Genomic DNA, 121,896 nt, shown 5'->3' with positions numbered 1-121,896 from the left:
AAATTATTCTTTGAACACATTTTTCTCTAACAGTATAAAAAAACTCTCACATTAAGATTAAAGACACTAGTCTAGATATTATAATTATGGAAGATGCTAATTACTTTGAGTATGACTTTTTGATCCATTTAAGCACTGGCAACCCTAGAACTGGTAGTAGCAATTTGTTTGGTGAGTACCACATGCATGGATGAGTTCAGAACCAAAATTGGGAAAATACAGCTAGACTCAGGCAAATAAACTAAAAATGAGAGCCAATTATCAAAAAGCATATTTTAGTACTTTTAAGGTCAAAGAAGAAAAATAATCAAGTCTATAATACATATTTGAAATCTGTTTTTTTTTAAAGGTAGAAAAATTAGAGATTGGCATGTTAAGAAAAAGAGAAATATTTTGAGGGACATTTGTTTAAAAAGCTATATCATAAGTGATGAAAAGATAGTTCCATTTCAAGTGAGAATTTACAAAGTCAACTACAATGAAACAGCCACTGAGAAGTTGGGTGGAAACCATAGGGCTACTCTCTGAGGCTTCTCTTGGGTCTACAAGCTCCTTCTATCAAATATGCAAGATCAAAAGCAGAGGTTTATACTTTTCTCAGTCAAAAGGCTTGGGAGACCAGTTACTTAGGAGTCTGGAGTATAGAAAATGATGACTAATAACCTAAGATTAATAATATTGGGGAAAATTTAAGCTAGAAGAATCCTAGAAACATCCTGTAATCAAATGGCCAAATACAAACTTAGGCAATACAAAGCAGTCTCAGCTTACTATTATCTTTTTCCTTCAAGAGCATCCTCCCTTTGATACCCTAACTTTCCCCCAATTTTTACTATTTTCTTCAATTTTTCCACTCCCAAATTTGTTAGTTTTTCTTCTCCTCTCAGTTGCCCTTAAGTGTGACTTATTTTCCTAATTTCATCATTTTCTAACCTATTATCATGTTTCAATCTCTATTTCAGTCCTAAGATTATCTAACTTTACAATTCTTCCACTTTGTACATTTGTTTACTTTAAAAAAAAATCAGTCTTAGATTTAACATCAATTCCTAATCTTCCATTCTTGGTTTTACTTTTAATCTCCTCCCTGTAACTAAAAAGAAAAACAGTTCTCATTTCCACTTTGCTGTTATTCTTCTAGAATTACTGCATGTACAACTCCAAAGTGAGGCAGACAGGAACCACCTGTGTGGGTTTCTTTGAAGCTCAAATCTCATTCTTTATCTCGACAAAAATACAAGCAAAAGAACATTCAAAAATTTAAAGAATGTTGACTCTCCAAATATGTTCAAATAATTCTCATGATGTTTTATGTGAAGTTTCTCTTTTGGATTATCATGGTTGATCATGCAAAAAACAAGCATTTAAACGGCATAACGATAATTTGTTTATATGCCTTCAAAATATAAACAAATATTCAATATCACAAAAATCTATTGCTATTTCTATATACTTTTCTTAATGATAAGTAGTCATTCGAAGTTGTGTTAATAAGTTAATGTCTTAAGAAGAAACACAAGAGAGAGCTGAATAGTAACAGCTCTGGTCTGCAGCTCCCAGTGAGACCAACAGAGAAGGCGGGTGATTTCTGCATTTCCAACTGAGGCACCTGGCTCATCTCATTGGGACTAGTTAGACAGTGGGTGCAGCCTATGGAGGGTGAGCAGAAGCAGGGTGGGGTGTTGCCTCACCCAGGAAGCACAGGGATCGGGGAAGTCCCTCCCCTAGCCAGGGGGAGCCATGAGGGACTGTGCCATGAAGAACAGTGCTATCAGGCCCAGATACTATGCTTTTCCCATGGTATTCACAACCCACAGACCAGGAGATTCCCTCAGGTGCCTACACCACCAGGACCCTGGGTTTCGAGTGCAAAACTGGGCAGCCATTTGGGCAGACACCAAGGTAGCTGCAGAAGTCTTTGGGTTTTGTTTTATTTTGTTTTGTTTTGTTTTTATACCCCAGTGGCACCTGGAATGCCAGCAAGACAGAACCATTCACTCCCTTGGAAATGGGGCTGAAGCCAGAGAGCCAATTGGTCTCATCAGTGGGTCCCAACCCCATGGAGCCCAGCAAGCTAAGATCCACTGGCTTGAAATTCAACCTGCCAGCACAGCAGTCTGAAGTTGACCTGGGATGCTTGAGCTTCACTGAGGGGGAAAAGGGTGTCTGCCATTACTGAGGCTTGAGTAGGCAGTTTTCCCCTCACAATGTAAACAAAGCCACCAGGAATTTGGAACTGGGTGAAGCCCATCACAGCTCCACAAAGCCAGAATGTAAATGACTAAATGGAGCTGAAAAATACAGCACGAGAACCTCGTGAAGCATACGGAAGTATCAATAGCCAAATCTATCAAGTGGAAAAAAAGGATATCAGAGATTGAAGATCAACTTAATAAAATAAAGTGTGAACACAAGATTAGAGAAAAAAGAATGCAAAGGAATAAAAAAAGCCTCCAAGAAATATGGGATTATGTGAAAAGACCAAACCTATGTTTGATTGGTATACCTGAAAGTGATGGGGAGAATGGAACTAAGTTGGAAAACTACTTCAGGATATTATCCAGGAGAACTTCCCCAACCTAACAAGGCAGGCCAACATTCAAATTCAGGAAATACAGAGAACACCACAAAGATACTCTGCAAGAAGAGCAACCCCAAGAGAGATATTTGTCAGATTCATAAAGGTTGAAATGAAAGAAAAAATGTTAAGAGCAGTCAGAGAGAAAGGTCAGGTTACCAACAAAGGGAAGCCCATCAGAATAACAGCAGATCTCTCTGCAGAAACCTACAAAGCAGAAGAGAGTGAGGGCCAATATTCAACATTTCTAAAGAAAAGAATTTTCAACGTGGAATATCATATCCAGCCAAACTAAGTTTCACAAGCAAAGGAGAAATAAAATCTTTCCACACTTGCAAATGATAAAGGATTTTGTCACTACCAGTCCTGTCTTACGAGAGCTACTAAGAAAGCACTGAATATGGAAAGGAAAAGCCGGTATCAGCCCCTGCAAAAACATACCAAAATGTAAAGACCATCAACACTATGAAGAAACTGCATCAAATAACGTGCAAAATAACCAACTAGCGTCATAATGACAGGATCAAATTTACACATGACAATGTTAACTTTAAATGTAAATGGGCTGAATGTCCCAATTAAAAGACACAGACTGGCAAATTGGATGAAAAGTCAAGACCTATTGGTGTGCTGTATTCAGGAGACCCATCTCACGTGCAAAGACAAACATAGGTTCAAAATAAAGGGATGGAAGAATATTTACCAAGCAAATGGAAAGCAAAAAAAAAAAAAGCAGGGGTTGCAATCCTAGTGTCTGATAAAACAGACTTTAAACCAACAAAGATTTATAGGACAAAAAAGGGCATTACATAATGGTAAAGGGATCAATGCAACAAGAAGAGCTAACTATCCTAAATATATATGCACCCAATACAGGAGCACCCAGATTCATAAAGCAAGTTGTTAGAGACCTACAGAGAGATTTAGACTCCCATACAATAATACTGAGAGACTTTAACACCCCACTGTCAATATTAGTCAGATCAATGAGACAGAAAATTAACAAGGATATACAGGACTTGAACTCAGCTCTGGACCAAGCAGACCTAATAGACGTCTACAGAACTCTCCACCTCAAATCAATAGAATATACATTCTTCTCAGCACCACATCACACTTATTCTAAAATTGACCACATAATTGGAAGTAAAACACTCCTCAGCAAATGCAAAAGGATGGAAATCATAACAAACAGTCTCTCAGACCACAGTGCAATCAAATTAGAACTCAGGATTAAGAAACTCACTCAAAACCACATAATTACATGGAAACTGAACAACCTGCTCCTGAATGACTACTGGATAAACAACAAAATGAAGGCAGAAATACAGAAGTTCTTTGAAACCAATGACAACAAAAACACAATGTACCAGAATCTCTGGGACACATTTAAAGCAGTGTGTAGAGGGAAATTTATAGCCCTAAATGCCCACAAGAGAAAGCAGGATAGGTCTAAAATTGACACCTTAACATCACAATTAAAAGAATTAGAGAAGCAAGAGCAAACAAATTCAAAAGGTAGCAGAAGACAAAAAATAACTAAGATCAGAGCAGAACTGAAGGAGACAGAGACACGAAAAACCCTTCAAAAAAATAATTGAATCCAGGAGCTGGCTTTTTGAAAAGATCAACAAAATAGACTGCTAGCCAGACTAATAAAGAAGAAAAGAGAGGAATCAAATAGACACAATAAAAATTGGTAAAGGGGATATCACCACTGATCCCACAGAAATACAAACTACTATTAGAGAATACTATAAACACCTCTACACGAATAAACTAGAAAATCTATAAGAAATGGATAGACTCCTGGACACATACACATTCCCAAGTCTAAACTAGGAAGAAGTCAAATTCCTGAATAGACCAATAACAAGTTCTGAAAGTGAGGCAGTAATTAATAGTCTACCAACCAAAAAAAGTCCACAACCAGACGGATTCACAGCCGAATTCTACCAAAGGTACAAGGAGGAGCTACTACCATTCCTTCTGAAACTATTCCAAACAATAGAAAAAGAGGGAATCCTCCCTAACTCATTTTACGAGGCTAGCATCATTCTGATGCCAAAACCTGGCAGAAACACAACAAGAAAAGAAAATTTCAGGCCAATATCCCTGATGAACATCGATGTGAAAATCCTCAGTAAAATACTGGCAAACCAAATCCAGCAGCACATCAAAAAGCTTATCCACACAATCAAGTTGGCTTCATCCCTAGGATGCAAGGCTGGTTCAACATATGCAAATCAATAAACGTAATCCATCACATAAACAGAACCAAAGACAAAAACCAGATGATTATCTCAATATATGCAGAAAAGGCTTTCAACAAAATTCAACACAACTTCATTCTAAAAACTCTCAATAAACGAGGCATTGATGGAATGTATCTCAAAATAATAAGAGCTATTTATGAAAAACCCACAGCCAATGTCATACTGAATGGGCAAAAGCTGGAAGCATTCCCTATGAAAACCGGCACAACACAAGGATGCCCTCTCTCACCACTCCTATTTAACACAGTATTAGAAGTTCTAGCCAGGGTAATCAGGCAAGAGAAAGAAATAAAAGGTATTCAGATAGGAAAAGGGAAGTCAAATTGTCTCTGTTTGCAGATGACATGACTGTACATTTAGAAAACGCCACCATTACAGCCCAAAATCTCCTTAAGCTGATAAGCAACTTCAACAGAGTCTCAGGATACAAAATCAATGTGCAAAAATCACAAGCATTCCTATACACCAATAACACAAACAGAGAGCCAAATCATGAATGAACTCCCATTCACAATTGCTACAAAGAGGATAAAATACCTAGGAATACAACTTACAAGGGATGTGAAGGACCTCTTCAAGGAGAACTATAAACCACTGCTCAAGAAAATAAGAGAGGACACAAACAAATGTGAAAACATTCCAAGCTCATGGATAGGAGGAATCAATATTGTGAAAATGGTCATATTGCCCAAGGTAATTTATAGATTCAGTGCTATCCCCATCAAGCTACCATTGACTGTCTTCACAGAATTGGGAAAAAACTACTTTAAATTTCATATGGAACAAAAAACAAGCCCACATAGCCAAGACAATCCTAAGCAAAAAGAACAAAGCTGGAGGCATCACGCTGCCTGATTTCAAACTATACTACAAGACTACAGTAACCGAAACAGCATGATACTGGTACCAAAATAGATATATAGACCAATGGAACAGAACAGAGGCCTCAGAAATAACATCACATATCTACAACCATCTGATCTTTGATGAACCAGACAAAAACAAGAAATGGGGAAGGGATTCCTTATTTAATAAATGGTGTTGGGAAACTGGCTAGCCATACGCGGAAAACTGAAACTGCACCCCTTCCTTACATCTTATACAAAAATTAACTCTGGATGGATTAAAGACTTAAATGTAAGACCTAAAACCATAAAAACCCTGAGGAAAACCTAGGCAATACCATTCAGGACATAGGCATGGGCAAGGACTTCATGACTAAAACACCAAAAGCAATGGCAACAAAAGACAAAATTGACAAATGGGATCTCATTAAGCTAAAGAGCTTCTGCACAGCAAAAGAAACCACCATCAGAGTGAACAGGCAACCTACAGAATGGGAGAAAATTTTTGCAATCTATCCATCTGACAAAGGACTAATATCCAGAATCTACAAAGAACTTAAACAAACTTACAAGAAAAAAACAAACAACCCCATCAATAAGTGGGCAAAGGATATGAACAGACACTTCTCAAAAGGAGACATTTATGCAGCCAACAAACATATGACAAAAAGCTCATCATCACTGGTCATCAGAGAAATGCAAATCAAAACCACAGTGAGATACCATCTCACACCAATTAGAATGGCAATTATTAAAAAGTCAGGAAACAACAGGTGCTGGAGAGGATATGGAGAAATAGGAACACTTTTACACTGTTGGTGGGAGAGTAAACTAATACAAACATTGTAGAAGACAGTGTGGCAATTCCTCAAGGATCCAGAACTAGAAATACCATTTGACCCAGCCATCCCATTACTGGGTATATACGCAAAGCATTATAAATCATGCTACTATAAAGACACATGCACACGTATGTTTATTGTGGCACTATTCACAATAGCAAAGACTTGGAACCAACCCAAATGTCCATCAATGATAGACTGGATTAAGAAAATGTGGCACATATACACCATGGAATACTATGCAGCCATAAAAAAGGATGAGTTCATGTCCTTTGCATGGACATGGATGCAGCTGGAAACCATCCTTCTGAGCAAACTATCCCAAGGACAGAAAACCAAACACCATATGTTCTCACTCATAGGTGGGAATTGAATAATGAGAACACTTGGACACAGGGCAGGGAACATCACACCCCGGGGCCTGTCATGGGGTGGGGGGCAGGGGGAGGGATAGCATTAGAAGAAATACCTAATGTAACTGACAAGTTAATGGGTGCAGCAAACCAACATGGCACATATATACCTATGTAACAAACCTGCACATTGGGCACATGTACCCTAGAACGTAAAGTATAATAAAAAAAAAAAAAAGAAATTCTTGTGATTTTTGCACATTGATTTTGGATCCTGAGACTGTGCTGAAGTTGCTTATCAGTTTAAGAAGCTTTTGGGGTGAGACGATAGGGTTTTCTGAATATGGGATCATGCCATCTGCAAACAAAGACAAAGACAATTTAACTTCCTCTCTTCCTATTTGAATACTCTTTATTTTATCTTGCCTGATTGTCCTGGCCAGAACTTTCAATATTATGTTGAATAGGAGTGGTGAGAAAGGGTATCCTTGTCTTGTGCCAGTTTTCAAGGGGAAGGCTTCCAGCTTTTGCTCATTCAGTAGGATATTGTCTGTGGGTTTGTCATAAATAGCTCTTATAATTTTGAGGTATGTTCCTTCAATACCTAGTTTACTGAGAGTTTTTAACATGAAGGAATGTTGAATTTTATAGAAGGCCTTTTCTGCATATGTCAAGATAATCATGTGTTTTTTGTCTTTAGATCTGTTTACGTGATGAATTGTGTGTGTTGATTTCTGTATGTTGAACCAGCCTTGCATCCTGGGAATGAAGCCAATTTGATCGTGGTGGATAAACTTTTTGATGTGCTGCTGGATTCGGTTTGCCAGTATTTTATTGAGAAATTTTGCATCACTGTTCATCAGGGATATTGGCCTGAAATTTTCTTTTCTTGTTGTGTTTCTGCCAGGTTTTGGCATCAGGATGATGCTAGCCTCATAGAATAACTAATAGAATTAGTTAGGTAGGAGTCCCTCCTTTTCAATTGGAATAGTTTCAGAAGAAATGGTACCAACTCCTCATTATGCCTCTGGTAGAATTCAGCTGTAAATCCATCTGGTCCTGGGCTTTTTTTGGTTTGTAGGCTATTTATTACTGCTCAATTTCAGGGTTTGTTATTGGTCTATTCAGGGATTCGACTTCTTCCTGGTTCAGTCTTGGGAGGGTGTATGTATCCAAAAAGTTCGAAGAACTTTTTGATTTCTGCCTTAATGTCATTATTTACCCAAGAGTCATTCAGGAGCAGGTTGTTCAATTTCCATGTAGTTGTGTGGTTTTGAGTGAGTTTCTTAATCTTTAGTTCTAATTTGATTGTGCTGTGGTCTGAGAGACTGTTACTATTTCAGTTCTTTTGCATTTGCTGAGGGGTGATTTACTTCCAATTATGTGATCAATTTTACAGTAAGTGCCATGTGGCGCTGAGAAGAATGTATATTCTGTTGTTTTGGGATGGAGAGTTCTGTAGACATCTATCAGGTCCACCTGATCCAGAGCTGAGTTCAAATCCTGAATATCTTTGTTAAATTTCTGCCTTGTTGTTCTGTCTAATATTGACAGTGGAGGGTTAAAGTCTCCCACTACTATTGTGTGGGAGTCTAAGTCTCTTTGTATGTATCTAAGAACTTGTTTTATTAATCTGGATGCTCTGTATTGGGTGCATATATGTTTAGGATAGTTAACTCTTCTTGTTGAATTGACCCCTTTACTATTATGTAATGCCCTTCTTTGTCTCTTTTGACTTTTGTTGGTTTAAAGTCTGTTTTGTCAGAAACTAAGATTAGAATCCCTGCTTTTTTCTGTTTCCCATTTGCTTGGTAAATTTTTCTCCATCCTTTTATTTTGAGTCTATGTGTGTCTTTGCATATTAGATGGGTCTGTTGAATACAGCACGCCAATGGATCTTCACTCTTTATCTAGCTTGCCATTCTGTGTCTTTTAATTGGGTCATTTGGCCCATTTACATTTAAAGTTAATATTGTTATGTGTGAATTTCATCCTGTCATCATGATGTTAGCTGGTTATTTTGCAGACTTGTTTATGTAGTTGCTTCATAGGGTCATTGGTCTGTGTACTTCAATGTGTTTTTGTAGTGGCTGGTAATGCTTTTTCCTTTCCACGTTTAGTGCTTCCTTCAGGATCTCTCACAAGGCAGGCCTGGTGGTGATGAATTTCCTCAGCATTTGCTTGTCTGAAAAGGATTTTATTTCTCCTTCGTTTATGAAGCTTGGTTTTGCTGAATATGAAATTCTCAGTTGGAAATTCTTTTCTTTAATAATGTTGAATATTGGCCCCCAATCTCTCCTGGCTTCTAGGATTTCTATTGAGAGGTCTGCTGTTAGTCTGATGGGCTTCCCTTTATAGGTGACTTGGCCTTTCTCTCTGGCTACCCTTAACATATTTTCCTTCATTTCTACCTTGGAGAATCTGATGATTATGGGTCTTTGGGTTGATCTTCTTGTGGAGTATCTTACTGGGTTCCTCTGTATTTCCTGAATTTGCATGTTGGCCTGTCTTGTTAGGTAAGGGAAGTTCTCCTGGATGATATCCTGAAGTGTGTTTTCCAACTTTATTTCATTCTCCCTGTGTCTTTCGGGTATCCCTATCAGTCGTAGGTTCAGTCTTTTAACATAATCCCATAGTTGTCGGAGGTTTTGTTTGTTTCTTTTCATCCTTTTTTCTCTAATCTTGTCTACCTGCCTTATTTCCACAGAATTGTCTTCAAGTTCTGATATCCTTTCATCCACTTGGTCTATACAGCTATTGATACTTGTGTTTGCATTGTGAAGTTCTCATGTTGTGTTTTCCAGCTCCATTGAGTCATTTGTATTCCTCTCTAAACTGGTTATTTTGGTTAACAGCTCCTGTAATGTTTTATCATTATTAGCTTCTTTGCAATGAATTAGAACATACTCCTTTAGCTCAGTCAAGTTCATTATTACCCATCTTCTGAAGCCCGTTTCTGTCAATTCATTCATCTCAGCCTCAGCTCAGTTCTGAGCCCTTGCTGGAGACATGTTGCGATCATTTAGACACTCTGGTTTTTTGAGTTTTTAGCACTTTTGCATTGATTCTTTCTCATTTTCATAGGTATATCTACCTTTGATCTTTGAGGCTGCTGATCTTTGGATGAGGGTTTTGTGGGGTCTTTTTTGTTAATGTTGTTGTTGTTGCTTTCTGTTTGTTTTTCTTTTAGCAGTCATGCCCCTCTTTCCCACGGCTGCTATGATTTCCTGGGGGTCCACTCCAGACCCTATCCACCTGGTTCCCTCCCACCCCTGGAGATGTCACCAGTAGAGGCTGCAGAACAGCAAAGATAGCAGTCTGCTCCTTCCTCTGGGAGCTTTGTCCCAGAGGAACACTGACCCCATGCCAGCCAGAATGCTCCTGTAGGAGGTGTCTGGAGACTCCTGTTGGGACATTTCACCTAGTCAGGAGGAGCAGGATCAGGGACCCACTTAAATAAGCAGTCTGGCTGCCTCTTGGTGGAGCGTGTGTGCTAAACTGGGAGGAATCCTCCTCGTCCAGACTGTCCTGATTTCTCCAGAGCCAGCAGGCAGAAAAGACTAAGACTGTTGATCCATGATACCACAACCGCCCCTCCTCCTAGGAGTTCCTCTCAGGGATATCAGTGTTCTGTCCATAAACCCCTGGCTGGGGATGCTGAAATTCCCACAAGGAGGCCCCGCCTGGTGAGTTGGACTGGATTGATGTCCCGCTTAACGAAGCAGTCTGGCCACGAACTGTCCTAGTCACTGTGCTGCGCTGTAGGGAATTGCTCCCTGTCCAAACCGCCCAGTCTCGCTGGGAGGGGTGGCAGAGGAAAATGGCCAACTGGAGCCGCAGTGATGGCAGCTGCCCCTCCTCCTGCAGAACTCCGTCTTCTTAGGCAGTCTCCAGCCTGCTGCACTGGCCGGGAGGGATTCCAAGCCAGTGGGTTTTAGCTTGTGACTTCCGTGGTTTCCATGAGAATAGGGCCTGCTGAGCGAGGCTGCTTGGCTCCCTGGCTTTAGCCCTTTCCCATGGGAGTAGACAGATCTCTTGCCTCACTGGAATTCCCAGAACTGGAGTATGCAAAAACTCCTGTGTCTCAGTGCCTGCTCCAGCAGCCACCCATCTGAGCAGCCACCGTGAGTCTGCACAGCTCTGTGTTTGCGACCCAAGGCCCTGGTGGCATGGGCTCACAAGGGGACCTCCTGACCAGCTAGTTGCAAGGATCCCTGGGAAAAGTGTGGTTTTCAGGGAGGGGTAGCACAATCCCTCACCTCCTCCCTTGGCTGGAGGAAGGAGCTCCCTTTGCCCCGTGCAGCTGCCGGATGGGCCCTCACTCCACCCTGCTTTTCCTCGCTCTCCATGGATCGCACCAACTTCCTAGTCAGTCCCAGTGAGAGAACCTTGGTACAGCAATTGAAGATGTAGAATTCATTCGCGATTTTCGTCCTTCTTGGTGGAAGCCGCAGAGTTTCAATTCTGCCATTTTGGCTGCTCCCCTCTTGATGGAGTCTTTAGAATTTTCTAAGTATAAGATCACATTGTCAGCAAAGAACTGACGTGAGGTATTTGGTTTTCTGTTCCTGAATTAATCACTAGGATAATGGCCTCCACCTGCATCTTCTGTTGCTGCGATGGCCATGACTTAATTCTCTCTTTTTTATTGTAATTTGTTCTTTTTTTTTCTGTTTTCGACTTTTATTTTAGGTTCCAAGGTACACGTGCAGGTTTGTTACATAAGTGAATTGGGTATTGCTTAGGTTTTTTTGTACGAATGATCTCGTTACCCCAGTAGCGAGCATAGTACCCAATAGGTATGTTTTCAACCCCTGCTGCCCTCCCAATCTCCCCCCTCTAGTAGTCTTCAGTGTCTCTTGTTCTCATCTTTATATCAGTGTGTACTGTGCTTCACTCCTACTTATAAGTAAAAACCTGCAGAATTTAGTGTTTTGTTCCTGTGTTAATTCACTTAGGATAATAGCCTCCAGCTGCATCCATGTTGCTGAAAAGGACACGATTTCATTTTTCTGGCCATGTAGTACCCCATGGTGTATACGTACCACATTTTTAAAAATCCAGTCCACGGATGATGGGCATCTAGGTTGATTCCATGTTTCTGCTATTGCGAATAGTGCTGCAATGAACATACAAGTGCATGTGACTTTATGATAGAACGATTTATTTTCTCTTGGGTATATAACTCAGTAATGGGGTTACTGAGTTAAATCATAGTTTTAAGTTCTTTGAGAAATCTACAAACTGCTTTCTACAGAGGCTGAACTAATTTACATTTTCACCAGTAGAATGTTTCCTTTTCTCCACAGCCTCGTCAACATCAGTTATTTTTTGTCTTTTTAGTAACAGCTGTTCTGATTGGCGTGAGATGGTATCTCACTGTGGTTTTGATTTGCATTTCTCTAATGATTAGTGATGATGGGCATTTTTTCTTGTATTTTTTGACCACATGCATATCTTCTTTTGAGAAGTGTCTGTTCATGTTCTTTGCCCATTTTTGTGGGATTGTTTTTTGCTTGTTGAATTGTTTTTTGCTTGTTGAATTAAGTTCCTTATAGATTATGCATATTAGACCTTTGTAAGATGCATAGTTGGCAAATGTTTTCTCCCATTCTGTAGGCTGTCTGCTTAGTCTGTTCTTTGGGGTTAGTTACTACAGAATTATTGTGTTTCTTTGGTGGTATCATGTTTTCTTGCTTTTTCATGTATCTTGTGTCCCTGCTTTGACATCTGCATGTCTGGTGGATCATTCACCCCCTCTGAATATTACAGGGTGGCTTTAATAGGAAAGGCATTCACCTGCAGATGGGTCTTAGTGTACCCATTGGGAAGGATATGGTGGCTCTACTTCCCAATAGATGCAGTGGCATAGCCTCTGTGCAGCTTCTTCGGCTGCAGTCAACATCAGTGATGACTATGCATGTCTCAGCCAAAATATCAATTCCCCAAGAGGCAATATATTGCTTCAGTACTGGCCCAGGGGTCATGGCTGCTCTGGGTGACCAAGGCATTAATTCCCTAGGAGGCAGAATGCCATTTCAGAGTAGGCTCAGGAGCATGATTCCTCTGGGCAGCCAAGATACCACTTCCCCAGGAGACAGGCTGCCATTTCAGCTCAGGCACAGAGGGTTGCAAGTGCTTTGGGCGGCCAACACACTATCTCCCTGGGAGGCAGTGTGCTGCTTCAGCTCAAGCCCCTAGGAGCAGGGCACAGCAGCAACTGGGAGGTAAATAATGCCACTCTGCCACAGGTTAGTCCCACAGGGTAGGGTGTAGCAGCAGCTCAGCTCAGGGATGGTATTCCACCAAGCAGGGGTGGTTCAGTGGCAATGAAGTCTCAGAGACAGAAGTGTGCCATAGCCTCTCACATGTAGAGCAGGACACACTCCAGCAGTGGTTCCAGGTCCAAGATGCTGCAGTACAGCAGCCCCATCAGCCATGATGAATGGGGCACAGTGTCAACTCCTCTGGAAGGAGCACAGTCATGTGAACTCCAAGAAGCTCCCTCAGGTGGGCTTTGCACCTGTGACAACTGCAGGAGTTTCCAGTGGTGAGGACTACAGATGTCCAATGTGGCAATAGAGGCTGCTGAGGGCCTCTTGCTTATCTTTTTTCTGCAGTGAGAAATCCTTCCTGGTTCTGACCTGATCCCATCTGGTGGCAGAGGCAAGGTGTTTCCTTCCATTCTCTATGAGACCATCCTGGGTTTCTATGCTCTACAGGGTTTCTGCTTCTCCTTTGCTGTACTCTGGTGCCCTCTTTTAGCTGTTCTCATCAAGATGTAGTTTTTCAGTCATGCTTTTGTCCTTGTGTGGGGATGAGCACTAAAGGCTTCTAGCGTAGGTTAGCTTGCTAATATTACTCCATTTAAGTATTTCAACACATAAACATGGGATATCTTTTCATTGCTTTGCATCTTAAATTTCCTTCATCAATGTTTTATAGTTTTCAGTGTACTGATTTTTCACCCCTTTGGTTAAATTTATTCCTAAGTAGTTTATTCTTTTTGACAGTTTTGGAAATTTTTAAAATAATAACTATTTAAAATAATTATGTAATAAAGTTATTTCTTAATAATTAAAAATAGTTAACTACTTTAAGTGATTATTTAGTAATAATTTTTAAAATAAACTCCCAGGTATATGGTCAACTAATATTTGACAAGGGTGCCAAGATGAAAACAAGATAAGAAAGGACAGTTTCCTCAGTAAATGGTGTTGGAAAAACTGGATCTCCACATTCAAAAGAATGAAATTGAAACCTTATCTTCCACCACTCATGAAAATTAATTTAAAATGTATCAAAGACTTAAATGTAAGGCCTAAAACCATAAAATTCATAGAAAGAAAAACAGGAAAAAAGCCACTTGCCATTTGTCTGGGGAATGATTTTTTTAATAGATATAAGAAGAAAAGCTCCTGTGAACATGGCACTGAGAGTGGCGTGGAGCTTGCAGGCAGTGGTCTGTAGTCTGCATGCACCCTCAGCACCTGCTGGGCCCTGCCTGCAGAGGCTCTGGTGGCTGAGGGTGGGTGCCTTCCAGACACGTTCTGCTTTCACTGCATAAATTCACAGAGAAACATGAACACATAATAACAGAAAATGGTATTGGAACAGTGGGAATCAGCAATTTGCACAGGAGTCTTTGGGAGCTGTTGTTCACTGTAGTTGGCCTGAAGTTGGGACAAAATTGGGACAAACAAGATGAGTTTGGTGCTTTGGAAAGTATGAAAGCTACTAATGAACTGTTTTCTCCTTTATCAGAAGTAACTGAAATTAATGAATCCCTTGAAGAAAATCCAGAGTTGTCAACAAATCTATCGGGGAACCAGCTCCCAGTATTTCAACGTAGGTTCTTTTCTATTTTCCCTAAGTGTTGGCCAGTCTGAGAAATAAAGAGAAAGAGTACAAAGAGAGAAATTTTACAGCTGGCCTCTGGGTGTAACATCACATATTGGTAGGACCATGATGACCCCGAGCCGCAAAACCAGCAAGTTTTTATTAGGGATTTTAAAAGGGGAGGGGGTGTACATACAGGGAGTAGGTCACAGAGATCACATGCTTCAAAGGGCAATAAAGATCGCAAGGCAAGGGCAAAATTAGAATTACTGATGAGGGTCTATGCCCCGCTGTGCTGATGAGGGTCTATGTCCCACTGTGCACGTATTGTCTTGATAAACATCTTAACAGGAAACAGGGTTCGAGAGCAGAGAACCAGTCTGACTAGAATTTACCAGGCTGGAATTTCCCATCCTAGTCAGCCTGAGGGTACTTCAGGAGACCAGGGTATATTTCAGTCCTTATCTCAACCACGTAAGACACTCCCAGAGAGGCTGTTTATAGACCTCCCCCCAGGAATGCATTCCTTCCCCAGGGTATTAATTATTAATATTCCTTGCTGGGAAAAGAATTCAGCAATATCTCTCCTACTCACACGTCTGTTTATAGGCTCCCTGCAAGAAGAAAAATATGGCTCTATTCTGCCAGACCCCGCAGGGAGTCAGACCTTATGGTTATCTTCCCTTGTTCCCTGAAAATTGCTGTTGTTCTGTTCTTTTTCAAGGTGCACTGATTTCATATTGTTCAAACACACACGTTTTACAATCAATTTGTACAATAGTGGTCCTGAGGTGACGTACATTCTCAGCTTACGAAGATAACATGATTAAGAGGTTAAAGTAAAGACAGACATAAGAAATTATAAAAGTATTAATTTTGGGAACTGATAAATGTCCATGAAATCTTCACAATCTATGTTCAGAGATTGCAGTAAAGGCAGGCATAAGAAATTATAAAAGTATTAATTTGGGGAACTGATAAATGTCCATGAAATCTTCGCAATTTATGTTCTGCCTTGGCTCCAGCCAGTCCCTCCGTTTGGGGTCCCTAACTTCCTGCAACACAAATCTTGTTATGAAGACGATTGACTGATCACGATGACACTCAGTAACCCTTCAGAACTAGATGAACTACAACTCACATCTGTAATCCCAGCACTTTGGGAGGCCAAGGCGGGCAGATCACCTGAGGGCAGGAGTTTGAGACCAGCCTGGCCAACATGCTGAAACCCTATCTCTACTGAAAATACAAAAATTAGCCGGGTATGGTGGCACATGCCTGTAATCCCAGCTACTCAGGAGTCTGAGGCAGGAGAATCACTTGAACCCGGGAGGCAGAGGTTGCAGCGAGCTGAGATCGTGCCACTGCACTCCAGCCTGGGCGACAGAGCAAGACTCTGTCTCAAAAAACAAACAAAAAAATTTTCTAATGATTGCAGATAAATACAGTATGCTTCTTTTTCACAATACCCTATGATTTTTAGACTAGGCTCTAATATTCAGAATTCATGAAATTATCTATGGTAAACCTAGTTATTAATATTATGTAATTCAAGGATAACATTGTTGTCTTAAACCTAATATAATATTGTAACTTGCTTACATCAATATCTGGATTTGGGTCAAAATACTTAATCATCTTTCCATTGGAAGTAATTGGGAGTAGAGAACTTTTTGTTGGTGGATGTACATACAGTGTCAGATGAAGAACAACACTATCTTAATTTCCCAAGATAGTACATTTGCTGGTGCTATTTTTATACAGTGAAGCAACAGCTTTGAAGCAAAATAAGAAATAAAATATTCAACTTCATTTTAAAAAAGAAAACTGGGAAAGAAAAGCAGAAATAGACAAATAGGATTGCATCAAAATAAAAAGCTTCTGCACGGCAGTGGAAACAATCAAAAAATGAAAGAGTAGCCTACAGAATGGAAGAAAATATTTGCAAACTATATATCTGACAAGGGGTTAATATCCAAAATATGTAAGACAGGGGTGTCCAATCCTTTAGCTTCTCTGGGCCACATTGGAAGAATTGTCTTGGGCCACACATAAAGTACACTAACATTAACAACAGCTAATGAGCTAAAAAATCTCTTAACAGTTTAAGGAAGTTTACAAATTTGTGTTGGGCTGCATTCAAAGCCATCCTGGGCCACATGTGGCCTGCAGGCTACAGGTTGGACAAGCTTGATGTAAGAAATTTGTACAACTCAACAGCAACAAAAAAAACAAATAATTCAATTTACAAATGGGCAAAGAAACTGAATAGACATTTTTCCAAAGAAAACATACAAATGGCCAACAGGTACATGAAAATATGTTCAACATGACTAATCATTAGGGAAATTCAAATCAAAACTGCAATGAGATACCACCCACACAGCTGTTAGAAGAGCTATTATTAAAAAGACAAAAACTAACAAGTATTGGTAAGGATATAGATAAAAGGGAACCTTTGTGCTCTGTTGGTGGGGATATAAATTAGTACAGCTATTATGGAAAACAGTATGGAAGTTCCTCAAAAGACTAAAAATAAAACTATCTGGCGGGGCGTGGTGGCTCACGCCTGTAATCCCAGCACTTTGGGAGACAGAGGCAGGTGGATCATGAGGTCAAGAGATCGAGACCATCCTGGCCAACATGCTGAAAACCCATCTCTACTAAAAATACAAAACTTGGCTGGGCATGGTGGCGTGCACCTGTATCCCAGCTACTTGAGAGGCTGAGGCAGGAGAATCACTTGAACCCAGGAGGCAGAGGTTGCAGTGAGCCAAGATCATGCCATTGCACTCCAGCCTGCTGACAGAATGAGACTCCATCTCTAAATAAATAAATAAATAAATATAAATAAAACTATCATATGATCCAGCAATCCTACTTCTGGGTATATACCAAAAGAAAATGAAATCACTATCTAGAACAGATATCTGCACTTCCATGCTTATTGGACCATTATTCACAATAGTGAAGACACGGAAACAACTTAAGTATTGGCCAATGGATGAAAGGATAAAGAAAATGTACTATGTATATAAAATGGAGTAGTATTCAGCCATAAAAAAAGGAAATCCTGTCATTTGCACAACATGGATGAATCTGGAGGGCATTATACTAAGTGAAATATAATAAGTCATACAGAGAATGACAAATACTGTACAATTCTACTTATATGTAGAATCTTAAAAAGTCAATCCATAGAAACAGAGGGTAAAATGATGGTTGTGAGGGAATGGAGGGCAGTGGAGAAAATCAGGCAATGTTGGTCAAAGGGTACAAATTTTCAGTTCTAAGATGACGAAGTTCTAGAGATCTAATGTGCTGTATGGTGACTATAGTTAATAATGATGCATTGCACACTTGAAATTTTTTGGGGAGTAGATCTTGCTTTGTGTTTGTTGATACCAATGGACAGAATGGAGTAGATCTTAAACGTTCTCACTACACACAAGATTGTTAACTATGTAAGATAATGGGTGTGGGTTAAGTAACTTGATTACGGTAATCATTTTACAATATATATGTATGTCAAATCACCACAGTGTAAACCTTAAATATATACAATTTTATTTGTCAGTGTATATATATATATTATAATATATATATAAAATATAATATATATATATGTCAGTATATATATACAATTATATATCAGTACAGTAGGGATGAAGAGAAAACCAGACAGGAGGAGACACCACATCATATAATTTTATTGGTAAATAATTCTTTAGCAACCAGACAAAAATTAAGAGAGACTCATGTTCTCTCCATGTGTGCACAATGGGGGTCTCCAGTACAGGCTCTGGCACATGAAAAAATGCTCAATAAATGCTCACTTTATGAAAAAGTGAATCAGTCAATGTACAGACCAATTCTCTCATAAGTAGAATAGTTGACAGACCACCTAAATTCTATGGACCTCCCTTACACATAAATAAGAAGAGCTTATTATCTATCCCTACAATGACAGATACCAATCCCACCACCTGTTCATGGAGAATGTTCAGTTCATAAGTGGATCTTCATCATCTCACAAACTGACCTTTGAGGACCAAGACAATTAACATCATTCCAGCCCCATCTTTTGGGTGATTTACGAAAATTTAGCACAACGCAGCGCTCATTGGGATCACTGGGCTCACGTGGATGCCAGAATCTGAAAGCGACAAAAAGGATGAGGGCATTTCTTCAAACAGAGCTTTGAAAAGGGTTAGAGATGGGGGTGAGGAGCGAGGGATGAATTTCATGGAACATAGGGTCAGATATGCCCAAATCCACCTTTCTGCTACTCATCATGCAGCCTCTCCTCCATCTGCATTTCCGGCATTTCCTTTGAAAACTGTGCCTATGTCACTCAATGTTCTCTACCTTACTGCTTTGAATATCCTCACCATAGATTTTCTAGAGGTTCTCTTCTATTTGTCCATCCTTATGTCCTGTTCCTATGGGTCCATCAACCTATAGGGTGTCCTTGTATGATGAAAAGGTTTTACCCTGGTCCCACTTATCAACAGAGTTTTTTCCTTTTTTTAATGCACTGTTTTTAAAGTCTAGAGAACTAGTAAAATCTTTTGAATCTTCTACTTATCCTTGTTATTGGACAAGTAATTTAACTTCCCTGATTCTCAGTTTTTCTATCTAAAAAATAAGGACTAGAGTAATATCACTATTTATTTCATACAGTGGATATGAAGATCGAAGGTGGTAATCCAGTAAAGTATGTATTTTATGTAATTTATGTAATATATGTAAAGTATGTAATTTATGCAATTAAAGAATTACATAAATATGAGATATAAGATTATCAGAATTTAGCATTTTTGCTTCATAAGAAGCATCTTCAGCCTGACTGGGTGTGGTGGCACACACTTGTCATCCTAGCAACTCAGAAGACTTGGGTGGGAGGATCAGTTGAGCCCAGGAATTCAAGGCTGCAGTGAGCCATGATTGCACCACTGCACTCCAGCCTGGTTGACAGAGTAAGACCCTGTCTCAAAAAAGAAAAAAAAGAATTATTAAATCTTAATAATTGGTTATGATCTTAATCAACATGGATTATCACTATGTAGAGACAGGTAAATATACGGGTTAAAAGCACAGTAAGATCCACCTGATTTGAGAACAATTGTTGACACCACTGGGTGACCTTAGCTGAATTATCTACACTCTCCAAGCTCAATTTCCTCATATCTACAGTGGGAAAAATAACAATGTGTGCCTCATAGAGTTCTTGCGCAGATAAATGAGATAATGAAATTATTTAACCTAGTACCCAAGAGCTAAAAGAAGAGTGAGCTATTTTACTTTTATAGCTGATAGCTAGAATACCCTAAGCTCTCTGCATGATCCAGGACCCAAGATTCTTTTATCTCATTCTATACTCACGTGGAACTTTCATTGTATGGTGTCTGATCAACCCATTGCCAATGTCGCTGACCTTCTGGATCCGAGAGCCCCACAAAATAAGCAGATTCTTCTTGCAGATTCTGGAAGATGAAATCCTGAGGGGGGAAAAGAAGGAGTCACAGCCTTTACAGTATTCAGCTTAAACTGAATTCTTAATACCTTAGAGAAACAAGAAGAAAAGGAGAGGATCCAGCAACAGCTGCATTAGAGCTCTACGTAGGAATGGGGATCTCTGGCTGAGCAGGGCAGAATCAAAGACATCGCTTGTAAGCATGATGTTCAGTACATACGGAAGGAATTTTTTTTTTTTTTTTTTTTTTTTGAGATGGAGTCTCACTTTCTGTCCCAGGCTGGAGTGCAGTGGTGCAATCTTGGCTCACTGCACCTCTGCCTCCCAGGCTTAAGCGATTCTCATGCCTCAGCCTCCCCAGTAGCTGGGACTACAGGTGTGTGCCACCATGCCTGGCTAATTTTTGTATTTTTAGTAGAGGCTGGGTTTCACCATTTTGGCCAAGCTGGTCTTGAACTCCCGGCCTCAAGTGATCCGCCCGCCTTAGCCTCCCAAAGTGCTGGGATTACAGGCATGAGCTAGCATGCCCAGCCAGTATGGAAGCAACTTCTATGATCAGAATGAATTCTCATCTCAGGTTTACTTCCCCTCTTTTCTTCACTAAGGGATTACATTCTTCAAAGTTGTACATGAGAAAATTTTGGCAGATTCAGTCATTTTCCTTTCATAACTTCAGGGATTCTTTATTTTCATTCCTGAGTGTTGATTGTGATTCATCATGAGTTAACTTTATTTCTTTTCTCTATTCAACTTAATACCTCTTCTTTGTTAAGTAGTTAATCATGTATAAAACATTTACATATTGAAATAACAAATTGATATTTCAGACTGAAACATTTTCATCCTTCCATTCAACCCTCATATATTTTTAATGTCACAATTTCTTCCGGGGAGGTTAGTTTTACTGAAGCAGGAAGGAGGTATGGAATATAAAGGCTTAGGAGCCCTTTCTACCTATTTTATTGAAAGTCTTCTGCCACAGCGCAAATATCCCAAAGTAACAAAAACCTCCTTCTTAGCCAAGAGAGATATACAAAGATTAGGCAGGGCTCACAGCCCCATTATCTATTAGAAAGTACCTGCTCTTCTTGAGTGTTTATCACCAGCAGGTGAGCCTCCATTCTAGCACAGTCCTTCTCACTGTCTTGCCAAGATGCTGATTCAGTAGAAATAAAGTAGCAGTTGGAACTAAATGACTTCCAATTCTTTGGGCAACAGCTCCAGGCTGTCTCTGTATTGGGAAGAGGGGCACATACGTGCAATATAAATAATCACTCTTAAAAGTGTGTGTATTATTAAAATTAAGAGCCAAGGGAGAGCACATGGAAGCTGGAACTCCCCTCCACACTCAGATGCAACCGGGAGCCCCTGCCCCTCAGGTGGCAAGGAAGCCAAGTCTACCTCAATCAGGCAGTAATGAGGCAGGGCCCCTTTTCTCCTGCTGAAGTGCTATCTGAAAAGCCCAGCTATTACGAAAACATGTTTAAATAAGATCCAGACTCTGAGAATATAATGCAAAAATATCCAGAGTTCAATAGAAAATAAGTCATTATGCTAAGAACCAGTAAGTTTTCAAATTTAATAAAATATAATAATCAATAGATGCCTACAATCAAGACAACAAAAATGGGGCCGGGCACGGTGGCTCACATCTGTAATCCCAGCACTTTGGGAGGCTGAGGCAGAAGAATCGCTTGATCCCAGAAGTTCAAGACCAGCCTGGGCAACACAGCGAGAACCTGTCTCAAAAAAAAAAAAAAAAAAGATAATAAAATTGTTAGAATTATCTGACAAAGATTCAAAGATTTAAAAGCAGCCATGATAAAAAATAAAAATAACAAAAAAAAAACGCTTCAACAAGAAGATACAGACATGCTTGAAACAAATGAAAAACTAGAAAGTTTCAGCAAAGAACTAGAAGATATAAAGAAAAACCAAGATTTCACCATGCCCCCGGCTTGGGGCGCCTTCCTTCCCCATGGCGGGACACCTGGCTTCGGATTTCGCCTTCTCACCCCCTCCAGGCGGTGGAGGTGATGGGCCAGGGGGGCCGGAGCCGGGCTGGGTTGATCCTCGGACCTGGCTAAGCTTCCAAGGCCCTCCTGGAGGGCCAGGAATCGGGCCGGGGTTTGGGCCAGGCTCTGAGGAGTGGGGGATTCCCCCATGTCCCCCGCCGTATGAGTTCTGCGGGGGGATGGCGTACTGTGGGCCTCAGACTGGAGTGGGGCTAGTGCCCCAAGGCGGCTTGGAGACCTCTCAGCCTGAGGGCGAAGCAGGAGTCGGGGTGGAGAGCAACTCCGATGGGGCCTCCCCGGAGCCCTGCACCGTCTCCCCTGGTGCCGTGAAGCTGGAGAAGAAGCTGGAGCAAAACCCGGAGGAGTCCCAGGACATCAAAGCTCTGCAGAAAGAACTCGAGCAATTTGCCAAGCTCCTGAAGCAGAAGGGGATCACCCTGGGATATACACAGGCCGATGTGGCTCACCCTGGGGGTTCTATTTGGGAAGGTGTTCAGCCAAACGACCATCTGCCGCTTTGAGGCTCTGCAGGTTAGCTTCAAGAACATGCGTGAGCTGCGGCCCTTGCTGCAGAAGTGGGTGGAGGAAGCTGACAACAATGAAAATCATCAGGAGATATGCAAAGCAGAAACCCTCGTGCAGGCCCGAAAGAGAAAGCGAACCAGTATCGAGAACCGAGTGAGAGGCAACCTGGAGAATTTGTTCCAGCGGTGCCCAAAACCCACACTGCAGCAGATCAGCCACATCGCCCAGCAGCTTGGGCTGGAGAAGGATGTGGTCCGAGTGTGGTTCTGTAACCGGCGCCAGAAGGGCAAGCGATCAAGCAGTGGCTATGCACAACGAGAGCATTTTGAGGCTGTTGGGTCTCCTTTCTCAGGGGGACCAGTGTCCTTTCCTCTGGCCCCAGGGCCCCATTTTGGTACCCCAGGCTATGGGAGCCCTCACTTCACTGCACTGTACTCCTCGGTCCCTTTCCCTGAGGGGGAAGCCTTTCCCCCTGTCTCCATCACCACTCTGGGCTCTCCCATGCATTTAAACTGAGGTGCCTGCCCTTCTAGGAATGGGGGACAGGGGGAGGGGAGGAGCTAGGGAAAGAGAACCTGGAGTTTGTGCCAGGGCTTTTGGGATTAAGTTCTTCATTCACTAAGGAAGGAATTGGGAACACAAAGGGTGGGGGCAGGGGAGTTTGGGGCAACTGGTTGGAGGGAAGGTGAAGTTCAATGATGTTCTTGATTTTAATCCCACATCATGTATCACTTTTTTCTTAAATAAAGAAGCCTCAACACAGTAGATAGACAAAAAAAAAAAAAAATGGAAATTTTATAATTGAATAATATAATAACCAAAATAAAAAGCTCAGTGGATGGACTCAGCAGAATGAAGGGGATAGAGAGATTAGTGAATTGGAAGACAAAACAACAGAAAATGTCAACTGAACAACAGAAACAAACTAGACAGAAAAGGCTGGGCACAGTGGCTCACGCCTGTAAACCCAGCACTTCAGGAGGCTGAGGCGGGCGGATCACCTGTGGTCGGGAGTTCTAGACCAGCCTGGCCAACATGGCGAAACCCTGTCTCTACTAAAAATACCAAAAAAAGGCTGGGCGTGGTGGCTCACACCTGTAATCCCTGCACTTTGGGAGGCCGAGGTGGATGGATCACCTGAGATGAGAAGTTTGAGACCAGCCTGACCAACATGGTGAAACCCCATATCTACTAAAAATACAAAAATTAGCAGGGCATGGTGGCGCACACCTGTAATCCCAGCTACTCAGGAGGCTGAGGCAAGAGAATCGCTTGAACCCAGGAGGCAGAGGTTGCAGTGAGCTGAGATCGCACCACTGCACTCCAGCCTGGGCAACAGAGCGAGACTTCGTCTGAAAAACAAAAACAAAAACAAACAAACAAACAAAAAACCCACAAAGAAACAAAAAAACTAGACAGAAAAAAAAATAAACAGAGCCTTGTAAAGTGACCCCAAATGTGTATACACCAAACAAAGCTGCAAAATGTATAAAGCAAAACTGATACAATTGAAAGAGGAATTGACAAATATACAATTATAGGTGGATACATCAACACCTCTCTCTCAACCATTGCAGAACTACACAGAAAATCAGCAAGAGCATAGAACTTATAAACATCATCAACTACAAGGATCTAATCCACATTTATAGAACGCTCCACCCAACAACAGAATACCCATTCTTTTCCAGTGCCCCTGGAACATATGCTGAAACAAACCATATCTCGGGACATTAAATAACATCGACTAATTTAAAATTGCTGAAATCATATCGTTTTCTCCAACCACAGTGAAAAGAAACCAGAAATTAATAAAAGAAATAACACAGGAAAATCTCCATACGCTTGAAACTAAACAACACACTTCTAAATAATCCACGAGTCAAAGGAGATGTCTAAAGGGAAATTTTTAAAAATACATTGAACTGAATGAAAATGACAATACAAATTATCAAATTTCACAGGACACTATTCTTCAATCAAAGGAACTAGGGCTCCTCAAAGAAATATCTGATTCCAGGATAGGGACATGAAATGTACAATGTGAGTCTCAAGCATTTTGCAGTCCCAGAAAGTGAGGAAGTGCTAAACCAAAACAAAAGAAAAAACACATTGTGGTGATATGTTAAAGGGTCACAGGAGTCAAATGAAAAAGTTCCCAATGTCCAAAGCTGGAACTACAAAATAGAGCAGTATTGGATTATAAACCAAAATTTAAAATAAATATCCATGAGTTGGACACACAGTGGGGAACAACACACACTGGGGCCTGTGGTGGAGGGAGCAAGCCGGGGAGGGAGAGCATCAGGAAGAACAGCTAATGGATGCTGGGCTTAATACCTGGGTGATGGGTTGGTCTATGTAGCAAACCACCATAGCACACGTTTACCCATGAAACAAACCTGCACATCCTGCACATGTACCCCAGAACTTAAAAGTTGAAGATATATAGATATATATATATATGTATCTCCATGAGTACATGCAGATATAACTAAATGATTATATAAATAAATAAATGGAATAAAAGAGACAAGTATCACCTGGACAAAATTTCAAATAAATTATATAGATACTTGTGATGGTTAATTTTATGTGTCAACTTATCTAGGCCACAGTGCCCAGATATTTGGCCAAACATTCTGGATGTTTCTGTGAAAATGCTTTTGGATGAGATTTACATTTAAATTGCTGGACTTTGAGTAAAGCAGATTGCCCTCAATAATGTAAGTAGATTTCATCTAATCAATTGAAGATCTGAATGGAACAAAAAGAGGACCTCCCCTGAGCAAGAGGAAACTCAGTGCACTGCCTTTGCACTTCATCTGCAGCACTGGCTCTTCAAGGTTCTGCAGCAGATGGTCTTTGGACTCAAACTGCAACTCTCACTCCTGAGTCTCCAGCCTGCTGACCATGACTGATACCATAATCCACCCTCATGAATGGAGAGCATAACTCCCCAGTCCTTAAATGTGGACTGAACCTTCCAAAGAGTGTAGTATGGAAAGGGGTGGGGAGGGAAAGAGTAACTTCACAGTGGAGAAACTTGACAAACACTACCTTAACCAAGTGATCAAGGTCAACATCAATAGTCAAGAATCATTTTGATAATATATGCCCTTGATATGATGTAATGAAAATAGCATTTTACATCTGTGATCTTCCTCCCAAAAACCAATAATCCCAGTATAATTATTAGAAAAACATCAGACAAATTCTGATAGATGGACATTCTATAATATACCTGACCAGTATTGCTCAAAACTGTCAGGGTCATCAAATATGAGGAAAATCTGAGAAACTACCACAGCCAAGACGTGCCTAAAGAGACATGAGAACTCAATGTAACGTGGTGTTCTGGATGGGGATCCTATTACAGAAAAGAAAATGAGGTGAACACTAAGGAAACCTGAAAATTGTGAATTTTAATTAATAATAATATACCAATATTAGTTGATTAGTTGTAAGAAGTATACTATATTCATGTAAGATGTTAACAATAGGGGACAGCATGTGTGCAGAGCAGGGGTAAAATGAGATCTCTTTGCATTATCTGTTCAATTTTTCTGTAAATATAAAACTGTTCTTAAAAATAACCTATTGGTCGGGCATGGTAGCTCACTCCTGTAATCCCAGCACGGGGAGGCTGAGGTGGGAGGATTGCTTGAAGCCAGGAATTCAAGACCAGCCTGGCAACATGGCAAGACCCTCTCTCTACAAAAATTCAAAAAATAAAAATAAAATTGGCCAAGTGTGGTAGTGGGCACCTTTGATCCCAGCTACTGGGAGGCTGAGGTGGAGGATTACTTGGAACCCAGGAGATCAAGGCTACTGTGAGCTGTGGTCACACTACTGCATTCCAGCCTGGAAAACAGAGTGAGATCCTATCTCAAAAATAATCATAATCATAATCATAATCTATTAATTTAAAGAATTTAAATAATTCACATCCATAAAAAAATCATCATCACATTTTCATCACATGGTTTTAACTGATATGTGAAAAAAAGAGCAAATGTGTATAGAAAGTTCAGAAAGAAGCAAAGGTCGAAGAAGTCTAAAAGCTATGTAACCTTTTTCACAATTAAGCTTCTATTTTTTTCCATAGACAAAGTAAAGATATATGAGTAATATACGAATTTTAGGACCAGGCACCGTGGCTCACGCCTATAATCCCAGCCCTTCAAGAAGCTGAGACAGCCACATCACTTAAGCTTAGGAGTTCAAGATCAGCCTGGGCAATATGGTGAAACTCCATCTCTACAAAAAATACAAAAATTAGCTGAGTGTAGTGGCGTGTGCTTGTAGTCTCAGCTACTCAGGAGGCAGAAATGGGAGGATCACTTGAGCCCGGGAGGTCGAGGCTGTAGTGAGCCGTGTTCGCACTACTGCACTCTAGCCTGGGCAACAAAGTGAGACCCTGTCTCAAAAAAACAACAACAAAAGAATTTTATGTCCTATATATTTGGTTTTTGTCTTTTGGGTTTTTTTGAAGCGGAATCTTGCTCCATCGCCAGGTGGAGTGCAGTGGCACAACCTCGGCTCACTGCAACCTCTGCCTCCCGGGTTCAAGCGACTCTCCTGCCTCAGCCTCCCGAGTAGCTGGGATTACAGGTGTGTACCACCATGCCTAGCTAATTTTTGTGCTTTTAGTGGAGATGGGGTTTCACCATTTTGGCTAGGATGGTCTCGATCTGTTGACCTCGTGATCCACAAGCCTTGGCCTCCCAAAGTGCTGGGATTACAGGCGTTAGCCACCATGCCCAGCATGTCCTAGATATTTGTACATTTGTAGCTTAAATTATTGTGAGACTCAACTTTTCAGTATGATCTACCTGGGAATCTTACTGGAAATACTGATTTGGGATCCTTACATAGTACATTCAGCAACTGAATTCTAGGCACATTAATTTTTACCTTCCACGGGCATATTTTTTTTCACACACTCCAATGTTGTATGAACCAGCTCTTTTGTAGTCTTTTTTTCAAGAAGCTGAGAATATTTTTGAAAGAAAACTGGAAAAGAGAATAAAGACCATTTATTTTCCTGGTAGCATTATGACTTTGCTCTTTATCGTTACTTTCTTGCATTCTTTATTGAAATAAAACTTACAAATGCCCTATTACTTGAGTAGAGGGAAAAGATTTCCCATACTGAAACTATGGATATCTCTAGGAACAGCTGAAAGATCAGTAGTTGGAAGAGGACACAACAGTTCCATCATAATGGATCTAAAGGGACTCCACATTCTCCTTCAATACTTAATATAAGATGCATGCAAAGGCTAACTCTTGGGGGTGCGGGGATGCAGGGCAATAAACACTTGTATTTAAGGATGTGCGCACCCTGGGACTTTGGAGCAGATGGGAGAGGGGCAAATTAATTCTGAGGAGTTCTGGGTTACCTTGAAGAATGGAGAATTTTAAAAAGAACCCCACATGGAGCAAGAGGGCATTATTTTCTTCCTCTTCTCTCCATTACTCTCTCCATCCCAACTGGCTCTTACTCCTCAGCACACCAACGCTCTCATGTTTCTCCCAGTTTAAAACTAACCCACCTCTCCCTCTAGAAACTGAACTTTTGGCCGGGCACAGTGGCTCACGCCTGTAATCCCAGCACTTTGGGAGGTCGAGGCAGGTCAGGAGTTCGAGACTAGCCTGGCCAAGATGGTGAAACCTCGTCTCTACTCAAAATACAAAAATCAGCTGGGCGCAGCGGCAGGTGCCTGTAATCCCAGCTACTCGGGAGGCTGAGGAAGGAGAATTGCTTGAACCTGGGAGGCGGAGGTTGCGGTGAGCTGAGATTGCGCCACTGCACTCCAGCCTGGGTGACAGAGCAAGACTCCATCTCAAAAAAAAAAAAAAAAAAATTGAACTTTTTGTCTTTCCTCCCTATCTTTCATTTGTTCCTTGACCCATCATATTCTGGATTTTACTTCCACTATTTCACTAAAACCATCCCTAAAATGGATCCTCAGTAATATCCTAGGGTTACTTAGTCCTCTTCCTATTTGACTTCCTTAAAGGCTTGACCCCAATTGCCTTTCCCCTTAGCTCTTGGGACACTACTCTTTGTTGTTTTTGTCTTACCTTTCTTGCTGCTGCTTCTTACACTCTTTTATGAGCTCCGTTTCCTCCATCCACCTCTTTTAAAATGTAACATTTCCCAGAGTTCCATCCTTATCCGTCTTTCTCATACTAAGTTATCTCCGTGAGTGATATCATATATTCCCATGGCATCACCTGCTACCTCTATGTGAAGGACTTCCAAAGCTCAGACCTCTCTCCCTAAATCCAGACAAATGTGTCTCCCAGTAGACACATCCATTTGAGGTTCTCACAGTCATATAAAACTCAACATGCCCAAAACTTAAATCACCATCTTCCAACCCAAACCTGCTACTGATCCTATATTGTCCACCTCTTTGAAAAACTTAATGATTTCTGAGTTTACAAAGTCAGAATATTGGAGCCATACTTTACTTCTCTGGGTCCCTTATTTCCCAGAACTGAATATTCATCAAGCCTCTACCTCCTTTATCATTCAAAACTACTTCATCTTCTCTTTTTTCGCTAACACTAGCCATAGATCAGTCTGACAATATTTCTCAATTGAATTAATGAATTATCCTTCTAACCTCTCTTTCCCTCCAAATTTGTCCTCATTTATCCATTTCCCACACCTCTGTAAAAATCATGTTTCTATAAGTCCAATCCAATTATATCAATTCCCTGCTTAAAATTCTTCAATTTTCTCTATGACTGTGACATTGCAAAAATGGCCACAACTTTCAACATACCCTGTATCTACACTGCTTTGCAATGTGATTTTGCAGCTTCTTCAATCAAGAAATGTGGTCTATTTCTCCACCGCCTGGATCTGGGCTGCCTGTAAGACTTCTTCTGGCCAATAGAATGTGCAAGAGCAACTCTGCGCTAGTTCCAAGGTGAGATTTCAAAAGGCCTTGCTTACTTCCGCTCTCAGTCTTAAGAGCCTGCCAGTTGCCATGTGAACAAACCCAGGCTACCCTGATGAATGATAAGAGAAATGTGGCCAAATCTCTCCTGCCATTCCATCTAACATCCTTTTCCTCAGAAGCTAAGTTGCCTGTGGCCAGTACCCAACCACATATACATGAGTGAGTTCAGCCAGGACTGGGAAAATCTCCCAACTGACACCAGTCTCAATTGCCAAGCCACAGATTTATGAGCTAAATAAATAGTTGCTGTTTTAATCCACTAAGTTTTAGATTGGTTTATTAACCAGCAAAAGATAATTGATAAAATAACCTTTAGGAGGGAAAAAATCCAAACTCTTTATCATGATATACAGCAGTCTTCATGATCTGAGTCCTGTTTCTTTCTGCCACCTACAACTTCATTTCTTAGTTCTTTACTTAGCACCATATGTTCCAGTCATGCATACTTACGTTTCCCCAAATTCCATGCTCTCTCATATCTCTAGGTCATTCTTGGTACACACAGCTCTAGATGTCACCTCCTCCAGAAAGCCTACCTCAGCCTCTTGCACTTATTATACTTCTTAACTATACAACACTTACCATACAATGTTATAACCACTGGTTCATTTTATCATTCTCTAAATTTCTTGAGACCAGGGGCTGTGGCTCTGTCTTGACTCTCTGTCTGGCACAGTGCCTGACATACAGTAGATGGACAATACTTATGAAATGACCAAAGAAATTAATAAAGAATCTACCTAAATGTATACTGCTTTTTATGCCTTTTAAAAATTTTGAGCCAGGCGTAGTGACTCATGCCTGTAATCCCAGCATGTTAGGAGGCTGAGGTAGGCAGACTGCTTGAGCCCAGGAGTTCAGGACAAGGCCAGGAAACATGAGAAAACCGTGTCTCTACTAAAAATACAAAAAAAAAAAAAAAAAAAAAAATTAGCTGAGCATAGTGATGCACACCTGTAATCCCAGCTACTTGGGAGGCTGGGGTGGGAGAATCGCTTGAACCTGGGAGGTGGAGGTTGCAGTGAGCCAAGATTGCACCAATGCACACCAGCCTGGGTGACAGAGCCGGGGGGAATAAAACTCAACAAATGCTGAAAGCCAAAGATACGCAGCAATCCACCTAATTTGCTAAATTGACTTTTAGATCCCACACAGTCTTGAGCAGGGCAGGAATAATCAGAGTAAAAGCCAGTGGAGAACTCTTCCTGAAATATTTCTTCCCATCTCCTTGTTGTCTACCTGCTCATCCCAAAACATAAATGTCTGTGCATTCAAATCAGACTGGCCTGATAAATGCTACCAAGGAAATATAGATTTGTCCTCACTTACATAGTGTCTAGTATAGAGATGATGCCCCATAGATTTCACTCTACAACACAAATACATACACCCACATTTATGCTTCAGTTTCTCTAAATGAGAAGGGATTCCATTATTTTTACAGGACAGTAACTAAATCCAAATAAAGAGCAAAATTCACAGTGGATTCCCATGAATTATGTCTCCCCAGAGAAAATTTCATTTCAGATTTCTGGATAAGCTCATTTTCAAAAGTCAGTTTTTAAAGGATACCCTCTGTTCATGGACAGCAGATATTGCTTATTGGTTCAGTTGGCATACTTACTGACAAAAGCAATAAAGAATGAGATTGCCAATAGCAGGAAAAATATCAACAGTGAGGCACAAGGCAGCTTGGGGAACCCGGCATTACTTTTGTGAGGGGCAGTCCTCTCCTTGGAAGCTGAAGAAGAAGCCAAATTAGTTTTATCAGTAATAAGTTTGGTCTTTACTTCCTCTTCTTCCTCCTCCTCTTTCTCTCCCTTTTCTTGGATGACACTCAGTTACTAACGGTATGACATTTGAAATCACATGAGAATAGGAATAGAAAGGATATAATAACATTCACTGTAGAAACTTTAGAAAATACATAAAAGTACAAATTCCTACAATTGAGGATAACTGTTATGCCATATAACTTATAATATACCATAATATTTTGGCATATATCTTTCTAGCAATTTTTTGAATGTATATATACACATATGCAAATTTTCCCACGATTGACATACCATGAATACTGATTTCTGACCTATTATTTTCCTTTACACTGTATCATGAACATTTTTCATACCATTATATTTTCTTCTTTAACACTCCTTATTATGGTTGCATAGTATTTCATCATATATTTAAATAATGGTTTCCAACTTTAAATAATGCTATAGCAAATAAATCTTTATAATCATTCCTCATCACATGTTTAGAATAAAGTCAGTCTTTTTAGTTACCATCTCATGGTTAGGAATCACTTTCTTCGAAATGATGGGGGAAAAAAATTCAGTATTATATAATATGATTACATATTTAGTAAAATACATATGCACATTATATGTATTTGTATGTGGAAGGATATTCACTAAATTGCAAATTATGATTTTCTCTAGATGATAAGAGTAATTATAATTCAAATATCTGTGTACCTCTGGTTAATTTTTTCTACAATGAACATTAATACTTGTGTAATAAAGAAATTATATAAAGTTTTTAAAGAGAAAAAATTTCCCTAAGTGCTCTCCACACCTTCACAGAGGTATTTTAGAAAGCGTAACTATAATCCTGACCTCTTCCCCCATAGTTTCTTGTACTCTATATACATTCTTTTCTCTCTTTTGCTCTATACTTGAGATATCACACATGACACCCAAATCACCTTGCATCTACTCCCAAACGTAACAGAGTCTGTCTCAGAGATGCAACACGCAATAGGTTCTCTGATTTCAGAAAAAGTTTCCTGGAGATTTAAGAGACTTTCTTTGTAGACTTTCTAGTCTTTCATTTGCAAAGGCCTTTTGTTACATTTCCATCCATTACCAACAAATATACCCTCACCACTGTCCACCCAAACTCTTTCCCTCTAACTGATCAAAAAACAAATCTCACAAATTCATCAGGACCCCCTGCATCTGGATTGATGGTTTCAGAAGCTGTACTCAATCTCTTAACCCCAGCCCCACTCAGCCTCAGAAAACACAGGGGCATCAGAGCACTCGCCTTAGCTCAGAACTGGAGTGGATTTCTCTCACCTCTGTTTCAGTAAGCAGAGTGGAGGCTGAAGAGAGGGGCACAAAATCTTTTCTTCTCCACAATACAAATGTACACCCCGTAATGCGTATCTGCAGGCCACTCAATCTTCTGGGACTCTTGTGTTTCCCAGACACACTCAATCAGACAACCAGCAACTGACAACACCTATGCCTTATTCATAAACCCTCTCCTCATCCTTCACCTCGTCATTCACTCTGACCCCTAGAAAATGATCTTTACCTGCAGAAGAGGCTGTGTTGATGCCTGAGGACTTGAATTCATTTTTGAACCTCACTTCAGCATAAGTGATTTCCGAAGTCATAATGGGAAGAGACCTTCTGCTTTCTTCAGAAAATCTGTTTCAAATCTTTCTTAAAACATCTTATAAACAGGAACCAAACATGGTGGTAAATTACCTCCTTCCTTTCACTCAACTAGTGGAGAGCAGAGGCACCAGATAGGCACATATCCTCAAGAGGGGTCTCATGAGAACTAAGAACCACAATAAAAACTAAAAACCGCAGTTCACAGAAGCCCTTTCTTCAGGACCAGTATAGTGAGAATCACAGCCTTGAAACAAATGCAAGCAAATGCAATAAAAGTGGGAACTCAAAGGGTTGTGGAAAGAGGAAGAAAAATAAAAGAAGAACCAAGCAATTAGAGTCTTTCTGGAGAACTGCGTTTTTCACCAGTAAAAAATACAATTTCTGTGCTTCCACACACAAATGTAATTACTTTTGACCAAACAACCTGAACAAAGACTTATGTTGCATTCATCTCATCACTTTTGTCTGATCAGGCAACTTGTTAGTACCACATTCTAAGAGTATCATTGACACAAAACTCACATATCAGCTTCCCCACCTTCAAGAATCAGTTTCCTCTAGCATGGTGGGGATGGTAAAGTTTAAACCCCATGTCTTCTGAAGCTGTTCCTCCATGCTCTCTGTGTTTCCTTGTTGGTAACTAACTCTATCAAAAGTCTGCATTCATCTTGCTAGAATCTCCAGAAAGCAGCTCCCTTTACTGGATGTTGGAGGAGAGGGAAGGCCAGCCTTTATTCCACGCTTCCCTAACCTTTTAATCCCCACACCACCTCCAATATATATGACTATTTTTTAACAGTTAGGAGAATTATATAGAATCACAGTATAGAAGGGGATAAACTTAAACAAAGTACTAAATATGACTTTTTCCAAAGGCCTAGAAGAAAACACTCCAAATATTAAATCCTTCATGTGGAATCTCTCCATAGACATGCTCCCAGCTCACACCTGGATTCTCTGCCCTCAACTCTCCGCAAATGATCCTCCTTTTAATCTCCCCCAGCTGATTCCTTCTCCTGCATAACACACATGCATACATGCATGCACACACACACAAACACACACGTCTATATTTCTATATTATTTCTATATCTAAATATATTGAACACCATGAGTTCACACTAATTCCTCTAATTCCAATCTAACACCACGGGTTTCATTCTAGTTTTCTCCCTTCCCACATTCCTAACTCCTTTCTGTGACAGTAAGAAACCTGCTTTCATTGTCTTTCACTTATTCCTTATTTGATCAATCTCCTGGATGTCGTCAATCTCCCACCTGCTAAGATGTCCCTCTCTTCCTAGTTGGGCTCTGACTCCCCAGTCCAAGCCACCATCCCCTGCGCGGATGCCCTCCCTCCTCACTCTGAGAGTGCCGGCAAAGGGCCAGCCCACTCCCCACCCCCATGAACATCCCCCAACAAACATCCCCCTCACCCTGCCAAGGCTCTGACTCCCTGTGCTAGGCCATTCCTCTGCAGGAAAGCCCTCCTCACTCTGCTTGCACTCTGATTCCTGATGCTGGTCCCCTAGTCACCACTTAGACCCCCTTAGGTTCTAATGCTCCACACAAGGTCACCCTATGGGTGGAAGCCCTCCTCACCCTGGAGGGGTCTGATTTCCTCACTGGGCTATCCTACCACATGGACCACCTCCTTATCCTGCTAAGTTTCTGAAACCCACACCAAGTCCACCCTCTGCATAGAAGCTTTCTTCATCCTGCTTGGGCTCTGACACTCCATGCAGGTCCTCCATCCCCCAGCAATAATGTCCATCTTACCCTACTTAGGATCTGAGCTCCCTCACTGGGCTACCCCACCACATGGACACCCTCCTTATCATGCTTGGTCTCTGAAACCCACACCAGGTCTACCCTCTGCAAGGATGCTCTCTCTCCTCATCCTGCTTAAGTGCTGAGTCCCAACCCCAACTGGGCCAACACTAGGCATGGGTGCCCTCCTCACCTCTCCCACATGCTGACATACATACCAGGCTGGCCCTAGAGTACTCTGCTCAGCCATTTGCGACTCTGACTCCCTATAGAAGGTAACCTCATACATGGATGCCCTCCTCACCCTGCTTGCACTCCAACTCACTGCACCTGACTATCCCACCACATAGATGCCTTCTTTACCTCTCAGACTCTGACCTCTCACATCAGGCTACCCCTACTATGGACACCCTCCTCAATCTTATCCTCTGACACCCTGCACTGGGCCATGGCCAGGAGTGGACATCTCCTCGCTCTGGTTCCCCATGCCAGGACACTTTCCCACCCCTAAGGGATGTTCTTCTCACTCTGCTTGGGCTCCAGAACCACTGTCAAGCCAATACCCTGCATAGTCACCCTTCTCACCCTGCTAAAGCTCTCCCCCTGTGCCAGGCCACTGCTGCTCTCCCAGCCACCTCACCATAGACACCTATCTTGCTACTGCTTTATTTAGAATCAAATTATTTAGTAAGAAAAGGGAAAGGGGAATGACAAAGCATAAGGGAAGGATAAGGGAATTTTAAATTCTCCACAAATTAATGATTGGACCTAACCAGCACGTGCACGTAGACAGGTATACATGCACACATATTCCCTGAAATAACAATCGTTGATTCTCAGAGTCTTTACAATCTAAGCTCATAATTAGAAAGCAAACCATATTCCTAAAACTATAGCTCTCTCCCTGGAATAAGTCACATTATAACTGGATTACACTGTATCACCAACAACCCCAAAATCCAAGTGGCTTACAACAACAAACATGTATTTCTCACTCACATTACACTTGTGCTTAGGGCCACCTTGGAGTTGATTGCAACTCTGCTTGGCTCCTCTCCAAGTGTTTTCTCATTCTGGAAGCTGAGATCACAGAATAGCTCCTTGTAAGCTGAACCATGTAGTAGCATCCTTTATTCAGATAAGGTGTACGTTGTATTTGCTCTGATTCTGTTGGCCAATGCAAGTTACCTGAACAAACCTGCAAGTGAGACAGGGAAACATACTTTGTCTACAGAAAGACATGTCAAGGGTATCAAAGTTTAATCCTTTCACAAAGGAGAACACAGACATTTGGAAACAATAATAGAATCTATCCCCTTATCCCTTTAAATTATTTATCCAAGAGATCTCTTGGGCAGTGATCTCCAAAATGGGGCACAAGTACCTTAGGCAGTATAAAAGAGGATCTGCTAAGGCACAGAGAAAAAACACTAAAACATCTATTTACATTTATTTAAAGTTTTAAGGAAGATAAGCTTTACTAGTATTGATTGCATGTCATGTGTGGTATGGTACCTATTATGAGGGAAGACTGGAAGTTCCACAACTCTGAGAGGCTGACAGTGTGCCTTCACTTGTTCGTTCACTCTCTGAATATTGCATCATGTTGCAGTTAACCTGGGTAATAAAGAATTTGCCTGGATTTTGTTCCCACTTCCTGGAGGTAGCCTTTAAATCCTTGGAATTTTCCAAATAATAGGATTGTCTTTGTTATTCATGGTGGGCCCGTATATCTCATGCTAATGAGGTCTCTCATGATGGGCTCTAAGATAGTTTATGCTAAGAAGGTGATTCAGGGTGGGGTTGGCCATGCCGGAAAGACCAGTCATGTGATTGGCGCATTGAAGCCCTGAGCCATGTTATATCAGCCCAGGTGGGGAAGGGAAGCTAGAGACTGTGTTCAACTTGTGACCAATGGTTCAATCAATCATGCCTACATAATGGACCCCAGTAAAAACTCTGGGCATTGAAGCTCCCCTGGTTGGCAATACTCTGTGTATTATCACACATTAAAGTTCTAAGAAAGTGATATATCAATGGGGTCAATGAAAATTTCCATTTAGGACCCTCTCAGGCCTTACCCCACGCATCTCTCCCTCTGGCTGGTTCTGATTTGTATCCTTTTGCTATACTAAAACTGCAATCATAAGCATGGCACTATCCTGAGTTCAGTGAGTCATTCTAATAAATCATAAAACCTGAAGGGATCATGGGAACCCCCAAATTTATAGTCAGTTGATCAGGAGTGAGGACACCCCTGGGAACCCCTGAACTTGTGGCTGATATCTGAAGTAATGGCAGTCTTATGAAGGGCGTGCCCTCAACCTGTGAAATTTGGCCTAAGTCCAGGTAGTTGATATCAGAAGTCAATTTAATAGCTCAGTATTGTTAATTTCATGAAAACAAGATATTCGTTAGACTATTTATATTGATATGATGGCAAGTGACCATTCTGTTCACTGTGAAATTAATCTCAGTATTTAGAAGTAAGGATGGAGTAAATAGGGCACTTTTATTTTTAAAGTTTTTTTACTGTTTGATATTTTATAAGCATGTATTTCTTTCATAATAAAAAGACACAGGCTAGGCATGGTAGCTCATGCCTGTAATCCCAGCACTTTGGGAGGCCAAGGCGGGTGGATCACCTAAGGTCAGGGGATCGAGACCAGCCTGACCAACACGGTGAAACCCCATCACTACTAAAAATACAAAATTAGCCAGGCGTGGTGTGCATGCCTATAAGCCCAGACACTAGGGAGGCTGAGGCAGGAGAACCACTTGAACCTGGGAGGCAGAAGTTGCAGTGAAGTGAGATCGCACCATTGCACTCCAGCCTGGGCAACAGTAGCGAAGCTCTGTCTCAGAAAACAAAAGCAAACAAATAAAAAATCTATCTTATTTTCACCAAAGATGAGACTAAGACCATTTTTGCAGCAAGGCTAGCTAATTCAGCTGGTATTAGCTTAGTGTTTTTGAGGTTCATCCATGTTATAGCTCATATCAGTTTCTCAGTCCATTAGTGTTGTTAACAACAAAATACCTGAGACTGGGTAATTTATAAAGAAGAGAAATTTATTTTCTCAGTTCTGAAGGTTGGGAAGCCCAAGATCAAGGCACCAGCATATTCAGTTATCTGGTGATGATTGTATCTTCTAAGGGGAGGAACTCCATGTCTTCACATGGCAGAAGGCAGATGGGCAAGAGATAGACCAGCAATGCATGATGCCTTTTTTATAGGAGCCTTAATTCCATCCACAAAGCCCTCATGGCCTAACCACCTCTAAAAGGGCCCACCTCTTAATATCATCACACTGGCAATACCTGAGTTTTGGATGATGATGTGGTTTGGATCTGTGTCCCCACCAAATCTCACATCAAATTATAATCCTCAGTGTTGGAGGTGGGCCTGGTAGGAGGTGACTGGATCATGGGGGTAGATTTCCCCCTTGGTAGTGTCCTCGCCATAGTGAGTTCTCGTGAGATCTGGTTGCTTAAAAGTGTGTGGCACCTCACCCCTCTCTCTCTTCCTCCTGCTCTGGTCGTGTGAAGTGCCTTGCTCCCACTTTGCCTTCCACCATGATTGGAAGCTTCCTGAAGCGTCCTCAAAAAGCAGAAGCTGCTATGCTTCCTGTATAGCCTGCAGAACTGTAAGCCAATTAAAGCTCTTTTTCTTTATGAATTACCTAGTCTCAGGTTTCTTTTTTTTTATAGCAGTGCAAGAATAGACTAATACAGAGAGGGACACATCTAAACCACAGCAATCAGTAATTCATTCTTTTTTATGGACAAATAATATTCCATTGTATGTTGAATCTCAACCTGACAATGTAAATTATTAGCTTATCTTCACAGGTAGAAGACAAGAACAAGACCAGAAATCATCCCTCTGTCTACTCCCAGATGAATGCATAAATGACTTTTCTTTTACCCCCACTTTTCACATGTAAAATGTAGATTCATTGAGTGCTAATCAGAGCCTCACAAGAAAGTAACCACTTGCCTCCTTGTCTACTCTCCCTTGCCTTTTTTTTCCCCCTTTCCTTCTTCCCCTCCTGCTTGCTCTTTTCCCTTAAAATACTGAGGTCCTCAAAACCCTCTTTGGAAAAAGCACCAATCACAGATGCTCCTGTGATTTGTGTTTTGTTCCTGGGCATGCCCTCAACCTTGGCAAAATAAACCTGTAAATCAGTTGAGACCTGCCTCAGTCACTTTTTGGTTTACGCAAGTAATGGTTGTCATTCTTTTTGGCATCTAATTCTCCTTATGTTTGAAGAATATTCCCACTTTATGAAACAGAGCTCTTCATATTCTACAACAGCTGCAAATCCAGGCATTTGCTTTCAGAAATTGTACCATAAATACTTGAAAGCTATAGAAGTGAAATAGAGGAAATTTGAGATTTATTATCCAATCTGGTTGAAGCTGAAAAAAGAGAAAGCACGACTAGTATTAACAGATGGGACTTGGTAGTCCTTGCCATGCAATGACAAAATAGGCAAATTGAAACACATTGTCACCTAAAAAAAAGTTCCCATTGGAGACAAGCCTTTAAGAGCCCAAGCAGGCTGGGTGCGATGGCTCACACCTGTAATCCCAGCACCTTGGGAGGCCAAGGCAGGTGGATCACCTGAGGTCAGGAATTTGAGACCAGCATGGCTAACTGGTGAAATCCCATCTCTACTAAAAATACAAAAATTAGCCAGATGTGGTGATGAGCACCTGTAATCCCAGTTACTCAAGAGGCTGAAGCAGGAGAATCACTTGAACCCAGGAGGCAGAGGTTGCAGTGAGCCGAGATCGTGCCACTGCACTCCAGCCTGCGCAACAGAGAGATTCCACTTCAAAAAAAAAAAACAAAAACAAAAAAAAAGAAGAGCCCAAGCAACCCCAAGGGAAAGAATTTAAGAAGTGTGGAGTAGAATAGTTGCTTCTTATGGCACTGGATAACCCAAAGGAAGAGAGTAACAAACTCAATATATCCTAAATTCTTGACCCAAGGAAAAAACTGAAGACTAGAATTTCTATAACTATATTAAAAGAATTCTTTATTGCTTGTAGCTGCAGGCTGAAGAGACCAAAAGCCAAAGTTTTAGTTGGACTCGATGGTTAAAAATTGCAAATCCAGTTGAATTCAAGCTTTGCTATGTCTCCTAAGTGAAAACGAGAGGCTTGATTGTGATAAAATGTGATCTCAAGAACTGATAAAGAAATATATTGAGGATACCCATATATTGCCCAAAGCATCACAAACACTCCAAGTCCAAGAAGTTTCCTATCCCCACAAAAGCAGCAGGTATAGTGAGAGCCTGAAGTCACCCTCCGGTTATTTCCCAAATTCCTGTTGTCCAGAGTCCCCACACTGTCTCCCTGACCTGTGAAGTAAGGTCCATTATGATGGAAAACCAAATTGAAGCTCCTGAACTTCCCCTTCCTAGTAAAATAAAATCAAAAGCAGTAAAGCATCTATAATGAAATCACAAAGATTAGTACCACTAGCAAAGGATTCAAAACTGAAGCATAAGCAATTCCTATTATATTCTTGATTTAAATCACTCATCTTGCCAATACAGATGGGTCATAAACAATGGGAGTAGTTGATCATACATTTAATCAGGAGGTGACTCCAATTTTAGCTGCTTTCCAAATGCGAGGTCTAGAGCAAGTCAATACAGTAGTCGGCCCTTAATGTATACCTATTAATGGCCAGGTACGATGACTCACGCCTGAAATCCTCACACTTTGGGAAGCCAAGCAGAAGGATCGCTTGAGTCCAGATCTTTGAGACCAGCCTGGGCAACATAGTGAAACCCCACTTCTACAAAAATAAAAAATAAAAATTAGACCGGGTGCGGTGGCTCACACCTGTAATCCTAGCACTCTGGGAGGCCGAGACAGGTGGGTCTTTGAGGTCAGGAGTTCAAGACCAGCCTGGCCAACATGGTGAAATCCTGTCTCTACTAAAAATACAAAAATTAGCCAGGCAGTAGTGGTGCACACCTGTAATCCCAGCTACTTGGGAGGCTGAGGCAGAAGAATCGCTTGAGCCTGGGAGGCAGAGGTTGTGGTGAGCCGAGATCACACCTGCACTCCAGTCTGGGTGACAGAGTGAGACCCTGTCTCAAAAAATATATATATAGATTAAAAATTAGCCAGGCATGGTAGCACACACCTATAGTCCCAGCTTCTTAGGAGGCTGAGGTGGGAGGATCACTTGAGCCCAGGAGGTTGAGGCTGCAGTGAGTTGTGATCGTGTCACTGCACTCCAGCCTGGACAACAGGGCAAGACTCTGTCTAGAAAAAATTAAATATATATATATGACATATATGTATATTATCTGGTGGATATTATTTCTTCCAGTTAATAAATAAGCAAAAAAATCATCATCAAATTGCTTTTCTCCTGGCAGAAACAATATACCTTCATCATCTTCAGACCTATATAACTCTTCAGATCTATATAACTCTTTCAATCTGGCCTACCATTTATCCTGCAGAAAACTTAAACATCTCACTGTTTTACAGGATATCCTGCTGGTTCACTCCATTGATGATATCCTACAGATGCTACAAGGAAAGCAGGACAATACAGTACCCTAGATGCCTTGGTAAGCCTCATGCCATTGAAGTCCTGGTCTATCAGGCAGTGGTTCTCAGTGTGGTCCTAAACCAACAGCATCACCTGGGAACTTGTTAGAAATGCATATTCTTAGGCTCCACCTTAGATGTACTGAATCCATCATTTTGAGAATCGGGCCCAAAAATTGGTGTTTTAACCAGCCCTTCAGTTGATTCTGATTGATGTCTGGGGCACTTAAATATCCCCTCCAAAATATCAAATAATGTGCCATTTTAAAAGGCAGGATTCATAGGCCTCTTTGGATTTTTAAGGCAATATATTTCACATTTGGGTGTTCAAACATATTTGCCAGAAAATTGAAAAGCTTCCAGGATTTGGTGACATACTGAAAAGGCTGTTCAGGTGGTCCAGGCCACAGGTAGACAGTCTGCACTTAGCCCTAATAAACTAGCGGTGCTTGAACCCTCTTTGGCAAATCCATGCAGATTGGAGCCTAAAGCAAACCAACCCGGAGATTGGTAGGAGAATTCAAAGGAGGCCAGTAGGATAGTTCAGAGGAAATCATTCCCTCTCAGCGAGTAATTGGTCTATTCTTGAGAAATGCTATTGGGTCCTCAGTGAATCAGAATATGGCAACATGGGACAACAGGTAAAGATGCAACTTGAGGTAACCTTCATGAGCTGAGAGTCATCTAACTGGAGTAGAAAATCATTAGATGCAGTAATGGCTAAGGGTTTGGATTTAAATACACACAAAAATGAGGAAACAAAGCCTTGGACAAGCACTAAGCAGGGAGCTGGAATTGAGACTTCCATATAATTCATAATTTTTGCAAAACTGTAAATTAAGCGAAAAGTAAACTAGAAAGAGTTCAGCAGTAATACCTCTCCCTGGGCTTTGGGTGAAAAAAGAAAAATTCGTAGGAAAGTACAAGGTGAGTCTACAATATTTTGTTCCATCAGAAATAAAGGAATTGGCCGGGCGCGGTGGCTCACGCCTGTAATCCCAGCACTTTGGGAGGCTGAGGCGGGTGGATCACGAGGTCAGGAGATTGAGACCATCCTGGCTAACACGGTGAAACCCCGTCTCTACTAAAACTACAAAAAATTAGCCGGGCGTGGTGGCGGGCGCCTGTGGTCCCAGCTACTTGGGAGGCTGAGGCAGGAGAATGGCGTGAACCCGGGAGGCAGCGCTTGCAGTGAGCCGAGATCACGCCACTGCACTCCAGCCTGGGCGACAGAGCAAGACTCCATCTCAGAAAAAAAAAAGGAATAAAGGAATTGCTCAAACATTAATGCAAGTACGTCAAAAAGCAACAAATTAGCTTGAAGGCTACTAGCCAATTTTAGGGCAATTTGAGAACCGTATGGACTCCTCTTTTGTAGGTATCATATCTTCACCTTTTACTTCAGCTCTTGCTACAGAAACCAGCCTCGGGCAAGTGCAACCTGATAACACCTTGCCTCAGCCAACCATGAATCTCTTGCTTTCCGTCCCAGGGCTCCTCTGACATTACAAGTACGGATGCCCCCTGTACAGAACAAACCTGAAACTGTGCAGGTGCCAACACACCATGAGGAAACCCTGATCCAATGATGGAAGGAAGCTAGTGGATAAATTGTCCCCTCTTTTATCACTTGGGGACACAATTTTAAGGTGCATTCTACATAGCTCCTCAGAGCTCCAGAAGAATGGAGTCTCAGTTGCCCAAAGCAGTAACCAACTTAGTAATGCACCTTTGTATTAGCTTTCCCTCTTCCCCATTTAACTCTTCTAGTCTCTCATTCCTGTTAGGCGATAAGAACCTGGGTAGGGGGTGAGACGACAATAAGATCCAAGAAGAGAGAAATCTGAAAGGTGAGCAGATTGCTACAACTGCTTTATTCTGAGGTTTGCTAATTCTGAGCATGGGCAGGAGGCTGAGAATCTGGTCTTTGTACCCGCAGATGGCTGCTGCTAGGGGACAAAAAAGCCATTGAAGCTTTTGGTAGAGCTTTAAGGAGACTTCAAGTACATTGCTAATTTCTCCCTAGAACGTTTTCTGAATTTAAAGACTGTACAACTCAACACTAAAACAAAAACAAATCACCTAAGCAGAAAGCCAAATTTGTCAAAATGTCAACAATTGTTAAATATGGACAATGGACCAACAACGATAGACTGGATTAAGAAAATGTGGCACATATACACCATGGAATACTATGCAGCCATAAAAAATGATGAGTTCGTGTTCTTTGTAGGGACATGGATGAAACTGGTAACCATCATTCTCAGCAAACTATCGCAAGGACAAAAAACCAAACACCACATGTTCTCACTCACAGGTGGGAACTGAACAATGATTACACATGGACACAGAAAGGGGAACATCACACTCTGGGGACTGTTGTGGGGTGGGGGGAGGGGGGAGGGATAGCATTAGGAGATATACCTAATGTAAATGACGAGTTAATGGGTGCAGCACACCAACATGGCACATGTATACATATGTAACAAACCTGCACGTTGTGCACATGTACCCTAAAACTTAAAGTATAATAATAATAAAATAAAATAAAATATGGACAATGGATATATGGGTATTAACTGTATCATTCATTCAACTTCTTTTGAAAATATTCATGATAAAAAGTGGAAGGGAAAATCCCAGTTCTCTGTGTATGTAAGTTTGGAGTACGAACTTATATTATCTATGATATATGTAATTCTGGAGTACAAACTTATATGACTTAGGATATAAAGGAAACTCTGAGCCAGGAATTTAACTTAAAATTAGGTCTCAATCTGATAATAACCCTGAGGACTTAGAAAAGGCAAATGCAAAACCATTCTAAAGAAATACTCCCACAACTGAGGTAGAACAGGATTGCCCATAAGGAAAACACACTAAAGACAAACTCACAACTAAAACTTAAACACATGACAACACATGAAAAAAAAAGATAGTAAATAAATATATGAAAAGAGCACAATCTCACTGTAGTAAGAGAAATGAATATATTTTTCACCCAATATATTAACTAAATATTTTAAAAATAAACTGTTGACAAAATAGAGAAACAAACAGCCTCAGAATTTATATTAAGTATATGAATTAGGCAGAAGATAATATAGAAATAAATCTATCAAAATTTTAAATGTTGGGGGAGGGAGGAAGGGAGACAAGGGTTGAAACATTACTGGATACTATGCTCACTACCTGAGTGATGGGATCAGTCATATCCGAAACTTCAGCATCACGCAATATACCCACGTAGGCCAGGTGCGGTAGCTCATGCCTGTAATCCCAGCACTTTGGGAGGCCAAGCTGGGCGGATCACCTGAGGTCAAGAGTTTGAGACCAGCCTGACCAACATGGAGAAACCCCATCGCTACTAAAAATACAAAATTAGCCGGGCATGGTGGTGCATGCCTGTAATCCCAGCTACTCAGGAGGCTGAGGCAGGAGAATTGCTTGAACCCAGGAGGCGGAGACTGAGGTGAGCAGAGATTGCACCATTGCACTCCAGCCTGGGCAACAAGAGCAAAGCTCTGTCTAAAAAAAATAAATAAATAAAAATATACACACACACACACACACACACACATATACACTCACATAACAAACCTGCACATGTACCCCCTGAGTCTAAAAAAAAAAGTTGAAGTTTTTTTTATTTTAATTAATCGCATTTCACCCACCAAGTCCATTTCTGGGGAATCTATCCTTTAAATTTTTCATTTAAGTATATATTATATGTAAAAGATGTTCAGTGTAAAATTTAGTGTCAAAAATGTCGGAAATGTTACTATCAACAAGGACAGTGGTTAAATATATTACGGTACATCCATACATTAGAGAACCTGAATAGCTCTAAACATAAACTAAACATAAGCAAATACAAATGCATGGGCAAAGAAAGAACTTCAGAACATTATTAATTTTTTAAAAAATAATATAAACAATTTACATGTAATTTTTATTTTATTAAAGGATCTTTGCATAGGCAGATACACACAGAGAGAGAATGCTTTAAAAAATGTCTAGAAGGCCAGGTGCAGTGGCTCACACCTGTAATCCCAGCACTTTGGGAGGCTGAGGCAGGTGGACCATCTGAGGTCAGGAGTTCAAGGCCAGCCTGGCCAACATGGTGAAACCCTGTGTCCACTAAAAATACAAAAATTAGCCGGAGGTGGTGGTGCACGCCTGTAATCCCAGCTATTTGGCAGGCTGAGGCAGGAGAATTGCTTGAACCTGGGAGGCAGAGGTTGCAGTGAGCTGAGATCAGCCACTGCACTCCAGTGTGGGCAACACAGCCAGAGCCTGTCTCAAAAAAAAAAAAAAAAAAAAGATGTTGGGCCAGGCGCGGTGGCTCACACCCGTAATCCCAGCCCTTTGGGAGGCTGAGGCAGTGGATCACAAGGTCAGGAGATAGAGACCATCCTGGCTAACACAGTGAAACCCCATCTATACTAAAAATACAAAAAATTAGCCAGGCATGGTCGTGGGCACCTGTCGTCCCAGCTACTCGGGAGGCTGAGGCAGGAGAATGGTGTGAACCTGGGAGACGGAGCTTGTAGTGAGCGGAGATCACACCACTGCACTCCAGCCTGGACGACAGAGCGAGACTCCGTCTCAAAAAAAAAAAGTGTCTAGAAAGACGCACACAAAATTATTGACAATGGTTTACTTTGCAGAAGGGACTGAGGAGAGAAAAGGGCAAGCAAGGGGGGCACTCACACTGTTCCATATACTTTATCATGTCTTTATCATGTGACAAACACTGTATTAGGAGTTAGGGGATGGGGGAAGGAAGGGACATGATTCCTAATTTAAAAACCTGATGTCTAATAGAGAAGCATGTAAATAAATAATTTCAATACAATGGGAGAAGCACAAGACCCCGTTATACACTGTGCAGTGGTGGCACAAAAGAGAAAGAAGAGATGGTTTCTGCTTGAGCTTATGAGGGAAGGTTCTGTAGTGGATGAACAGGAACTTGGGAAAAAATATTTGAGGCAGAAAGACCAAAGGACGTAAAGGCACTGTAGTATGAAATAGTGCAGCATATAATTAGATCGGTCTGGCTGGAATATTAATACAAATATGGAGGTTTCCTTTTTATAAAACGAAGGTACAGAGGTAGGCCACAATCAATTCATTAATTATTATCTTTGACACTAGCATGTTGTCACTTTAGGTACAAATTAGTAAAGTTTTTTTTAACCTCTCTATGCCTCTGTGTCCTCGCCTGTGAAATATGGATAACCATATTTCACCCCAGAGGGTAAGAATTAAGAAATCCCAGAAGTAAGAATCCCAGGGGTTTGTGTGAAGATTGAGTGAGACAATCTTTATAAAGCACTTCGCTAGTCCCTAGCAAATGATCGGTGCTCAAAAAATACAGGATAAGAAGACAGTTGGTTTGGGGTTTCTTACTTATGTGAAAAGGTATATAGTATAAAAGCTATAAAAGGGGTTGAGCAGGATTACAAAGACAGAATAAGAATTTAAATCCTTACTATGGAATCAGTCTGAAATATGTTTCAGAAGCATGACTCCCTGTCATCCCTTACTCCCCGTTTCTCCTCTATCAGATGACTCTTCCTACTTCCTGTCCCAATCTTGGGGCATCTACCTCACTTCTAAGACAATAAAAAAAGAACTCCTGTCATTTCGCCCTTACACCATCCCATTACACACCTAGAGAGCCAGAATTAGAAGCAGTACTAGTACCAGCAACAAATATTTAAATGGCGCTTACCATATTCCAGGCCCTGTTCTAGGCACTTCAATTACTTTATATATTTTTTAGAGACAGTGTCTCACTCTGTCACCCCAAGCTGGAGTACAGTGGCACCATCATAGCTCACTGTAACCTCAAAATCCTGGGCTCAAGTGATTCTCCCACCGTAGGCTCCTAAAGCACTGGGATTACAGAAGTGAGCCACCATGCCCAGCTAAGCAATTTAATTTTAAAATTTATTTTACAGTCACAATATTCCATAGGCACTATTTTAATTTCATATATGAGGAAACTGAGGCAAACAAAGTTTAACTAATTTTTCCAAGGTCAAAAAGCCAGTAAGTGGCAGAGACAAATTTTGTAGCAAAGTAGTCTGTCTTCTCCCAAATCCAAGTTCCTGACCACTACTCTTTACTGCCCATTAATCCTCTATTATGGGTGGAGCTAGGAGGAGAGGGTGTCATTAAAATTAAGTATATTCCCCATTCAAGTATTTATTAAAGTATTAAAGTATGAAGAAGGGATCATTTGGTACTTCATTTTCTGCCTGCCCAAACAGCTATTTTTCTACATTCTCAACAAACTCTGGATCAGTTACAGGCTTAGACCCCATAGACTAAATGCCCCCATCCAGTCTTCATTTCTTTCTTTTTAAATGCTTCCCCTGTTCTCGTCCTATCTTAGATTGTTGAAAAAGAAAATAAAAAATAAAAAACAAATGCTTCCCCTGCCACCAGGAGTCTGAGCAAATTCCTACAACTATTTCAGTTGCTAGGAGGAGCATGCCCTCTAGTGGTCGCATGCTAATATGCAGCCAGATGCAGCACTGACACAAAGTGCTTCGATGACTTTTTTTTCCAATAATAGGTACGTTGGCAGAATACAAATAGTAGGAACAAAGAAAATGTTGAAAAGCAAGCCAAAAAATCCATAGTGGGTCTTAATGCATTATTTTGTTTAATTGAGGGGATGATGTTATCCTTAGATTGATGGGGCAGAACATGAAGTCACAATGGACAACTATTTCACTACTGGCTCAGATGCAGGCAATTTAAGTATACCAGAGCTTTTTTGAAAATATACCACCCTGTATTGTATGTCTTTGAAAAGGAAACTGAAGATGACAGTTCTAGCAAAATTTTGAAATAAATGTCAAACCATAAAAATGCTGTGAAAACCATCTATATAAACCCAGGCTAAGGACCCACAAGTAAATAAAATTCTCCCTCTTTCCTTCCTTTGAATATGTGACTGATGGAGAATATGTGATTGATGGAGAACTCCTGAACATTAGTCCTATAGTCACATATGTATTTCCTTCATGTACAATTCAGAGGCAATTTTAAAAATGGTTTTTGAAAAGGCTACAAAAAAACTAAAACATGAGCAAAGTGCAATGCAATTTTAGCCACTTATAATTAAAATGAGACAGTAAACTACCAAATGTATCAGCAGCTCTACTATATGGTACCTGGTGTTCCATCCCCAGGCCAAAAAGTCTATGTACCAAAGTAAAATCTGTCTTCATTACTACTTACTTGGTTCTCTCATATTGACTGGCTCTGAAGCACAAAAATGAGATTTTCTTCACTCAAAACCATACAATTGCATGGAAATTAAACAACCTGCTCCTGAGTGACTTTTGGGTAAACAATAAAATTAAGGTGGAAATCAAGAAATTCCTTGAAACTAATGAGAAATATACAATATACCAGAATCTCTGGGACACAGCTAAAACAGTTGTTAAGAGGGAAATTTATAGTGCTACATGCCCACATCAAAAGGTTAGAAAGATCTCAAATTAACAACCTAACACCACTCCTAGAGGAACTAGAGAAACAAGAGCAAACCAATCCCAAAGCTAACAGAAATCAAGAAATAACCAAAACCAGAGCTGAACTGAAGAAACTGAGAAGCAAAAAGCCATACAAAAGATCAAGAAATCCCGCAGTTTGTTTTTTACAACAACAAAGAAGATTAATAGACCACTAGCTAGACTAACAAAGGAAAAAAAAAAAAAAGCAGAAGATCCATATAAATACAATCAGAATGACAAAAGGGTTATTACCATTGGCCCCACAGAAATACAAAAAACCCTCAGAGACTATTATGAACACCTCTGCACACAAACTAGAAAACCTAGAAAAACTAGAAATGGACAAATTCTTGGAAACATGCAACCTCCCAAGATTGACCCAGGAAGAAATTGAATCCCCGAACAGATCAATAACAAGTTCTGAAACTGAATCAGTAATAAAAAGCCTACCAACCAGAAAAGGCCCAGGACCAGGTGGATTCACAGCCAAATTCTACCGGATGTATAAAGAAGAGGTTCCTGCTGAACTATTCCTACTGAAACTGTTCCAAAAATTTGAGGAGGAAGGACTCATCGCTAACTCACTCTCTGAAGCCAGTATCATCCTGATTCCAAAACCTGGCAGAGACAGAATAAAAAAGGAAACCAGGTCAATATCCTTGATGAGCATAGATGCAAAAATCATCAACAAAATACAAGCAAACCAAATCCAGTAGCACATCAAAAAGTTAATCCACCATTATCAAGCAGGCTTTATCTCTGGGATGCAAGGTTGGTTCAACATACACAAATCCATGAATGTAATTCACCACATAAAGAAAACTAAAAACAAAAGCCACACAATCATCTAAATAGATGCAAAAAAGGCTTTTGATAAAATTCAACATCTCTTCATGTTAAAAACCCTCAACACACTAGGCATTGAAGGAATATACCACAAAATAATAAGAACCATCTATGACAGACCCACAGCCAACATAATACTGAATGGGCAAAAGCTGGAAGCATTCTCCTTGCGAACTGGAACAAGACACGGATACCTACTCTCACCATTCCTATGCAACATAGTACTGGAAGTTCTAGGCAGGACAATCAGGCAAGAGAAAGAAACAAAAGGTATCCAAATAGTAACAGAGGAAATCAAATCATCTGTTTGCAGATGAGATGATTCTATACCTAGAAAACCCACAGTCTCTGTCCAAAAGCTTCTAGATCTGATAAACAACTTCAGTAAAGTTTCAAGATAGAAAATCAGTGTACAAAAATCCAACGTCCAAGCTGAGAGGCAAATCAAAAATGTAATTCCATTCAAAATGCCACAAAAAAAAAAAAATAAAATAAAATACCTAGGAATACAGCTAACCAGGGAGGTAAAAGATCTCTACAGCAAGTATTACAAAACACTGCTCAAAGAAATCAGAGATGACACAAGCAAATGGAAAAATATTCCATGCTCATGGATAAGAAGAATCAATATTGTTAAAATGGCCATACTGCCCAAAGCAATTTATAGATTTGATGCTATTCCTATCAAACTACCAATGACATTCTTCACAGAATTTTTTTGAAAACTATTCTAAAATTCATATGGAACCAAAAAAGAGCTCAAATAGCCAGGGCAATCCTGAGCAAAAAGAACAAAGCTGGAGGCATTGTGTTGCCTGACTTCAAACTATACTACAAGGCTACAATAACCAAAATAGCATGGTACTGGTACAAAAACAGACACATAGACCAATGTAACAGAATAGAGAGTCCAGAAATAAAGCTGCACACCTACAACCATCTTATCTTTGACAAAGTTGACAAAAACAAGCAATGAGGAAAGGGCTCCCTATTCAATAAATGGTGCTGGGATAACTAGCTAGCGATATGCAGAAGATTGAAACTGGACCCCTTCCTTATACCGCATACAAAAATCAACTCAAGAGGGATTAAAGACTTAAATATAAAACATAAAACTATAAAAACCCTGAAAGATAACCTAGGAAATATCATTCTGGACATAGGAATGGGCAAAGATTTCATAAAGAATATGCCAAAACCAATTACAACAAAAACAAAAACTGACAAATGAAACGAAATTAAACTAAAGAGCTTCTGCACAGCAAAATAAACTATTCACAGAGTAAACAGACAACCAACGGAATGGGAGAATATATTTGTAAACTATGCATCTGACGAAGATCTGATATCCAGAATCTATAAACAGCAAATTAACAAGCAAAAAACAAACAACCCATTAAAAAGTGGGCAAAGGACAAGAACAGGCACTTTTCAAAAGAAGACACATGGCCAACAAGCGTATGAAAAATTGCTCAACATCGGCCGGGCACGGTGGCTCATGCCTGTAATCCCAGCACTTTGGGAGGCTGAGGCGGATGGATCATGAGGTCGGGAGTTTGAGACCAGCCTGGCCAAGATGGTGAAACCCCGTCTCTACTAAAAATACAAAAAACTTAGCCAGCCATGGTGGCACACACCTGTAGTCCCAGCTACTTGGGAGGCTGAGGCAGGAGAATCACTTGAACCTGGGAGGTGGAGATTGCAGTGAGCCGAGATCGTGCCATTGCACTCCAGCCTGGGTGACAAGAGCAAAACTCCATCTAAAAAAAAAAAAAAAAAAGAAAAGAAAAATTGCTCAACATCACTAATCATTAGAGAAACACAAATCAAAACGACAATAAGATACCATCTCACACCAGTCAGAATGGCTATTATGAAAAAGTCAAAATAACAGCTGTTGATGAGGCTGCGGGAAAAAGGGAACACTTATACACTGTTGGTGGGAACATAAATTAGTTCAGCCATTGTAGAAAGTAGCGTGGTGATTTCTCAAAGAACTTAGAACTACCATTCAACCCAGTAATCCCATTATTGGGTATATACCCAAAGGAATATAAATCATTCTACCATAAAGACACATGCATGCCGCATACGTATGTTCACTGAAGCACTACTCACAATAGCAAAGTCGTGGAATCAACCTAAATGCCCATCAATGGTAGACTGGATAAAGAAAATGTGGTATATATACACTATGGAATACTATGCAGCCATAAAAAAAGAAAAAGAACATGTCCTTGGCAGCAACGTAGATAGAGCTGGAGGCCACAAACCTAAGTGAACTAATGCAGGAATAGGAAACCAAATACCACATGTTCTCACTTGTGAATGAGATCTAAACATTGAGTACATATGGACACAAAGAAGGGAACAACAGACATTGGGTCCCTGAGTGGGGAGGGGGAGAAGGGAGAGGATTGAAAAACTAACTATCAAGTACTATGCTTATTACCCAGGCAACAAAATAATCTGCATATCCAACCCCCATGATATGCAATTTACCTATATAATAAACCTGCATATGTACCTCTGAATCTAAAATAGAAGTTTTTTTAAAAAAGAAAGAAAAGGTGCAGGGAAACATCAAAGATATGGTGGAGAAGGCAGGGATGGTTTGATTGTTTCTTGAAGAGAATCAACTGTCCTGTATTAGGATTCATGGAGAAGCCGTAGGCTTTGATATGCACAGCAGTACCCAATTGGCTTAATTTGTAATTATGACCACAGAAACCAATTTATTTGCAAGGCATAAAGTACTTGTTTGCCATCCTAAATACAGAGGAAAAATGGGGAAAATGCACTGGAATGAAAAAAGGAAAATGGAATTTAATTTATTCTGAGGTGGCTTACAATTCAATGTAAGACCAAGTATTTGTCACAACTGGTGTATCTCATCTAGAAAACATTTAAGGTAATGGACTGGCCTTTCTAAAATGTACTGACCTAAAAAAATAAAAAATGAGATTTTCTGCCACTATGACAAAGCATATAAGGAATACTTAAGTCATGTAGCCAGGAACAACCCAAATGAAAATGAGTAAAAGACAGAAAACACTCAACTTACCCACTTCTAGTCCCTCCTCACTGAAATCACTGTTAATTCCACAAGTACTTCATGAGCATGTACTATCTAGGAAGGTGTATGGGAAGTACTGTAAGTACATAAAAATGAAGACATGGTCTTTATATTCAAAGAGCTTAAAACAAGTGAGGAAGAGAATTTCAACAGCAACACTCCCCACCCCTTGCCCCCTCAAATAAACAGATCACCTTTCAGATTGGAAGGATAGGTAAACATTTCATGAAGTAGTATTTGGGCGAGCATTACACAATGGGAAGGACCTCAACAGGCAGGTATAAAAGGGAAAGTATTCTAGGCAGAAGAAATTTTAATTTAGCAAGCACTCAATACTTGTGGCATATGAAAAACAACTAGTGGGGCTGGGCGCAGTGGCTCACGCCTGTAATCCCAGTACTGGGGACGCCAAGGCAGAGGGATCATGAGGTCAGGAGATCGAGATCATCCTGGCTAACATGGTGAAACCCTGTCTCTACTAAAAATACAAAAAATTAGCCAGGCGTGGTGGCATGCCCCTGTAGTCCCAGCTACTCGGGAGGCTGAGGCAGAAGCCGGTGTGAAGCCGGGAGGCAGAGCTTGCAGTGAGCCGAGATCGCGCCACTGCCCTCCAGCCTGGGCGACAGAGTGAGACTCTGTCTTAAAAAAAAAAAAAAAAAAAAAACAGAAAGAAACAAAGAAAAACAACTAGCAGTTCTTACGTTTGCTAAAGCACATTGTGAGTCAATGGGAAAACTGAGTTGAAGATGAAATTATATTTTGGACTTTATAAGCAAAGAAGAATTATTAAAGGCAATTAATAGGAGAGTAAAAAACATGAGCAGAGCTTTGTTTCACAAACATTACTTTGGGGTTAACATGTAAGCTGAATTAGAACTAAAAAAGCCATTGGCAAGCAGACTGCCTAGGAGGTTATCAGAACAGAGGAAGTGAGGAGTAATACAGGCTCACATTATAACAAGACAAGTAGTATCAAATATAATTAAGGGGAGTTGAGCTAGAAAATTGATTGTCCACATTTTTTTTCCCAAACAAAAACTTAAGGTCTAAGATATACCTCTATCAATAGCAGTGCCTCAAAATCTCAGTAATGATAAGAAAAGACACAGTTCAGGAAGTCTTTTAAGTCCTCCTACAGGAAGGCAAAAGTGGGAGGTATATCAGAATCTCTGAAGAAAGCAGTATGTGTTACTTTTTACGTATACATATATATATCTTTTTTCCAGCTTTATTGAGGTATGGTTGACAAATAAAAATTATATATATTTAGAATATACAATATGATATTTTAATATATGTATACATTGTGAAATGATTACAATTAGGCTAATAAACGTATCCATTACCTCACATAGTTACTTGTGTGTGTGGTGAGAACACTTGAGATCTACTCTCTTAGCAAATTTCAGGTATGCATTATTATTAACTATAGTTACCATGCTGTACATCAGGTCTCGGTGCTTATTCATCTTATAGCTGAAGGTTTGTACCCTTTGACCATTATCTTCCTTCTTCCCTGACCTCCTAGCCTGGGTAACCATGATTCTACTGTGTTTCTGTGAGTTTAACTTTTTCTAGATTCCACTGGTAAGTGAGATCATGCATTATTTATCTCTCTGGCTTATTTCATTTAGTGTCTTCTGCAAACAAAGACAATTTTATTTCTTCCTTTCTGATTTGAATGCCTCATATTTCTTTTTCTTGCCTGATTGCTCTGGCTAAGTCTTCCAGCACTACGTTGAATAGAAGTAGTGAGTGGGCATCCTTGTCTTCTTCCTAAATTAGAGGAAAAGCTTTCAGTTTTTCACCACGGACAATAATGTTAGTTCTGGGCTTGTGATATATGGCCTTTATTGTGTTGAAGTAAGTTCTTTCTATATCTAAATTGTAGGGTATTTATCACAAAAGAATGTTGAATGTAGTTAAATGCTTTTTCTGCATCTATTGAGATGATATGGCCTTTGTCCTTCATTCTGTTAAGACAGTTTATCACATCTGATTTGTGTGTGTTGAACCATCCTTGCATCCAAGGGATAAGTCCCACTTGATCATGGTGTATAATCTTTTAACAGGCTCTATTAAATATACTAGCCAAATTCAGTTGGCTAGTATTTTGTTGAGGATTTTGCATCTGTGTTTATCAGGGATACTGGGATGTAATTTTCTTGTAGTGTCCTTATCTGGCTTTGGTATGAGGGTAATGCTGACCCTGTAAAATGAATTTGAAATTATTCCCTCCTCTTCAATTTTCTGGAAGAGTTTGAGAAGTATTGGTATCAGTTCTTTCTTTTTAATGTAGGAGAAAAGGCATATAAATTTCATTTATTTCTGCTCTGATCTTTGTTATTTCTTTTCTTTTTTTTTTTTTTTTTTTTTTTTTTTGAGATGGAGTCTCACCCTGTCACCCAGGCTGGAGTCCAATGGCACAGTCTCGGCTCAGTGCAACCTCCGCCTCCCGGATTCAAGCAATTCTCCCGCCTCAGCCTCCTGAGTAGCTGGGACTACAGGCGCGTGCCACCACACCCAGCTAATTTTTGTATTTTTAGGAAAGACAGGGTTTCACTATGTTGGCCAGGCTCGTCTCGAACTCCTGACCTCGTGATCCACCTGCCTCGGCTTCCCAAAGTGCTGGGATTACAGGCGTGAGCCACTGTGCCTGGCCTGTTACTTCTTTCTTTCTGCTAACTTTAGGCTTTGGCTAGTTCCTGTAGGTGTAACATTAGCTTGTTTGAGATCTTTCTTTTTTCTTAATGGAGGTATAAACTTCCCTTTTAGAACTACTTTTGCTGCATCCCATAAATTTTGATATGCTGTGTTTCCACTTTAACTTGTCTCAAGATTTTTTTTCTTTTTTGATTCTTTGACCCATCAGTTGTTCAGGAAACTTTTTAATTTCCACATGTTTGTGAATGTTCTGGTTTTCATCCTGTTATTGATTTCTAATTTCAGACTATTATAGTCAAAAGATACTCAATATGATTTCAATCTTAAATTTGTTAAGACTTGTTTTGTGACCAAACATATTTATACTGGAGAACATTCCATGTGCACTTGAGAAGCATGTGTATTCTGCTGCTGTTGAATAAATGTTGTGTATATGTCTCTTAGGCCCATATTGTCTGAAGAGCAGTTCAAGTTCAATGTTTCCTCTTTGATTTTCTGTCTGATCTATCCATTGTTGAAAGTGGGGTATTCTATTGCTGTCTATTTCCCTCTTCAAGTCTGTTAAGAGGGCTGTTCTGCCATTCTTTCGTTCCTTTACTTTCTTAATAAACTTGCTTTCACTTTTAAAAAAAATCTGTTATTTGCTTTATATATGTTGATGCTCCAATCATCTTGATGAATTTACCTCTTTGGGCCAGGCGCAATGGCTCACACCTGTAATCCCAGCACTTTGGGAGGCTGAGGTGGGTGGATCACTTGAGGTCTGTAGTTCAAGACCAGCCTGGCCAACACGGTGAAAACCCATCTCTACTAAAAATACAAAAATTAGCCGGGCGTGGTGGTACGTGCCTGTAGTCCCAGCTTCAGGAGGCTGAGGCAGGAGAATCACTTGAACCCAGGAGGCAGAGGTTGCAGTGAGCTGAGATCATACCACTGCACTCCAGCCTGGGCAAGAGGGAGATTCTGTCTCAAAGAAAAAAAAAAAAAAGAATTTACCTCTTCAACATTCATGTAATGACCGTGTCTCTTGCTCTTGTTATAGCTTTTGACTTAAAGTCTATCTTGTCTGAAATACATACAGTATTCCCCCCTTATCCTGAGGGAATACATTCCAAGATCTCCCTTGGATGCCTGAAACCACAGATGGTACTGAACCCTATATACATTATGTTTTCTCCTATATATACACCTATGATAAAGTTTAATTTATAAATTAGGCACAGCAAGATTAACAATAAGTAATAATAAAATAGAATAAATATAACAATATGCCAGAGTCACCACTCTTGTGCTTTGGGGCCACTATTAATTAAAATAAGGGTTAACTGAATTTGTACAAGCATTGCAATACCACAACAATCTGATAACCGAGAGGACTATCAAGTGTCAAATAGGTAGGTAATGTATACAGAATGGACACACTGGACAAAAGGATGATTCACATCCAGGGCAGGGCAAAGGAATGTGGTGTGAGATTTCACCACACTACTCAGAACTGTGTGCCACTATTTTTTTTTTTTTTTTTTTTTGAGATGGAGTCTCAGTCTGTCACCCAGGCTGGAGTGCAGTGGTGCGATCTCGGCTCACTGCAAGCTCCGCCTCCCAGCTTCACGCCATTCTGCCTCAGCCTTCCGAATAGCTGGGACTACAGGTGCCCGCCACCACGCCCGGCTAATTTTTTCTATTTTTTAGTAGAGACGGGTTTTCACCATGTTAGCCAGGATGGTCTCGATCTCCTGACCTCATGATCCGCCCGCCTCAGACTCCCAAAGTGCTGGGATTACAGGGGTGAGCCACCGCGCCCAGCCCCCAGTGTGCCACTTTTAAACTTATGAATAATTTTTGTAATTTTCCAGTTAGTATTTTCAAAGCACGGTTGACTGCAGGTAACTGAAAGCACAGAAAACAAAACCTCAGATAAGGAGGGACTATATAGTAATATAGCTACCCCTGCTCTCTTTTGGTTTCCATTTGCATTAAATATCTTTCTCCATGCCTAACTTTCAGTCTCTACATGTCCTTAAAGGTGAAGTGATGCTCTTGTAGGCAGAATACAGTTGAGTCTTGTTTTTTTAATTCATTTAGCCACTCTGTCTTTTGATTGGAGAATGTAATCCATTTTGCATTCAAAATAATCATTAATAGGTAAGGACTTACTGCTGCCATTTTTCAAATTGTTTTTTGATTGTTTTGTGGGCCCTTTGTTCCTTTCTTCCTCTCTTGCTCTATTCCTTTGTTATTTGATGATTTTCTATAGTCCTTTGATTGTTCTCTTTATCTTTTGTGTATCTACTATAGGTTTTTGCTTTGTGGTTACCATGAGGTTTACATAACACTTAACAGTTTATTTTAAGCTGATAATTTAAATCACATACAAAAACTCTGCACTTTAACTTTCCCTCCCATATATATTTTTTGTTTTGTTTGAGACAGGGTCTTACTATGTTGGCCAGGTTCGTCTTGAACTCCTGGTCTCAAGCAATACTCCTGCCTCAGCCTCCCAAAGTGCTAGGATTACAGGCGTGAGCCACCACACCCAGCCACATTTTGTTTTTGATACCAATTTTCATATTTTTATACTGTGTATCCACTAACAAATTACTGTAGCTATAGTTTTATGGTTTTGGGGGGGTTTTGTTTGTTTTTTTTGGAGATGGAGTCTCACTGTCACCCAGGCTGGAGTGCAGTGGTGTAATCTTAGCCCACTGCAACCTCTGCCTCCCAGGTTCAAGTGATTCTCCTGCCTCAGCCTCCAGAGTAGCTGGGATTACAGGCACCCACCATTACGCCCAGCTAATTTTTGTATTTGTAGTAGAGACAGGGTTTCACCATCTTGGCCAGGATGGTCTCGAACTCCTGACTTCTGGTGATCCACCCGCCTCAGCCTCCCAAAGTGCTAGCATTATAGGTATGAGCCACCGTGCCCAGCCTTGATTCATGTTTTTTGTTTTTTGTTTTTTCTTTTGAGAGAGTCTCATTTTATCATCCAGGCTAGAGTACCATGGTACAATCACAGCTCACTGCAGCCTCGTCCTCCCAGGCTCAAGTGACCCTCCCACCTCGGCCTCCCAAGTAGCTAGGACTACAGGCACATGCTGCCATGCCCAGCTAATTTTTAGATTTTTTGTAGAGATAAGATCTCGCTATACTGCCCAGGCTGGTCTTGAACTGGCTTCAACCAGTCTTCCCACCTTAGCCTCTCAAAGTGCTGGAATCACAGGAGTAAACCACCAACCACATCTAGCTAATTTATCTCCTGTGACAATCACTGAACAAGAACTCCCAAGATCTTTTCTGGTTTCCAAAGTCTGTGGTTCTGACCTTAGTTATTTCTCTTATACTGATCCCTTTCATTTCTGCTGATTACAGTTAAGATATAAGAGGTGGCCTAGATCATGAAGATAATTTGAAGCAAATTAAATTAACTGTACCAGAAAATAAATAATGAATATTCATTGATTACACAGAGTGCTCTGTCATTTTAGAACCATGAACACAGAGGTCTAGTCTCAACTTCTTAAAAGCCTTATTTCTTAATAAAGAGTGATATAAATATCCTTTATTACCTACTGGTCCACTTATATTTGGTCAATTAAATTTAAAAGGTAATCAAATAAGCAAATTAAAAGATAAAAGAGACACTTTTTTCATATTTTTAATTACCATTATTGCACCAATACAGCATACGCTTTATATACATATATCTTAAACATTTTCCATTTTTCAGGAATTCAAATACATAATATATTATCATCTCGAGAATACAAAGAACACAACATGGAGGAAGATTGAGAAAATAGGTTCCCAGTATTTAGTCACTAGTGATTCCACAGACTTTCCTTTTAGTGTTTTCTATTGGAATTTTAATATGTCCTGCTATGGCTCTGCAAGAATAGAGCTGCCTGGAAAAGGAGGCAATGAAAAGAAAATGGACCCAAAGTCAGAAAAAGTGAAGAAGAGAATCCAGGAAAGTAATATATTTTGAAACTAAACATAAGGACTCCCTTCGGCCAGAGTGTACATACCCAATAGGTGCAAAAAGGAAGCAATGATATCTTCCCATTTCATCCTCAAAATTGCTCGTTTAGAAACAAAATAGAAAGTACCCCATTCACCTAAGAAGCAGAACTTTTTTCACAGCATTGTAAAAGGAATGGCAGGGCAGAGGGAAAGGAAAGTAGTGGGAGAACAACTTGCTTTTAAGATACGCTGGGTGACAGGTATCAAAGCCTTGGGCAAAACCTGTCACAGTAAAGCTGTGACTCTCCAACTTCCTTCACAAATGACAATATACATAACAGCAGCTTTCTATTAAAGAACTACATGAACTGAAAAGAAATGTTTATGGAAAGGGGCCAGATACCCAGGCAGCAAGGCAATGAGGATACTAAACAAGAGTTAAGTGCTTTCAACCTCTCTGCTCTACAGATCAGGTTAAAAACTCTAAACCCTTCAACTTTAGGTCAAAGAACAGAGCAAATACAAATTAATGCCATGCTTCAAATGCAGCAACCAGATGGAGCTGCAAGAAATTAAACACTCCTATAGACTATCACTTGGAAAGCACAGCCTCTTGAACCTCCTTCATTACAGAGACACCCACTGATCAAAGATGTTACACAATTCACTCAACAAACAGAAAAGAGTAGTGGAGGTGCCACCAACACAACCCTCTTATCATAGAAAGAGACATGTAAACACATAAGAGGGTGATGGAGCTGCACCCAGCACTGGATGTTCACTGAGTACAATAAGCCTGAAGGAGACTACACAGCAGAGACCCAGGAAATAGGTCTTTCTCCATATCTACCCCTATCAAAATTCTGAATTTGTAAACACTGAGGTGAGCCTGTCCATTTTTAGTCCTGGGTTAGTGGAGAAGGAAGTTGCAAGGTTTTTGACTCCCCTGAAATTGCTAAATAGGGCTTCACAAAGAGGCACACAAGGGTCATGAGATGATTTTGAAATAAGTTAAAGAATTTAAAAGATGAGACAAATTTTACAGATGTTAGAGGTCATTCCCCCTCAAACAGACGCTGGCCTTTTAAGCCCTGCATAGTCAGCCAAAACTATGATAAGATCCACTAGTCCCCTACCTTGGTACTAAGCAGGAGATAACAGATACTTTCTTGGCTGTACAAGTAACAACACAGGGGAGTGACATAAACCAGCTTGAATGTGATGGAGAAGCTATGAAAAAGATTTTCCAGTCATTCTGGTTCTGGGGAGGAAATGGGTTCCTAACTTCCCTCACAGATTGGTGCCCTCAAGGTCATTTTTATTCCTCAAGTCTGTCCTTAATGTCCTGCCAATGCCATTCAGAACTGGACCCAGTTGGATGGCTGTGGTGCCTGGTTTGGAACAGAGCTGCAAGACAGGAGAATAGAGAAAGCCAGAGACATAATATTAGGATAACAACTCCATTCTTTACTTAATAGTTTCTAAGAAATCACTGCCTAGAATTTCCAAAACCACACTTCATGGCAATTCTACTTACAAAGACCTGAAATATCCCACTCAAACCTCATCCTACAGCTTTTTTGTCCCCCCATTCCCAGCACTACTATATTTCCTTCACTAGAACTCCTCCAAAAGACTCTATGTGACCTGCATATCCATTGCTTCTCCAGATCAAAGATTTCAATTGACTGTACATATCTCCTACACCCTGATTGAGAGTATGCTAGTTTCACTATGCCCATTACCTGGATGCAGTGCTGAAGTCTCCCCACAAGTCATTGCTTGCAGAAACTGGAGTTGGTGCTGGTGTCGTGACAGGAGCAGGAGAATCCAAATCTAAAAGGATATCTAAACACAAGGTAAGAAAAGAAAAAAGAAAAACATAATCAAAATCTTGGAGATGAGAATTTATGTTTGCACAAAAAATCTGTACACAAATGCCACGGCAGCTTTATTCATAATGGTCAAAAACTGTAAACAACCTAGATGTCATTCCATGGGCAACAGTTACACACACTGGTATATCCATACCATGGAATACTATTCAGCAATAAAAAGAAACAGACTATTGATATACACAACTTGAAAGAATCTCAAGGGAATTATGCTGAGTGGGAAAAGCCTGTCCCAACGGTTACATGCTGTATGATTCCTTTCATAGAACATTCCTGAAGTGACAAAATTATAAAGATGGAGAACAGACTGGTGATTGCCAAGCGTTAGGAATGGGGGAAGAAAGGATGAGAGGGAGATGGGTGTGGTTGTGTAAGGTTGACACAGGGGATCTTTGTAGTGATGAAACTGTTCTATAACCTGAAATGATGGTGGATCCATGAACCTACACATGACAAAACTGCAAAGAACTGGCCAGATGCAGTGGCTCACACCTGTAATCCCAGCATTTTAGGGGGCCAAGGCAGGAGGATCACTGAAGTCCAGAAGTTCAAGGCCAGCCTGGGCAACGTAGTGAGACTCTGTTGCTACAAAAATTAAAAAATTAGCTTGGTGTGGCAGTGTGCACCTGTAGTCCCAGATGTTTGGGAGGCTGACGCAGAAGGATCTCTTGAGCCCAGGAGTTTGAGGCTGCAGTGAGCTATGACTGCACCACTGTACTCTAGCCTGGGCAACAGTGTGAGACCCTATCTCAAAAAATAACAAAAAATCCTGCATAGAACTAAATATACAGATCCACACAAATATACACAGATGAGAACATGTAAAATGGTGTAAGCTGAGTAAGATGAGAAAGTGGTATCAACATCAATTTTTCATTTGTGATACTTGACAATAGTTCCACAAAATATTACCAATTGAGGGAAACTGGGAAAAGGGTAAACAGGATCTCTTCATATTATTTCTTACAACTGCATGTTAATCTACGATTATCTCAAAATAATAATTTAATTTTAAAAAAATCTTAGATACTATCCCCAGTGGCTTCTGGCAACACTTACCAAAAGAAGCAGGCTATAATATTTTCACCTCAAAAATTCCAGAAAGAGAAAGCTTACCCTTACTAATCAATTCAACAAATTATCTGCACTGTCCAATACATTAAGTTAAAATTCTCAGATTCTAAGATACAGTTCTCTAATCTCAGAAAAATTCTTTTCTCAGTTCCAATGCTCTCATTTTTCAAATGAGAAGATATAACCATATTTATTCTTTCTCCCACCAAACAGAAAGAAAGAATGAAAGTGTATGGACAAACCTAGATATCTTCTTTTCTCCCAATTGCTCTTGTGAAGAAATGGGAAGGTTTAAGAAATAACATTTACTAAATGGCTACTATGTTCCAAGTGCTATGCTAGGTGCTGTCAATCATTTAACCCTCATGACCTTGGGATGGTAATTATTTTATCTATTTATTTATTTATTTTTGTTTGTTTCTTTGTTTTTTTATGAGACAAGGTCTCACTCTGTCACCCACACTGGAGTACAGTGGCACAGTCATGGTTCACTGCAGCCTCCCAGACTCAAGCCATCCTCCCACCTCAGCCTCCCAAATAGCTGGGTCTACAGGCGTGCATCACCACGTCCAACTAATGTTTGTATTTTTTTTGTAGAGATGGGATTTCATCATGTTGCCCAGGCTGATCTCAAACTCCTAAGCTTAAGCAATCCCAGCCTCCCAAAGTGCTGGGATTACAGGCGTGAGCCAAGGTCCCCGGCTGGGGTGGTTTTACATCTCCAGTTTGTAGATAAGGAAATTGAAACTCAAAAAACTTAAGTAATGTTTACCAAGCACATTCAAATATAAAGTAGCAGAGCCATGACCAAAATCTTGGTCCATCTGACTCAAAAGCTTATAAGCATCTAACCAAGAAAAAAATGAAGGAAATTGTCATTTTAATAAGCAAATATTTTCTGCCAAAGAACCTATGAGATACTATGACTCTTAGTTCACTAGAAAAGCTTTGATTCCTTGCTAGAAGCTGCCAGAATCACCTTGTCAGTACCATGAGCTATTTCATAGCAAAAACATTAACTCTCCTTGACAAACAGGTGTTGCTTAATTAAAACATAAGATTGGATTTCTCAAAATTAGAAGTACTAGATTTACCTGCATCACTGCCTCCATGGTTAGATTTCGGAATGGGTGGTGGGGTGACATGATTGCTGATGGCAACTGAGGAGGATGGTGGGGGAATAGTGACTTTGCCTCCTGGCGGGGGTGGGAGTAGGCTCAGACCCCCACCCCTTGCAGTCCTGGGCTTAGAAGCACCTCCTTTCTTGTTTGTAATGTTCTACAAAAGAAAAAAAGAAGAGCAAGAGAAAGATGTCATCGGCTTATGGAAGCACAGGAAAACAAAATTTTTAAAAACCATACTCACCCCGATACTCAACTTGATGGTTTGTCCTTCCTTGAAGCCCAGATCCAACTTAGGACGAGCATCCATTTCTTGAGATTCCTTGGAAATCTCAGATTCCTGCTTTACCCACCTTTGGGAACACAGCAAGTTATCTTAGTTTGAGATTTCCTGAAAGCAGAGTCTGACATACAAATTTGGGTGTATTTACTTTTATGAAATGAGATTCCAGAAAACACAGTGAGAGATAAAAAAGAGTGAGAAACAGAAGGGAAAAAAGCCAAGAAAGAAAACAACTGGGGTTCAATTCCACTGGGGACTCTCTGAGAAATCTCACGGAATACGTATTAGAATTGCCCCTTCCAGAAGGATGGTATTTAGCCACCAATTCCCATTCCCCACAGTTGAGGGCTGCTCCTGAGGGGGTGTTAGTTTCTTAGTCTCTCCAAGTTAAAGCTTGCTCTTAGCCTTCTATAACTTCAGAGTCCTAAGGCAGAAAAGGAGAGATATGCTTGCTCTTGAGGTAGGAAGCTGACAGTGTGCACAGTGCTGTCAACCACAGCTGCACCAAAATCAAGTGGGCTAAAGAAATGTTGCAAAAGTCACAAAACATGTCAGCTACATAAGGTAACAAGAGTGGCACACGACTCCCCACATAAAGCCCTGCTGTTACCATAGGCCTCCCTCTACCCCCTAAAAGATGGGGCAAATTCGACAGAGCATCATTTCAAACTACTGCACAAGGGATCTGAAACATATTGCAGGCTATAAGGAAAGGAAACAGAATAGATACAAAGATGACCTAAGGAAACAAAAGTGAATGGGGAGATTTATATTCACAATGAAATAGTTTAAGAAATAAAGAAACCAGGAGGAAGAGATACTGCCCATTCATGTGAGAAGCAGCATTCCTATAAGCATTCAGCCTCGTAACTAAGGACAAGCTTCACTCACTTGAAGTGATCCTGCAAGGAGACATTAAAGTCGAAGGCATCTCCCCGATCTGTGAAGCCAATGCCAATGAAAGCACTGCGCCCTGTGGAAAATGTAGGAAGACTCGACTAGGAAGTATCCTCTATGGCAGGAGCCCCCAACCCCCGGCACCAGTCTGTGGCCTGTTAGAAACCAGGCCATGCAGCAGGAGGTGAGTTGCACACGAGAGAGCAAAGCTTCATTGTATTTACAGCCGCTCCCCGTCACTTGCATGACCACCTGAGCTCTGCCTCCTGTCAGATCAGTGGCAGCATTAGATTCTCAGAGGGGTGTGAACCCTACTGTGAACTGCACATGTGAGGGATCTAGGTTATGAGCTCCCTATGAGAATCTGATGCCTGATGATCTGTCACTGTCTCCCATCACCCCCGTCTAGTTGCAGGAAAACAAGCCCAAGGCTCCCACTGATTCTACATTATAGTGAGTCGTATAATTATTTCATTATACATTACAATGTAATAATAATAGAAATAAAGTGTACAATAAATGTGATGCACTTGAATCATCCTGAAACCATCCCCTAATGCCGGTCTGTGGAAAACTGTCTTCCACAAAACGGGTCCCTGGTGCCAAAAAGGTTGAGGACTGCTGCTCTATGGCAAATTTTGCCCAATGAAAATATAACAGTCACCCTAACTAGACAAAGTCTGAATGTGAAATATCTTCTCATAGACCAAGAGTCGATAAACTACATAGAGCCCATGGGCTTTATCCTGCCATAGCCTGGTTTTGTAGAAAAAGTTTCATGGAACATAGTGGTATCAAGGTGTTTACATATTTTCTACAGTGATTTCACACTACAACAGCAAAACTGAGTAGTTGCAACAGAGGCCACCTGACCTGCAAAACCTAAAATATTTATTATTTGTCTGTTTGCCAACCTCTGTTATAGACCATGGAGAAAAGAGTAAGAATAACTGCCCCACACGTAAGATGATTCAAGATAGTCCCACCAAAAACTACCACGAACAATAAACGGGCAAAAAGTGTTCATTCTTTTTTTTTTTTTGAGATGGAGTTTCGCTCTTGTTGCCCAGGCTGGAGTGCAATGGCATGATCTCGGCAACCTCCACTTCCCCAATTCAAGTGATTCTCCTGTCTCAGCCACCCGAGTAGCCGGGATTACAGGCACCTGCCACCACGCCTGGCCAATTTTTTTTATTTTCAGTAGCGACGGGGTTTCATCATATTGGTCAGGCTGGCCTGGAACTCCTGACCTCAGGTGATCCACCCACCTCGGCCTCCTAAAGTGCAAAATGTGCTAATTCATTTGTTAGATATGTGTTTTTCATTTATTTAAGTCTACATATGAATTACCACATCTTGAACTCGTGCTTATCTATTACAAATAACATGTTAATACTTTTCCTTTAGCAACTATAGCAACTTTAGAGAAAGGGAAGAAAAAATGAAGTAAACCAAAGAAAGATAAAGGCAATCGGAAACACTTTTCATGGCTGTGCATTCACCTGTTTTCCTAACTTCGTTCCACTCAAAATCCCAGTTCTCTTACCAGTACCATCCTGGATCCGGATTACAAAGTAGCGGCTAGAATCTGTCACTGTCTCCACAGCAATACCAGGATATTGTTCTACTGGTGCCTGAGCAAAGAGCTCCCCTGACAGATAAGAGAAAGACTTTTTTGAGTAAAGCAAGCCAAAATCCAGAACCCCAATTAACAAGCAGTATTTCCATTCCAGTCCCCAAATTGAAGGTACTTATAAAAGCACACCAAATTAATATTCTTAATGTTAGAGGGTCACCCGCAAAGATTACCTGAAACTTTATCCTCGAGTTTGATATAGGCAGTCTTCCCTTTTGAAGTGATTCGGAGGCGACCAGTCCAATCAGGCTGGTCTAATTTCCAGTCAGAGGCCCTAGGACAGGAAAAGAGGAAGCCTCAGGCACATGTCCTTAATTTACTAACGCCTACCCACAATCTTTGACTGTATTTCTATTTCCCTATCCTGGATTGCCTATTCTTTCTACCTATTAATCAACAAGAATAATTCATGATCTATTTAGATGCCTCATGTTACATACAGTCCAAAGCAAGTAAAAGACAATGCTACTACTTGAGGACTTTGGAGTCCAATAAGCATCATTAAAAAGATGGAAAAGCACGAATAAAAGCAATAAAAAATAAAATTCTGGCCGAGCATGGTGGCTCAAGCCTGTAATCCCAGCACTTTGGGAGGCCAAGGTGGGTGGATCACTTAAGGTCAGGAGTTTGAGACCAGTCTGGCCAACACGGTGAAACCCCGTCTTCTAAAAATACAAAAATTAGCTGGTTATGGTGGCGTGCGCCTGAAATCCCTTGGGAGGCTGAGGCAGAATCAACTGAACCTGGGAGGTGGAGGCTGCAGTGAGCCGAGACTGCGCCACCGCTCTCCAGCCTGGGCGACAGAACGAGACTTGGTCTCAAATAAAGAAATAAATAAAATTTCTCATAACGATGCTATTTTCAAACTATAGATGGTATACTAGATAACCATGCTTTACTAGTCAGATAACAACAAAGTCTACTACATTAAATATCCTAGGTAATGGGAGCCCTCCCAAATCAGTAAATATACTATCTTTCACTGAATTCAATCAATATTTATACAGTACTTATTAGGACAGATGCATCACTGTTCTAGATGCTTAGGATACAACAGCAACCAAAACAAAGATTCCAACCCTCATGAGGCTTACATCCTAACAGAAGATAGAAAATAAAAAAGAAACATAATAAACAGCATAATTAGTATCTTAGAAAGTGGTGAGTTCTAAGGTAAAAAGAAAATGTAGAGGCAAATTAGGAAGATTAAGAAGACAGTGGGAGAATGAACAAGTTGTAGCATTCAAGAGGGTGGTTGGGGTAGGTCTCATTAAGGTGAAATGTGAGCTAAAATGTGAAGCAAGAGAGTTATCCATACAGATGTCTGGGGGAAAAGCATTCTAGACATAAGGAACAGCTAGCCCAAAGGTGCTACGGTGGGGGCATGCCTGGCATGTTTGAGAGACAACAAGGAAGCACTGTGGTTAGAACAGAGGAAGAGACAAGGTGGGAGAGGTAACAGACGGCCAGATCACGCAGGGCCTTGTGGGTCATAGTAACAACTTCAGCTTTCACTCTGAGTGAAAAAAGAGCTATTACAAATTTTAAGCAGAGGTGTGACATGATCTCCCTTATATTCTAAAAAGATTACTACATCTGCTGTCTGGAGAAAAGCTGTAGGGATAAGAGGACTGAAGCAGGGGGATTAGCTAAGAGACTACTGCAGTAATCTAGAAAAGTCACAATGGTAGCAGAAGTGGCTAGATTCTGGATATATTTAGGGCAAAAGTAGCAGGATTTTCTAATGGATTAGATATGGCATAGAAAAGAAGGATATATTTAGGGTAAAAGCAGCAGGATTTTCTAATGGATTAGACAGGGGATAGAAGCCAAGGACAACTCCAAGGTGTTTAGCCTGAGCAAAGGAGTTGCCAATTATTGAGATGAGAAGGAACACGTCTAGGAAGAAGGATCAGGGATTCAGTTTTAAATATGCTGAGTTTGAGATGTCTAGTAGATTTTCAAGAGATGTAGAGTAGGCAGTAAAATATATGAGACGAGTTCAAGAAAGACATCTGGGCTGGAGATACAAACGGCCATGAAAACATCAGAAATTTATAAAACGTGTTATAATCAACTTGAACAACAACTAAGATTATTTATGATGAATTTTACAAAACATTGTATTTGTGATTTGTTTTGCCAGGAGTATGGAAAACAGATTAGCAAAGTAAAAGTTATTAATAATTCATCTTCTAAGAAACCAAAGACTAATACTTAAAGACTAGAAAAGCAACCATAAGGTATATTTGAACAAGAATGAGTTTAACAAGATGAGAGGTAAAAAGCTGAGAGGAGGAAAATGAAAGTGAAAATTAGCACAGGTTTTGAACAGGATCTGTAAAATAAGTCCTTCCCATTCTCTTCCCTCTTGATTCCCTGCCCTCAAAGACCCTCAAGTACCTAAATCTGATCCAGATTAGAGAGCTCTAAAGTTCCTCATCTATTATATTAATGAGTTATTACTTATTATAATCATGCCACCAAGAGCTCATGTAAATGGGCTATTAAAAATATTAGGAACAGCCAGGCACCGTGGCTCACGCCTATAACCAGCACTTTGGGAGGCCGAGGCAGGAGGACTGCTTGAGCCCAAGAATTTGAGGTTGCAGTGAGCTATGATCGCCCCACTGCACTCCAGCCTGAGCAACAGGGTGAGACCCTGTCTCTAAAAAAAAAAAAAAAAAAATTAGGAACAAGTCTATTAAATGTGTTTTTCTTGGACGAGTTCCTTATTTCTCTTGTGTATCTAGTGTCCGATATTTAACAAATTCTGTAAGTAAATGGATATTCATGGCAGCAGATTCCCTCAGCCTTGGGCCTTAGTTCCTTTCCTACTCCAAGACCTAATCTAAAGAACTCTTGATTTTGCTTGTCCTCTGACAATACTTTTAACTTACCTTACAAATTTTCATTTACCTTAGTAATAAAACTTTATATATATATAAATAAAAAACCACTATGATGATTCACAGTAAGATTCCAAATGTACATCTTATTATGTCCTTATAGTAGATATGTGAAATAGGCATGAAAAGCCTGTCATACCTCTCTTTCTCTCTAAATGATGGAAAGGATAACACAGTAAGTAATAATGCCTAACTTCAAAGTCCATTATTCTTTCATTACACTGAAACGCATTATAGAGGTTAATATTGATTTAGCTAAGGGAAGAGGGTAGTGAAGAATATTTTTTTTAAAAAAATAGTTTTATAGGTTGGAAAACTGTTTTCTAACCATTTATTTATTTGTGTGTGTGTGTGTGTGTGTGTGTGTGTGTGTGTGTGTGTAATAGAGTCTCACTCTTCCACCCAGGCTGGAGTGCAATGGCGCGATCTTGGCTAACTGCAACCTCGGGTTCAAGCAATTCTCTTGCCTCAGCCTCCTGAGTAGCTGAGATTACAGGCACAGGCCACCATGCCCAGCTAATTTCTTTTGTATTTTTAGTAAAGACGGGGTTCCACCAAGTTGGCCAGGCTGGTCTCAAACTCCTGACTTCAGGAAATCCGCCTGCCTTGGCCTCCCCAAGTGCTGGGATTACAGGAGTGAGCCACCGCACCCAGATTGTTTTCTAAGCATTTGTAAGTTTCCTTTTTGTTTGTTTTGAGACGGAGTCCTGCTCTGTCGCCTAGGCTGGAGAGCAGTGGCATGATCTCAGCTCATTGCAACCTCCGCCTCCCGGGTTCAAACAATTCTACTGCCTCAGCCTCCCAGGTAGCTGGGACTACAGGTGTGCGCCACCACGGCTGGCTAAGTTTTTTGTATTTTTGTAGAGACGGGGTTTCACCATGTTGGCCAGGCTGGTCTGGAACTCCTGACCTTAAGTGATCCCTGCACCTCGGCCTCCCAAAGTCCTGGGATTACAGACATGAGCCACCGCACTCAGCCTGATAAGTTTCTTGTCAACCCAAATTTTCCTTCCCATAGTCTAGAAGTCTGGTCAGTGAAAGTCTGGGAACGAACAGCTTACACTAGGTGAATTAAAATCAATTATTCTCTTTAATCTTACCAGTCACTCAAAGGAAAAATTCCTCCTGCTTTCTAAAAAGCCCAGTTTGTCCTTTAATGTCAGCCTAGAGAATAAATCCTGCTTATAATATAAAGTGGGTTCTGGTAAATAAGAAAGATTATGCAAACAAAAAGAAAACCAGCATTTATCAAGCATTTATTATGTGCCAGGCATTATGCCCATTCTTGTGAAAATTAAGTGAAAGCGCCAGGCGCAGTGGCTCATGCCTGTAATCCCAGCACTTTGGGAGGTTGACGTGGGTGGATTGCCTGAGGCCAGGAGTTCAAGACCAGCCTGGCCAACATGGTGAAACCCCATCTCTACTAAAAATACAAAAAATTAGCCAAGCATGGCAGCGCACATCTGTAATCTCAACTACTCAGGAGGCTGAGGCACGAGAATCACTTGAATCTGGGAGGCAGAGATTGCAGTGAGCCATGATCACACCATTGCACTCCAGCCTGGGTGACAAAGCGAGACTCTGTCTCAACAAAAAAAAAAAAAAAAAAAAAAAAAAAGAAGATTAAGTGAGAGGATCCTACAAGGTAAGTACAGTTATAGTCATTTTTACAAATGAAGAAACTAACATTCAAAAGTGGTGATTTGCCAAAGGTAACCCAGCAAATAAATATCGTTATTCAAACTTAATTCCGCTCTCTTCATGTACTGTACTAAAAAAGTGATTGATGATAAGGTGCCTCTTGGAGGATAAAAAATGCCAATAGACATGGAAAACACAGAAGGATAACAGGAAAAAGAGGAAAATTAAGAAACTGCTTTAATGGCTCAGTGCAGTTAACGGATGTAAGTATAAAGGTTGTGGAAAACTAGGAAGTGAAGATAGAGAAGATGGGTGAGAGGGGAGGTGTTTTAAAAAGCTTGAAGTAGGCCGGGTGCGGTGGCTCACGCCTGTAATCCCAGCACTTTGGGAGGCCAAGGCAGGCGGATCACGAGGTCAAGAGTTTGAGACCAGCCTGGCCAACACAGTGAAACCCCGTCTCTACTAAATATACAAAAATTAGCCGGGCATAGTGGCATGTGCCTGTAGTCCCAGCTACTTGGGAGGCTGAGGCAGGAAAATCACTTGAACCGGGGAGGCGGAGGTTGTGGCGAGCTGAGATTGCGCCAGTGCACTCCAGCCTGGGCAACAGAGCCAGACTCCATCTCAAAAAAAAAAAAAACTTCAAGAAAAAGAATATAATCCCACTTCAATGTGTATCATATCCTTTGGGAGTCTTAACTCCTAAAGTTGGAAGTAATGAGCTATTTGACCTTATTTAACAGTTCAATCAATGCCACTTTATGTGATTAGGTTTCTCTGTGTAATCTACTGATTTCTTCTTTCAGTCAACATTTACAGGGTGCCCAAAGTGTACCAGATACTGTGCTAGACCCTGGGAATATAAAGTTAAAAAGATCTCAAGTTGTTCACAGTCTAGCCTGCAGAAAAAAGGAGACTAAACAATCCATTATACAATCCATTGTAATCCATTACAATACAAAATGAAGAGCCCTGGAATAGAGATAAGAATAAAGTGCTATGCAGCAACAGAAAACCAAACACCACATGTTCTCACTCACAAGTGGGAGTTGAACAGTGAGAACGCATGGACACAGGGAGGGGAACAACACCCACTGGGGCCTCTCGGGGGAGGGGCGAGGATGACAGGTTGATAGGTGCAGCAAACCACCATGGCACATGCATACCTATGTAACAAACCTGCACATTCTGCACATGTATCCCAGAACTTAAAGTAAAAAAGAAAAAGAAAAAGGTGCTATGGAAGCACACAGGGTGCATATCTACACCAGAATGGAAGGGTCACATAGGGCCTCCCAAAGAAGGTGATGTTTAAGTGACTCATATAGTACCTGTAACTACCATCTAAAAGCATGTTGATTTCTACTTAGGGTCAGTTTGGGGTCCAACTAAAAGCTTATTTAAAACAGAACTGCTACCTCTTTGCCAAAGGTGCAACCCACAGGGCCCAGCGCACAGGTCAGCAAGCATAAAAATATTGATTCATGATGAATAAAACCCCAGTAAGGGGCAAAATAACAGACATAAGGAGAGGGTAACTTTTCAGCCAAGGTAATGATAAATGCCAGGAGGAAAAATCACAATGATGATGTGGGTCAGAGAGAAGAATAAGAACAGTATCTTGGCCAGGTGCAGTGGCCCACACCTGTAATTTCAACATTTTGGGAGGCTGTGGCAGGAGTTCGAGAGGCCAGGAATTCGAGACCAGCCTGGGAAATATATCAAGATCCTGTCTACACAAAAAAAATTAAAAATTAGCCAGGCATGGTGAGGCAATGCCTGTAGCCCTAGCAACTTGGGAGGCTGAGGTAGGAGGATCCCTTGTGCCCAGGAGTACACAGCTGCCGTGAGCTGTGATTGCACCACTGCACTCCAGCCTGGATGATAGAATGAGACCCTGCCTGTCTAACAACAACAACAAAAAAAGACAGCTGGGCGTGGTGTCACGCGTGTAATCCCAGTACTATGGGAGGCCAAGGTGGGCAGATCACAAGGTCAGGAGTTCAAGACCAGCCTGGCCAAATTGGTGAAACCCCATCTCTACTCAAAATACAAAAATTAGCCAGGTGTGGTGGTGCATGCCTGTCATCCCAACTATTCAGGAAGCTGAAGCAGGAGAATCGCTTGAACCCAGGAGGCGGAGGTTGCAGTGAGCTGAGATTGCAGTGAGCCATTGCGCTCCAGCCTGGGCAACAAAGTGAGACTACATCTCAAAAAAAAAAAAAAAAAAAAAAAAAGAACAAACAAATAGTATTTGTAACTGCTTTATTGCATTTCCTACATTCTTTCACATCCATTATATGATTTAATTTTACTCTCCCAAAAACCCTTGTTAAGCACATTATTAAGAGCGCAGGTATCATCACTAACAGGTTTTTTTTTTCTATTTTACACATGAGAAAATTGAGGCTTGGAAAGGGCTCACACTCATATTGTTTAACATGAAGCCCAGTGAACTGTCTTTCAACTACATAATGTCCTATAGCATCCTCAGAACCTCACAATCATTGGATTACAAGGTAGGTAGTTAGGCCCAACAGAGAAAAATGCTGCCTCAACTTTGGAGGGAAAAGGTGTAGGAGAGGTTAAGAAGGGAGGTAGGGAAGGAAGACAGAAAATACTATATAATCATCAAGAAAATACAATGAGAAGAAACAGAATGAACAACCGTTGTAAAGCTTATGATCATAACCTTTGCTCACTGGTAAAACTGCTGAAGGAAAAACCGAATGGTGGATGATGACAGTTGGTGACGAAATTGACAACAGTACAAAAAATAAATCAGATAATCCAGAGTGGCAAGCAACACGATTACCCATAAATGTGCACGGGGAACTGGAAAGGTGTGTGTGTGTGTGTGTGTGTGTGTGTGTGTGTGTGAGAGAGAGAGAGAGAGAGAGAGAAAGGATGAGGATGATAAGCTGAAGGACGCAGGGAAGAGCGAATGAAAGGGGACTGGCGATGGAGCAAGCACGACTGAAAGTGGATGATGGGGAGCAGATGGGTGCCCCAGGGGATTACGGGGGAGGCAGAGTGGAATAACGCAGAGTGGTAATTAAAAAAAAAAAAAAAAAAAAAACGGCAGAAATATGGTGATGACAGTCCAGAGTGGAGATGGAGCAGGTGGTCAGGGAGATGACAACCCAGGTAGGGAGGCTAGCAAGGTGACAATACAGAGGTAGTAGTGGCAGGGACGGACAGCGTGCTAGCTGAGAAGGAAGCTGTCATCTGCGACAGAGTACGCGTGTGCGGCAGCGCCTCGGGGTTAGTACCTGTAACCGCGGTTGGAGGCCCGGGGCGGAATCCGGTAGACGCTGACGTCTGGCTTCACACACAGCACGGACTCGTACTCCAACTCGGTCGCCATCTTGGGTCCGCTGTCCGCGCTGCCGGGGGCGAAACGTAAGACCGGAGGCGGAGCACGGGAGGCGGAGATGCAAAGCGCGACAACTTCTGTTGCGTCACTTCCGCGCAAGTTCAAGTTAGTTTCTGAGATTAACCTTTTCGGTGACGCGGGGAGCCATATTGAAACCTGGAAACGATGAGGCTGCACGGCTCACCATCTTGGATAATGGCAAAGATGGCCTCCAAGGGCGTGACTCTCGTTATGGAAATCTCTGTCCTGAAGAGGTGCTTACGAAAAGCGCCATCTTACTCTAGGCAGGTGCCTGGAGTGTCCTACGAGGATGAGGACCATATTGAATCGTGACGGATTTTCTTACAGGAGTCACTTCCTAACTGTAGTCTCCTGGCAGAAAAGAGGCAACCTCCAGCCGGTAATCCCAGACGAGGTACCTGCAGAGAATGATGTATGATCTGGTCATAGACACCGTGGATTTCAACTCTCCAGAGTCTAAACGCTGAAAACACCCAACTTGATTTAGTGCCTCACACTCTTTATCTCCGATTTTTCAGGACGACACCTGTTAAAATGTTTTGCCACACTTTCGGCGTGTATTCCGATTATCTTTTTGGAAAATTTGATCCTGTTAAATAGACTATACGTGGGATCAACCCAATTCCTGATAAAATCGGAAGCATAATGAACTATCTAATGGCCTATATTAGCTCCCAGTTCTATTATAATGATAAATGCTACCGAACTCTCACCATAAATATGCTTTTTCTGCGCCCCAAAGGTAAACTTAACCACAACACCCTGACAGTACAGATAGCAAGTGGCAAAACTGAGACAGAAACTCAAGCCTGCCTCATTACAACAGCAGCAGTCTTCACCGCTGCTGGAGCTGGCAAGGTCACCAAGTCTGCCCAGAAAGCTCAGAAGGCTAGATGAATATCATCCCTAATACCTGCCACCCCACTCTTAATCAGTGGTGGAAGAACGGTCTCAGAACTGTTTGTTTCAATTGGCCATTTAAGTTCAGTAGTAAAAGACTGGTTAATGAAAACAATGCATCGTAAAACCTTCAGAAGGAAAGGAGAATGTTTTGTGGACCACTGGTTTTCTTTTTTGCGTGTGGCAGTTTTAAGTTATTAGTTTTTTAAATCAGTACTTTTTAATGGAAACAACTTATCCAAAAATTCGTCACAGAATTTTGAGACCCATTAAAAAAGTTTAATGAGAAAAAAAAAAAAGCAAACCTGCCTCTAATTTGTCTGCTCCACCTCGGAAAGTGATATCTTAAATTTCAAAAAGAATTACAATATTTATCCCTGGCGAGGACGTGAGGAACAGTCTAATCTCATACACTGTTGGCAGGAATGTAAATTGGCACGGCATTTTTAAAAGGGAAATTAACAGAATTTATCAAAATATTAATTGGACGTAATCTTCAATTTAGCAGTTTCACTAATAAGTATTGTAGAGAAATCCTTATATGCACAAAAAAGTATGTACAATAATACTACAGCATTGTTTGTAATAGTGAAAAAAATGGAAACAAAATGACCATCTATCAATGGGAAATGGTTAATGGTATATCTATTACTATGAGATGTTTTGAACTAAAGGGTTAGCCATTGAAAGAGATCCAAGATTTTTTAAAGCCAACTGCAAAAAACATACAGCATTATCAACTTTTGTCGAAACACCCCAAAATTATATATGCATGCATGTAAATGCATTGAGAAGGCTTTCAAAGGATATAAGGCTAAGTGGGGGAAAGAAACTTATTTTCTCCTCCATATATTTCTCTGTTGTTTAAGATTTATATAGCTATTATTGTCACTGAATACATGTTAAAAGAAAAATAAAGACAGAAAAGTGGTTTATTACTTGTTGTTCCTTATTTCTGACCCTATGATCTCATCTGAAGCCTAGGTCATATGACTACACCACATTGTACCTCTTTTTTTTCCTCTGTTCTGTGTTATCACTGGCAATCATTTTTGGAGGATTCTGGCTTCTGGTTCACCTTCTTACTAGTTTATACTCTTCCTCTTCTCCCAAAGCTTTTAGAGATTTCAAAGCCCATATAGTTAACTCTTCCTAGCCATACAATCTCTTGACATAAATTCTAACTATCTTTACCTCTCTTTTCTACCTCACCTGTTTTTCTTCATGTTCTGCACGTTGTTAGCCTTCTCTTTATTCCTCCCATCTCCTTGTTTCGACAGTTCTCTTGCCAGCATCCTTAAGTTTCCTTTCCTCTTTGTCTTTCCATCACAGCCAACCCAAAAGACTCCAGTAGTATATATTCCAACCATCTCCCTCCATCATTCTCCAAAAGCAAATCACACAAGTATAAAGATTGGTGTCCCTAAAAGTTTATGGGTTTGAGTCTCAGCTTTGCCCTTAACACCCAGATTTGCCATTGCTAGTTTTTATTTTCATTCCCTTTAATGGTTGTTCCAAATTTTGCTGCCCTTTCAGGCCTTCAACTCTAAGTCTTCTCCTTTTCTTTCTTGACAGGTAAAACATCTTACTACTTCCCTAAGAAAATAAAGTTTGTGTGAACTCTCTCAACTTAATGACACCCTATTCATACTCCTATCTGCATCTTCATCTATTCTTTCTCCTATCCACTTGTGTGTGCCCTGGATTCTCCTCAGGGACCAATCTCCTCAGGGACCTGGTTAATCAGTTATCTCCTTTCTTTCCTGTATCTTAAAACTCATTTTCCATTCACCCCTTTCCCTCACCATGTAAGAATATTCAAGTCCTTTCACCTAAAAAAAAAAAACCCTTACTTAACCGTGTTTTTTCTTTATATAAATTTAAATTTCCCTTCTCTTGCTTCATCTCAACAGAAACAGAAAAAAATACAGTCTTCCTCACTCTCACCCATGATGTCCTCTCTAGCTTAACTGATCACATTGCCATAATTTTCCATACATGCCATTTTTATTCATGCTGAACATATTTGTCCAGACTGAAATGCACTTCCCGTTCATTCCTTGGTAAGATGCCTTTAGATCTAATCTAAATATCAATTTATCTCAGAAGTTTTCCTCAACTTCTCTAAATAGAACTGGTAACTGCCTCCTCTATGCTCCCACAACATTTGTACACCTGTTTTAGTTCTTACCACATTGCATTCAACTGCTTGTTGGCATCTCTGTTTTCCAAGGGAAAGAAACAGGTTTGTGTTTTCCCAGTATCTAGCACAGTTTTCAGACTATAGTAAGAACTCTGTATGTTTATTTGCTAAATGAATCATCATTTCAGCCTGCCTTAACAGGGATGATTTGTTCTTTCCCAATCAAAATAATTAAAAATGTCTTGCGCCGGCACAGTGGCTCACGCCTGTAACCTCAGCACCTTGGGAGGCTGAGGCAGGCAGATCACTTGAGGTCAGGAGTTCAAGACCAGCCTGGCTAACATGTTGAAACCCTGTCTCTACTGAAAATACAAAAACTAGCTGGGCATAGTGGTGCATGCCTGTAATGCCAGCTACTTGGGAGGCTAAGGCAGGAGAATTGCTTGAACCCAGGAGACAGAGGTTGCAGTGAGTCAAGATCATGCCACTGCACTCCAGCCTGGGCTACTGAATGAGACTCCGTATCAAAATAAAATAAAATTAAATTAAAAAATTAAAAATGTCTTGTCTTGAACTTATCTTTGCCCACCACCGGGGGGTAGTAGCTACACAGCTCACAGGTTCTGGGCTGAGTAGACTGTGCTAAAAGTCAAGCTAGTGTTCTTGTATGTGGCTTTGTAAGTATATGATTTAACCAAGTTTAACAAACTTGTTTTTTTAAATGCATTGTTGAAATTCATGGAGGCCTTACCCATCTCAAATCTTGGTCACTTTTAGATGTCATTTAAACATGAAAATAACTTATGGTTTTCTTAACTTAGCCCTACCAGTAACATATTTCCCAGCTCTTCTTTACGCACACACAAAAAGGTATTTATCACAGATTAAATTCTGACTTATCATTGCTCAGGGTACTGCTATCAATGGTATTTGTTAAAGTATAATTTTCCTAAATCCTAAAGTTGCTACACATGCAGTGGTAATAAAAATTGTAATGAGATTCGAATCATAGTTTACAGGATTTTTTTTAGCTAGAGTGGACCTTAGTAACCTTTTAGTTCAGATCTCATCCAAAGACATAGTTGGTGATGCAGTCAGGATCAGAACTTCATATCTCATGATTTACAAACTAACACTCTTTCCACTGTGAGATAGGTAAGGCCTCCATGAATTTCAACAATTCAAAAAACGAACATTTTTTAAAGTTGAAAACGCTGTGTTGGTCTTACCATGATCTCATATTTTAATCAAATAGCAGTTAAAGTCAGCCATTCACCTAAATCTAGCCATACCTACTCCTTGCTCTGCCGTGTTGTGCTGTAGCTGCTGTGTCAGGTTAAACTGGCTTTGCTTGTAAATTTGACAATCTTCAAATCTGAGGGGTAATGAATTCTAACTTTGATTTATTTACTGCTGTATCCCCAACACCTAGAACAGTGCCTGGCACATGGTAGGTGTTCAATCAATATTTATAGTTTAAATGACAATAATCTAGAAACCTAGAGAGAGAAAAAAATAAAAAAGATTGAGAGTCCTATAACTACAGAACTTAGGATCAAAGCTACTTTAGTATTAATACTATTCATGAAGAAAACACATCAGGTTCTACAGCCTGAAAAGCAAAGGATACGTCTCACTTGGGACACTTTAAGTTAGAATTCTGTTTCCTGATGATTTAAGGGAAATATCCTTTCCTGCTACATGTCCAAGCTATATAATAGCTTCAGAACATGAATAAAACTTGGCCCCAGGGAGATTTACAGCAATGACTCACCCTTTGTGACTCTCCGCTGCTTAATGAGGATGTGAGGCATCTGGCAGGTGCTGGGTGTAATTAGGAGAAGGACCAGGCCCGAAAACTAAAGATATCTGCTTTTTCCCCCAACTCCATCATCCCCCTACTACACCATCAAATGAAAACCCAGCAGAAAGAATTTCTACTACCTGCTATGGTTACTAGAGTGCAGATGACTTACTAAGGAAATAGCTGATTTCCAGAGTGATGAGCTTATTCATTGAAGAGTCTTAGAGGACATTTCTTACACCCCAGATTGTCAAAAATTTAAATATCTGTCAATACCCAGTGCCGGTAAGGATGTGGGGCAATGGGAACTTTGGCAGTGTCTGGTAAAATGGAATATGCTCATACCTCATTACCCCTGAATTCCCTACTTAGGTAGAGCAACTCCTGCAAATATACAGTAGGAAAAATGCACAAGAATTTCACTGCAGTGCTGTTTACTATTTATAATAGCAAGACATTGGAAATAAATGTCCATCATTAGAACAAACAATGGGATAGTATAAATAGTGAACACAAATGAACTACTTGCTGTGTGCATCAACATGGATAGATGACAAAAATAAAATACTAAGCGGGGAAAATAAATTTAAAAATAAAACTGTCCCATTTATACAATCTTCAAAAAAAGGCAAATCTAAGATTGTGTAAACATTTTATGAAATTTAAGGAAATGATAAATACAGGCTGGGCGTGGTAGCAAGTGCCTGTAATCCCAGTTACTCCAGAGGCTGAGGCAGGAGAATCACTTGAACTCAGGAGGCAGTGGTTGCCGTAAGCCAAGATCATGCCATTGCACAAATACCATTAACAAATATTGCACAAATACCATTAACAAATACCGTGCCATTGCACAAATACCATTAACAAATATCATTGCACTCCAGCCTGCACACAAGAGCGAAACTCTGTCTCAAAAAAACAGAAAATGATAAATACAAAATTTCCAGTTGTGATTACTTGGTAAGGAGGTGCAGGAGGTAGATCAGGGTAGTTGGCAGAGGGTGCTTGAGAGAAAATGGTAGCATTCTATTTCTGATGCTGAATGGTAAGCTCATGGATGGTAATTTTATTATTCAGAATGTATCTATTAATTATATGCATTCTTCCAAATATATGATATAACACACAATAAATTATGGTGAGCAACTAAGTTCTCAGATACCGATTTTAACAATAAACATTCTGTATAATAATAATGACGATCATATTACCTAATATTGATATCAGATCTTTAAGATTACAAAATGCTTTCACGCATACTATCTCATTTATTTCTCACAACAATCTCGTAGAGTAGGTAATGTTATTCCCATTTTCATAAAAAGTATGCTGAGTTACAGAAAGGTCAGTGACTTGCTCATCTAATATTTAAGTGTCAGGAGCAGAACCCGAAATTCCTGGTACCAAAGCAACAGCTGACTATAACTTATAGTTAAATGTTTGTATGTATTACTAGCATTGCCATGCCTATGGTTAAATGATAGTAATAACTAACATTTATCAAGTACTGAGTACTGTTCTACATGCTTATATGCATTATATCACTAATCATATGACATAGGTACTATTATGATCATGCCCACTCTACAGATGAAGAAACTGATACATTGTGATTAAATAATTTGTCCACAGCCATAAGTGGTAGACATATATCTAATTATCTCTAAACCCAGGTCGTTAACCAATATGCAATTCTGTGTCAATAATGTTTTCCTTCTCTCCTCAACCTCTTCATCTATAAAATGGACAGAATATACAATAGTTACAGCGATTACAGTAGATACTTGTTATTTATGGATCACATATTTGCAAATCAGGTACTTACTAGAATTTATCCAGCTGTCAAACAAGGTGATACTGCCTTCTTGTTTTAGCTTTCATACTATAAACAAGTATCCTTTTCGCAGTCTATTTAGTGCCACATTTTTTGAATTTTTGGTTTTTTGTTGTTTTTAAATGATTTTATCATTTAAAATGGCCACCGAGCGTAGTGCTGAAATACTGTCTAGTATTCCTAAACATAAGAAGGCTTTGATATACCTTACAGAGGAAACATGCGTGTTAGCTACACTTCATTCAGGGATGAGTTATAGAGCTTTCGTTATAAAGGTCAATGCTGATAAATCAGCAAAGTATATGAAATAAGCCATTGGCTGAGCGTGGTGGCTCACGCCTGTAATCCCAGCACTTTGAGAGGCCGAGGCGGGTGGATCACCTGAGGTCAGGAGTTTGAGACCAGCCTGGCCAACAGAGTCTCTACTAAAAATACAAAAATTAGCTGGGTGTGCTGGCGGGTCCCTGTAATCCCAGCTATTGGGGAGGCTGAGGCAGGAGAATCGCTTGAACCCAGGAGGCGGAGTTTCCCGTAAGCCGAGATCGCGCCACTGCACTCCAGCCTGGGCGACAAGAGGAGGACTCCGTCTCAAAAATAATTAATTAATAAATAAGCCATCTTTAAACAGAAACACACATAAAACAAGATTATGTATTGATCGGTCGTACATGGTGGCAGACGCCTGTAATCTCAGCTACTCAGGAGGCTGAGGCAGGAAAATCGCTTGAACTCGGGAGGTGGAGATTGCAGTGAGCCGAGACTGCGCCACTGCACTCCAGCCTGAGAGGCAGAGCGAGACTCAGTCTCAAAAAAAAAAAAGTATCGATCGTTTGATGTGTTCCCCATGACTTTATAAAATATGACTGCCTAAAATAATGAGAGTATTCACTTTTAGGGAAACATTCCAGCTAACAGCAGAAGCTCTGGAGGCCAGCTCTTTGGTTCTAGCTCTGTCATTTACATAGTGGTGTGAACTTAGGTAAATAGCTACTTTGCATGTCAGTGTCCTGTTTGACAATGAGTTACCTATCTCATCATTGGGTTGCTGCGTGAGTTAAACGGCATACAACCAATGAAGTGCTTAGCACAGAGCCTAGTTAATAAACCATCCTGTGTACGTTATTACTAATACTAACTAGCATTTGAAATAAGTATTATGTTTGTTTAGGTAAATATAAACAATGATACAATTGATATTTTGGCACTTCAGAAGATATACAACAGAACATAACAACTAAAATATAATTGCCACTTTGAAACCTTTTCTCGCTAGGCACGGTGGCTCACGCCTATAATCCCAGCACTTTGGGAGGCCGAGGCAGGTGGATCACAGGGTCAGGAGATCGACGCCATCCTAGCCAACACGGTGAAACCCTGTCTCTACTAAAATACTAAAAATTAGCCAGGTGTGGTGGTGCATGCCTGTAGTCCCAGCTACTTGGGAGGCTGAGGCAGGGGAATCGCTTGAACCCGGGAGGCAGAGATTGCAGTGAGCCAAGATCATGCCACTGCACTCCAGCCTGGCGACAGAGCGAGACTCCATCTCAAAAAAAAAAAAAAAAAAAAAAAAAAAAAAAAAAAAAAAAACACCTTTTCTCCTAATGGCTAACAAATCTGCCCAGTGTAGTATGATTTGAAGAGATTTAGAGGAGCATTTTATCTGAAATGTTTATGTGTCTTCACCTTCTTTTGCCTGCATTTTAGTGGGAATGAAATGGAAAAGAAAGAGCAAAGGAGAAAAGAAATGGAGAACACATTTTCTTCTTTGTTTTTTTTTTTTTGTTTTTTTTTTTTTTTGAGATGGAGTCTCCTCTGTCATCCAGGCTGGAGTGCGGTGGCGCGATCTCGGCTCAGTGCAACCTCTGCCCCCAAGTTCAAACAATCCTCCTGCCTCAGCCTCCCTAGTAGCTGGAACTACAGGCTTGCACCACCATGCCCGGCTAATTTTTGTATCAAAAATATATCTTGACCTACATTGACGAGAGCCATCTACCCCTCAGTAGTCCTCTATTCTGTCTCCCCTCCAAAAAAAAAGCTTCTATGACTTCTCATTAGATCAGTTGGACATACACAGAAGACTTGTCTCTGTAGCAGGACAAGCCACAGACAAAACCCCTCAGACGCCGAGTTAAAGAAGGGAAGGAAGGGCTTTATTCGGCTGGGAGCTTCGGCAAGACTCACGTCTCCAACAACCGAGCTCCCTGAGTGAGCAATTCCTGTCCTTTTTAAGGGCTCACAACTCTAAGGGGGTCCGCCTGAGAGGGTCGTGATCGATTGAGCAAGCAGGGGGTACGTGTCTAGGGGCTGCATGCACTGTCATTAGATCAGAACAGAACAGGACAGGGATTTTCACAGTGCTTTTCTATACAATGTCTGTAATCTATAAATAACATAACCAATTAGGTCAGTGGTCGATCTTTAACTACCAGGCCCAGGGTGTGGCGCCAGGCTGTCTGCTTGTGGATTCCATTTCTGCCTTTTAGTTTTTACTTCTTCTTTCTTTGGAGGCAGAAATCGGGCATAAGACAATATGAGGCGTGGTCTCCTCCCTTATCTCCTTGTTCACTTTTGCCTTTATAGAACTAAAGTCACAAAGGGTGTTAATGAAACATGTACCTACATTCAGTTTACTTCCACTTCAGCCTCTCCTACCTGGCTATTCTAGATACACTCTATAATAGAAAGTCAAAAACCAATAAATCGATAGAATAAGCAAAGTTTGTCAGATTTTCTTTAAATCACTAAGATTTGTCTGAGTTATCATGCCAAATTTGGCTGATTTCTTTCAAGATCCAGGCATAGATACTTGTTATTATGGTAGAGTTAACAGTTTTTTATTTTATTTACTTTTTAACTGAATTATTTTTAATTTCTGGGCAACTTTGTTCTTCAATTTGTGTTCCTCCTTGGCTTTACCATAACTATGTGGATAATTAGGCAGTTATACTCTAGGGGGGAAAGAGTACATCTAATCTACATCTTTGAGGGCCATAGGTTAGAATTTGACTTGACAAAAAGGGTATGATTTCACACTGGGAAGGGAACATTTTGTAAATTATTTGCCACTTGTCTAAGATGGAAAATAATTTTGATCTAATAAGCAACTGTAATTCACATTAGTTTTTTGACATAATAATGGCTAATATTTGTTAAGCTCCTTATATGCTGGTACTGTTTTAAGAGCTTTGTGTGTCTGTTAATCTATTCCTGACAATACTATAGAGTAGGTAGAGAATATTCCCTGAATTAGTCATTTTCCAGCCAGGAAATCTAAAACCATTGTAGGTACTTCAAAAGGGATATATGAGACAAGGACTTGGGCCAGCCATCATGGTTCACGCCAGTAATCATAGCATTTTGGGAGTTGAGGCCAGGAGTTCAAGACCAGTCTGGGCAACATAGTAAGACCCCATCTCTGCAAAACAACATTTAAAAATAGCTGGATGTGGTGGTGCATGCCTGTAGTCCCAGCCACTCGGGAGGCTGAGGCAGGAGGATCACTTGAGCCCAGGAGTTCAAGGCTGCAGTGAGCTACAATCAAGCCACTGCACTCCAGCCTGGGCAACAGAGCAAGACCCTGTCTCAAAAGAAAAAAAGAAAAGAAAAGAAAAAGAAAAACAAGACTTGGCTACAGAAGTGTCAAAAGAAATAGAGGAATAAAAAGTGAAAAGATGATATTAGCTGTGTATCAATTACTGCAGGAGGATGCTTTCCTACAATTGGAAGAGAAAAAATGGAAAAGGATATTACCTAGAATAGGCAAGCATGCACTTGCTTTTAAGGATGGGAGTTCTTGCTGCCACTTAACAAGAATCTAAACTCACAGGCCTGCTGCTGCTGCTGCTTGCTGCTGGAACCATTAATCCTGCTGGAGCCTCCAGTAGCCAGCAGCCACTGCTGCCACACCTGCCCCCTCCATTGCAGAAATCAGGTGCTAGATGATATCCCTTTCTCCCATATTGCTTTTCCTTTAACAATTTTAATGTTTATTCTATTTCATAGTCTTTGTTCTTTTATTTATTTTTATTTTTATTTATTTTTTGAGACAGCTTCTTTGTTGCCTGAGCTGGAGTACAGTGGCACTATCCTAGCTCCCTGCAGCCTCAACCTCCCAGGCTCAAGCCATCCTCCCGCCTCAGCCTCCCAAGTAGCTGGGTCTACAGGTGTGCACCACCATGCCCAGCTGATTTTTTGTATTTTTAGTAGAGGGGGGTTTTGCCATATTACCCAGGCTGGTCTTGAACTCCTGGGCTCAGGCAATCTGCCTGCCTTGGCCTCCCAAAATGCTGGGGTTACAGGCGTGAGTGACCGCTTTCTTTTACTTTTTTTAAATTTTCTTTATTTTTTTTTTTGAGACGGAGTCTCGGTCTGTCACCCAGGCTGGAGTGCAGTGGCGCGATCTCGGCTCACTGCAAGCTCCGCCTGCCGCGTTCACGCCATTCTCCTGCCTTAGCCTCCAGAGTAGCTGGGACTACAGGCGCCCGCCACCACGCCTGGCGAATTTCTTTATGTATTTTTAGTAGAGACGGGTTTTACTGTGTTAGCCAGGATGGTCTTGATCTCCTGACCTCATGATGCGCCCGCCTCGGCCTCCCAAAGTGCTGGGATTACAGGCATGAGCCACCGCCCAGCCTCTTTTACTTTTAAAATAGATTTGCAATCTCTGTGCACAACCAAGTTATGAAATTAAAAGCAATAGTTCCTCTTTCTCCTTACTTTCCATTGACACATGAGCATGTCCTTCCGGAAGATCCTATTCAGAACCCAGCTGGAGAGAAGGTCGAGGAGACATAGTCCATAGGTTTCTAATAGATAATAAGGAAGGGTGTGGACGGCTTGAGTATCGATAGATGATATCTGACACAGTCCCTGTTTTGCAGATAAGAAAACGAGAACATACAGTGTGAGAAACTTATTTTCAGTAACACAATTAGTAAGTGGCAGAGTTGAGACTTAAACCCAGGCTTTCTACCTGCCCTCCCTTAGTCCTTAGAATACCCTTTTACTCCCACCAACACCATGTACCTGTGCCATTTAGTTGTGTTGGGCTCACCTCCCCCTTAATATGTGCTCATGCTTTTCCCTTGAAATGCCCTCTCAGCTTCAATCTCCCTGCTCAAATGAGAGAATTATAGATTGTTAGATGTAAAAGAAACCTGAAAGACCATTTAATCCAACCTTTAATTTTCCACCTAAGAAAACAACAACAAATTTCTAGGTCAAGTATCTAGTCCAAGGTCGAGTAGTTATTACAAAACTGAAAGTCAAATGTATGTCTCCACATTCCTGGTCTAGTGCTCTATTCACCTCATGAATCTTTTCTTCCATAAAAATTTTCCAGCTAATTCTAGCCACCATCAATCAATCTTACCCTTTGCTGACCAGCCATTGCATTTGTCTGTGTCATCCACAGTTTTTGGCACTTAGTTATATTTAATTTAGAGCATAGGTTACTACAAATTATCTAATAACGGATTTAATCATTTTTTGTTGAAGTCTTTAAGGACAGTAACTTTATAATGTATTTAATTCTCTCAGAGAAAACAAGCTAGAGATCTGTGATTCTAACATTTTTATTTTGGCCAAACAAGCTTTAATACAGATCTCCATCAATTACAGTGTAGAATTAGTCAAGTGACTGGTAAAAGGTTTTAATATGGCTGCCTTTGCAACATACATTCAAATTTTCTTTTTTCCAAAGCATCTGATCTCTGCTTTTAGAAATTTATATTTAGATATTCAGAATAGAACAAAACAGAAGTGAATCACATAACTTCCTCAGAGCTTTCCACAATACACCACAAAACAACCAGTACTTTTTAAGAAGAGAGAGAAGTCATCCAGAAACAGGAGCACTATTCACAACAAGTTTTTAGTAATTTTCTTCCTGAAAAATCCAAAGAACACAGCTGGGAGCTCTTGAACCAGTTTAAATTGCTGTATAATGTCCAGCTAAATTTTTATATTTTTAGTAGAGATAGGGTTTCATCACGTTGGCCAGGCTGGTCTCGAACTCCTAACCTCAGGTGATCCGCCCACCCCGGCCTCCCAAAGTGCTGGGATTACAGGCATGAGCCACCACACCCAGCCACATTGCTGTGTAATCTTTAGAGAGAGAGAAATTAGTAAAATTGAATTCATGCCAGAAACAACTCTAAGGACTCAAGTTAATTATTTGAATTATATTCAGATGTCAACATCCTTTTCAAACAAACATTCATTCACTTATTGGTGCCACAGACCTGTTATACCAGGCAAGGTAGCAGCCACTGGAGACAGACAAGAAATTCATGGTAGGGGAGAGAGAGAGACAAGGTATTATTTTACAGTACTATTGCCTGACAAATTTCTACCCATCCTTATGGCCCCAATGCTACCTCTTCAGTGCATCATCGTGGGTTTGCTTCCATGAGAATTAGTCTCTTACGGTTTCATATTCCCAGGGTGTATCGTGCCCTCCTAGCAGCCCCTGCTGTATTACAGTTACATACATCTCTCATTCCTCCTCCATCTTCCGCAGTGCAACACACTGTGTCAGGAGCAGGAGCAGACTATATGTTTTTGGTACTGAACTTAGTGTGACAATTGGTGAAGTCTCCTTAGTGAAAAATTCTGTATCTTTCAAAATGTAAAAGTGTGTGCTCTTAGACTTAGCAATTCCAATTCTAAAACTCTATTCTACAGAAATACATGTAAATACAATAGTGCTCATTGAGTTTTGTTTATAATCATTTTAAATTGGATAAAAACAATATTCAACGAAAAATAATTAATTAAATGGAATAATACGGAGCAACTTAAAAAGTATAATTTGGGACCACACGCAGTGGCTCACGCCTGTAATCCCAGGACTTTGGGAGGCCGAGGTGGGCAGATCACCTGAGATCAGGAGTTCGAGACCAGTCTGGCCAACATGGTGAAACCCCATCTCTACTAAAAATACAAAAAATTAGCCAGGTGTGGTTGTGGGCACCTGTAATCCCAGCTACTTGGGAGGCTGAGGCAGGAGAATCGATTGAAGCCAGGAGGCAGAAGTTGCAGTGAGCCGAGATCGCACCATTGCACTCCAACCTGGGTGACAAGAGCAAAACTCTGTCTCAGGAAAAAAAAAAAAAAAAGTGTAATTTGGGCCAAGATGCCCTGATATAAAAAGATAAGTGGAAAAAACAGAACAAAACAATATGCGTAGTAGAATATGCGTGTTTATGAGAGAGACTACATCTGGAAAATGGAAAGAGGATAGCTAGGTGTTTAGGAAATTTTGGTTTTTACTTTAATCTTCTCATATTTAATTTTTACCATGGGGAACTAATTGCTTTTATAAAATATATTTTAATTAGATATATATGTACATATATGGTAATCCTACATTTTATATGCTTTCTGGATAGCTATATTATTCAATATTTCCAAATATTGGAGGAAAGAAAACCCAAAATAATCAATAGGATTATATGTACTAACATGGAAGTATGTTTTGATATATTGTTAAGTAAAAAAGCAAGCCATAAAATCACACATAAATTACCATCCCATTTATGTTCAAAACTACCTTTTAGAAAAATGTGTGTTAGGCCGGGCGGGGTGGCTCACACTGGTAATCACAGCACTTTGGGAGGCTGAGGCAGGTGGATCACCTGAGCTCAGGAGTTCAAGACCAGCCTGCCCAACATGGCAAAACCCCATCTCTACCGAAAAAATATAAAAATTAGCCGGTTGTGGTGGCACATGCCTGTAGTCCCAGCTACTAAGGAGGATGAGGTGGGAGAATTGCTTGAACCTAGGAGGCAGAGGTTGCAGTGAGCCAAGATGGTGGCACTGCACTCCAGCCTGGGCGACAGACTGAGGCCCTGTCTCCAACAAACAAAATGTGTGCTATATTCAGAAAAAAAAAAATCAGGAAGAATGAACACTAACCTATTAAAAATAGTTACTGCGGGCAGTGGAATTGAAAAGAAAATCTTTCATTTTTTTTACCCATTATAATTCTGTATTATTTCAATTTATCTCTTCTAGAACAAAGTATGTTCTATTTTTGTAATTAAATGATGACAATGGAAATAAACTAATAAATACTACTCAACTCTTGGCATTTTTCTTTTAATCTTTCTGCTTCAAAAATATTCCGTGGTGACTTGACTGCAAACAAGCAGAGGAGCAGATATTATGGTTTGGACAAGTTGATTAATATAGACTGAAGCCTATATCACAGACAACAGTGTTCAAATACATTTGACCCAAATAAGCTTTATTTTATATGCATATATCTAAAAGAGTATATGCATATATCTAAAAGAATAATATAAGAATTATTTACAGCATAGTATTCATTAAGCAGGAATTACCTTCAGTCTTCTGTACTCCTTCCTGATGAAACAGCACCTAGACTCCAGCCTGTTCTCCAGTGACCACTAAGCTCTCCCACCTACCTCCCCACCTACCTGCCCTCTACCACCTACCTGCCTTTGACTAGGCTCCACTTATAGCCTAAGCAGCTTTTCACCTTTTTCTGTCTCTAGAATTCCTACAGGTACTTAATTAAGTACTTGCCCACATCTTATTTCTATCTTAAGACTCTCCTAGATTGCCCTGGGTTATATATACCCCTGGCTAGAGTGTTCTATTATTTTACTTCTATTGTTACTTCTATTATTATAGCCTAGGTTGTATTACAGCTTTGTGTGTATATGTATGGGTACATATTCCCACTCGATTGTGAATCTCTGGAGATTAGAATATAGCTTAATTCATCCTGATTTTGACATGGCACGGTTTTTCACATATATCAAGCATTTCAGATATGTTATTTGAGATTAATTAAATGAGTTTATTCAGGTCATTCCTCCCCAACCACTCCCCACTCCAACCCTCACATCTCATAGAGTCTTTTTTTTTTTCATTTCTAAACAAAACCTATAAAGTTGAACCCTATGTACAGAGGTACCCTCTCTCTAACCATTCTCTGTGTGCTGCAGAAAATGTCTCAGGATTATAAACTCCTACTTCTGTTTTCCTGCTTTGCCTTTCTAAGCCATTTAGAAATGACTCACTTTGAAACTCTTCCTGTGAGGTCAGATAGTGGTCTAGAGCATAAGACTTAACTTATTGCCGGAAACAGAGAGAGAACAGAAGAAGAGAAAGCTCAGCAAATTTTCTTGCCATACTTCATGACTTCACTGTGGCTAAGTGTGGGGACCAGACAGGACTCGTGGAGACATCCAGGTGCTGAAGCCTTCAGCTACTGTCTCAGTTTTTTGGTAAGAAAACCTAGATCCACCTGATGACTTGTGCTTAGCCTGTTTTGCTCATTATAGGTAATGAGTTTGAGTGTCACTATCTTCTATTTCCCCTATTCCTTCTCTGACTTTGAATTCTTTTGTCTTATCTCTATGTCTAACTTCCTTTTTCTAACTATTCCACATTGCATTTGTCTTTGCTTTTAATATTTTCATAGTGGAATTAATAGTGAATTTTTACGTCATTTCTTTCCTTTCTTTGAATTGGCTATGTATTTCACCCTGAACTTTGATTCCAGCTGTCCCCATTAATTTGTTTTTCAAATAATTGATTGCACTTTTTTTCCCTTTCCATTTCCTCTTTCTTTTTTTTATTCTTTTGCCCATTCCTTATTGCTACTGACTCTGTTATCCTATTACTACAATTTGATTCTGGGGTCCACTTTTCTTTCTCTATCACAGTGGAATTTTAGTTTCAGGATATTAATTACCTTTAAATTACTGCTGGTCAACTTAGTAATAATTTTTTTAATCCTCTACTAATCTTAAACACATAAAGGTATGGTATTTTTAGCCAAATTAACTTGAAGAAATGTAAAAAGTAATCTTGCTCTGCACGACTTTTTTTTTTTTTTTTTTTTTTTTTTGAGACAGAGTCTCACTCTGTTGCCCAGGCTGGAGTACAGTAGGATGATCTCAGCTCACTGCAACCTCTGCCTCCCAGGTTCAAGCGATTCTCCTGCCTCAGCCTCCTGAGTAGGTGGGATTACAGGCACGTGCTACCACACCCAGTTAAATTTTTTTGTATTTTTAGTAGAGACAGGGTTCCACCATGTTGGCCAGGTTGGTCTCAAACTCCTGACCTCAGGTGATCTACCCACCTCTGCCTCCCAAAGTGCTGGGATTACAGGCGTGAGCCACCACACCCAGCCTTGTTCTAAAGGACTTTTAATCCCTGACTCCTACATACTTTCATTTCGAAACAGATAATAACAATATTTAACATATAGCTCATGACAGATAACTCTATTTTTATTGAAATTTTGCTGTTTGCAGTCCCTGCTACTTCAGTTCATGCAGTTCTCGGCAGCTTCCCCTTTATTAGCAATACCATATATCTTTTTTTTTATGTGATTTTTTTTTTTTTTTTTTTGGTAGTAAAAACAGCATTTGCCTAACAGTCCTCGGACCTGAAATCCAAGAACCTCCCTAGTAATGATTATATGCTTGTAATCTAATTTGCTGAGTTTCACTGTCAAACTTGAGAAATAAAAGCAGAGAAAACGTAGGCTGGGCACAGTGGCTCATGACTGTAACCCCAGCACACTGTGAGGCCAACATGGGAGGATTGCTTGAGTCCAGGAGTTTGAGAGCAGCTTGGGCAACATAGCAAGACCCTATCTCTACAAACAAACAAACAAACAAACAACAACAACAACAACAAAATGAGGAGAGGAGAGATGATTACCAAGTTTTCTTTCAGTCCTAGCATCCCATGACTCTATTCTTCTCTCAATATTTTAGGGGGGTACCGTGATAGTATTTAAATATCTGAGTAGACAAGGCCATGGAAAGGGGAATGAGAATAATTTCTTCTTCTTTTTTTTTTTTTTTTTTTTTGAGATGGAGTTTTGCTTTTGTTGCCCAGGCTGGAGTGTAGTGGCGCAACCTCGGCTCACCACAACCTCTGCCTCCCAGGTTCAAGCGATTCTCCTGCCTCAGCCTCCTGAGTAGCTGGGATTACAGGCATGTGCCACCATGCCCGCCTAATTTTGTATTTTTAGTAGAGACAGAGTTTCTCCATGTTGGATAGGCTGGTCTCAAACTCCTGACCTCAGGTGATCTGCCTGCTTTGGCTTCCCAAAGTGCTGGGATAACAGGTGTGAGCCACTGTGCCCAGCCCATGTCTTCTTTTTTATTATTTTGTTGACTTGCTATTTTAACTTCTGCTAATCATATGAGGCCCTATGGCAATATTTGGCTGACTCAGCAGAACTACTTTCAAGTCACAAAAATATTTTGAGCCTCTATAAAATGTAAAATGTTATTTTATCCAGTAAAAATTAGGAATTTCACAAAAAGAAAGTTAAAAGGGACAGCATGGGAATTAAGGAAGAGACCTGGGTAAGGATTACATGGATACAAATTAGAATTTTAGATGTAATTGCAAAAGAAAAAAAAAGTCAACCCCCAAAATGGGCATCCATCTATTCAAGTATTTTTTTTTTCTTTTTTTTTCTTTTGAGATAGAGTCCTCATGCAGGCTGGAGTGCAGTGGTGCAATCTCAGCTCACTGCAACCTCCACCTCTCCAGTTCAAGCGATTCTCGTGCCTCAGCCTCCCAAGTAGCTGGGATTACAAGTGTGAGCTACCACACCCAGCTAATTTTTGTATTTTTGGTAGAGATGGGATTTTGCCATGTTAGCCAGGCTGGTCTTGAACTCCTGGCCCCAAGCGATCTTCTCCCCTCGGCCCCCCGAAGTGCTGGGATTACAGGCATGAGCCACTGCGCCCAGCCTTTCCACATAATCTTTAACCCTGGTGTCTCATAAGGCATTGTGTTAAATTATGTGAAATGAGCATTTATGAATAAGACTCCTTTTTACCATCATAAAGTTTAAATCCAGAATAATAGATTAGACAGCCATTATAATTATTGTACAAGATAAAATGTGTCATTGCATATAGAATATGAAAAAAAGGTTCAAACATGCACCCACACACACAAATTAAGAAGCTGAAGACTTGGTGAAGGGCATAATTCCAGATAGAAGTAAACAGCATTAGCCATGGAATGGAAAATGGCATTAAGTTGGAATAGTGAATTGTTCAGGAAAGCTATAAAGCAGGGTACATTTATGAGCATGTTCAGAATTAGGGGAAGGTAATATCACAGAGGCCAAGAGAAGAGAGTGTTAAGAAGTCAGTGTATCTAATGACACATATTGTGGAAGGTGACTGAGAAACAAACGTTTGGATTTGGTTTTTAGAAGTAATTTTAGCAGAATTATGGAAGCAGAAGATACATTACAAAGAATCAAGAAGTTGGTGGCCGGCCGGGCCCGGTGGCTCACATCTGTAATCCCGGCACTTTGGGAGGCCAAGGCGGGCGGATCACCAGGTCAGGAAATCAAGATCATCCTGGCTAACATGGTGAAACCCCGTCTCTACTAAAAATACAAAAATTAGCCGGGCGTGGTGGTACACGCCTGTAATCCCAGCTCCTCGGGAGGCTGAGGCAGAAGAATTGCTTAAACCCGGGAGGCGGAGGCTGTAGTGAGCCGAGATCGCACCATTGCACTCCAGCCTGGGAGACAGAGCGAGACTCCACCACAAAAAAAAAAAAAAAAAAAAGGCCGGGCGCGGTGGCTCACGCCTGTAATCCCAACACTTTGGGAGGCCGAGGCGGGCGGATCGCCTGAGGTCGGGAGATCAAGATCATCCTGGCCAACATGGAGAAACCCCGTTCTCTACTAAAAATACAAAAAAAAAATTAGCCGGGCATGGTGGCGCATGCCTGTAATCCCAGCTAGTGGGAGGCTGAGGCAGGAGAATCACTTGAACCCGGGAGGAGGAGGTTGCAGTGAGCCAAGATCGCGCCACTGCACTCCAGCGTGGGCAACAAGAGCGAAACTCCGTCTCAAGAAAAAAAAAAAAAGAAGTTAGTGTTCAGAACAGTAGGCGTAGGCCCCAAGACAAACCAGTATCCTTGAAAAAGAGAAATTATGCTAAATTAAGAGACTTAAGAAGAAAGTGCGATCTGAAGTAGATATTGTTGTGGACAAGCCAGCTATAAAAGATGTCTTAGGGACAGTTGAAAAATAATCATATAAAAGGGGGGGCATGGTGGTTCGTGCCTGTAATCTCAGCACTTCGGGAGGCCGAGGAAGAATCACTAGAGCCCAGGAGTTGGAGACCAGCCTGAGCAACATAGCAAGACCCCATCTTTACAAACAGAAACAAAACAGATAAAGGTCGGGTATTCCTTATGGTACATATTGTATAATGTGGAGACTGCTAACTGAAAAAAGAAAAAATTTTATTAAAAATATGTATTTACACCCATGTTCATAGATGCATAATTCACAATAGTCAAAAGGTGAAAGCAATCCAAACGTCCTCTGTGGAATGACTGGATAAACAAAATGAGGTATAGACCTACAATGGAATATTATTCAGCCTTAAAAAGAAAGAAAATTCTGACCCATGCCACAACACGGAGGAAGCTTGAAGACATTATGCTAAGTGAAATACACCAGACACAAAAAGACAAATACTGTATGATTCCACTTAGATCAGATATCTAAAGTAGTCGAATTCATAGAAATTGAAAGTAAAATGGTGGTTGCCAGGGGCTGAGAAAAGGAGAAAATGGGGAATTCTTTCATGAGCACATTTTCAGTTTTGTAAGATGAAAAAGTTCTGAAAATTGGTTGTACAACGTGAATATGGTAAACACTACTGAACTGTGTACTTAAAAATGGTGAAGATGGTAAATGTTATGATACATGTATTTGGCAATTAAAATTTTTTTGTTAGGATCAGGCGCGGTAGCTCACACCTGTAATCCCAGCACTTTGGGAGGGAGAGGAGGGAGGATCACTTGAGCCTAGCAGTTCAAGAGTAGCCTGGCCAACATGGCAAAACCTGTCTCTGCTAAAAATACAAAAATTAGTTGGTACATTGGTGGGCAACTGCAGTCCCAGCTACTCAGGAGGCTGAGGCACGATAATTGCTTGAACCTGGGAGGCAGAGGCTGCAGTGAGCCGAGATTGTATCACTGCACTCCAGCCTGAATGACGGAGGGAGATTCTGTCTCAAAAATAATAATAATAATAATAATAATAATAAATAAATAAAGCACTGTCCCACATATTAGAAGGCTTCTAGCCATCACAGCCCCTGCTGACTAAAGATACGCATGTGTATACATAAATGCACACACGCACATAAAAAAAGGTCAAGAGGATATAAATTCAGGTGCTAAAATAATAATCACTGACTAGTGAGTATATTTTTATTTTCTTTTTTGTTTGTCTATATTTTCCAATTTTCTTCATGCATATTTTTTGCTTTTGTAATAATAAAGCTCTTTTCCCAAGTTACGGTCATAAAACACAAATAAATAAGAAAGAAATGATAGGTAGTGAGGAAGTCAATGCAGAGGGCCAACAACTCTTGGAAAATTTGAAAGCAAAAGGAGATGGAGTTGTATCTAAAAGACATCGCTGAGTCTAGAGTACCTCTTTCTGTGGCGGCGAGTCCTCTGAAAATCTGGTGGGGAGAGTGGATGAAGCTTCTGCCCTCAGAGAAATGAGAATATGTAAAGTTGAAGTTTTGCATATCATTTTAGGTGGTGATGGAACTTCCTAAAACCCTTTCATGACCTCAGGTTGGAGACCTCCAGTCCAGATATTTTTGTGTGTTTACTTATTTAGCTTATTTGTTTATTTTAAAACACACTGGGTGAAGAAAGGAGCCAGTGGAAAAATCAAGATTGAAAGTACAAGAAAGAGGAGAAATTTACACTAATATGGACTTCCAGATGAGGCTGTGATTTTGATACACACATAAATCAATACAGTGGATTCTAAATTGTCTATCATAGGATGGGCATGGTGGCTCATGCCTATAATCCCAGCACTTTGGGAGGCCAAGGCAGGCAGATCACCTGAGGTCAGGAGTTCAAGACCAGCCTGGCCAACATGGCAAAACCCCGTCTCTACTAAAAATACAAAAATTAGCCAGGCGTGGTGGTGCACGCCTGTAATCCCAGCTACTCTGGAGGCTGAGGCAGGAGAATCGCTTGAACCCGGGAGGCGGAGCTTACAGTGAGCTGAAATCAATCCACTGCACTCCAGCCTGGGCGACAGAGGAAGACTCTGTCTGAAAAATAATTAATAAATTAATAAATAAATATAATTGTCTATCAGAGAATGCTTTTATGTGGTCCCGTGTGAGGTGAAGGAAGGCAAACTAAAACAGCGTGAGGACCTTCTGGTTTCATGATCCCACATCTTTATGTGGGAAGATTAGAATCCTAAGAATATGTATGCATTTTCAAAAAGATACTGTTCGTTTTAACATTTTTTTCATCTTTTTGCAGAAGTTTAGCAATGGCGTCTTTCTCTGCTGAGACCAATTCAACTGACCTACTCTCACAGCCATGGAATGAGCCCCCAGTAATTCTCTCCATGGTCATTCTCAGCCTTACTTTTTTACTGGGATTGCCAGGCAATGGGCTGGTGCTGTGGGTGGCTGGCCTGAAGATGCAGCGGACAGTGAACACAATTTGGTTCCTCCACCTCACCTTGGCGGACCTCCTCTGCTGCCTCTCCTTGCCCTTCTCGCTGGCTCACTTGGCTCTCCAGGGACAGTGGCCCTACGGCAGGTTCCTATGCAAGCTCATCCCCTCCATCATTGTCCTCAACATGTTTGCCAGTGTCTTCCTGCTTACTGCCATTAGCCTGGATCGCTGTCTTGTGGTATTCAAGCCAATCTGGTGTCAGAATCATCGCAATGTAGGGACGGCCTGCTCTATCTGTGGATGTATCTGGGTGGTGGCTTTTGTGATGTGCATTCCTGTGTTCGTGTACCGGGAAATCTTCACTATAGACAACCATAATAGATGTGGCTACCAATTTGGTCTCTCCAGCTCATTAGATTATCCAGACTTTTATGGAGATCCACTAGAAAACAGGTCTCTTGAAAACATTGTTCAGCCGCCTGGAGAAATGAATGATAGGTTAGATCTTTCCTCTTTCCAAACAAATGATCATCCTTGGACAGTCCCCACTGTCTTCCAACCTCAAACATTTCAAAGACCTTCTGCAGATTCACTCCCTAGGGATTCTGCTAGATTAACAAGTCAAAATCTGTATTCTAATGTATTTAAACCTGCTGATGTGGTCTCACCTAAAATCCCCAGTGGGTTTCCTATTGAAGATCACGAAACTAGCCCACTGGATAACTCTGGTGCTTTTCTCTCTACTCATTTAAAGCTGTTCCCTAGCGCTTCTAGCAATTCCTTCTACGAGTCTGAGCTACCACAAGGTTTCCAGGATTATTACAATTTAGGCCAATTCACAGATGACAATCAAGTGCCAACACCCCTCGTGGCAATAACGATCACTAGGCTAGTGGTGGGTTTCCTGCTGCCCTCTGTTATCATGATAGCCTGTTACAGCTTCATTGTCTTCCGAATGCAAAGGGGCCGCTTCGCCAAGTCTCAGAGCAAAACCTTTCGAGTGGCCGTGGTGGTGGTGGCTGTCTTTCTTGTCTGCTGGACTCCATACCACATTTTTGGAGTCCTGTCATTGCTTACTGACCCAGAAACTCCCTTGGGGAAAACTCTGATGTCCTGGGATCATGTATGCATTGCTCTAGCATCTGCCAATAGTTGCTTTAATCCCTTCCTTTATGCCCTCTTGGGGAAAGATTTTAGGAAGAAAGCAAGGCAGTCCATTCAGGGAATTCTGGAGGCAGCCTTCAGTGAGGAGCTCACACGTTCTACCCACTGTCCCTCAAACAATGTCATTTCAGAAAGAAATAGTACAACTGTGTGAAAATGTGGAGCAGCCAACAAGCAGGGGCTCTTAGGCAATCACATAGTGAAAGTTTATAAGAGGATGAAGTGATATGGTGAGCAGCGGACTTCAAAAACTGTCAAAGAATCAATCCAGTGGTTCTCAAAGGGTACACAGACTATTGGCATCAGCATCACCTAGAAACTTGTTAGAAATGCAAATTCTCAAGCCGCATCCCAGACTTGCTGAATTGGAATCTCTGGGGGTTGGGACCCAGCAAGGGCACTTAACAAACCCTCGTTTCTGATTAATGCTAAATGTAAGAATCATTGTAAATATTAGTTCTATTTCTATCCCAAACTAAGCTATGTGAAATAAGAGAAACTACTTTGTTTTTAAATGATGTTAAATATTTGTCGATATTTCCATCATTAAATTTTTCCTTAGCATTGTCTAAGTCTTCCAGATTCCATTTAAAACCATTTCTTGTTCTCCTACGTGAGTGAAAGATGATCATATATCCTACTGCTTTGTTGTCGTGTGGTGTTGATGGTTTTAAACGAAAAGAAAGTGCAAAAAGAAAATGCCTGTGAAGACAAGAAGCCATGAGACTGAGTCTGGAGCATAGTGTTATGAAATGATGCCTGTCCCTGGGAACACCCCTGGGTACAGGACATAGAAATGTCCACTATTACATAGAGTTTCCACTATTACAACTTACTGCGTGAAAACTGACTCATGAAATGTTATGAAAGCTGTGGTTTGGGGAGTTCTGTTTCTTCTAACTGCCTACCGGTTGGGCACCTATTTTCCACTACTCTTCTTAAGCTCCTTAATTTCCTTATTACTCCCCAGCCTCCAAATCTTCCACATCAGACTTTGTGCCTCAAACAACCTCTAATTTCATAAGATTCTAGTTACTCCTTTCCTCTTGCTCCAAATGAATACTTTCTAAGAAAGTATTTCAAGTGGAAGGAGAAAGAGGGTGGAGGATGGAGCAGCAATTCTTCTACTCTCTGCAACTGAGTACCCTACCAGGCTTGCCATCACATTTTAAAACATGACGACAGGCAACTTACATGCCAGAATTACCAAATATATCTTCTGGGTTTTTTAAATCCTTTTCTTTGTCAAAGTAATACATGCACATAGTTTTAAAATAATTTAATAAGGTATATAATGAAATATGAGGTCTCCTACTTCACTGTGCCCAAAAGTTCCCTCCTCCCACTCTCATTTCCCAGAGATAACCCTTGCACAATTTTAGATGTTTCCTTTGATAATTATCATGATGTTTCTAAATCATGTGCTTATGCTGCTCTTTTCTGGAGACATGATAAAACGACTTCTTGTTTTAAAAGATGAAGATGTTTATCCAAGCACCCCATATTTTTAATTTGTTTATCCAGCATCCCAACATTCATTAATAACCATATTTTAATTCATTCATGACCACATATTTTTCTTCTACTTTGTCTATACACTCCAACCATTTATATAGCTTTCCTTCTGTCCCTTTTTCATTTAAAACAAAATTACCTAACTCCCTACCACCTTCTCATTTTTCTGTATATATAAATGTTTGTGTCAAACGTCTGAAATTTCTGGCTTGTTTGTATCACAACGTGGCCTCATCTAAACCAAATACAATGATGTAGTCTAAAAACAGAAAATGACATGTGTTTTAGACCTGCAAGACACTGTCTGTTCAATGGCTGAGGTGAGGGTCTGGACTACAGATTTTTTATAAAGTATATGCAGAAAAATTACAAGTCACTAGGAATTCTTTCAGTTGTGAAGAATGTCTGACATAAGATTTGAAGTGCTACCTTTCCAGCTTATATATTAATTTGCTTATATATTTGATATGAATAAATGCTTTTTTTTCTCATGGGTCCTTGCAAGGCTCAGAGATTTATGAATCCTTTTGTTTCACATTCAGAATATATCACAATCTCTAAATATGCAGCAAATAAATCTCCTAGTGAGTGACTATAGACTTGCTATAATAGCAATTAGCCAGGCTTCCAGAAACCCCAGCACATCCCATAAGACCCTGGGAATAAGACCTAAACTCCTGGGGTTAGTGTATAGGATATCAAGGTGAATAATCTTGACGCAGTTATAAAGATTTAATGTACAACGAGTAATCAGCATTTCTGGACTCCTTTTCTTTTCCATTTGCTTTGGAAATGTATTCTGAAGAAATTCCTACAATTAGAGCTCCCTCATTTCTGATGAAAACCTGGTGAGTACCTGTAACTATTTTGTACTGTATCTTCTCCAGGAAGTCCCAGATGGGAACACAGCTCCTGTCCAAAGTATAATATCTTTTTTTTTTTGAGATGAAGTATCACTCTGTAGCCCAGGCTAGAGCACAGTGGCACACTTGGCACGATCTCAGCTCACTGCAACCTCCACCTCTCGGGTTCAAGCAATTCTTCTGCCTCAGCCTCCCAAGTAGCTGGGATTACAGGCGCCTGCCACCACACCCGGCTAATTTTTGTATTTATAGTAGAGATGAGGTTTCACCATGTTGGCCAGGCTGGTCTCGAACTGCTGACCTTGTGATCTGCCCACCTCGGCCTCCCAAAGTGCTGGGATTACAGGTGTGACCCACCGCGCCCAACCAATATCTTTTCTTTTTGAGAGAGAGTTTCGTTCTTGTCACCCAGGCTGGAGTGCAATGGTGCAGTCTTGGCTTACTATAACCTCCGCCTTCCAGGTTCAAGCGATTCTCCTGCCTCAGCCTCCAGAGTAGCTGGGATAACAGGCATGCATCACCACGCCCGGCTAATTTTGTGTTTTTAGTAGAGACGGGGTTTTACCCTGTTGGTCAGGCTGAGCTCGAACTCCTGACCTCAGGTGATCTGCCTGCCTCAGCCTCCCAAACTGCTGGGATTATAGGCAGGAGCCACCACACCCGGCCCCAAAGTATAGTATGTTAAATCTTTAAACTATCCTAAAATGCAAGCAAGGTGGGCCTACTCCATACACCAACCTACAAGGGGTGACTGACTCTCCCGCAATATGTCATCATACTTGATAGCATTTGAAAAGAGGAATGTTAAGGACGTGCCTTTGATTCCTCTTTCCCACCAAGGTCACAAAACATGTCAGGGTCAACCAATTCAACCCAGTGGTGGAAGGTGGAAGAGGAATAAAGACGAACTGAAACTAAATTCTTTCACATTTCTTTTTTCCTTCCCTGGCCAAAAGAAACTTGAGACCACTACCAGTAAGATAAAACTGTAAACATTCTTTTTTTTTTTTTATTAAGAAAGCATGCAAAAAAACAATGACAACAACTTGTGAGACCATATACCCCCTTCCCAGGATGCAGCAATGCAAAGCATTATGGGTGGTGGCACAAAGGACTCACCAAACCAGAAACATGAGGAGCAGGGACTGAGGAGAGAAAGGTTGGGATGGGTGGATCTATACCAAATAATTACTCCTTTTGTCCCTCTCCTCCACTTTCTCTCTTATTTCCTCTTATAGGCAGTGAGCTTCTGCAGTTTTGCACACATCACCCAATACAACAATAATGACTACACTTTGTGTCCAGCAATGCTAGACCAACAAGAAAAAGTAGTATTCTTTTCATTTCATGAAGGGGAGGGGAAACTGAGGCCCAAAGGGAGTCAGGTTTGCCCTGTGCCATGTAGCAAGACTGGGCTTGGTGGAAGGGAGCTGGAATCTCAGGAGGCCTAATGGCCAATCTCCAGTCCCAGACCCAAACTTCAGCTACCCTGGCTGCACGCCAGAATTCTTCATGAGACTAGTTTGCAGAAGACACAGATGAACAAGGGGCATTTGCATGTATGATCCTACCCTTGCAAATCCTGTATGGATCTGAACAGGAAAAGGGTTTAGAAAAGAGAAGTGATCATTTACAAATGGGGAATATTGAGGAGAACTGATGGGAAGTTTTGTATAGGACACACCCTGACTGGAAGGAATAAGGAAGGAAAAGATGCCTAAAATAGGGACACTGGGCAAAGGCATTTTGCCACCCTCTAAGAGAAATTCTCCTTTCCCCAATGGGAAATATTACATCATACTTCAACCCCACTAAGTGCCCTCCAACATCATGGGAGATTCAAGCCACTCGCACCCCCATTTCTTTCTTAGAAAGGCTTCAAAGAAATAAAGTGCTCTTTAGTTAACTGCCCTATCTTGCCCCTTTACTTCAGCCTCACTGGACTTCTTCAATAAACTCTCATATATAACCCCCTTCCAAAAAAAGGAAAGGGGTGGATGAAAGAAAAAAGCAGGAGAGCGGAAAGCCAAATCTCTTGGAAATTATGGGTAAATATAATAATATGCATGAAAAGCAGAAATCACAAAGAAAGTGGCCTTGTCTATTCCATCCATTTTGTCCCACAGCTTTTCAGCAAGTGAAATAAGGACAGAAGTAAAACTGTTCTTCCCTCTCGTAACTAAAATTCAACAATCAACATTAAATATACACTGAGTACTTTGCAACAGTAAGTCATGGCCACCCCTTGTAAAAGAGATGAGTTAGCTCTATACCTTTTTCTGGGGGTCCCCCTTGGCCCTCACTGAACTCTTCTTGCCTCTAGATTATTTACCCTCCTCCACCAATCTCCTTCACCCCTCAAAGCCTACTTGCAAAAGCTTCAGCCAGATGATCTGGATTCCAAGAGAAGCATCTGCCTGTATATTTAAAGAACTAAAATATTCCCTATCCATTTCTTTGCCAGCTCCCTTTTCCTCTCCCCATCCTCCTACCACCAACACTAAAGGTTTGGCTCTGCTATGAGAGGTGGGAATGAGATTCCCATCATGTCTCAGGACACGACGAAACTCAGAGTGATAATGGGTTACTTTTTCTTTCTTGAGAATCCCAGGAAATGGGGGAAGAAAAAAGATGGGTGGGAGATTTGGGCAAACAATTAAAGGAGGACAAAGTAATATTGCTGAATGGGAAGAGGGGATGGGAAGATCATTCGTAAATGCAAAGAAGAGCCACAATTAATTTTCAGAGAAAATTATGTTTAAAAAGCCACAATAGTTAAGTTGGAATCATCTCCAAGAAGCTAAAACCATGCTGAATAGTTGTCCTCATGCCCTACCATAGAAGCAGAGTTTGGGCTAAAACCAATCCTATCTTCTTAGAGAACAGGCTCAAAGCAAGCCAATGGACACTGATGTAACATGGCAGTGTACACTCAGTTTCACACTGACTTATATTCCATCCCTTCCGATGGTCTCCAATTCCACTAGGATTTTATTGTCACCCTCCTGCACCACCATCATCACTTTCACCCTTGATAGGAAATGCAGACTGGCAGAAGTAAGGATTGAAGGTATAAAGGGACAACGAAGACCTCAGAGGACAGAATTAGCACCATTTTAAAACCTCCAAATTCTTGGCTGCCAAGTAATGTTTCAGACCCTTTCTACTTGGTAATGTGGCCTCTCCAGTCCTGGCCTGAAACTGACGGGAACAAAAAACAATTTAGGGCCAAAAGATGGGATTAGCATTGAGTTTCTCCAAGAGAAAGGTAAACTGGAGTCTAAAACCTTTCTCTGTAGCTATCATGGCTTCATCTTCCAGCCTGATGATTTTAAATTAGCAAAAGGTGGACATGATCCATGATGTAGGGACAGGAGACTATGGACAGTATATAACCAATAATAATAATAATAATATAAGAATAATAATAAAAGAACTAGGAAAAAACAGGAAGGAAGAGAGAAGAATGAGGCAGGAAAGAGAGGGTTATCTTCGGCAGCATCTTGCAGTGGCTTCTCTGACAGAGAAAGAACAAAAAGAGGATATATGTCTATATACAGACAGGGCGGAAGGGACGGGCTGGGGTTGCTCTTTCCCCACTGCCAGACTTCACCACGCGGCCCTCGGCTGATGTCCACACTCTGTGATGCACTAAGTGATCAAGTCCCAGTCGAAGTCATCAGGGATCTCCTCATTGGCACCAGGAGGTGGCACTGGTGGCCGAGGGACCATATGGTGTGCTGTTAGAAAGAAAGAAAGAGAGTAAAAGGAGAGTGGATGGGAAGCTGTTCCCTCAATTTACAAGGACTGTGCTCAGCCCCAGATAACACCACGAAGAAGGCCTTGTGAGGCTATCGCCCTTATCAGCTGGAGTTAATTTTGGTTGCAGGTCACCATTTCAGCGAGGTCTCAGGAAATAAACTGGAGTAAATTACATTCCACAGCAATTAAATATTATGCTGCCATTAACAATTATACTTCTGACGCCAGGCACAGTTGCTCACGCCTGTTATCCCAGCACTTTGGGAGGCCAAGGCAGGCGGATCACGAGGTCAGGAGTTCGAGACCAGCCTGGCCAACATGGAGAAACCCCATCTCCACTAAAAACATAAAAAATTAGCCAGGTGTGATGGCATGTGCCTGTAGTCCCAGCTACTCGGGAGGCTGAAGCTGGAGAATGGCGTGAACCCGGGAGGTCTTGCAGTGAGCTAAGACCGTGCCATTGCACTCCAGCCTGAGCGATAGAGCGAGACTCCATCTCAAAAAAAAAAAAAATTGTACTTCTGAAAACATATGATAATGATAAAATAACATACAGAAGATAATATCATATGGCTGGGCATGGTGGCTCATGCCTATAATCCCAGCACTTTGAGAGGCCGAGATGGGTGGATCACTTGAGGTCAGGAGTTCTAGACCAGACTGGCCAACATGGTGAAACCCTGTCTCTACTAAAAAATAAAAATTAGCCAGGCACAGTGGCAGGCCTGTGATCCCAGCTGCTCGGGAGGCTGAGGCTCGAGAATCACTTGAACCTGGGAGGCGGAGGTTGCAGTGAGCCAGGATCCCACCATTGCCTACTGCACTCCAGCCTGGGCAACAGAACAAGACTCTGACTCACACAAACAAACAGAAGATAATATCACATGAAATAGCAGTATAGAAATCTGTATTTATATTATATGGACAAAGAATAGAGAGAGTCAGATGTTACCCCCAAAACTGAAAACACGTGTGGTTAGCCAGAATAACAGTGATTTTTCTATGTGTCTAAATGTGAAGGATCTGTTCATTTTGTTCTGTCTGTGGCAATTTAGTGTCTCCCTGCCCCACCCCCACTATCAGAGATACTTCAGTCCCAGACCCCTGATTCTAGAGATCAGGTGACAGGAAAGCAGACATGGGCACAAAGCAAGTATGTGTGGATAACAAATTCATTTTATTTGCCTGAGCACATCTTCCATCTAGATTCCAAAGCCACACAAAAATGTTGCACATAGCTATCTTTTGCTTATATGTATGCTTTCACTTCCTTTTACTATTGCAGTTGCTAATTTTAAAGTACATCTAGCCGGGGCCAGTGGATCACCCCTGTAATCCCAGCACTTTGGGAGGCAGAGGCAGGTGGATCACTTGCGGTCAGGAGTTCAAGACAAGCCTAGCCAACATGGCAAAACCCCGTCTCTACTAAAAATACAAAAATTAGCCAGGCATGGTGGTGTGGGTCTGTAGTCCCAGCTAGTTGAGAGGCTCAAGCAGGAGAATCATTTCAACCCAGGAGGTGGAGGTTGTAGTGAGCTGAGATCGCACCACTGTACTCCAGCCTGGGCAACAGAGCGAGACTCTGTTGAAAAGAAAAGAAAAGGGGAAGGGAGGGGAAGGGAAGGGAAGGGGAAGGGAAGGGGAAAGGAAGGGGAAGGGAAGGGGAAGGGACATCTGTCTTCGTTAGTCTCCCCTGACATATACCTTCTTAGCAGGTAGCCCATCCTCCAGCCTTGGGAATTATAAAGGCTCATTCCCTCCAGTGAGATGCAGGCAAAAATGCACAGAATGCCAGCTCAGAGTCAAAGGAAAGCAAAGCAACTCATCAGAGTACAACGGTTTTGAAACAAGCTTCCTAGCTCTTACCTGGGCGATTGTATCCTGCTGAGTCCTGGGTGGGGATTGGGTACATTGGTGATGGGCCAGGGTAGAGGTGGGGAGCTTGTGGGTGCCCATAAGAGTTCACTGCCAAAGCAAGACAAGAGTTACTTGAGTTGGGACGGGGGTCGCTGTACTCAACAAAGCAGGGAAGAAAAAAGTATACTCTTGCTCCCATCCTCCTTCTCTCTTCCCTGCCCTGTTCTGTAGCTCCTGCAGGCATGAAGGCTTTCTGCAGAAGCTGTCAGTCCTCACCACTGAGGGTAAAAAGAAATGGATAGTACAATTGTGAAATAGGAAAGATATAAGGATGAAAAATATAGAAACACAGGGCCAGGTATGGTGGCTCATGCCTGTAATCCCAACACTTTGGGCAGCCGAGGTGGGTAGATCCCTTGAGTCCAAGAGTTTGAAGATAGCCTGGGCGACATGGTGAAACCCCAGCTACACACAAAATACAAAAAAAAAAATTAGCTGGGCATGGTGGTACACACCTGTAGTCCCAGCTACTCGGGAGGCTAAAGTGGGAGGATCACCTGAGCTCCAGGGGGTCAAGGTTGCAGTGAGCCGTGATCACACCACTGCACTCCAGAGCCTGGGCGACAGAGCGAGACCCCATCTCAAAAACAAAAAGCAAGCAACAGGAACCTAATCATGACATCTCTCTCATTTCACTAGTTTGAACATCACATAAGCATAGAACCACCATTTCATCCGGTATCACCCAGGCGGTAGGGATTACTGAGACGCAAATTTAAAATACAGCCTTTCTCTAACAAATCTCCTCCCTTTTCTTAAGCAATTCTGATCTCCCAAACTGAGGTCTAAAAAGGAATCATACAGTCTATTTCTTTTGCATTTTTCAGTTTAGGACTTCACTGATTCAACAGATATTCAGTCAACTGATAAACTAGTTCCACTGCTCAATTTGGGTCACTGCCCCATAAAATCCTTTCCCTCAGTTCTCTTTTGCCTTTCTCCTGTGCTTCCTTTTCAACATAGTCTCCACCTCCATGGCAACTGGCTTGGTGCAGTACCTTGGCTCATGGCTGACTCCTGTTTGCCACTGGTGAGGGCACAGGAGTCAGCAATACGGGCAGGGGCTGGTGGGCGGTGGGTACCCCCTTGAGGGGGCACGTGACCAGTCTGAGTAAGGAAGTGGTTGAGGGAGTCACACAGATTGGCAATGTGATGCTGGTCGAGGGTCCAGTTCTTCTGCTCTGCCTGTCGTAGACTCTCCATCAGTTCTACAAAGAGGGAAGCAAGCAATGCAAACCTTGCAGAGGTAGGAAGCCCCTATCAGACCCCGCCCTATCTCACTGTTCCAAACACACCATCAATCACCCCCACTGATAACAGGCACTAACAATAACAATTTATATCTTTCAGAGCTCTGTATTTTCAAACTCTCATTCTATTTGATCCCTTACCAAATTCTTATAATTGCCATCTTACTGATGAGTAAGATAAACTTTCAATGTGACTGAGTGACTCAGCCAAGGTCACACTGTCAGTGAGTGGTGACAAAACTACAAAATCGTGGTCCATGGCCTCGAAATTCCTGAGGGCCTTCTCCCTCCCAAAGACAGAATGGACTAGGATTATTCACTGCCACATTTTCAGTTAAGACAAGATTAATTTGAGTTAATTTGAAAATAATGTAAATATGATCCATCTTGTGTAAAAAGAAAGAAAAACAATGAAATCCTCAAATCTGCAACTTCATTTAACCACCCCCTTCCGGTTCCAGTTTCTACTGGGTTTTCCCTTACAGTGTATCCCTCTCTTCCTTCGTCCTTTGATCACTAACCTGAGAATTGTGACTGCTCAATGCTGGACCAATTGAGCCGATTCACCATCTTGAAGCTTTCCTTTAAAGAGTCAATATTAGAGCACCAGTCAGAAGGAAAGGCTGTAAAGAGGAGAAAGTGGATAATAAGATAGAGTGAAGTGTAAGACAGCAGTCAACTGATACCCGGCTGACTACATGCAAGATTCTTGCATCTATACAGATTAGCAGTTGCATTTCCAAGTTTTGGACTCTCCCTCCCTGGGAGTTTAGGACTGGAAAAGCTAGCTACGCTTTAAGTACAGCCAGGCTCATAGTCAGGAGAATATGTAAAACAATCTCAATTGATCCAGGAATTCTATAAGACAGAGCTCTAAGTAGTAACTCTGTTCAGATTAGCTCACATGAAGGAGCGAAGCCTAAAAGACCCACCATTAACTTCCTAACTAACTGCACCTCCATGCCGGTGTTAGGACAAGGACATCACCCCACCCTCCTCTAGATCACCGTGCACCCTCCTTACTCACCAAAGCCAGTGTTGTTGATGGGAGCCTGGCCTTGTGCCTGTGGCTGTGGAGGTGGTGGCTGCTGGGCAGGGTGGGAGTGGGGATGGTGCTGATGAGGGTGGTAGCCTCCATGCTGCAGCGGGGGTGGATGCATGGCCATTACAGGGGGAGGCCCATAGCCTTCTGCCCCAGCTTGCTTTCCCCCTGGTGGGGTACAACCATCTGGGCTTGGGGTGTGCAGTGGAGGAGCACCCCCTACAGCTGAGGGGCCCTGGGCAGGTGCCTGCTGCTGCTGTGGCTGGGACTGCTGGGGAGGTGGCTGTGGCGGCTGCTGCTGCTGCTGCTGTTGAGGTGGCGGTGGCTGCTGCTGCTGATACATGTAGTAGTTGTTCGAGGGTGGGATGTCCCCCAGGAGAGAAGAAAAGCCTGCAGGTGGGGAGGAAGCAGGCAAGTGACTTAAGCAATGCATTTTTCACAAAATGGGATTTTCCCTGGGTTGAGATGGGAAGCCTCAGACTAAAACTGTGGAGTTAAAAGGGTAAGAACATTCTAGGGCAGCAAAGATCCCTGTGGCCCTCCTGGCAGGTACAAGAGACAGGAAGGCACTTAGGTTAGAGGAGGGCCCTGACAGTGTGGAGACCACTGAAATCTTACTAAAAAGGTCAGTGTGTAGCATTTAATGCTACTTTTTAGGGATTTGGCTGAAGGCCTGAAATCACAGTTTCCCAGCAGGTGAACTTTAAAAAGGAAACCATCCCTGGTCATCTAGTGTTTAGGGGAAAAAAAAAAAAAAGTAAATCAGAAACAAAACAAAGCCATCAGTTGTCTACTATCTCCTCTTCCTTCTGATTTTTGTTTTTTGAGACGGAGTTTCGCTCTTGTTGCCCAGGCTGGAGTGCAATGGTGCGATCTCGGCTCACCGCAACCTCCGCCTCCCAGGTTCAAGCAATTCTCCTGCGTCAGCCTCCCGAGTAGCTGAGACTACAGGTGTGTACCACCACGCCTAATTTTGTATTTTTAGTAGAGACGGGGTTTCTCCATGTTGAGGCTGGTCTCGAGCTCCTGACTTCAGGTGATCCGCCCACTTTGGCCTTCCAAAGTGCTGGGATTACAGGCATGAGACACCACGACCGGCCCCTTATTTTCTCTACACTCTGCTACTGCCAAGTCATTCCTGTACCCTCTATAAATAAATGTAGCTTGGGTAAGGAGCAGAGACAGGATGGAGTTATTTCTCAAGCAGACAGGCCGGGAAGAACAAAAGTCTGAGACTAGGGGCTTTCGGTCACAATAAAACTTGAGTGAACTCTAGGCTGTCCTCACCCAATCTAACTTTTTACTTTATTTCTGACAGTTTCTCATGTTCCCGCCTCCAATCAACCAACCACCTGAGTCGGATTCATTTCTTGAGCAAATGCTACAGTCTTGGACACAACTCTAGGAATTGATCCCCTGTGATATACAAGAAGAAATTCATGAAAATGAATATAAGTTTTCCAAAAAGTGACTCCTAACCAGTTTTTAATCATTCCATTCAGCCCCTGCTGCCAACATAGGGCTACTGCACAGAATGAGAAGGTCTAATGCCTCACCTGAAATCAACTTCACCACTGTCTCTAAGTTATTTAAAAAACGAACACACAGATATTGCAGAGGGCCGAACCAGATGTTCTCTCAAGGGGCCTCCCAGTAAAAACGTTAAGTCATTCTCATATGATAATTAGGAAAATGTGCACGGACAAGATACTAGCTGATATTAAGGATGTATTATCAATTATGTTAGGAATGATAATGTCATGGTAGATAACTAGAAGAAAGTCATCATTTAGAGGTGTATATCGAAGTTGTATTTATGAGTGGAATGACATGGTATATGTGAATTCCATTAAATTACTCCAATTTTTAGAAGGCTCAGTGGTAAACAAAACAAGCCTAATAAAATACTGATAACTTAAAGTTGGGGGATGGAACACAGGGGTTTATTATATTTTTCTCCACACTTTTGCATCTGTTTGCAATTTTTCACAATAAAAGTAACATAAATATAAATACACTAAAAAGAAACTGTTCTCACAATGAAACGCAGGGATTCTTCGGGAGAGGGTACTGCTGCTGCCCCCTCGTGGTCGTCCTCCAAATGACTCACTTGCAGCCCTAAAATCACTGCCCTTAGTCCTGGAAGGGGCAATCCTCCAATTCACTTTCTGAAGCCATTAGCCTAGCTTGCCTCCTGAAACAGCTGTATTTGCATAAGGACAGATGAGCTCACTTGACTCCAAACAGTTTTAGTTCATGAAATATTTCCTCTGAGTAGTGATACCTCTCTTTGTGTTAAAAATAAGAGATATGGGTCAGGCACAGTGGCTCACGCCTGTAATCCCAGCACTTTGGGAGGCTGAGGTAAGTGGATCACCTGAGGTCAGGAGTTCAAGACCAGCCTGGCCAACGTGGTGAAACTCCGTCTCTACTAAGAAATATAAAAATTAGCCAGGCGTGGTGGCGGGAGCCTGTAATCCCAGCTAATTGGGAGGCTGAGACAGAAGAATTGCTTGAACCTGGGAGGCGAAGGTTGCAGTGAGCCGAGATCGCGACACTGCTCTCTAGCCTGAGCAACAAAGAGCGGAACTGTGCCTCAAAAAAATAAAGAAAGAAATATGGCCAGGCATGGTGGCTCACGCCTGTAATCCCAGCACTTTGGAAGGCCAAGGTGGGTGGATCACTTGAGGCCAGGAGTTCGAGACCAGCCCAGCCAACGTGGTGAAACCCTGTCTCTACTAAAAATACAAAACTTAAGCCAGGCACAGTGACTCATGCCTGTAATTCCAACACTTTGGGAGGCCGAGGCAGGCAGATCACCTGAGGTCAGGAGTTCGAGACCAGCCTGGCCAACATGGTGAAACCCTGTCTCTACTAAAAGTACAAAAATTAGCTGAGTGTGGCATGCGCCTGTAGTCTGAGCTACTCAGGAGGCTGAGGAAGGAGAATTGCTTGAACCCGGGAGGCGGAGGTTGCAGTGAGCCGAGATTGCGCCACTGCACTCCAGCCTGGGCGACAAGAGCGAGACTCCGTCTCAAAAATAAAAATAAAAATACGAAAATTAGCCAAGCGTGGTAGCACGTGCCTGTACTCCCAGATACTCGAGAAGTTGAGATGACAGAATTGCTTGAACCCGTGAGGCGGAGGTTGCAGTGAGCTCAGATCGTGCCACTGCACGCCAGCTTGGACGAAAGAGTGAGACCCTGTCTCACAAAAAATAAAAATAAAAAACTAAGGGAAAAAAGAAAATGTCACCCCACTTGTTCAACAAGATAAAAAAGTCTCCCTGCACCCATCCCAACTCCAGACTCACCGTGCTGAGAGGAGGGAGAGGACTTCTCCAGCATGGACTTATAGAGGTTGCGGAAGGACCAGCTTAGATCCTGAAAGTTGATCTCTGAGTAGGAGAATTTAAAGTCATGGTTGGTGTTATAGAGGGGAGGGGGACCCTCAGCACTTTCTCGGCCTGAAGCCCCTGCTGCCACTGCTCCACCATCCACAGATCCTGTGCCCTGCAAAAACAGGTAAGAAATTCCTGATCAGTGTCCCAGCTGAGGGACCAATAAAACCCTTCAATGGTCACCAGGCTCTCCTGTCTGTCCTCTTCATCCTCACCTAGCTCTTCAATGACCCAGCATCATTTTCTCCTTCTTTCCTCATTAGTTCTTATCTTGAATGTACCCTCTTTCTCTCATCAGTCTCCATTTCTTCTTTTTTGTTTGTTTGTTTGTTTCTGAGGCAGGGTCTCGCTCTGTCGCCCAGGCTGGAGTGTGGTGGCGTGATCTCAGCTTACAGCAACCTCCACCTCCCCGGTTCAAGTGATTCTCATGCCTCAGCCTCCCAAGTAGCAGGAACTATAGGCACATGCCACCACGCCCAGCTAATTTTGTATTTTTGTAGAGATGGGGTTTTGGCATGTTGGATAGGCGGGTCTCAAGCTCCTGGACTCACATGATCCGCCTGCCTCGACCTCCCAAAGTGCTGACATTACAGGCATGAGCCACTGTGCCCAGCTTTTTTTTCCTGATGTTTCTCAAAGTTCTGCTATGCCTTTCTATTTCTCTCTCTCTCTATTTCCCTCTTTTGCCTTCCCCTTCTTTCTCAATTCATCTGCCTCATATATCACAGATACTCAATACATAATTCTGAATAAACAGGGAGACATCTGAATCTATTCACCACCCATCCCATGGCCCCTGCCATATCTGCTTCCTACCTGGCTGTAGCTGGCTATAGATGTGGGGCTCTGAAGTGACATCTGCGGATTCCCCTCAGGAGGCAGTGAGGCTTCTCCACTCCCTGCAACGCCTCCCCGTGGGCTCTTGCTTGCCTCCTGTTCTGGTGAGTCTTGCGACAGCTGAGGGTTGTGAAAAAAAAGAAATCTATAAGCAGAGGCACAACATCCTCCCAAGACCCATGGTTTCCCCTCTGCTGGTATTCCTTCCACCTTTGCCTCTGAAAGGACTGAACGTCCATAAGAGGAGGTGGAAGGAGCAGCTGGCTCAGATATGGCATCTCCTCATGAGCCGGGAACTTACATCATCATCTGGAGGGTGTCTTCTCTTTCGGGAAATGTCAGGGCAGGTGTCAATTGTCCAATAGGAACCCTGGAAGGAGATCCCATTCCCACAGAAAACAAAATTGTTACATTCAGAACCTCCCAGGGTTCTGGGTATTAATGAAGAGCAAATTTGTCCTAGAAACTCACTGAGTATGCCAGAGGTAATCCTGTGGTCCAAACACAGGCCTCGATTGTTTTGGAGGGGCAGAACAATGGCATCTAGCTCAAAGAGCTGGAAATGTCCAGACACAGCCTCTCCCTTCCCTTCTGACCTGAGGCAAAACTTGCTTGGACTTTAGCATCCACATCTGTCAAATGGAGAGAATGATCCATCCCTTCTCTTTTACGGGGGAAACACCAGGGACTTTTGTATAGAGATGTTTGTACAAAGGTTATTAAGTCTACCTTTTACATCTAGGAAAAAAGAGTGCCACACAAAAAAGGGGGAGCATGAAAGTCAACTTTACCCTAAGTATTTCTATTTTTTTTAAAAAAAGATTTCACAGTCTTTTTTTTTTTTTTTTTTTGAGATGGAGTTTCACTCTTGTTGCCCAGGCTGGAGTGCAATGGCACAATCTCAGCTCACTGCAACCTCTGCCTCCCAGGTTCAAGCAATTCTCCTGCCTCAGCCTCCTGAGTAGCTGGGATTACAGGCATGTACCACCACGCCTGGCTAATTTTTTGTATTTTTAGTACAGACGGGGTTTCACCATGTTGACTAGGCTGATCTTGAACTCCTGACCTCAGTTGATCTGCCCGCCTCGGCCACCTAAAGTGTTGGGATTACAGGCATGAGCCACCACGCCTGGCCTCACAGTCTTTCTTAGTCACCCATTCTACTGGGGGCCCATAAGCTTGACAACCAAGCTTCCTCTGAGAAAAAAATAAAGATGCTTCTCTAATTAGCATGATTTCCTCTTCTGGGTAATTAAAACAGCCACAGGACTCTGGACTGTCAACTACTTCACTCTCCTTCCTACTCCTCCTTTCAATGCTTACAGTAGTATCTTACCTTCCCAGGGTCATCCCGAGGTCTGGGCACCTTCCGGAAACACTTGTTGAGAGAAAGGTTGTGCCGTATTGAATTCTGGAGAGGCAGAGAAGCAAGTTAGGCCTGAGCATTATGCAGAGCAGAACATTTTCCAATAGAACACAGAGGGACACACAAAAAAACATAATACACCATGCAGTTGAAGTATCAGGGTAAGCTCAGTACCTCTTAACTACACCGATGGAGGGAATTATGCATCAAACAGCAATAGCAATGAGATAAGAAAAATGCAGAGATTAAACTGATGGGAGGGAATGGCTATAAATTTGATTACTAATGCTTCTGAAAAAACTGATTATATAGTTTTTCAATCTTTCCAGCCGAGTAACAAGTATATAAATGCCTCACAATCACATCTGCCCACTTCCTCAATCTACCCTACGGATAGCAAAAGAACAATGTTTTAAAACTTTTTATATAAATTGAGTGAAACAAAAACACAGATCACCTTCATTTTCTCAATAGCCCATAGAATGTTCACATTTGGAGGAAAGAAATATTGTATAAGTGTGTTGGGGTCGGGCGTGGTGGCTCACGCCTATAATTCCAACACTCTGGGAGGCTGAGGTGGGCTGATCACCTGAGGTCAGGAGTTCGAGACCAGCCTAGCCGACATGGTGAAACCCCGTCTCTACTAAAAATACAAAAATTAGCCAGGCGTGGTGGCACATGTCTGCAATCCCAGCTACTCAGGAGGCTGAGACAGGAGAATCGCTTGAACCCAGGAGGCAGAGGTGGCAGTGAGCCCAGATCATGCCACTGCACTCCAGCCTAGTGAACAAGAGCGAAACTCCGTCTCAAAAAAAAAAAAATGTGTGTGTTGGGTGGGATTGGGGATTATGGTAGCTAGCAGGGTCATATTTACAAAGGGAAAGCTCAATGGGCCAGGCACAATGGCTCATGCCTGTAATTCCAGCATCTTGGGAGGCCGAGATGGGAGGATCACTTGAGTCTAGGAGCCTGAGGCCAGCTTGGGCAACACAGTGAGACCTCATTTCTACAAAATAAAAAAAGTTCCTGTGCATGGTGGTGCATGCCTGTAGTCCCAGCTACTCAGGAGGCTTAGGTGGAAGGATTGCTTGAGCCCAGGTTCAAGCTGCAGTAAGCTGTGATTGTACCACTACAATCCAGCCTGGGTGACAGAGCAAGACCCTGTCTTAAAAAAAAAAAAAAAAGAGGCTGGGTATGGTGGCTCACAGCTGTAATCCCTGCACTTTGGGAGGCCGAGGCAGGAGGTGGATCATTTGAGGTCAGGAGTTCAAGACCAGCCCAGCCAACATGGTGAAACCCCGTCTCTATTAAAAATACAAAAAAAATTAGCTGGTTGCAGTGGCAGGCGCCTGTAATCCCAGCTACTCGGGAGGCTGAGGCAGGAGAATTGCTTGAACCTGGGAGGCGGAGGTTGCAGTGAGCCGAGATTGCGCCACTGCACTCTAGCCTGGGCGACAGAGCAAGACTCCGTCTCAAAAAAAAAAAAAAAAAAAAAGAGGCCGGGTGCAGTGGCTCACACCTGTAATCCCAGCACTTTGGGAGTCCGAGGCGGGTGGATCATTTGAGGTCAGGAGTTCAAGACCAGCCTGGCCAACATGGTGAAACCCCATCTCTACTAAAAATACAAAAATTAGCCAGGCAGCAGTGGCACGCACCTGTAATCCCAGCTACTCGGGAGGCTGAGGCAGGAGAATCGCTTGAACCCGGGAGGCGGAGGTTATGGTGAGCCGATATCACGCCACTAAACTCCAGTCTGGGGACAGTGAGACCCTGTCCCCCAACCCCGCAAAAAAAAAAAAAAAGAAAAGAAAAGAAAGCTGAGTGCTTTCAATAGTCTCCAACTCACTACATGGTTTGTATGTCAACTGGGGATTTATAGAGTGAGAGAACTACATATAAAGTTCCTATTCCTACTCAACAATTGACAAATGAGCTACTGCTCCAAAAAATTGAGCATATCAGCCTTCTTGCTTTGCTTAGGAGAGGAGCCCCTTCTTTCTTCATCTCCAGCCAAACAACTTAACTTCTCATTACTTGCTTGGTAGCCAGCTGTTCATAAAGAACCTAATTATATGATGATTTTTCTTGGAATGCAGCTTTTCAAAAGATGATGACTGTGCAATGGAGCTATGGAAATCTGATCTCTAGATTAGACTCCTACCTCTAGGTAGGAAGGAGTGATGCCATGCCTTGCACAGTGACTGGAACATCGTAGAATGGCAATAAACATTTGTGAAATGAATGAATATCCTCTTTGAGGGATCAGAAGACAAGAGGATGTGGGCCGGGTGCAGTGGCTCATGCCTGTAATCTCAGCACTTTGGGAGGCTGAGGCAGGTGGATCATGAGATCTGGAGTTCGAGATCAGCCTGGCCAACATAGCAAAACCCTATCTCTACTAAAAATACAAAAAATCAGCCGGGCACGGTGGCTGGCACCTGTAATCCCAACTACTCAGGAAGCTGAGGCAGGAAAATCGCTTGAACCTGGGAGGTGGAAGTTGCAGTGAGCCGAGATCATGCCATTGCACCCCAGCCCGGGCGACAGTACGAGACTCTGTCTCAAAAAAAAAAAAAAAAAAAAAGGAAGATAAGAGGGTGTGATGAGCAACAGCGTCCTGCCATCCCCATCACTATACTTAATGGCTTGGAGTTTCCCTAATATACCTTATAAAAGTTGTTCAACTCTGAAAAAAAAGTAGAGGGCAGAACATATGAGATTTTAAGTTTTCACATCTCTGAGACAAACCAGAGTAAACTGAACAGGTTACAAGAAGAAACAAAACCTTTTTCTCTAAAAAGGCTGTCGAAGGCTAAACCTAAGCCAAGATTATAGAAGCATTCCCACCTTCCAACCAATGCCAGCATTCTTGTAATAGGGGAAGTTATCACAGATCCAGCGGTAAATCTCGCTGAGGGTCATCTTCTTGGCTGGAGAGGAGTTGATGGCATAGGTGATGAGAGTGGCATAGCTGTATCGTGGCTTGCCGTCCTGGTGCACTGCTGCCTCGTCTTTGCTCAGGGTGGCATTAGGATCTGTGGGTGACCCTGGTGAACACTTGCGGCTGCTCCCGGGAGGCCCAGCCTGGGAGGCACTTCCAAGCTTCTCAATGGTAGCTCGGAGGGTCAGCTGGGGGAGCCAGTCTATGGAGGTGAGGCTACTCTCTAGGTCAGAAGCCATGGTACTTCTGGGTTCTGCAGAGAAGACAAAGAGGAGACGAAAATACTGGGGGCAAGTAATACTCAAATCCTTTTGTTTGAGGGAAGTAGAGTTTCTTCCTACTCTCATTCCCATAAGACACCCATGGCATGGCCTTCCACCAGGTGTTCCCAGAATCCCCAAGCAGACCTATCTACCAGATGATGGACTGCTAGTTACCCTACATCTTATTGTGGAGCAGGGCCAAGAGGCCTCTCCATGTAGGACTAAAAGAGACCAAACTTCACACCAAATTGAGCTATTTCCTCAATTCACCTTACTTATAGCCCTACAACATAGTATTTTTAAACTATGTAGGAATGAGTTTGAAAAAAGAAAAACCCCACTTAGATAGCAGGTAAAATTAAAAGTCCATTCTGCAATCATGTGACACCTGTTATATTTTCATACAACATCCACAGATAGACGGCAGGAACGTACATATAAAGCAAAAGTCTACCTAAATACAAACATACACGGATGAAGCACACACCAACACTTTTAAAGATGTTTCCTACTAGATGCATTACGAGCACTTGCCCTTTTTATCCCACACATGTGCACCTGAGGCATATTAGATATATCCCAGGCATAAATTATACGTGACAACCAGCAGACAGACACATAAACAGTGAAGCACATACACAGAGATCACGATTACATATACAGCATACACAACCACCAGAGGACAAAGTCACACACAGAAGCAACACATCCTGAGTACACAGCTGCCCTCACACTTTTTAAGCTACCCCTTGCACGCTGCCGCCCACAGACACCAACACCAGGAAGGAGTCATCCACAAGGACCTCCACCTCTCAGCCTGCTGGGCTTCACCGAGCCAGGGAGACACCCAGCTGTGTGCCTACCGGTAACAATCCGATAGCCTGGCTAAAAATAGCCCCTCTGGAGCTCGGAGCTGGCTCCCCTTCTCCGCCCTCCTCCTCCCTCCTTCCTTCCCAGCCAGGCAGGCACGCTCGCCGCACCTCCATGCAAACTCCTGGAGCTGCCAGACCGCCTACGCCTGATGTTTGCACGCCCTGCTGCCACCCACACTGCCTGGGCACTCTTGCCAGCAGAGAGGTATAGCTAGTGACATCTTGCGAGGGAAGGTGAAGAACGATGGGTGATATCTGTATTGCAGGGTCTAGAAAGGCTGGCAGGAACCCCTAGGTAGCCATTTGGCACTCCCCTAGAGCTGATGCCAGCAACCCCCTAAGCACTTGCTGCCTAGCAGGTTTGTGCCTGCACAGCCGCCAGATGCCAGCTAACATTGTCTTCCTCAGTCCCACCAGGGCACTTCTCCTGAGGAGCCAGGACTAGATTGCCTCAAAGTTCAGAATCCTGAACAGAAACGTATGATGTAAGTGATCTCTAAATCCACAGCCAGATATATGCACAAGCGTATCCATAAAATACAACAGATCCACACACTTTGCAGGCCAAAGCTCAACAGCAGATAGGACCATGTCCCCCTCTCTCCTGACCCCAACACATCCTGCAGGGTCTCAGCTCCCTCTTCTATCCTAGGTAGTGATTCTTCTGCCCTTGACCCTTAAGCCTTTCTCCTAGGGGTCAGCATTCTCACTTACTCCCCTCTCCCCAAGGTCCCACCCACGCAGATGGCAATCTGCATGTGTGCACAAGTACCCAGCCCCTAACCAGCAACACACTCACTCCACAAGGCTGAAGGAAACACCTTAGTGCCTCAGGGGCCGGGGCAGCAAGAGACCCAACTCTAACCCAAGAATTGCTTGACAGAAGAAAAGGGGCGGAGGGAGGGGGGCTGGCATGTTTATAAATAGCATCATGAAGGGTTTCCCCTTTATCCTTAGCTTCTCTCCCACTATCCTCTTCATCCCACTGCCACCTTGCCCTAACCATGGAAACTCGGAAACTAATAGGAACACTTAATCATTCCAGGAACCTCACACCTTCCAATACTACTAAGTCAAAACACCCCAGTCCCTGGGCTATAGCAGATCACATATATACTTGTATACTTGTAGCAGGATCACAGTCCTGTAGCTGGGTCATCCGAGCTGAAGAGTGGCATGCCAATGGGCAGGTTTCCAATGACCAGGGTCCTCCTGGGTCCTCCCCAGATGGGGAGGTCCCTAAAGTACTTCTGCCCTATTCCCTATTTATCTCCTTCTAAAGATCCCTAGGAAATTTCATCTTAAGAGCACAGAGGCCTTCAGTTGATGTTCATTTGAAACAACTTTCCCAACACTGGACAGGGGCATGAGAGTGGATTTAAAGTGTTTAGAGGGCTTACAGAAGAACCCATTTGGCACATGCCAATCACAGTGAGTTCCTGAAAGGGAAGCACTCTCAGCCTTTTGCAGGTTGTTCTATGCCCTTCCCTACCCTTACCCCAGCACCAGGTTAGGACACTGAGGTTAAATTTAACCTTTCTCCAGCCCCCTTCCAGTCAGCCCTCCAGATACAGCCCCCAGCACTCAAAATATATTCAAATCTCACCAGCTACAAGCAGCTTGTAGCATCTGATTCTTTTGATCTTTCAGCACCGTTCTCCTTTGACCCATCCCACTTCCTCACCCTCTTCACTTCCCCATTTGTGAAGGGCAGCCCAGCATGTAGAGCCTCAGAGACTGAGGTTCCTTGGTTCTATTCCAAATCCTCCTGGACTGTCCCTAACCATCCGTGCCTCTCTGATGAAGTGTTTTTTGTTTTTGTTTTGTTTTGTTTTGTTTTTTTGGAGATGAAGCCTTGCTCTGTGGCCCAGGATAGAGTACAGTGGCGCGATCTCGGCTCACTGCAACCTCCATCTCCTAGGTTCAAGCGATTTTCCTTTCTCAGCCTCCCGAGTAGCTGGGATTATAGGCACACGCCACCACGCCCGGCTAATTTTTGTATTTTTAGTAGAGGTGGGGTTTCACCATGTTGGCCTGGCTGGTCTTGAACTCCTGACCTCAGGTGATCTACCCATCTCCGTCTCCCAAAGTGCTGGGATTACAGGTGTGAACCACCATGCCTGGCCCCCAGTGAAGTCTTGATGCCTCAGTTTTTCCCTTCCATAAAAGAGATGAACCCATAAACCCTGCCAAAGCATCGTCCCTGGAGGGAAGTGAATGAAACTTAATGAGCTGGTGGCTGCCACACATTCCACGCTCCCCAAAATAATGGCACGAGGCTAATGTTCAGGGCTATTATTAGAAAGGCAAACAAGAGGTACTTCCATTTCTCAGTCCAACCAACCTAGTTACCCAGACCTCTCTCTCCAGGTGGGCCCTGTGCCACGGGGCTTGGGCAGAACCTGAGTCAGGCCACATTCTTCTCTGTGTGCTGGAAGACTGAAAGGAAATACCCATAGAAGCTGGGAAAGGCAGCCAAAGGGCAGGCTCCATCACATCCACACGACGTCTAATGAAGACTACAGAACTGGGAGAAAGGCAGAGAAAAACAGACACATAGACATTCTGGGAGTGGAAGACCGATCCTGGATGAAACATGTAAGATCCACAATAACAGGCTCAGTTTTCTTCCCATTTTATCTGAAAGGCCACTAATTGTTCTAATGCCAATGTCAGGTAATAAGGTGTGATGACTTCCTGCCCCATACAGAATGCTAGAACAAAGAGGGCAGTGGCTAGGTGTAGCACATGAGGAGTTAGGCTGCCTGAGTTTCAATCCCAGCTCCACTATTTTGATTGTTGTAAGGATTACCTTGAGTTAATATTTTTAGAGCACTTAGTAAATGCTAAATAAGTGTAGCTGTTGTTTTTAAATGGGGAAAAAAGAGAATACTAGAAATTAAAAATTAGCAAACTGACAGACTATAGAGATAGGAGTGGAAGCAGCGAGCCTGCAGTGGTTTGCATTACAAAGCCTGCACTGCGTCTGCAATGGTTTTCAGGATGTCAGAATCTCAAACTTTTCCTTTGGAGATAATATCACCCAGTACTGGCTAATGCTAGGATCAGGAAGACTCTAAGGATGAAGGAATGAGGAACTATCATCTCTTATCTTCCCGGGGGAACTAGGTGTAGTCATAAGACATGGTCTGGGAAAGCACACTCTCTAAACCACAGTTAATCCCACTCAGTAGCCACCTGCTTCTAACTGATTCCAGAGAAGCAAGCAGGGTTAGGGAACTCAGTCCAAGCAGGGCCAGTTAAACTGCGTGGCGGTGGTGTACTTGGAGATGTGATATAGTTCACCCTGAGCCATTCAGGCAGGTGCACGCCAGCATCTGGTGAAGTACTTTATAAGAAACAGGCTGCTGTTAACCAGCGTGGCCTCCTTTGTAAAAGGTAGGGGAAGGAGTTCTGGAGTTAGGAGTCAAGGATCCTCATCCTTCTGAGACCAGAGGTATCAGCAATGAAGCTCTCTTATTAGTCCTAGAAGAAATGATCCCAGCCTGAGACTGGGCTGCCCTGCTGCTTAAAGGACTGTCCTGTAGACCGTCACGAGGGCTCCCATTGACTGGGGGAAGGCCAAGCCTTTCCCCTCAGGTGGCCATCCTTACCACCACCTATCCATGTCCTTGTACAGAGGCACCTGCTTCTAGAGGCCCACCAGAAACATACAATTCTAGGTAACTGGAGTATAGTCTGAAAAGCACATAAGTACCTGTCTCCACACACATACCCGCTTGAAACAGAGAGAGCCACATTCACATGAATTAAGAAGTATATGCATGTTGTCCTATAGCACAGCCACACAAACCTGTGCCCTATCTCATATACCACCAGTAGCTTCCAGGACAAATGACTGTACTCAGGAACTTAGGTAGACCTCACCCATGCCCCAGAGAGAGGAGGAAATATGAAAGGCCAAGTCAGATGAAGCCTCCTTCACAACTTGTCCTTGCTGTGAGACAGAAGATAAGGTATCTGCTAATGGCGAGGCAGGAAAGCAGACAACCAGCTAGTGACCTCTCCTAAAAACAGCCTAGGCTTCAGGGGAGGGTTTCCTGGTACCCTTTTCCTGCCTTTTCTGAAGATTCTGGACTTTGATAATTCCC

The 121,896-nt window shown here is 41.7% G+C and overlaps 4 protein-coding genes and 1 pseudogene across 8 annotated transcripts in view; 2 read left to right on the top strand and 3 right to left on the bottom strand.

The window, feature by feature from the left end:
• Positions 1 to 18,423: 18,423 nt before the first annotated feature.
• CLEC4A (C-type lectin domain family 4 member A) lies at positions 18,424 to 57,151 on the bottom strand. 4 transcript variants are annotated; one of them, XM_063785444.1, is made up of 10 exons: positions 54,009 to 57,151; positions 52,940 to 53,027; positions 51,513 to 51,635; positions 49,484 to 49,647; positions 33,054 to 36,107; positions 31,354 to 31,470; positions 27,667 to 27,765; positions 21,289 to 21,440; positions 20,119 to 20,234; positions 18,424 to 18,889 (listed from the first exon to the last, which is right to left on the bottom strand). In XM_063785444.1, the coding sequence occupies exons 5-10, from the start codon at positions 33,133 to 33,135 to the stop codon at positions 18,742 to 18,744; spliced, it is 714 nt and encodes a 237-aa protein (XP_063641514.1). In that variant the 5' UTR covers positions 33,136 to 36,107; positions 49,484 to 49,647; positions 51,513 to 51,635; positions 52,940 to 53,027; positions 54,009 to 57,151; the 3' UTR covers positions 18,424 to 18,741. The 4 variants fall into 4 exon arrangements, with proteins under 4 accessions (XP_063641514.1, XP_054519009.1, XP_054519007.1 ...); XM_054663034.2 differs by having other exon boundaries at positions 18,424 to 19,720; positions 52,940 to 57,151; XM_054663032.2 differs by having other exon boundaries at positions 52,940 to 57,151.
• On the top strand, positions 22,188 to 23,492 carry LOC451822 (POU domain, class 5, transcription factor 1-like; annotated as a pseudogene).
• Positions 57,152 to 59,254: 2,103 nt separating the features above from the next.
• Positions 59,255 to 77,992, bottom strand: NECAP1 (NECAP endocytosis associated 1). The gene is made up of 8 exons (XM_508992.7): positions 74,304 to 77,992; positions 66,655 to 66,755; positions 66,392 to 66,496; positions 64,840 to 64,921; positions 63,910 to 64,018; positions 63,639 to 63,822; positions 61,321 to 61,423; positions 59,255 to 60,982 (listed from the first exon to the last, which is right to left on the bottom strand). The coding sequence occupies exons 1-8, from the start codon at positions 74,396 to 74,398 to the stop codon at positions 60,934 to 60,936; spliced, it is 828 nt and encodes a 275-aa protein (XP_508992.2). The 5' UTR covers positions 74,399 to 77,992; the 3' UTR covers positions 59,255 to 60,933.
• Positions 77,993 to 90,182: 12,190 nt separating this feature from the next.
• C3AR1 (complement C3a receptor 1) lies at positions 90,183 to 98,323 on the top strand. The gene is made up of 2 exons (XM_001167161.5): positions 90,183 to 90,366; positions 96,452 to 98,323. The coding sequence occupies exon 2, from the start codon at positions 96,462 to 96,464 to the stop codon at positions 97,908 to 97,910; it is 1,449 nt and encodes a 482-aa protein (XP_001167161.1). The 5' UTR covers positions 90,183 to 90,366; positions 96,452 to 96,461; the 3' UTR covers positions 97,911 to 98,323.
• A 2,787-nt stretch (positions 98,324 to 101,110) lies between these two features.
• Positions 101,111 to 121,896, bottom strand: part of FOXJ2 (forkhead box J2) — a 22,935-nt gene continuing 2,149 nt past the window's right edge. The window contains exons 2-11 of one of the 2 annotated variants that reach the window (XM_001166729.7): positions 116,556 to 116,902; positions 113,679 to 113,753; positions 112,644 to 112,712; positions 112,322 to 112,462; positions 111,419 to 111,617; positions 108,091 to 108,495; positions 107,585 to 107,686; positions 106,812 to 107,021; positions 105,763 to 105,861; positions 101,111 to 103,874 (exon numbers count right to left, since the gene is read on the bottom strand). In XM_001166729.7, coding sequence (XP_001166729.1) covers positions 103,786 to 103,874; positions 105,763 to 105,861; positions 106,812 to 107,021; positions 107,585 to 107,686; positions 108,091 to 108,495; positions 111,419 to 111,617; positions 112,322 to 112,462; positions 112,644 to 112,712; positions 113,679 to 113,753; positions 116,556 to 116,888 — 1,722 coding nt within the window. In that variant the 5' untranslated portion in view covers positions 116,889 to 116,902 and the 3' untranslated portion in view covers positions 101,111 to 103,785. The remainder of the gene's footprint in view (positions 103,875 to 105,762; positions 105,862 to 106,811; positions 107,022 to 107,584; positions 107,687 to 108,090; positions 108,496 to 111,418; positions 111,618 to 112,321; positions 112,463 to 112,643; positions 112,713 to 113,678; positions 113,754 to 116,555; positions 116,903 to 121,896) is intronic. The other variant, XM_016922904.4, reaches the window with a different exon arrangement.

Source organism: Pan troglodytes, chromosome 10 (assembly GCF_028858775.2).
Source record: "Pan troglodytes isolate AG18354 chromosome 10, NHGRI_mPanTro3-v2.0_pri, whole genome shotgun sequence".
In the NCBI taxonomy this organism is placed as follows: Eukaryota; Metazoa; Chordata; class Mammalia; order Primates; family Hominidae; genus Pan; species Pan troglodytes.
The sequence above is the reverse complement of the archived record's forward strand: the minus strand, read 5'-3'. Positions and strand labels throughout refer to the sequence as shown.

What these genes read in the sequence shown, in the direction of transcription:
- CLEC4A (XM_054663032.2), bottom strand. Translation starts at nt 33,135, where the DNA reads ATGACTTCGGAAATCACTTATGCTGAAGTGAGGTTCAAAAATGAATTC. An exon ending in ATTCTTTATTGCTTTTGTCA is followed by an intron (nt 27,766 to 31,353) that starts GTAAGTATGCCA and finishes TCTCTTTTCCAG; the next exon opens with TTTTCTTTCAAAAATATTCT. An exon ending in CCATACAATGAAAGTTCCAC is followed by an intron (nt 18,890 to 20,118) that starts GTGAGTATAGAA and finishes TGTCGCTTTCAG; the next exon opens with ATTCTGGCATCCACGTGAGC.
- NECAP1 (XM_508992.7), bottom strand. Translation starts at nt 74,398, where the DNA reads ATGGCGACCGAGTTGGAGTACGAGTCCGTGCTGTGTGTGAAGCCAGAC. An exon ending in GCCTCCAACCGCGGTTACAG is followed by an intron (nt 66,756 to 74,303) that starts GTACTAACCCCG and finishes TTCCTGTCCTAG; the next exon opens with GGCCTCTGACTGGAAATTAG. An exon ending in CCATGGAGGCAGTGATGCAG is followed by an intron (nt 61,424 to 63,638) that starts GTAAATCTAGTA and finishes CCTTGTGTTTAG; the next exon opens with ATATCCTTTTAGATTTGGAT.
- C3AR1 (XM_001167161.5), top strand. Translation starts at nt 96,462, where the DNA reads ATGGCGTCTTTCTCTGCTGAGACCAATTCAACTGACCTACTCTCACAG.